This window comes from Macaca fascicularis, chromosome 7, assembly GCF_037993035.2.
Source record: "Macaca fascicularis isolate 582-1 chromosome 7, T2T-MFA8v1.1".
Lineage (NCBI taxonomy): Eukaryota > Metazoa > Chordata > Mammalia > Primates > Cercopithecidae > Macaca > Macaca fascicularis.
In genome coordinates this window covers 138,595,543-138,739,721 of record NC_088381.1, presented here as the reverse complement: position 1 = coordinate 138,739,721, position 144,179 = coordinate 138,595,543, and the positions used below count along the sequence as shown (strand labels likewise).

The window sequence follows — 144,179 nt, the reverse complement described above, 5'->3', positions numbered from 1 at the left end:
AAGAACAATGACCAATGAGTATATCACAAGACAGGTTTGCACCAAAGCCCAAATGGAGTTTCTTGCAAACTGACTTGTGTGTCAGGATATTATAACACTCTTTCAACCCATAACTCTGCCTCAGGCCCTTGGTTTGAAATTCCTAATTTCACCATTCCAGGTAATGTATCCATGAACAATAGAACTGGAAAAGGGGCCTTGTGTCTATCCGTGGAGTATACTTTTATTTATGGAGGATTTTGCAGCCAACTTTACACATGGGCAACCTTATGCCTTTGATGGATTGAGCATGAAGGGCCAATGTTAGATTTATTTTCCAAGGCTTGGAGTAAATATAAATGAGGCAATAATTTGAAATATATTCCTGACTGAGCATGTTGGCTCACATCTGTAATTCCACACTTTGGGAGGCCGAGGTGGGAGGATCACTTGAGGCTAGGAGTTCGAGATCATTGTATCGAGACCCTGTCTCTACAAAAATATTTTAAAATCTTAGCTGGGCATGGTGGTGCATGTCTGTACTCCCAGCCACTTGGGAGACTGAGGTAGGGAGGATTGTTTGAGCCTGGGAGGTTGAGCAAGACCCTGTCTTGAAAGAAAGAAAGAAGAAAGAAAGAAAGAAAGAAAGAAAGAAAGAAAGAAAGAAAGAAAGAAAGAAAGAAAGAAAGAAAGAAAGAAAGAAAGAAAGAAAGAAATTCCTTATAATCATCTCTATAGCAGATTCTATTGCAAAGGCTATGGTTGCGTAACAGATTTCTTTAAATTCTCTTGCTAAGGTTGTACTAGATAATAGAATTGCTCTAGATTCGCTACTGGCTGAATAGGGAGAAATTGTGCAGTTGCTGACACTTTTTGCACATGGATGAATATACTGGGTATTATAGAGACTTATTTGCAGAGGATTAATGAACAGGCTGCTGGGTTAAAATAGGTATACTCTTCATCTGGCTTATTCTTTGATCTATTTGATTTTTGCTTGCTTAGTTCATGGAGACCCTAGCTAAGGAGTGTACTGCAAACTGTTGGTATTATCCTCCCGATGACAGTGGTCTCCTTGGTGCACTGTATTCTCTCAAAAGTTTTAAATGTTTGTTAACATGCAGTCATTTGTAGAATGTCAGATTGTTACTCTTTGACTAGAATGACAAAACTCAAAGAAATGCGTGATCATGAGGATACCATAACCTATGAATGACATGCTGAGACAAGAAACCCAAATGATGGTAATTGAAAGTGGTGCTCTAAAACCTTAGATTTTGGTCATGCTCTGACCTAGGAGAGAACCCAAGCAAAAGAAGGGAATTGTTAAATAAATGTATTGTTTTGCACTGAGCTCCTGTCACTTGCACAGCTGGTTTCTGGACCAGGTTGTACCCAAGGCATTCCACTCTGTATGCTTCCTGCCTTTGCACCTGCCACCAGAGTCAATGGAGAAGCTACACTGTCTTCAAGCTTGTGTGATCTGATCTCTGTAGCAAATGTATGAGCCATTTCCTGCTCGAGTCCCTGAGAATTCAACCATTCCAGAAAGCACTTCTAGTTGGAAACAGACAGGAATCAATGTAAGAATTCAACTTCAAGTTCAAAAAGCAGTCCCCTAGGTTACAGAGCAAGTGTATGCGGGATTGCAGCCTCCTTTTCAGCATGAACATGTTCGTACCAACCCAGACCAGGACTGCTGCCCACTGCAGGTCACCATCCTCAATTTCATTTTTATTCCAATTGCCATGAGAATAATATTTACCCTGTTTACTATCAGTGTGGGCAAGGCCAGTCAGCATCATCAAGACTGGTATTCCAAGGTTTTCCTGTTCATGGTGATGGGAAACTGCACAGTGAACAGGGTGGGCCAGTCATCCTGGACCCAGTGCACAGCATTTGACTCTTTGGTGGGATCCTCAGTAGCCATCCTCTCTGAGACCATAGTTACTGCTTTTCATCCCTTGGGGGCAGCCCTGAGTCTAGTCCAGTGGTAATCAGATTCCAGCTTGGAAGGGGCGGCTGGATTGTATATTTGGTTAGTAGTGCACATGCTCTTCAGATTCCTGGGGCTCCCTTTAGAGGAGGGAGAAGTGTTGAATCAGGAGGAAGAACAACTCTGGTTTATAAACATATTTTAATGTAAAAATTTGCATTTGAATGGAGCAGTCCTGTTTTCTGTGTCAAAAACCCATTTGGCGTTATTGAGTTTGTTGTTCTTTATTCTTTTATCTCAGTGAAAACTGTTGATCTTGTTCTAGGAAAAAATTAAACTCTTGAAGTTTCCCCCCTAAAAATTTTCTTTTAACAAATAGAATACTAGTATCTAGGTCTTATTGTTACAGGAAAGGGTCCTGATTTAGACCCCAAGAGAGGGTTCTTGGATCTTGCACAAGAAAGAATTCAGGGAAGCCCATAGCATAAAATGAAAGCAAGTTTATTAAGAAAGTAAAGGAATAAGGCCGGGCGCGGTGGCTCACACCTGTAATCCCAGCACTTTGGGAGGCCTAGGCGGGCGGATCACCTGAGATCGGAAGTTTGAGACCAGCCTGACCAACATGGAGAAACCCCGTCTCTGCTAAAAATACAAAATTAGCCAGACGTGGTGGAACATACCTGTAATCCCAGGTATTCAGGAGGCGGAGGCAGGAGAATCGCTAGAACTTTGGAGGCGGAGGTTGCGGTGAGCCGAGATCATGCTATTGCACTCCGGCCTGGGCAAAAAGAGTGAAACTCCATCACAAATTTAAAAAGTAAAGGAATAAAAGAATGGCTACTCCTTAGATAGAGCAGCCCTAAGGGCTGCTGGTTGCCCATTTTTATGGTTATTTCTTGATTACATGCTAAACAAGGGATGGATTATTCATGCCTCCCCTTTTAGACTATATAGGGTAACTTCCTGACAGTGTGATGGCATTTGTACACTGTCATGGCATTGATGGGAACATACCAGTGAGGACGACCAGAGGTCACTGTTATTGCCATCTTAGTTTTGTTGGGTTTTGGCTGGCTTCTTTACTGCAACCTGTTTTATCAGCAAGGTCTTTATGACCTGTATCTTGTGCTGATCTCTTATCTCATCCTGTGACTTAGAATGCCTAACAGTCTGGGAATGCAGCCCCATAGGGTTTTAGTTTCATTTTACCCAGTCCCTCCTCAAGATGGAGTTTCTCTGGTTCAAATGCCTCTGTCATTATGTCTCAAAGAAGGAAGTCTGAATCCCCCAGGTTGAAGACAGCAAATGATTGACTGATACTAATACAAATACCAGTAGATTTAACTATTGTTTTTATTAGAATTGTGATTGTTTTTGTTAGTGCTCTGGATTCAAAATTTTGTAGGTTTTCAGATGTCTGCCCCTAACCAATTTCCACCATAGACTCTGTTATTTTAGTGCACAGTCTTGCAATATGTGAGTTTTGTAGGAATGCATATAAGATGTTACACCAGAAAGATGTTACACCAGAAATACCTGTGCTTGTTTATGTGTCCTGGAACAGTATGTCTGAGACTTTACTATGCATATGAATCACCTGGAGTTATTTCTAAAATGTAGATTTTGATTCAGTAGGTCGGGGTGGGGCCTGAGATTGTGCATTTCTAAAAAACTTCCAATCAATGTCCATGCTACTCATCTAAGAACTACATTTGAACAGCAGAGTCTTGGAATAGACTGTGAATTTGAGAACAAGGGTTGTGCCTTATTGGTCTAATATCATCAGTGCCTTTTGTATATGCCTGTTAAATGAATGATCACTGACTCATCATTATGCACCCATCTCTACTGCCTGCAGGAACCACAGACAAGTAGATCATGCACCCACATCCCCACCCAAACTCATTCTTCACCACATTCCCTTCCTCACTGATGAGTTTAAGGCTGGTGTAGTGGCCCCAGCACAGCAGGAATAAGAGGACTGGAATCTTGGAATCATGGTGCTGGTGGGAGTGTAGCAGTAAGGATGACCAGAGGTCACTCTCATGGCCATCTTGGTTTTGGTGGGTTTAAGCCAGCTTATCTACTGCAAGCTGTTTTATCAGCAAGGGAAAGACCCGTATCTTGTGCCGACCTCCTATCTCAACCTGTGACTTAGCATGCCTAACCATCTGGGAATGCAGGCCAGTAGGTTTCAGCCTTATTTTACCCAGTTCCTATTCAAGATGGAGTTGCTCTGGTTCAAATGCCTCTGACACTTTGACCAACTCTGATTTTATAGGTAAGGGAGTGGAGGCTTATACAATTACATTAACTTGCCCAAGATCATGTAGCCAGTAAAGGCATGGAGCTGGCATTCAAATCCAAGTCTATCTCATTCTAGTCATTAGCACTCTATTCTCTGCTACCCTGTAGGATGGATTTTGAACATCCACCAGTGGGGGTAGAATTTGGGCAGACACTGAAACAAAGCCTAAGTCAGTTCAGGTGTTTTCTCTGAAGTTATGGATGAGCCTCTTTAGGGTGTACTGTTTTAATCCACACTTCTACCTAAGGCTTTATAGCCACCCAACAATACATTACAAGTCTTTCTTTTGAATACTAATTTTGCAATTTTTTTTTGCACAAATGACATGAAAATAGGCCCATTCTATGCAGTTTAAAAAAAATACTTGGGGTTGGGTGTGGTGGCTCACACCTGTAATACCAGCATTTTGGGAGGCCAAGGTGAGTGGATCACTTGAGATCAGGAGTTTGAGACCAGCCCGGCCAACATGGTGAAACCCTGTCTCTACTAAAAATTAGCCGGGCATGGTGGAGGGCACCTGTAATCCCAGCTACTTGGGAGGCTGAGGCAGGAGAATCACTTGAACGTGGGAGGTGGAGGTTGCAGTGAGCCGAAGTCATGCCACTGCACTCCAGCCTGGGCCACAGAGTGAGACTCCATCTCAAAAAACAAAACAAAGCAAAACTTGAAAATACTTGGTATATTAGTTTGCTAGGGTTTTCATAACAAACTACCATAGACTAGATGGCCTAAACAGCAAAAATATGTTTTTTACAGTTATGGAGGCTAGACGTCCTAGATCAAGATGCTGGCAGGATTGTTTTTTTCTGAGGTCTTTCTCCTTGGCTTGCAGATGGCTGTCTTCTTCCCATGTCTTCACATGGACTTTCCTCTGTGTCCTAACCTCTTCTTATGACGCCAGTCATATTAGATTAGGTCTCACACTAATGACCTCATTTTAGCCTCATTACCTTTTTAAAGACTCTGTCTCCAAGTACAGTCACATTCTGAGGTACTGGGGATTAGGACTTCAACTTGTGAATTGAGGACCTGGTGACCTATTCAGCCTGTCACACCTGGATCAGCAAGGCACCCCTTGAGAATAATCCTGGATACAGAAGACAGATCTTCAATTTCTAATTCAAATTTAACAATCACATGTGTTTTATACCTGATTTCTAATAATGGTTATTCAAAATCGTTATTCTAATTTTTCGTCCTTTTAGAAAATAAATGTATTCATGCTGAATGCAAGGTTTTTTAGGAATTGTAGTCTACAATGTGCAAGAACGCAGGCCAAGGACTGTAAACACAAAAAAATAGGAAGCAATATGCCCTCAGCATTACACTGCCTAGAAAGTAGATCTCTTATCTTAAAAATCATTTCAAATCAGACAACCTATAGAATGGGAGAAGATATTCACAAACCATGTGTCTGACAAAGGCCTAATCTAACAAATCAACAAGTAAAACACAAATAACCCCATTAAAAATGGGAAAGGATATGTCTCAAAAGAAGACATACAAGTGGCCAACAAACATATGAAGAAATGTTCAGCATCATTAGTCATTAAAGAAATGCAAATCAAAACCACAGCTAGATATCAGCTCACACCAGTCAGAATGGCTATTATTAAAAAACCAAAACACAACATGCTGGTGAGGCTGTGGAGAAAAGAGAATGCTTATGCACTGTTGACAGGAGTGTAAATTAGTCCAGTCACTGTGGAGAGCAGACTGGAGATTTCCCAAAGAGCTTAAAACAGAGTTACCGTTTGACTGTTTGACCATTTGTCCCAGCAGTCCCATTACTGGCTACATACCCTAAAGAAAATAAATCATCCTAACAAAAAGACACATGTTCATCACTGCAAAGACATGGAATCAACCCAGGTGCCCATCAATGGTAGATTAGATAAAGAAAATGTGGTACATATATATCATGGAATCCTACACAGCCATAAAAAAGAATAAAATTATGTCCTTTGCAGCAACTTGGGTGGAGCTGGAAACCATAATCCTACGCAAATTAATGCAAAAACAGAAAACCAAATAGATCTGTTCTCACTTATAAGTGGGAGCTAAGCATTAAGCACACATAATCATAAATATGGGAATAATAGACACTGTGGACTACTAGAGCGGGGAGATGGAGGGGTTGGGTTAAACAACTACCTATTGGGTTTACTCATTACCAGGGTAACAATATCCATTCTACAAAAGTCAGCATCATGCAATATTTCCATGTTCCATTTACCTCTCTATTTATTCCCCAGCGCTGATCTCTGAAATTAGCTCCACTCTCACAGATCTGCACATGTAGCCCCTGCATATAAAATAAAAGTTGAAATTTAAAAAAAAATCATTCCAGGTTTGATGTGGTGGCTCATGCCTGTAATCCCAGCACTTTGGGAGGCCGAGGCAGGCGCATCACTTGAGGTCAGGAGTTCAAGACCAGCCTGGCCAACATGGTGAAACCCCGTCTCTAGTAAAAATACAAAAAAATTCACTGGGTGTGGTGGCAGACGCCTGTAATCCCAGCTACTCGGGAAGCTGAGGAAGGAGAATCACTTGAACCTGCGATGCGGAGTGTGCAATGAGCTAAGATCATGCCATTGCAACCTGCCTGGGCAACAAGAGTGAAATTCCATCTCAAAAAAAAAAATTTTAATTTATTATTATATCTGACTACAAGAGTAATACCAACTTGTAAAAATGAAAAATTTTTAATCCATTTATAAACTAGAAGGAAAGTCTCCAGGAATCTCCCTCCCTATGGATGGCCTCCAGAGCAGTGGTTTTCTGACCAGGAACACTCTTTTAAAAAAAGAAATCATGTGAGCTTAATATGTAAAACAGATTAAAAAAAAAAAAAAAAAAGCAAAGCTCATCCTTCTGGGTTCTTCCTTGGAGTTTACCTGCCTTCGATTTATCCACTGGGTGCTTTAGTAATCCAAACCCTGTAATACATACGCCACATTTTTTTCCTGATTTTCAGATAGGTAATAGTATTGGTTTATTTTTCTAATTGGATTCCTACACATCTTAGTCAAGCCAATTACATCCTTTAAGGAAAGGCAGACCTTGTGCAGTTTGGGATTATGGCGTCTATTACAGCAGCACACCGTAATGAGGGATTTGGTTTCATCAGTTGCACAGTCCCCTTGTTTTTAGATTTTCTGATACTGGGTGATGTAGTAAGTCTCAAAGAAAATCAGAAAACTTGAGCCTCTTTTAAAAAATTTTTCAACTGTGGTTAAAAAAGCACACATAAAATGTACCATCTCTATAATTTATAAGTGTAGAGTTCATTAGTGTTAAGTGTCTGCACATAGTTTGCAATAGATTTCCAGAACTTTTCCATCTTGCAGAACTGAAACTCTGTACCCATTAAAGAACTTTCCATTTTCTCCTCTTCCCAGCCCCAGGAACCCCTGCATGGGCATAGGAGACAATGTCTTACTTGTGGGGCCAAATGGGCACTCACTGCCACAAATCATATCCAAGCAACTGCCATATTGAGAAGGGAGTTGGCTGTTTCTTATGTCTCTTTTGGGGAAGCCATTTTGAGCTCTTCTCTTCCTCCATCCTTACTCCCATCCTCCATGTCTCCTCCTTGCTCAGCTGTCAGGATGGTGGCTGTGACAGATAAAGTCCTTTATAGGTCCAAAAATGGATTGCACCTGCAGCTGAGCAGAGACATCATTGGGATGAAGCAAGGATGACCAGGAAGGAAGAAAACTGCATCGGTGATTGTTACTGGCCTTCTTTCTTTATAATCTTCAACATAAATGCCACTTTCCTGAGTACTCAATCTAAATTGTGTCCTTTTATCCACTTTCATGGACGAATTCTATACCTTTGCCAAATAATAGCAATCAAAATTTGACAGTTTATCTACCACTCTTTTGTGATACACTTTCTTCTCTTGGCCTCCAAGAAACCACACTAACTGGTTATCTTGCTGCTATTCTGGCTGATCCTTTTCAGTTCTTTTTGCTGGTTTCTTCTCATATCCCTGACCTCTAAATGTTGGAGTCCCCAGAACTGGATCTCTTCCCTCCATGCTTAATGCCTTGGGGGTTTCATGCAGATTCATGGCATTAAATACCATCTCTATTCTCATATCTTTCTAAAGTATATCTCCTCTGAATTTCAGACTCATTTATACCCTATAGGACATCTCTATTAGGATGTCTCAAATAGGCAACTCACACTCAATTAAGGCCCAGACTAATTCACCCCTCCCTCTGAAACAAGCTCCTTCTCTGTGTAAGTTAATGGCAATTATATCTTTCCAATTGCTCAGGGCAAAGACCTGGGTATTATCCTTGCTTCTTTTCTTTTTCTCCGTAACCACTTTCAGTTTGCCAGCAAATCCTGTCTGCTCTACCTTCAAAATATATCTAGAATTCAACCACTTTTTACCACCCCTATTTGTCTAAGCCCCTATGGTATTTTGCCTAAATAATTGCAATGGTCTCCTCATCAGATTCTTTACTTCTGCCCTTGGCTGTCTGCAGCCTATTTTCATCACAGGTCAGAATGTTTCTCTTAGTATATATGACAGATCATGTTGCTCCTCTGCTCAAAATCCCTCAATGGTCTCCTTTGACACATCCAGGAGAAGCCAGTCCTTACTCTGATTTACTAAGCCTTACATCATCTGGTCTGTTACATTTTCTTTTCTTTTTTTTTTTTTTTTTTGAGATGGAGTCTCGCCCTTGTCGCCCAGGCTGGAGTGCAGTGGCGCAATCTTGGCTCACTGCAACCTCTACCTCCCAGGTTCAAGTGATTCTCCTGCCTCAGCCTCCTGGGTAGCTGGGATTACAGGCATGTGCCACCACGCGTGGCTAATTTTTTGTATTTTTAGTAGAGATGGGGTTTTGCCATGTTGGCCAAGCTGATCTTGAACTCCCAGTCTCAAGTGATCCACCCATCTTGGCCTCCCAAAGTGCTGGGATTACAGGCGTGAATCACTGGGCCTGGCCTCCTCCCCAGTTTAAAATCCCCTTTCTTGCTTTTTTGTTTTTTCCTTGTCAGGTTGTATAAAGAACTTCCATACCATAGAGTTTACATAGTTGTCTTGTTTATTTTCTATCTTCCATAATAGAATGTAACCTTCCTACAAGAGAGGTTTTGATCTCTCTCATTTTATTTGTTTTATTGAGAGTATCAGCTCCAATGCTTAGTACAATGCCTGGCACATAGTTAGCTCTTAATAAATATTTGTTGAAAAACTTCCTAAACATCATAAATTTGTGTGATTAATTGATCAATGCATCTGATAATTCTCCTGGAATGTGAGCTCCTTGAGACCAGAGAGCAAGCCTGTTTTATTCACTCCTGTATCCCTAGAACTAAGCACAAGGCCTAGTGGATTAGTAGACGCTCAGTAAATAAGTATGTTTTAAAATAAATAATTCAAGATGTCAACAATGCCAGTATTGACAGAAGGAATTTATTCAAAGGAACATGGTAATGCAGCTGTTGTAGCTAGGAGGCTGCCTAAACAGTCCCCAAATTAGTCTTAGAGTAGTATGGATTTTGTTAGGAGTCATTTTTCATACATGCTTAGGGCCTGACAACTTGAAATAACACACAATAGTGTGTAGCAGTGGTGTTGCATGTGCTTGGAGTTTGAGTTCTAAAGTCAACATGTGTGATAAAACTCATGTATGGAAAAAAATTACCATTAAAAAAGTCCCTTTCATCACCCACATACAACAGATAACAGAGTTTTATGTATTCTGCGCCATCTCTCAGTAAATTCAACATAGTCAGTTTTCCCTCCAGAGTTGGAACAGATGGCCATGGCTGTTTCTTTGGTTGAGTACCAGATGAAGTAGTTGGCTTGAATTTAAGAGCCATATTGTAGGGGGGGAAATTACATATCTATGTATATATTCATCTGTATTATTTCCTTTTGCTAAGCATATAGTTGAATTCCAGCAACTTAAATGTTTGTGTACTGTAACTCCATTGTACCATTTGATCTTCAGCGTTGTCAAATCCTTTTCTTTGCTTATTATGGATCCAAGGCCTGGTAAGCGGAACGGGGTTGAAAATAACCCTGTGGGGTCTCTGCATAGTTGGCATGACCAATTAGAAGAATGTTAACCATAATGATTTTCCAAATTAGAAAAAATCCTTTCAGCTGGGTGCAGTGGCTCACGCCTGTAATCCCAACACTTTGGGAGGCTGAGGTGGGCAGATCACTTGAGGCCAGGAGTTTGAGACCAGCCTGACCAACATGGTGAAACCCCATCTCTACTAAAAATACAAAATTAGCCCAGTGTCGTGGCAGACACCTGTAATCCCAGCTGCTCGGGAGGCAGAGGCATGAGAATCACTTGAACCCGGGAGGCTGATCATTTACTATGTTTGAATCATGATCATTCACTATGTTTCTTTTATTTTTTTCTTTTATTTACTTATTTATCTATTTTGAGACAGAGACTCACTCTGTTGCCCAGGCTAGAGTGCAGTGGCATGATATCTGCCCACTGCAACCTCTGCCTCTTGGGTTCAACTGATTCTCCCACCTCTGCCTCCCAAGTAGCTGGGATTACAGGTGCACACCACCATGCCTAGCCAATTTTTGTATTTTTAGTAGAGATGGGGTTTCACCATGTTGGCCAGGCTGGTGTTGAACTCCTGGCCTCAAGTGATCCACCCGACTTAGCCTCCTACAGTGCTGGGATTACAGGCCTGAGCAACTGCACCTAGCCTACTACATTTCTCTTTTGAACATGTTCTCTTCTTAGTGTCCTAGTTTCTACATTGGACAAATTCTTTGTTTCAGCCAGCTCTCAATGAAAGAACTATGACTACAGCACCATTGCTTCAGACAAGCAGCACCGGAATAGTCCAGCTTGTTCTTTTTTTTTTTAAGAGACAGAGTTTCACTCTGTTACCCATGCTGGAATGCAGTGGTATAATCATGGCTCACTCTCCCAGGTTCAAGTGATCCTCCTCCTCAGCTTCACAAGTAGCTGGAACCACATGTGCACCTGAGCACGTGTGGTTAATATTTCATTTTTTTGTAGCACAAGATCCCTATGTTGCCCAGGCTGGTCTATAACTCCTGGCCTCAAGCGATTCTCCTGCCTCAGCCTCTCAAAGTGCTGGGATTACAGGTGTGAGCCACTGTGCTGGTCTCTTGCTCATTTTTTTACACTTCCTCATGTGTTTCCTCATCAGCTTCTTTAAGTATCATAATTTCTTTCATGTCTTCAAAAATCATATTTAAATATTGATCATAGGCCTGGTCCATGCTGCCAATGTCTAAACCTTCTAACATTTTCCTTTCCTTTCTTTTCTATTCCCTCTTCCTCAGGAACCTGGCTTCATTGTACCACTGGTCACTGGATTTAAATTAAGGACTAAAGACTCAAGTTGGCCACTCTGGTAAAGATGAGGAAGAAGCAAGAGGGAGAAGGAGGCAGAGATGTGATAATTCTGCATCTTACATTTATATATAATGACAGTAGTTCTTGGGAACTTAAGCAGCTTTTCCTGTTACCCAACTAGAAGGTAGCAGAGCTAGAAGTTGAGCCTGGGTCAGTGAAGCTCCAAATCCCCTACTGTTTCCATTACATCACACTACTTTCCATAAGCAGCAAAATCCCATTAAACGCAGGTATTGGGTAACAATGATGGGCTGACTTTGCATGAATAGATGGAATCATAAGGAATTCACTAAATAGGTCTGCATGTGTGACTTTGGAAAGAAGGCAGACTAAATGAAGGACTTTCTTCAGATCATCAACACTGTGAATGACAAAGCTTTGCTCTGTATCATGCTGGACATTGTGGGACCATGCTAGATGTTTTGAAGAACACACAAAGCATCCTGTAAGACTGCACTCAAGGGACTTAGAGTCTAGGTGAAGGAAAAAATCAGGCATCGAGCACACTCAAACTAGATAATTAAGGTGAGTTTAAGGGACTAATTTACTTATAAAGATGCGGGTGGGCCGGGCACAGTGGCTCACGCCTATAATCGCAGCACTTCAGGAGGCTGAGGTGGGTGGATCACAAGGTCAGGAGTTTGAGACAAGCCTGGCCAATATGGTGAAACCCCTTCTCTTTTTGTATTTTGTAAATACAAAAATACAATAATTTTTGTATTTTTTGTAAAAATACAAAAATACAATAATTTTTGTATTTTTTGTAAAAATACAAAAATACAATAATTTTTGTATTTTTTGTAAAAATACAAAAATACAATAATTTTTGTATTTTTTGTAAAAATACAAAAATACAATAATTTTTGTATTTTTTGTAAAAATACAAAAATACAATAATTTTTGTATTTTTTGTAAAAATACAAAAATTAGCCAGGCGTGGTGGCTGGCTCCTGTACTCCCAGCTACTCGGGAGACTGAGGCAGGAGAATCGCTTGAACCCAGGAAGTGGAGGTTGCAGTGAGCCAAGATCGTGCCACTGCACTCCAGCCTGGGCGACAGAGCAAGACTCCGTCTCACAAAAAAAAAAAAAAAAAAAAAAAGGATGTGGGTGAGGTTTAGGGAATTGGAAAAGAAAAATGCAGTACCCTGGGTTCTAGCAACAGTAGGGTTTGGTTACCCATGCCTCCAAAACATGCAGGGGAAAGGGGAAGGAACAGAGCACAGCTGCATGAAGAGGGAGGGACACACTCCTCTTTCAGGGGCTGTGATCTTCAGTAAAGAGAAGCAATCAACCCATGGTGACACATCAAGGAGGGAGCCATAGTAATAAATACCTCAATCTCACCGTCTCCACTCTTCAGTCTCCTGGTGATGCTTCCCGTTAGCTAACCCCAACCAGAAGCTAGAGGCAAGCATTGATTCCACCCGAAAAGACCAGCCCCCTAGTTACAGCAAAAAATGAGAAAAAGTAAAAATGAATCTGAAAGGGCAATTTTATAAACTTTAATTTATAGAATAAATTAAAAGGTAGCTTTATAAATTGATACACCATTTAAGTGTATTGTGAAGGTTGCAAATTACAAGAGTATTCCTGTAAATCATTTTGTGAAATATACCTTCATGCATTTTCAATTCACGGTATCCTTTATTTTGTTTTATTTTTTATTTTTTTAAGAGATGGAGCCTCGCTCTGTTGCTCAGAGTAGAGTACAGTGTCTATTCACAGGTGTAATTACAGTTCACTGCATACTTAAACTCCTGGGTCCAAGGAATCCTCCTGCCTCAGTCTTCCAAGTAGCTAGGACTACAGGCATGTGCCACTATGCCTGGCCACAGCATCATTTTAATATATCCTGATGTTGTCTTATGGGTTAGTTTCATGTAAAATTTGCCCAAATTAAATGTTGAGATAGACTGGCTTCCTGGCTTACCCAGAGTGAGAGGTGAAATGAGCTAAAATCTTCTGAATTGAGCACATTTCAGTTGCATTGTATAAGCAACGTTTTTGCTCATTTTTTTTCCATTGCGTAACTTTATTCCACTCCCTCAGATTTTTCTCCACGCCTTTTTCCATCATGTTTTCATATCTCCCTTTCTTCCATTTTTACTCTCTCCTTCTTTCCTCCAATAAAAAGGGCTTCTTGGCTCACACCTCCATCAACAGACGCTTGGAAATAATGCACTATGGCAGGTTTTCAAATATTTTTTCTTTCCTCCCTCCAGAGAGAAAAACAAAAGGGTAAAGATGGCTTGAGGGATTGGATCAGAACATTGTTTTACTGGAATTTGCAGCTGTTTCTGGATTGCAGAAGTCACTGGAGGGAAACAATGTGCTCAGGGACTGAAGGAAATGGTTTGGCTCCAATCTGTCCAAGTCATCTGGGGAGGAATTTTTTCATTGTTACAAAGGTTGCTACTCCACAAAGATTTTGCATCTCTCTACAGAGAATGTGTGTCTGAGGAGAGGCTTGGGAAATTCACATAGGATGCGAGAAAAAAAAGGCCAACGTAAAATGCTGGTGAAAGGTAAAGTCAGAAAAATAACTGACCTTTGGTCAGGACACAGACCATTTTCTGGGTTCTGGCCTAGACATGCAGTTCATGAAAGATTCAACCTTTATTTCTTATAGTCTAAGGGCTAGGTGAGCCAATGAGATTTTCCTTTTTTACCAAGCAGGCAAAATGAAGATGGGCTTTATATAGACAGGTGGATCCAGTAATAAATGAATGAGAGACTCATTTGGCTTCTCATTGATGAAAAGCTGGATTTATGTGCCTGAGTACTGCTGGCTCCATATCTACATGGAACAAATAAATCTGTACACACCTTTGCACTCCTATGTATGCATTAATGATACTGTTTGAAGAGGCCTCTGGAACTGTGTGTTTTCTTTCCAGGGTGCTCTTCCTGCCATGCATCCTGTCATCCCTATGGAAGGAGCCTGTAGAACACCTGCAGTTAGGCAGAGATCAGGCTAGGTGGGTAACTGCGGTCTCCTACACACCTACCAATGCTCATTCCAGCTCCTCTTGGTAGGTGTTCCTCTTTACTTTTAGGCTCACATATATTCTTCCTTATTATTATTATTTTTAAGAAAGTTAGTGTATGACTTGAAAGCTGTCCCTGCCAAAAGATGTTGACATACCAACCCCCAGTACCTGTAAAGGTGACCTTATTTGAAAATGGGGCCTTTGCAGATGATGAAGTTAAGATGGGGTCACTAGGTCAGGCTCTAACTCAGTGTGACTGATGCCCTGATAAAAAGAGGAAATTTAGACACAGACAGACATGCACGGAGAGAGTACAACGTGAAAACATAGGGAAAAGACGCCATCTACAAACCAAGGAATACCTGAGGCTACAGCAGCAAGGAGAGAGACGAGGAACAGCTTCTCCCTCACAGTCCTCAAAAGAGACCAACCCTGCCAACACTTTGATTTCAGACTTTCAGCCTCCAGAACTGTGAAGCACATTTCTGTTGTTTAAGCCACCGGTTTGTGGTACTGTGTTTTGGCAGTCTCAGGAAACAAATACAGTTACGTTTGATAAAAATCTTCTGGTACAATCTTATTTCTCTAACCACGAAACTGAAGTTCAACAAATAAAATGACTTATGCAGTTGTGGAGAAAGTTGGTGGACAGGACTCCAAATTCCCAGGTCATTCCTCTGTCTATTGCTATAACTGGTGTGATTTGGATAAATCACAACATCAGGCTTCTACCATTAGATCAAGAGGATGGAGCAGCTTCGTTTCTATCTTTTTTTTTTTTTTTTTTTTTTTTTTGAGATGGAGTCTCTCTCTGTCACCCAGGTTGGAGTGCAGTGGCTGGATCTCAGCTCACTGCAAGCTCCACCTCTCCGGTTTACGCCATTCTCCTGCCTCAGCCTCCCGAGTAGCTGGGACTATAGGCGCCAGCCACGTTCCTATCTTGAAATATAGACTTTAACGGTTTAAGGCAAGACTTTGGCATTATTAACGTTAAGTGGGTATGCTTCTCCTGTACTTTCAGTGTCAATGGGCTTTGCTTACACTCTCTGGCTCATCTTTTTGCTTTGTTTTGTTTTTGTTTTTTTAGAGTCTAGCTGTGTTACCCAGGGTGGAGTGCAGTGATGCGATCTCAGCTCACTGCAACCTCCGCCTCCCAGGTTCAAGCAATTCTCTGTCTCAGCCTCCCGAGTAGCTGGAACTACAGGCACATGCCACCATGCCTGGTTAATTTTTGTATTTTTAGTAGAGACAGGGTTTTGCCATGTTGGCCAGACTGGTCTTGAACTCCTGACCTAAGGTGACCCACCCCACTTCGGCCTCCCAAAGTACTGGGATTACAAACTTGAGCCACTGTGCCCAGCCTCACTGGCTTATCTTTTAAAAAGCCATAGGAGCTTGAAGAGATTGCTAGTCAGGTTACGTAGCCAAGTTACGCCTTATATGTAAAAAGAGCTGGGGCGCTTATTGGGAAAGTCAAGGACAATTTCATCTACATTGGTCATTTCTCTTACAAAAATCTAAAGTTCTGGTGAAGCTATTGGAGCTCCCTGGGCCAGGCAAAGTTGTGACAGGTGAGAGGTACAGAGTATGTGTCCTATTTGCAAGCTGTTGGTGACAGAGAGCTTCTCTGCTCCTGTGTCTTCACAGCTATAAAATAACTGGTTGTTATTTTTGGAGAAGGAAAGAACTCAGCCTGCCTGCCTGCTACGGTTTGAATATTTGTCCTCTCCAAAACTCATGTGGAAATTCAATTGCCAATGTAATGATATTGGGAAGTGGGGCCTCTAAGAGGTAATCAGGCCATGGGTGGGTTTAATGCCTTTCTAAAAGGGTTTTGGGAGTGGGTTCTCTCTCTTTTTGCTCTAGCGCTCTTCTGCCAACAACAAGTCCCCCACCCCATTCCCCAGAGAATGCAGCATTCAAGGTGCCATCTTGGAACCAGAGACTGGGTCTTCACCAGACAACAGACCTGCTGGTGCCTTGACCTTGGACTTCCCAGCCTCCAGAATTGTAAGAAACAAATTTCTCTTCTTTATAAATTACCCAGTCTTAGGTATTCTGTCATAGCAACACAAAACAGACTAAAATATTGCCTCATTTTTCTCCGGCTTCTCCTGGGGCTGAACACACTGCCTGGCACTGCCCTTTCAGTGCGGTGGACTTGTTAGGGCCCGCTAAGCTCTCCACACCCGACTCCCTTTCGATCCTTCGCTGGCGTTTTCAAGGGTCAGTCTCCAAGCTTCCATCTGATATGGCGGGGGAGGCAGGGCTGGGAAGTCAGTCCTTTTGCTTCCTCTCTTTCTTTGGATGCTAGCAGGGCTCACACTTCACACACATTTCCTATAGGTTTCTCTGCCCACTGCTGCCAAGTAGCTGCTCCATGCTACTTGGAGGAGTGATTAGTACAGTCATTCCTCAGTATTCATGGGGGATTGGTTCCAGGACCCCCTGTGAATACCAAAATTCACAGATGCTCAAGTCCCTGATCTAAAGTGGCAAGTCCTTGCATATAACCTATGCACATCCTCCTTATACTTTGTTTTTTGTCTTTTGTTTTGAAAGCTCACTGCAACCTCCATCTTCCAGGTTCAAGTGATTCTCGTGCCTCAGCCTCCCAAGTAGCTTGGACTATAGGCATGTGCCATCACGCCCAGCTAATTTTTTGTATTTTTAGTAGAGATGGGGTTTCACCATGTTGGCCAGGCTGGTCTCAAACTCCCAACCTCAGGTGATCCACCCATCTCGGCCTCCCAAAATGCTGGGATTACAGGTGTGAGCAACCACCCCTAACCACTCCTGCATACCTTAAATCATCTCTAGAATACTTGTAATAGCTTATACAATGTAAGTGCTATGTAAATTGTTGTACTGTATTGTTTAGAGAATAACGAAAAGGAAAAAGTCTGCACATGTCGATATGAACACAACCATCCATTTAAAAAATTCTCTAGGGCTGGGCATGGTGGTTCACATCTGTAATCCTAGCACTTTGGGGGAACCAAGACAGATGGATCATGAGATCAAGAGATCAAGACCATCGTGGCCAACATGGTAAAACCTCGTCTCTACTAAAAATACAAAAATTAGCTGGGTGTGGTGGCGGGTGCCTGTAGTCCCAGCTACCGGGGAGGCTGAGGCAGGAGAATTGCTTGAACCTGGGAGGTGGAGGTTGCAGTGAGCCGAGATCACACCACTGTACTCCAGCCTGGCGACAGAGCAAGACTCCGTCTCATAATAATAATAATAATAATAAATAAAAATAATAAATTCTCTAATATGTTTGATCTACAGTTGGTTGAATCCATGGATGTGGAACCCTTGTATATGGAAGGCCTACTGTAATTGGATTTGAACTGTGAGAGAAAGGTTTCAGGAATTAACCTTTATGCCATCATTATCTGATTTTGAGAATTATTGGGAAACACCACACACTACAATGTTCAATTTATGTACAAGACTTTGGGCCAAAAGGACATAAATTACCAACATAATAACTGAAAGAAACAAGTTCCTAGAGAAGATTGGAATTTGTTTGCTCTCCTAGTTTTGGTCTTGTAACTTGAGAAGTGTAGAGAAATTTTAGTGAAGCAGGGAGTTAGAAAAGTAGGGAAGCAGAGAAAAGAGCTGTGTGATCTCCATCTGATCCAATCTGAACTCCTATGGCTAAATAAACATCAGCAAAAAGCTGACCCAACTGTTTAAGAGAGGTTTGGTGAGATTCTGGCAACACACAGAACTTCTTCACAAAGGGCTGCATTGTGACTTTCAAAGGCCCTATGTACTTTTACCTTCTTGGGCCCTTTCTTCCATTAAAAAAAAAAAATGGTATTTTACAATACTACATTGGTATAAAGGTGAATATACTATTATTATATATTAAAACATTCTTTGACCCTAAAGTTCATTTGTTCTTCTGATTTTAAAATAAATTAAAACTATTTCATGAGATCCTAATAGTATTGTGGGTCCTAGGTGCTGTGCCTACCGTGCCAATGGTTAAGTCAGCCCTTGTGACCCTGGCAACAAAGTGTGGCATAGAGTGAGTTAGAGAGGAGGCCCTGCTTTCAGCTTCTGCATGAAATTCAGGTTTACTCTGATATCCTCATGATAAAAAGCCTCAGGAAGCTCCAGAGATAGCACCTGTGGCACGGACTTTGGCATTCATGTGATGGATGGTGGCACAGATAAGGCTGCCCTAAATGGTTCTAAGACCAACACACATGATCGAGTGGGAACTAAAGCAGAAGAGGACAATCAGGATGGAGAATTTATGATGACTGTGGTGACACGCTGCGGTTTTCTTATTTTGAGATATTATTCAAGGCATTTTCCTCCTGCAAGTCCTTTTATCTTCACCCTTCTCTGATGTTAACTAGCATTTATTGCTTCAGAGGACAAACGTTATGATAGAGATGTATAGAGTTTCAAAAGCCAATACTCCCCCCTTTATTTTTATTTATTTATTTATTTATTTATTTTATTTTATTTTATTTTTTGAGACGGAGTCTCTCTCTGTCGCCCAGGCTGGAGTGCAGTGGCGCGATCTCGGCTCACTGCAAGCTCCGCCTCCCGGGTTCACGCCATTCTCCTGACTCAGCCTCCCGAGTAGCTGGGACTACAGGCGCCCACAACCGCGCCCGGCTAATTTTTTGTATTTTTAGTAGAAACGGGGTTTCACCGTGGTCTCGATCTCCTGACCTTGTGATCCGCCCGCCTCGGCCTCCCAAAGTGCTGGGATTACAGGCGTGAGCCACCGCGCCCGGCCTCCCCCCTTTATTTTTATTAAAGTATAATTTGACAGTAAAATTTATCGAATTTAGCATGCAGTTCTGTGAATTTTAACAAAAGTATATAGCAATGGAACCAGCACCACAATCAAGTTCCACCATTCCCCGCAAAGTCTCCAGTATCTCTTTGTAGTTGGCCCTTTCCCTGACCTCAGCCCCAACAACTGCAGATGTTTTCTGCTGCCATTGTTTTGCCTTTGCAAGAATATCACACTTATGGAATCCCACTGTATGTAGCCTTTTGGCTCTGTCTTCTTTCACTTAGCATAACCCATTTGAGATTTCATCCATGTTGTGTGTATCAGTAGTTTGGTTCTTTTTAAAAATTGTGTAAAAAATATGTAACACAAAATTTACAATTTTAACCATTTTAAGTGTACAATTCAGTGACATTAACTACATGCACATTGTTGGCAACCATCACCACCATCCATCTCCAGAACTTTTTCCTAAAATGAAACTCTGTATCCATTAAATAAACCACCCCCCACCCCCCACCCCACCATTCTTCCCTCTCCCACCCCGGGTAAACTGGATTCTACTTTTTGGCTCCATCAATTTGTCTATGTTAATTATCTCACATAAGGGAATTATGCAATATTTGTCCTTTTGTCTCTAGCTTATCTCACTTAACATAGTGTTTTTAAGGTTGATCCATGCTGTAGCATGTATCAGAATTTCATTCTTTCTTAAGGCTGGATAATATTCCATTGTATACATATGCCACGTTTTGTGAATCATTCATCTGTTGATGGACATTTGCATTGCTTCTGCCTTTGGGCTATTGTCAATAATGCTGCCATACATACTGGTATGTTTGTTCCTTTTTATTTTTATTTTTTTATTTTTATTTATTTTTTTTTTTTTTGAGACGGAGTCTCGCTCTGGCACCCAGGCTGGAGTGCAGTGGCCGGATCTCAGCTCACTGCAAGCTCCACCTCCCGGGTTCACGCCATTCTCCGGCCTCAGCCTCCCGAGTAGCTGGGACTACAGGCGCCCGCCACCTCGCCCGGCTATTTTTTTTGTATTTCTTAGTAGAGACGGGGTTTCACCGTGTTAGTCAGGATGGTCTCGATCTCCTGACCTCGTGATCCGCCCATCTCGGCCTCCCAAAGTGCTGGGATTACAGGCTTGAGCCACCGCGCCCGGCTGTTCCTTTTTATTGCTGAGAAGTACTGTATCGCATTTTATGGATGTACCCCAATTTGCTTATTTACTGACCTGTTGAGGGACATTGCATTGTTTCCTGTATTGGGTGAGTGTGAATAAAGCCACTGTAAATGTTTGTGTTTATAAATGTTTACATTTATAAATACCAAGGAGTGGGATTGCTGGGTCATATGGTACAGATATGTTCAACTTTATAAGTGCCAAAGCAGTTTTCCAAAGTAGCTGTATTATTTTGCATGCCTACCAGCAAAATATGAGCACTCCAGTTGCTCCACACCCCTGTTAGCACTTGATATTGTCAGTAATTTTATCAGTTATTACCCATTTTAGTTGGTGTGGAGTGGCATCTCATTGTAGTTTTAATTTGCATTTTGCTAATGACTAATGATGTTGTGTGTCTTTTCATGTGATTATTTGTTATCTGTACATTTTCTTTGGTGAAGGCTATGTTCAGCTCCCTTGCTCCCTTTTTAAGTCAGGTAAGCCAATACTTTTGATTTTCGAGCCTGGAGTTTTGTGTGTCAAAAGCCTGCATCCCATTCCAGCACAACCTCCTGACAGTGATTGTAGGGACTTCTTCACCTGAAGCCAGAGCCAGCACTGCTTGTTACCATCATTCTCCAAGTGAACAAGCTAATCATTGCAGGTCAAATGATTCATTGTAGACTGAATAAATACTTTTTATTCCAAATGACAGAGAACCTGGTAGCAAATCTATCAGACTAACCCAGAGATCCCATCTCTTCCCAGAGTGGTGGAAAGAATGTAGGTTTTGGAATTAGACAAATATGCTTTCAAACCTGGTATTACCCATCATGAGCTGTGTGTCTCTGAGCACAGTACTTCAGCACTTTGAGCGTTATTTTCCTTATCTGTTAAATGGGGATAAGAATCACTACCTCTGGTGCAATTCTGATGCTAGCTACCCAGAGTGAAGACAAATTTCACAGGTTGAAGGCACAGTCCTCTATAATACTTCCCTCATTTCAGACACCCACCACAAGCTCTGGGACCCCCAGGCCACCTGCACTTTTGACCAACTGGCTACAAATTTAGGGGTTCTTACTACTGCCTCAGGTTTGATAATTCACTAGAAAAACTTACGGAACTCAGGAAAGCACTATATTAATGATTGCAGCTTTATTCTAAAGGATACAAATCAGGACCAGCTAAATGAAGAGATTCCCAAATGCAGGAGCTCTCATGTCCTCTGGACACATACCCTTCCCAGCATGTCAGTGTGTGTCTTAGTCAGTTCTGGCTGCTATAAAAAAATTACCATAGATTGAGTGGTTTAAACAACAGAAATTTGTTTCTTATAGTTCTAGAGGCTGGTGAGTCCAGGTTCTGGTGAGGGCCTTCTTCCCGGTTTGTAGACACACACCTTCTTGCTGTATCCTCACATGGCAGAGAAAGAGATCATCTCTCTGCATCTCTTCTTATAAGGGCACTAATCTCATTCATGCAGGTAGAGCCAGAGCCAGCATTGCTTTTTATCCCTCTTAATACCTCCCCTCTTAATACAGTTACATTGTATTACATGTATTACAAGGCCTCCCCTCTTAATACCATTACATTGGAGACCTGGGATTCAACATAGGAATTTTGGGAAGATATATTCAGTCCATAGCAGTGTTTGTAGTCAACCAGGAACTTTGATTGAGCTTCAGTGTCCAGGGTTTTTACTGGGATTTCATTAAATAGCCATGATTGATAGAATCACTGGCCCTATGATTAAGCTCGATTTCCCGCCCTTCTCCTTTTCCTTCCATGGAGGTTATGTGATATCACGTGGCTCAAAGCCCCAACCCTGTAATCATATGGTTGGTCTTTCTGGTGTGAACAAACCCTATCCTGTGCCACCTCATTAGCATGAACTCAAGTGTGGTTCAAGGGACCCACCGTGAATAACAAGGCACTCTTATTACTCAGGGAATTCCAAGAATTTAGTCTCTTTCCCAGGAACCAGGAAAAAGACCAGACAAATTCTTTATTACATAACACTATCTAGCAGATTTGTCACAATACTAAAAATTTATACACATAATGCATTTAAAACAGTATGATACAATGATACATAGCAGGTACTTAATAAATGATCATTATTAGCTATTAATATGTGATAGCTCATATTACAAACTATTAAGGAAAGGTTTTTCTTTGTGTAACACCTACAGAGTATTGCATGTAAAAGGACACTTAATAAGGCATTTTGATGATGAAGGAATTACTCTGTTGTACTATAAAATCTCTTTTTACTAAGGATGCCATTTCCATGTGAAATTAGTACCAAGCGCTCTTTTCAAAATAAAACCCCATTAGCAGATCTTTTAGTTGTGAGACAGAAGGGATTAAATGGAAAGAGGCCTGTAGTCCCAGCTACTCGGGAGGCTGAGGCAGGAGAATGGCGTAAACCCGGGAGGCGGAGTTTGCAGTGAGCTGAGATCTGGCCACTGCACTCCAGCCTGGGCGACAGAGCGAGACTCCATCTCAAAAAAAAAATAAAAATAAAAAATAAATAAATAAAATGGAAACAGGCCAACATTATTGATTATGTTGATACTGATACATATTAATTTTTTATTTTTGACTCACAGAGTTCAAAGGGGGTTGAAATATATATGTGCATACAAATGGCCTTTTGTGCCATTGGAGATAACTCCAAAAATGTTTGCCCTATTTGCCCTATTATAGGTGTAAGCTCCTACTTTAATATACAGTAATTTCAGTGAACTTAAGAGCTCCCAGTTCTGAATTCTTATCTGAGGAAGCCCATGACCACATTCTTAGTATTTTGAATGCTTAGCTATATCACTAGTGATATTTAATGACATGCAAATTTGTATTAGGGTTCTCCACAGAAACAGAAGCAATAGGATGGATGTGTGTGTGTGTGCATATGCACGTGTGTGTGGGTGCATGTGTGTGTGTGTGTGTGTGTGTGTGTGTGTGTGTGTGTGTATAAAGAGATTTATTCTAAAGGAATTGCCTTACCCAATTTTGGAAGCCTGGTAAGTCCAAAATCTGACAGGGGAGGCTAGCTGGCTAGAGACATAGGAAAGGGTTTCAATTCAAGTCCAAAGACAGTCTGCTAGTGAACCAGGAAGAGCTGATGTTTCAGAGGAAGTTTGAAGGCAGTCTGCTGGCAGAGTTCCCTCTTGCTCAGGGGAGGTGAGCCTTTTGTGCTATTCAGGCCTTCAACTGATTCGGCGTGGCCCACCACACCATTTGGAGCAGCCAGCTTTACTCAGAGTCCATTGATTTAAAAAGCAAATCCCATCCAAAACACTCCCACAAAAACATCCCAAATAACTTCTGGCCGAATATCTGGGCACTGTGGTGCAGTCAAGTTGACACAGAAAATAAATAATCACAGAATGATTATCTCTGATCTATGCACTGAGGTGATATGACATGACTCGAGTGCTTTCAACGGATACAAACAACGATCAGATGAAGCACTCCAAAATACTCTGTGCAACTGTGTTAAGAGAGTCAAAGCAGAATCATTTGTTATTTTTTCCTGAGCTCCTGGCTTGAGGAAAGGCCTAGTTCGAAGAGGAATTAGGCATATTAGGATAAACCTCAGCCTAGGACAACTGGGTGTAGCCCGAGGAATACAGATATAATCATGGATGGTGAACCCATGGACAGGACCCAACCAGAAAGATTCCTTGAAAAGGTAAAGAAAGAAGAACGCTCAGAGCCGCAGTTTCATTTTAGGTATTATTTATTCATTTACTTATTTCTTTATTTAGAGACAGAGTCTTGCTCTGGTACCCAGGCTGGAGTGCAGTGCATGATCTCAGCTCACTGCAACCTCCACCTCCCTGATTCAGGCAATTCTTGTGCCTCAGCCTCTCGAGTAGCTGGGACTACAGGCATGCGCCACCACACCTGGCTAATTTTTATATTTTTAGTAGGGACAGGGTTTCACCATATCGGCCAGGCTGGTCTCAAACTCCTGATGAGTGATCCACCTGCCTCAGCCTCCCAAAGTGCTGGGATTACAGGTGTGAGCCACTGCACCTGGCTTGGAGTTTTACCTATAATTATAACATTCACCAAGCAAAAAAGGAAGAGGGAAGGAATGAGGAGAAATGTGGAAGAGAATGAGAAAATGTCAACAACAGGCTTGTCACGACACAGAGAAACAAGTTTAGATCAAGAACTGGCCTGCTTCATGCAGAAATTATGCTCATTTTACTTAATGGGTTTGCTAGACAAGCTGACTCGTACATTTGCTATTTTCCTCATCTTTTATACGTGCACTTCCATTGCCTTTCAGGTTCAGATGGAAATTTTGCTTCTGTTACATTTTGTTAAATGAACAGGCTTCGGTGAGTTCTATTAAATCAGCTTCATAAATCAGCTTCTCTGTTCCTTAATCATTTATCCTGCTCTTTCCTGGACTCTCTCCCACTTATCTCTTTGCGGCGTGGAGTTATCCATGGCTGAACACAGTGTCCTTGATCAGAGCACGACTGTTCCCTCACATCCTCTCTCCTATCTCTCCTCAGTCCTTTCTCTCCATCCTTCCTTTCCAAAGTCCTCCTGTTAGTGAAACGCATTTGACATCGCTTTCTTCTCAGCTCTGCCCCCAGACAAGACTCTGGGCCAAATCTTATCTAAGCACTTCTAGTGGGTGTCTCTGTATTTGTCGACAAACTTGGCAAACTTCTTCAGGCCAGAGTGACATATGGTGGTGCACTCCTGAACCAGGAAACTCCCACAGAAAGCGTGGTGAAATTGGGGCTCTCGGAGCATCTGGGGGCTGGAATTCAGTGCTAATGGTGAGAAAACTGTTAGGGGGGCCTCAGGCTAAACTTAGACAAACTGTGAAGCTGGCAGAATGTATTTTCAGGCTGACCATTTTTCCTTCCGCCCTTACGAGCCCTCCTGTCCAAGTTTTCAATGTCTACAGATGCCTCTGGAAGTTCTGGTCTCCTTTCCCAGACCTGCCCAATCTGGACAGCCAGTAAGATTCTGTGTCTAGCTCTCTATGTTTACACTTATTCGAATGTACATTTAATTAGTTCTCAGCCAATAACAAAAGGGCAAAATGATTTGAAACAATCCTTCACCAAAGAAGATATAGAGATGGCAAATAAGTACATGAAAAGATGACCAACAACATTAGCCAATAGATGCAGTGGTTCACACCTGTAATCCCAACATTTTGGGAGGCTGAGGTGAGTGGATTGCTTGAACCCAGGAGTTTGAAACCAGCCTGGGCAACATGTTGAAACCCTGTCTCTACAAAAGATACAAAAAATTAGCTGAGTGTGGTGGCGTGCACCTGCAGTACCAGCTACTCAGGAGGCTGAGGTGGGAGGATCACCTGAGCCCAGGAGGTTGAGTCTGCAGTGAACTGTGATGGCACCATTTCACTCAAGCCTGGGCAACAGAGCGAGACCTTGTCTCAACAACAACAAAAAATTAGTCATTAGTGCAATGCAAATTAAACCCATAATGAGATACCATTATGCATTCACCAGAGTGGTTAAAATTAAAAACATTGACCAGACCCTGTGATGTAAAGCAACTGGAAGTCACACACAATGCTGATGGGAGTGCAAAATGGTACAGCCACTTTGGAAAACAGTTTTGACAGTTTCTTTAAAAGGGAAACGTACATGTGCTATGTAACCCAGCCATTTCATTTCTAGGTATTTACTCAAGAGAAATGAAAGTATATCTCCACACAGGAGACTTGTATACAAACGTTCATTGCAGTTTCATTGGCAGTAGCCCCAGAACTGTAAACAACCTCTGTTAGTTTGCTCAGGTGCCACAACAAAATGCCACAGAGTCTGTGGCTTAAACAACAGGAATATATATTTTCACAGTTCTGGAGGTCAGAAAGTCCAACATCAAGGTTCTGATCAGGTTCTGGCTCTGGTGAGGGCCCTCTTCCTGGCTTGCAGATGGCCACTTTGTCTTCATGTGGCCTTTCCTCTGAGTGTGCTCCAGGGATAAAAGGAGAGCAGGAGGAAGAAGGAGACGGGGAGTGGAAGGAGAAAAGGAAACTAGGCCTGAGAAACCTTGCAGCTTCCACCAGGGCTCTCATAGCATGCTCCTGCAGCACCAGGCTACTGAATGACATCAGCTGAGAGGAAGTGCTGACAGATAGCACTGAGGCCCCAGTCCTGTTAATGACATCATCTTAGATCATCCTGCTCCAGTTAATTCACCAGATGACTTCAAACTTATGAGTAACTCCAGGTGAGACCAGCAGAAGAACTGCCCAGGTAAGCACAGCCCTGACTGCAGGATCATGAAGAAATAAATGGTTGTTGTTTTAAGTAGCTGAGTTCTGGAGGGGCTTGTTAGGTAGTCATAGATAACTGCAACACTCACCTAAGTGTGTGAAAGTCTAAGGCATTTATGAAATCTAAGGCAGTTCCCAGTAAGCACCTAAGAACCCATTTCTGATGTTTTCACCACCTTGCCCTGTAATAATGGGCAAATCACTTACCATCTGCACCGCAATCATTTTGCTCTTCAAACAGGAATGTTACCATGTATTTCAAAGGGGTGTGTTGGAAAAATTATTTTTGTAGGATGTTTCTCTATGCAGTTGAGTGGGAGTCAAGAGTCTGGAAACATATTTAGTAAGTGGGTCTATTTTGATAGCTCTGGCTAATAAGGTTTCTCTGTTGAGACTGTCCTTAAATACACAATGTCAGGCTGTTCTCCAGCAGTCTTCAGACTACCGATTACTGCCTCTTCTCTCTTGTCCATCCCAGTTCGTCTTCTTCTCTCCCAGTGCTCCTGTCATCTTTGGCACAGGACAGCTGGGATTGCTGCTGCAGCCTTGCCTTGGCCTTTATCCTTTTCATTTGGGAAATCCTATGTCTTATTTCTTTTTCTCCTAGTGCAGTGCTCTACAGGTATGATGAATGAGGAAACTATTAAACTGCTGATTCTTGGGTAGAAAGGCCCAAACAAGGTAAAACAAGGTCAAAAAATTAACTATTTCTGTAATCCCAGCACTTTGGGAGGCCGAGGCGGGTGGATCACGAGGTCAGGAGATCGAGACCATCCTGGCTAACACGGTGAAACCCCGTCTCTACTAAAAATACAAAAAACTAGCCGGGCGCGGTGGCGGGCGCCTGTAGTCCCAGCTACTCCGGAGGCTGAGGCAGGAGAATGGCGTAAACCCGGGAGGCGGAGCTTGCAGTGAGCTGAGATCCGGCCACTGCACTCCAGCCTGGGTGACAGAGCAAGACTCCGTCTCAAAAAAAAAAAAAAAAAATTAACTATTTCATTAGAGAGAGAAACCGCCCTTTGAAAGAGGTTCGAGGTTCTGACACTGCTGAAGGCAGCGTCTAGGATGTGTACAGCAAAAGATCTTGAGGGTAGATTTCGCTTTGCAAGAATTGTCCGAGTTGGCTCTTTAGCTATGCAAAGTTAAAGCAAGTGGTGGCCCATCTTCCTGGACGAATGAAGCAAACAGGGCCAGTTTCATGGCTAAGGTTTGGTCTAATCCCTGGTATGCAACTGACTTAAAAAGAGGCTGGAGAAACATGTTTTGGGGCCCAAGGACCCTACTTAAATGAAAGGGGCCTAATACCCAGGCTACATCTCTCAAGGTTTAACATTATTTGATACTTTCAATGCCTAAGATGATCCCAACCAAGTCCAGCAGGCAGAAAGGGACATCAAGGCTCCCCAAGGGGCAATTTAACTTGTTGACAAGAGTTAATTGGAATGGCAATTCGTCTGAACACCGGCACTAAGGTTATCATATTGGAAAGGCTGGAATGGGCAGAGTGTTAGGCTGGAAACCTTTCCTGGCCTAGTTACCTAGCACTTTTTGAATGAGCTTTGGAAACAATACCTGTATATGAGTATGAGACACTGATGAAATTTTTTTTTAATTTTTTGAGACAGGGTCTCACTCTGCCACCCTGCCTGGAGTGCAGTGGTGGGATCTCGGCTCACTGTAGCCTCTGCCTCCCGGGTTCAAGCAATTCTCATGCCTCAGCCTCCTGAATAGCTGGGATAGGTGTGCACCACCATGCCTGGCTACTTTTTGTATTTTTCGTAGAGATAGGGTTTTGCCATGTTAGCCAGACTGGTCTTGAACTCCTGGCCTCAAGTGATCCACGCGCCTCGGCCTCCCAAAAGTGCTGGGATTACAGGCGTGAGCCATGACATTTGGCCTGATGAAACTTTAGAAGCTGAGGCCCGTATAGGTGTGGTAAGACTATTATAATGCCTAGGGGCTAAAACTCTGGCATAATGTAACAGTGGGGGAGAGACAACCTCATTCTCCATCTCTCATTTCCTGACTCTTTTCTCTCTGATGAATAATACTTAGTTAATATTTGGATGTGCACTAAATTGTGTTATTTGGATTCTCTATCCCTAGTGATATATAATCTGCATAATTTATAGATCTTGACTAGTAGTGGAAACGAATACTGAAAGTTTCTGTATCTAGATTCTTTGTCAAATATTTATTGTTCAAAGAAACACTGATATATGTAGATAAATAAAATTCTTATAATGAAGACATTTTGAAATAATATTTAGGCAAATGCTCTTGTGAAAGGAGGCATGGAATGGTGGAAAGAACTCTGATTTAGTGGTACTAAGACCTGAATTCTGGTCCTAGATCTGCTATTAGTTAGCTGTATTACTGGCCTATTATTTATGATTCTATGAGTATTACTTTGGGGGGCAACTTCTATGATATTAGGAAGATATTTTCACAAGGGACCTGTGTTGACTAGAAATACATAATGCTCATTAAGAAAATTTATAATGTAATCCCAGCTACTTGGGAGGCTGAGGCAGGAGAATTACTTGAACCCAGGAGCCAGAGGTTGCAGTGAGCTGAGATCATGCCACAGGCACTCCAGCCTGGGTGACCGAGTGAGATACAGCCTAACAAAAAAAAAAAAGAAGAAAGAAAGAAAGAAGGAAAGAAGGAAAGAAGGAAGGAAGGAAGGAAGGAAGGAAGGAAGGAAGGAAAGAAAGAAAAAGAAAGAAAGAGAAAAAGAAAGAAAGAAAGAAAGAAAGAAAGAAAGAAAGAAAGAAAGAAAGAAAGAAAGAAAGAAAGAAAGAAAGGAAGGAAGGAAGGAAGGAAGGAAGGAAGGAAGGAAGGAAGGAAGGAAGGAAGGAAGGAGAGAGAAAATTTATAACAAAAAATACAGGCCTCTTTATTTTTATTTTTTAAAAATAGGGATGGGGTCTTATTATGTTGCCAGGCTGGTCTCAAACGCCTGGCCTCAAGCAATCCTCCTCCCTCGGTCTCCCAAAATGCTGGGACTATAGGCATGACCCACTTGGCTCTAGCCTGTCTCTTTAATCACCACTTTTGTCTTGCTTTGGAATCTGATTCCTGATTTTATTTTATATTTTGCTTTGGAAATGAGCAATAGGTAGCTTGGCAGAAGAGTGAACAGGTGTGGAGGGAGCTAACAGAGGTTTTGTTGAAACCACAGACTTGCTTTCCTGAAATAAGCATCAGCCTTCATCCAAATGCCTTGTGTAGATTTCCATAAATAAAAACCCGATGGTAAATATAGATTCATTAAAGGGTCTTAAAATAGGAGCTAGGCTGGGCTGTAGGCTTGGGCAAGGGACACAACATAACTTTCCTCTTCTACCCTTTTCTTCTTTTTCTTTACTCATTCATGAGCTTTTATCTGAAAAAGCAGAGAGCAGATGTGCCCGAACTCTTTGGTTACAAATACTTGATTAGCTAATTTGGCTCAAAAGATATTTATTTTGTAAGAGATGAAAATCCAGGGTGGCTACAGATTTAAAGGAATAACTGAACAACTGAATACAGGGGCCAGGCACTGCGATCTCAGCAGGGTTGAAGCTTTTCTATGTGGTGCTGCCGTGGCATGGCCCGGCTCCAGCTACCTTCTGAATTTGTCTCAGTTCAAAGTACAAAGTCCCCAGAAAGCAATTCTGTTGCCCAGTTTAGGACAGAAGTCCACCCTGTCTATGCTCAGGGGAGGGGTCATGTGATTAAAGTCTCACCAGAAGAACATGGAAGCGGCTGAGGCAGCTCCTCAAAAGTGTGTGTGAGAGTGGGATTTAGTGGCTATTACCAGAGGAGGAGGGCTGATGGGAAAACACCATGGTGTCCAAGGCTCTAGAACTTCTCAGAAAGAGCTGTGAGTGGCAGCTATGTCAGATGCCCCCAAAATGCTCTCAGGGCACAAGTGGGTAATTTTAGGAGCACTGAGAGCCAGTTGGCCAGAAGGCTGACATCCAGTGGCTGGTTTATATTCTAAAGATTGCAGCCAATGTTTTTTCTGCTTCTTCTTACAAGCTTGTAAACAGCTGGCATTCAATGATATTCATTGACTGATGGAACGAGTAAATGAATGATGACACAGCTGTTACATGGGCCAAGGGAGTCTTCTGCTCTATATTAGCCTAAGCAGAATTAGTTTAGGAACTGTTTAATGGTGACTGAAACCCACCAGAGCTATCTTTAGCAAAAGCTGGCCCTTGGTGGGATACTGTTTACAGCAGGCAGGGACAGATGGGAACCAAGGCCTGAATGACAGGGAACCTCTTGTTTTCATTCCTCTCTGAATGTCTACATGCTTTCTCTGGATACAGTTTGGGTTTTTTTGTTTTTGTTTTTTTTGATGGAGTTTTGCTCTTGTTGCCCAGGGTGGTATGCAGTGGCATGATCTCAGCTCACTGAAACCTCCACCTCCCAGGGTTCAAGAGCTTCTCCTGCCTCAGCCTCCTGAGTAGCTGGGAAAATGCCCGGCTAATTTTTTGTGTTTTTAGTAGAGATGGGGTTTCACCATGTTGGCCAGGCTGGTCTCGAACTCCTGACCTCAGGTAATCCACCCACCTCGGCCTCCCAAAGTGGTGGGATTACAGGCATGGGCCACCGCACCTGGCCCAATTTGGTATTTTTTAATTATCAGTCCACCTAGTCAGAAAATAGCTTTCTAAGCCTCTAGTATTTGTATTTCCTCTGCTCAAGAGCCCAGAGTGACTAAGACTGAGCCGCCTTCATTCCCATTCCTGGGGTCTGCACCTGGCTCAGTCAACCAAAATGGCACCGCTGTTATCATGTGGATTTGGCTATAGGATCAGTTCTTGGGAAAAAAGGGAGATTCAGGCAAACGACCCAATTGGTATCTCCGACAAAGCCAAATAATAACTTACTACTTGCTTACATTTGCATAGTACTTTGAGAATACTTGCTATCCATGATCTCGTTTGATTACTGGCACAACCTTATGAGGTAGGCAAAACAGGTATTAATATTCTTACCTCAGATCTACTTTATTTCACCTTGCTGTGGGTCTGTTTTAAAACAGGGCTGGGCATGGTGGCTCACGCCTGTAATCCCAGCACTTTGGGAGGCTGAGGTGGGCAAATCACGAGGTCAAGAGATCGAGACCATCCTGACCAACATGATGAAACCCGTCTCTACTAAATATACAAAAATTAGCTGGGTGTGGTGGCATGTGCCTGTAGTCTCAGCTACTCAGGAGGCTGAGGCAGGAGAATCGCTTGAACCTGGGAGGCAGAGGTTGCAGTGAGTCGAGATTGTGCCACTGTACTCCAGCCTGGTGACAGAGCAACACTATGTCTCAAAAAAAAAAAAAAAGTTATCTCTTCTATTTGCCTTTACATTTATTGAGGGCATAGATTATATCCTTTTCACCTTTGCACTTAGATCTCTAGTATCTAGCTCTGGGCTCTGTACATGATGGGCATTTAATTGATATTTCTTTTTTTTTTTTGAGACGGAGTCTCACTCTGTTGCCCAGGCTGGTGTGCAGTGGCGCAATCTTGGCTCACTGCAACCTCCACCTCCCAGGTTCAAGCAATTCTCCCGCCTCAGCCTCCCTTAGTTGATATTTCTTAAATTGAATTTCTGTTTTCCAGATGAGAAAACTGAGGTCTGGGCTGGGCGAGGTGGCTCACGCCTGTAATCCCAACACTTTGGGAGGCCGAGAAGGGAGGATCACTTGAGCCCAGGACTTTGAGACCAGCCTGGGAAACATGTGTGAGACCTTGTGTCTACTAAAAAAGAAAAATAGCTTGGCGTAGTGGTGCATGCCTGTAGTCCCAGCTACTTAGGAGGCTAAGCCAAGAGGATACCTTGAGCCTGGGAGATTGAGGCTGCAGTGATCTGTGATCATGCCACTGTACTCCAGCCTGGAAGACAGAGAGAATAGGAAGGAAGGAAGAAAGGAAGGAAGGAGGGAAGGAGGGAGGGAGGGAGGGAGGGAGGGAGAGAGAGAAGGAAGGAAGGAAGGAAGGAAGGAAGGAAGGAAGGAAGGAAGGAAGGAAGGAAGGAAGGAAGGAAGGAAGGAAGGAAAGAAACCTCAGGTCCAGAATGCTGAGTGGCTTGCTTTGGGACACACAGCTCCAGGGACAAGAACCTAATGATCTGCAGCGAGTTATCATCCCTCTATGTATCCCAGTGGATGATTCATAACAACACAGATAAGCCTGTGGACCCCCAGTTATATGGTGGCTTAGACTAGGTTCCCACCTGAGAGGTCTCCAGCAGCTCAGAAAGCCCATGCTGTAAGACAAAGCGCTCAGGCTCTGAGGTTAGAAGCCTGAAGTCTGGTGGCCTCCAGGAAAACAATCTCAGCCCTCCAAGAAGGGTCCTTGCCAGAGGAGTTGGACAAGCACATAAGGAAGACAGGTTATTAAAACCTGAGTTTTCTTTCTTTTTTTTTTTTTTTTTTTTTTTGAGACAGAGTCCCCCTCTGCCGCCCAGGCTGGAGTACAGTGGCGTGATCTCAGCTCACTGCAAGCTCCGCCTCCTGGATTTACGCCATTCTCCTGCCTCAGCCTCCTGAGTAGCTGGGACTACAGGCACCCACCACCGTGTCCGGCTAGTTTTTTTGTATTTTTTAGTAGAGACGGGGTTTCACCGTGTTAGCCAGGATGGTCTCGATCTCCTGACCTCATGATCCGCCCGTCTCAACCTCCCAAAGTGCTGGGATTACAGTCTTGAGCCACTGCGCCCGGCCAAAACCTGAGTTTTCTCAGGAGTTGACTCAACTCTCTTAGCTGCCTGACATTTGAGTTTGATGGGAGAGAAAGGAGAAAGCAGCTGAGGTAGATACTGCCTTTGTGAGAAGCTCCCCACCACCTGGCAGAAGGCAGTCAGGGACAGCTGCAAGCTAGAGCTTATGGTCTCTGAAGTGGGCAAGATCGTACAGTTCCACCACTTACAAAGTGACCTGGACAAGCCACTTTGGCTGTGTTCATTCTCCCAGAGTTGTGTGAGGGTTAAATGAGAAAAATCTAAGTCATATGTCATTATGTAAGGATTATCATCTCTTTTCATTCAAGGTAGCAAAATCAAGAATTGTGCCAGGCAACGATGAAGAGGCAAAGTCCCTTTCCTCAAAGACTAATGGTCAAGGGAGGGGAGCAAATGGCAGAGTAAAGTGGTGAGGGTTCTAAGTGTGCATCGATCCTGTGGGAGCCCACAGAGGAAGCATCCCCTATATCCTCAGGATAGTCAGGAAAGGCTCCCAAGAGTGTGGAACTTTAGAGCTAGGCTTTTTTTTTTAGGTGGTGTCTCACTGTGTCACCCAGGCTGGAGTGCAGTGGCATGATCTCAGCTCACTGCAGTCTTGACCTCCTAGGCTCAAGCAATCCTCCCACCTCAGCCTCCCAAGTAGTTGGGACCCCAGGTGTGCACCACCATGCCCAGATAATTTTCTCTTTTTTTTTTTTTTTTCTGTAGAGCTGAGGTTTTGCCATGTTACCTATGCTGGTCTCGAACTCGTTGGGCTCAAGTGATTCACTTGCCTCGGCCTCCCAAAGTGCAGGGATTACAGGCATGAGCCACTGTGCCTGGTCCGAGCTAGGTCTTAAAGGATAGATAAGACTTTATCAGGCAGGAGAAGCTGTGTTTGTAGGAAATGGTGGGATTGTGACAGGGTGACTTTGAGGACATGGAATTACAATATGGCCAAGGGTGACAGAACTATTGTCAGATGCCGTCGGACTCCTTGTATTTACACTGCAGAGGCCACACTTGGCTGGCTGATTTCAGGGGCATCAACCAAGAAGTCTCCAGGAAATCACACGTTTTCAAGATTTTTCTTCCCTTGCTTGCTGGCAGTGGCTGTTCCTCTGTTCATCTCCATTTCTTCAGAGCTGGAAGAGATCTGAGAATGATCTGGTGCAATCCTCTGCACCATGGTTGGTATGGATGGGTAGCCCCATGTTATAAACGAGGCAAACGTGGCCGAGAGAAGCTGCAGCCATCCTTGGGGACATGGCCCCTGGGACTGCTTCTCCTGGAATTCAAGATGTTTCTTTTCTTTCCTCCCTTTTAAGTTTCAAATCTCTATTTCGGGCAATACTTGATATATTACGTATTTATAATTCAAGTTTTCAGACTTTTCTTAGCAGCAGGTTATAAAAAGGAGAGAAGCAGAAGCTGAGACAGGGAGGAAGCAAACAGAATGGGGCAGAGGTGGGAGTGGGAGGCTGAAGGCTTCCAGGAAGATAAGCTTCCTCGACTGTTAGTGGATTCCGCATCTGCGGCAATTCTACCCTCATCCAAACCAGAGGCTTTGGGACTGCTGAGAACCAGGACCACCTATTTTCACAGCAAATGACTGGAAGGAACCCAGGTGTCGCATGTTGAGGGTTTATCAGAATAAATGGTTGTTATTTTCTTTTCCTCTTCCCTTTCCTTCTCACCTACCCGTATTAGTGATCTAGTGTTACAGCCGCAGAGTGACAGCAGGGAGACAGGAGTGAGCGGGGAGTATGGGACAGAGGGGAAGAAAGAGAAACAGGCCATACGCAGACCAGACCCACAGGCAGCTCCTGAGCTACCCAGATCGCTTCTCCTGTACAGGAAGAGCTGCGGGCCCGAGGGAAGGGAAGAGGGGGTCCCTGTTGGAGTAACTGGATTGGCAGGAGGCGAGTGGGTCGAGGGAGGGTTATTAATAGGCACTAGAACACATATTTACAACTGGTGGCTTAAATCAAGGGCAGCACATTCACAACTAGCTTCCCACAAAGACATCTGAAGTGTGCAAAGCGCGCTCCCTGAGCCCAGTCCACCCAGGGGCGCGGCCCGCCTTCGTAGGGACAAGGTCTCTGGCGCTGGCCTGGGCGGCTGCGGGAGTTCGCTCCTGGGAGAGCGCCGCGAAACCGAGGGCATCCTTCCCTTTGAGAGGAGGGGGCGGAAGAGGGGAGGAGGGGAGGAGAGAAGAAGGGAAGAAGGAAGGGGGTAGGGAAGGAGGCGGGGAGGGAGAGACGGAGGAAGAGAGGGTGGGAAGAAGGAAGGAGAGAGAGAGGGCGAAAAGGGGAGAGGGGGGCGAACCAGAGAGATGTAGGGAGAGAGGGGAGAGGAGAGGGACTGGGCAGGGGAGGGGAGAGCGAGGGGAGAGAGAAAGAGAACGCGAGGAGGTCGGGGAGAAGAGAGAGGAGAGCGAGAGAGAGCGGGGGGAGAGGGGGAGGGAGAGAGACGGGGGAGAGCGAGACAGAGCGAGGGGAGACAGGGGGAGAGGTGAGAGCGAGAGAGTGAGGGGAGAGGGGGAGTGAGCGAGGGGAGAGGGGAAGAGAGAGACAGAGAAAGGGGGGGAAGCAAGAGAGTGGGAGGAAAGCGAGAGAGAGCGAGGGGAGAGACGGGGGAGGGGCAGAGCGAGCGCGAGCGCGGCGAGGGGAGAGAGAGAGGCGCGCGCGCTGGTTGCACCAGCGAAACCCTGAGCTCCGCCAGCGCTCTTCCCCCTCCCGCTGCCAGCCCTGCGTCCACGTGGGGAAACTGTCCCTCCTATACCGGGAAGAAACGACTCACCGCCTTCCAGAGGCGCAGAAGCTGAGCGCGGGACGCCACGGCCTGGAATCGGCGAGTGACCGCAGCTCCGACCCCGCGGCGGGAGGCCGGCCCGAGCGTGGGAGCCCAGCCCAGGGCCCTTTCTCCGCACTGGCTGAGGACCTAGCCCGTCCTGGGCCCCTCCTCCCCGGGCGGAGAGAACGTCAGCGCCGGGGATCCTGATGCGGGGGCGCGGTGGCGCCGACCCAGAGCCCGCCCGGTGCCCGTGTGGGGGGGGCAGAAGGGGAGGGGCGGGGCGCAAGGGGCAGAGAGGGCCCGGCGTCCCAGCTGGGATGGAGTTACCAGAAAGGGGTTCGAGGCAGCCTAACCCTCCGCGCTGAGTCCCGGAAGGCAGCCTCTGTGGCTCCGTGCATTTTGCATGAAGATAGGCTGCTCCAGGCGGCGTGAGGGGTCGGGGGAAGGTCCTCCTGTGGGTAAACTGATCAGAGAGCCGAGAATGGATTCTGGCTCCGACACACGCCACCCCTGCTTGCTTAGTGGCTCTGCACCCCACTTTTTATATAAAGTGGTTATTCAAAGTACCTAGCACATAGGTTTTTGGTGAAGATTGAATGGGAAGGGCAGGTGAAGTCCTTGGCACAGGCCCAGCACACCGACCGATGGACCCAAGAATGTCAATTATTTCTGCTGTTATTCCCTCCAACCCCAGCTGTCCTTTCACAGAAGCAAGGTGGTTGACACCAGAAGAGCCGGTGCGAAAGTTTGGCTTGTTTTAATAGAAAACCCACACTCGCTGAGAAAGTGGATTCTGAGTGGGAAAAGCTTTGGAGTCAGGAGCAGGAACCCCTGTGGTCTTGGGCTTCTGTTGCTTAGTACTGTTCCTTAGTACTTAGCTACATTGAATAACCACCCTGGGCTTCCGTTTCCTGATCAGTGAAATTGGCTACAAAGGTCCCAACCAGGTAGTACCATCCCTTCTGCCTTTATTGAGGGCTCGCTATGTTCTAGGCGCTGCTCTTAGAGCTGCCTCTGGATTATCTCAGTTAATCTCTAAGCTAGTTTAGGAAGTAGTTAGGATTATTTAAAATCTCCATTTTGCACTTGAAGAAACTGAGACTTAACAGAGAGGCTAAGTAAATTGTCCTAGACCACACAGTGAGTCACAGCAGAACTGGAGAGAACTGAGATTCAACTCAGGCAACCTGGTTCCAGAGTCTGTATATGTATATTTTTTAATAGACAAGGTCTTACTCTATCTCCCAGGCTGAAGTGCAGTGGCGCAGTGTTGCCATAGCTCACTGTAACTTTGAATTCTTGGTCGCTGGGACCACAGGTGTGCACCACTATATCTGGCAAAGTTTTTAATTTTTATAGAGACAGGGAGGGACTCACTTTGTGGCCCAGGTTGGTCTTGAACTTCTGTCCTCAAGAGATCCTCCTGCTTTGGCCTACCAAAGCATTGGGATTATAGGCATGAGTCACTGAGCCTGGCCTCAGAGTCTGTATGTACTCTTAGTCAGTATACCGGCACCTGTCTGTAAAAGTGTTTTCTGAACTCTAAAATATTATATAAATGTTGGCTGTGATTACAGTGAGTGGTACAGCTGGTAGGTCAGTGGGTTCGTCTTTGCATACTAATGGAGGGTATATCTATCAGTGCCTAACCTACTGCCTAGTACTCAATAAGCTCTCAGTCACTCTGCCATCCCTTGCCCACATCCCAAGAAGGAGTGTATCCATGCAAAAGAATGGCAATTCCATCACGTACAGAGCAGGGGAAGAGGGCAGACTATAAAATACTGAGGAGACAGATCATGAAGCTGCAAGCAATTGCACCTGACATCAACAAAACCCAAGGAAGCAAAGATAGAAAGGCTTCGGATTGGAATGTCCCCTACTTTTCATAAAACACAAAGCACGGGAGAGTTTCCCTGATGTTCCACCGGCCCAACAGGCTGCTCTCTGGGGCTCCCACTGACTTCACAAAGGGTTCCACCCAGTAACCCAGAGAACAGACAAGTGTCTTAGAGGTCTCATCAGTGTCAGGAGACTCGTGTTTGTGAGCAAAAGATTCACAGCCTTCAACTAGGAAAGGCAGAGCCATTTAAAATGTCTCATTGAGTAGAAATCTGGAAAACCACATGTTAAGGTAGAAAGTATTTTATCATTTGAGTCTTAATGTTTTCTACTCATTATTGCGCCCTTAGTCATTTTATAGAGTTAAGGTTCTCAGGGACTAGACTGTTGTCGTCTAACAGTTCTTGAAAGAACTCCAGACGACGTAATCAACTGCCCACTTGACATCTCCACTTGGGTATAGAACAGTGATCTCAAACTTATCATGTCTAACATTAAACTGCTGAGATTTGCCCCCAAACCAGCTTTTCCCACATTCTCCATAAATGGCAATGCTAGCCTTCCAGTCGCTCAAACCAAAAACTTTGATGTCATCCTTGACTCCTCTCTTTCTTTTGTTCCCTTTCTGATTCATCAGCAAACCTGGTTGGTCTAGCCTCAAAATGTATTTCTAAATTCTGACTACTTTTCACCATACCCATTGTCACCTCCCTTTTCTAATTTGCTGTTATCCCGTGACAGGCTTATTGAATAGCCCCTTCCTTCTCACAGTCCCCGCACTTGATTTCTGAAGCCTGTTGCAAACCCAGTAGCCAGAGTGATCTTGTTGAAAAGGCAGACCACACCACTCCTCTGCTCATTAAAATCGTCAGGGTGGCAGGGCATGGTAGCTCACATGTGTAATCCCAGTACTTTGGGAGGCCACGGCAGGAGAATTGCTTGAGCCCAAGAGTTCGAGACAGTTTGGGCAACATAGTGAGACCTTGTCTCTACGAAAAACAAAACAAAACAACAACAAAAATTAGCTGGGTGTGATGGCACATGCATGTAGTCCCAGCTACTCAGGAGGCCGAGGTGGGAGAATCGCTTGAGCCCAGCAGGTTGAGGCTGTAATGGGCCGAGATCACACCATTGCACTCCAGTCTGGGCAACAAAGTGAGACCCTGTCTCAGAAAAAAACAAAAAACAAAAACAAACCTCTTCAATAGGCTGTCTCATTTAAAGTAAAACCAAAGTCCTCCTTTGACCTGAAGGACCCCATGTGAATAGGACACCCTACCTCTTGTAGCTCTTACCACCCTTGAGTTTGCTATCTTTTCGTGAATACACAGGCATTTTCCTGTCTTAGGGCTTTGCACTACAGTGCAGTTTGCCTGAATGCTCTTCCCCTGTATCTGTATGGCTGGTTTCCTAAATTCTTTCAGGTGTCTTTATTCAAAAGTCACCTTGTTGGCCGGGTGCCATGGCTAACCCCTGTAATCCCAGCACTTTGGGAGGCCGAGGTAGGTGGATCACCTGAGGTCAGGAGTTCGAGACCAGCCTGGCCAACAAGGTGAAACCCCGTCTCTACTAAAAATACAAAAATTAGCTGGGCATGGTTGCACACGCCTGTAGTCTCAGCTACTTGGGAGGTTGAGGAAGGAAAATCACTTGAACTGGGAGGTGGAGGCTGCAGTGAGCTGAGATTGTGCCGCTGCACTCCAGCCTGGGCCACAGAGTGAGACTCCATCTCAAAAAAAAAAAAAAAAAAAAAAGTCACCAGTTACCTTATCAATGAGTTTTTCTCTGGCCACTCCAAAAAGTAGCCCCTCCTAATGTTTCACATCCCCCCTTCCCTTTCTTTTCTTCTTTGCATTTACCCCTCTCTAATCTGATATTATGTGTTTAATTGCTTACTTTGTTTCCCCTATTAGAACATGAGCTTTATGAAGGGAAGAGATGAAGGGATTTTTGCAGGAAGGGATTTTTGTTTGCTTTGTTCACTATTTTATCTCTAGTGCCTTGAATGGTGTCTGACACGTGGTAGACACATGTATAAATATTTGCTGAATAAACGAATGAGTAGAATAAAAGACGAAGGACCCCAAATTAGCGCGGACCTTTTAGCAAGTCACTTATCCTCTCTACACTTCAGTTTCTTTGAATGTGAAATTGAGTTTTGCATTAAGACAGCTCCCAGTTTCCCTCCAGCTATGTGCAGACATCTGTGAGTTAACTTGAAAAGCTGGGACCTTGAAAAGGGTCTGAAGATTTGGGTTCAAGCCCCAGTAACATCACTTGCCTGAGTCTTAGTTTCCACACAAACAAATTGAAAGGGCTCCACCCAGCGACCGCGAAGGGTAGTCTAGCTCTTAAACTAGAAAAAGCGTAATTAAAAAAGGAAGGCGCCATACCTCTCAATACCACACGGCGGCGCAATGGTCCACCTTTGTCGCTAAGAGGGCAATGCTGTGCCAAGTCCTGTACGAAACAGCCCCCACTACCGTGCAATGTATTATTCAGACATCTGTGACGGTTGCTCATTCCTCAGATCTTATTGGTTTGTTCAAATAACAAAAATATTTAAATTGTTATTGTTTTAGATAAGAAGGCACAAATTTGAGCTCAGTCTTGCCAACGTGATTTAAAGACCAAGGTTTGCCGGGCGCAGTGGCTCACGCCTGTAATCCCAGCACTTTGGGAGGCCAAGGCGGGCAGATCACCTGAGGTCAAGAGTTCGAGACCAGCCTGGCCAACATGGTGAAACCCCATCTCTACTAAAAATAGAAAAATTAGCCGGGTGTGGTGGAGGGCGCCTGTAATCCCAGCTACTTGGGAGGCTGAGGCAGGAGAATCGCTCAAACCTGGGAGGCGGAGGTTGCAGTGAGCCGAGATGGTGCCACTGCACTCCAGCCTGGATGACAGTGTGAGCCTCCGTCTCAATACATACATACCTACATACATACATACCAAAACGTTTGAAAAGCTAAAGAAGTCTAAATCCGTGTCAGGTGAGGGGTGCCACAGCCATGCTAACTTAGTCCACGTATCTGTCTACACATAACCAAGAATTTCTCTCCATGAGGTAGGAGGGGTGGGGAATAAAGAAACTGTTTGGATTCCAAGACCTTTTGTTTGCTTGGAAGAAGCTGTTAAAGCCTCTAGCAAATAGACGACTGTGAACCTAAGTAAGCCCTTAACAGGAGTCATTGTCATTGTTACTTATTAATAGTGTCATCCTCAGCTTCTGTTTTCCTTCCTCCACCATCTCTCCAACTAACAATAAAGGTTTTAGTTTGAATTTTGTATTTAAAAAGATAAAAATGATTTCGTAGTTCTTTATTACAATTACACAAATATCACATGGTTATTTTTGTTGTAGGAAAAATAAAGAAGTAAAATGAAGTTTGGAAACGTGTACAGTAATGATGTGGAAATCATAGTTGGGCCATCTGTCCCTGCCCCAATCTCTTGTTGAATTGTAATCCCCAATGCGGGAGGTGGGGCCTGGTGGGAGGCAATTGGATCATGGGGACGGATTTTTCATGAATGGTTTAGCACCATCCCCTTGGTGCTGTCTTCAGGATAGTGAGTTCTCATGAGATCTGATTGTTTAAAAGTGTGTGGCACCTCCCCTGTCAACTCTCTCTTGTTCCTGCTTTCGCCATGTGACGTGCCTGCTCCTCATTGCCTTCTGCCAGGACTGGAAGCTTCCCAAGGCCTCCCTAAAATCAGATGCTGCTATGCTTCCTGTAAAACCTGTAGAATCGTGAGCCAATTAAACCTCTTTCCTTTATAAATTACCTTTTCTCAGGTATTTCTTTTTTTTTTTTTCTTTTTGAGACAGAATCTTGGTCTGTTACCCAGGCTATTTCAGCTCACTGCAACCTCTGCCTCCCAGGTTCAAACGATTCTCCTGCCTCAGCTTCCCCAGTAGCTGGGACTACAGGCATGCACCACCTCACCTGACTAATTTTTGTATTTTTAGTAAAGATGGGGTTTCACCATGTTGGCCAGGCTGGTCTCGAACTCCTGAACTCATGTGATCCACCCGCCTTGGCCTCCCAAAGTGCCGGGATTATAGGCATGAGCCACCTATTATCTGGCCAGGTATTTCTTCATAGCAATGCAAGAACAGCCTGACACAGAAGGCACTAAAAATGACCCATGCTCCACCACTTAGCTCAGAAATAGCTGTTAAGATTTTTATATTATCCACCCAACACATTTGTAATTATATTTTATAAGGATTTTTTTACTACTCTTTCATTTATCATTATACTGTACACATTTCCACATCACTAAAATTTTTCATAATTATCAACAATAGCATACTGTTTTTTTAATAACCTGTTTAAAATTGACAAAAAGTGTATATATTTATAGCATACAACATGACGTTTTGACATATGTATACACTGTGGCGTGGTGAAATCAAGCTAATTACCAGATGCTTTGCCTCACATACTTATCGTTTTTGTGGTGAGAACACTTAAAATCTACTATCTTAGCAATTTCACAGTATAAAATATATTGTTATTAACTATATTCACCATGGTGTATAATAGATCTCTTGAACTTATTCCTTTTTTCTAACTGATAACCATCATTTCCTCCCTTTTTCTATGGGTTCAACTTTTTTTTTTTTTTTGAGATGGAGTCTTGCTCTGTCGCCCAGGCTGGAGTGCAGTGGCGCAGTCTCGGCTCACTGCAAGCTCCGCCTCCTGGGTTCACGCCATTCTCCTGCCTCAGCCTCCCGAGCAACTGGGACTACAGGCACCTGCCACCACGCGCAGCTAATTTTTTTGTATTTTTAGTAGAGACGGGGTTTCACCGTGTTAGCCAGGATGGTCTCGATCTCCTGACCTCATGATCCGCCCGCCCCGGCCTCCCAAAGTGCTAGGATTACAGGCGTAAGCCACTGCGCCTGGCAGAGTTCAACTTTTTTAGATTCCACAAGATTTATTCTATAAGAGAGTGAGAGTTCATGTGATATTTGTCCTTCTCTGTCTAACATACTATTCTAATTGAAAATCAGAATATTTTAATGGTAGAAAATACTAAATAGTACAGGACAAAGAAAAAAAATCACTCCTAATCTCATAATCTAGACTGGTGATAATTGCTGTTCACCTTTTGATATATTTCTTTCAATAATATTAATGCATATATATTTTTTCATAAGATTAGGAATATATTACATATATAGTTCTCTTAATTTTTCAAATTTATTTAAAAATTATTTGAAAATTACAACAGATTTCTTTTTTTTTCTACTTAACAAGATTATTTTCCCAGTCATTCCATGTTCTTCAAAAACATCAATGATAGGAATAATTCTCTCTTTCCTGAAATCTCTCTTCTTGTGATTAGAGCTGTTTGAGGTCCTGGACGGAAAGGCTTGGATGAAGTCCTTGCAGACTCAGCATGGTTGTAAGCAGTATCATTTCAGAGGGATGTCCCATGGGCTCACTCTGCAACCAGGCTGGATGAAGCAGAAATGATTTGACCTTCATGCCTTAATTAAAGGCTCTGATCACTGTTAAAATGCAACTTGCTCTCCAGAGATGCAACATTCTAAACAGCCCCCCATAGTTTATTGCTTTTCTGAACTGAGGTTTTCCTAGGAGATAGAAGAAAAGAAGAAAGATTTCTTACCTTTTTAGCGGTTCAAGCTGCATTAACTCATAATTCCTCAGAGAAGAATTAAATACTATCAATTGTAATAACATTTACAATTTATTAAGCACTTATTATTATGTATTAAGCACTGCCAGGAGGACCTCTTACTTCATCTAACCCTCACAGCAACCCCATTTTACACAATCTCATGTTACCAACAATGAAACAGAGGCTCCGAGAGGTGAAAGGCCTCCCACACTCGTGACAAGTTGATCAAGAATTCAAACCCAGGTCTGACTCCAAAGGTCTGTTCCATCAGCCCTGCCACACATCTGCCCAAACCATTTGCTTAAAATCATGTTTAATGCAAATAGAGTTTATGAATCAGAAACTAGGGCTTCTTTCCTGAAATGGTATAACATGAGAGGTGAAAGTGGTGGGCTGGCTTTTTTAGAAAAGGTCAAAGGGGCCAGGCACGGTGGCTCAAACCTGTAATCCCAGCATTTGAAGAGATGGAGGCAGGAGGATCCCTTGAGGCGAGGCCAAGAGTTTGAAGCCAGCCTGGGCAACACAGTGAGTCCTTATCTCTACCAAAAATTAACAAAATTAGCCAGGCGTGGTGGCATGAACCCGCAGACCCAGCTACTCAGGATGCTGAGGCAGGAGGACCCACTGAGTCCAGGAGTCTGAGGCTGCCATGTGATCAGCCAGCTATGATCGTGCCACTGCTCTCCAGCCCGGGTGACACAGTGAGACCTTGCTTCTCAAAACAAACAAACAAACAAAAAAAAAAACAAAGGTAAAAGTCTGCTTGAGGGATTTTTTTTTTTTTTTTTTTTGCATCAAAGTACTAATTTTAAATATTTCCCAAAAGAATCAAGGAAAGGGTGACATTCATTAACTAAGTCACAGTTTAGGCTCAAATAATAACAGTAACTACATGCTAGATTATGTGTTAAGCACATAACATATATAAGATAGGTACAATTATTCTTAATTTCCAGGTGAGGGATCTGGGGCACAGCAGGGTTAACTTGCCTAATGGTGTGCAGTAAGCATAGATTCAAATTCAGTCAGAAGCCAAGACCCCAAATTCTTCATTAGTCTGTGAAACCTGCCCTCCTTTCCTGCCTTCTTTCTTCCCTTCCCTCCTTTGCTTCCTTCCTTTTCTCCCCTCCCTGCTTCCTTCCTGTTTATCTCTTTTTTGTCCTTTCTTTCGTTCCCCTCCTGTCTTCCCTCCTTCCTTCACGCCTTCCTCTCCTCTCCTCTCCTATCTGTTCTTTTTTTTTTTGAGACAGGGTCTCACTTTGTCACCCAGGCTGGAGTGCAGTGGAGCAATCTCGGCTCACCACAGCCTCAACATCTCTGCTCAAGCGATCCTCCCATCTCAGCCTCCCAAAAGCTAGGACCACAGGCACCACCATGCCTGGCTAATTTTTCTATTTTGTAGAGATGGGGTTTCACCATGTTGCCCAGGCTGATCTTGAACTCCTCAGCTCAAGTGCTCCACCCACCTCGGCCTCCCAGAGGCCTCTGTTCCTTTTTCCTTCCTTCCTTCTGTCTCTTTCCTTTAGGGAAAACTCTGGGTTCAATTTCCAATCAAGAGGCCTGGGTGTAATTAAAGAGTGTTTCTGGGGGGTAATAGGCAGGTGAAAGAAGGAAAAAAAATATGTTGACTATTTGTTGGGTGTGAGCAGAATGCTAAGAGCTTCTGCATGTCCTGTCTCATTTAATCCTATAAACATCCATTATAACCAGAGATTATTATTACACCTACTTAAAAATGAGGAAACTGAGGTTCAAACAGGTGTCTTGCCCAAAGTCACAGCGTTTTTAGAGGACAAAGCCAGGAGAAACTATGATCTATTGACTTAAGTCTAATGTCAACTTGCATCACTGATGGCTATTTTCTCCCTTCCTTATGCTATGCTTTTCAGCATGGTAGAGAAATGTTTCTTTTTTGGGGTGACATCTGCCAACCCCCTCCTCAAAAACTTCCTCGTGGTAAAATCTTGGTAATTCCACCGCATTTTCAAAGTCTTTTACAATCTGCCCTTCTTTTATTTCAGCAATTTTATTTCCCCATCACTCCCTTTTCACATTCTCTCCTCTTCTCTGGCTGAAATTTCTATTATTGCTACCCACTACATTAATTTCTATTTCCACATCTTTTATTCTCTAGTAATCAAATTGTATATATCTTTCAATGTCCAACTTAAGCATCTCCTTATCCATTCTAGTCCTCAGAGAAGGCAATATTTGATCACCCCACAGTCCTACTGAAAACCTTTCAGTGATAATCTTTTACACGCTGAACAAAACCAAGGCTTCTTCGCCTCAGATTCAAGTCAGCCATCCAGTTGCAAATAAGTACTGAGACTCAATTATGTGCTAAGTACTCTCTAGGTGCTGGGAGAGCTGTGGAGAACCAGACAGACTGGTTCCTGCCCTTATGGTGAATGCACTAGACATTAAATAATTACAAATAATCAATTACATAATTACTAGTGTGAATCAAGTAATTACAGGGCCCTTTACAATCTGGTCTCAACCTATCTTTTCAGAGTTCTTTCTCATCCTTCTATTCCATCCAAACGGTCCCCCACTCCATGCTTTCCTACCTCTGTTGCTGTGCCTATTCCCACCCTTCTTTCCTGAACACACTTTTCCCTGCTCCACCCCAGTCCCCTCCAGGACCAGTTCTGCTTCTGCTTCTTCCATGCAACCCTGCCAGACAAGTTTAGTCTGAAAGATCTACCCTCATTTGAATCCCTAGCACTTATCCATTCAACAAATATTAACTGAATGACTTGTTGAAATGTTTGATGAATTACTCTTTATGAGATTCTAAATATACGCTATGGTATTAAAGGTTTAAGTTGTGCAGGGAATTAGAGTTTTCCTATTGAGAAGGATCAATGATTTTTCTCCTCTCTTCCCCTTTTCCCAGGGAGTGGGAAGGAATCCATGAAACTAAATAATAGAACATACAAAATTATGGAGAAGTAAAATGACAACAAAGTTACCAAATTACTCATAATCCGACTACTTAGAGACCCACCACTGACATTTTTCTTTTTTTAGTACTTTTTTTCCCTGTTTCTGTTTTGCTGTGTGTCTACAGTTTGTAAAACTCTTTTTCCCTCCAGTTAAAAAAAAAAAAACTTTTTTTTTTGAGACAGGGTCTTGCTTTGTCACCTAGATTGGAGTGCGGTATAGCAAACACTACAGCCTTGACCTCCTAGGCTCAAGCAATCTTCTTGCCTCAGCCTCTCAAATAGCTGGGACTACAGGTTCGCACCACCATGCCTGGCAAATTTTAAAATTTTTTGTAGAGATAGGGGTCTCACCATGTTGCTCAGGCTGGTCTCCTTCCTGGGCTCAAGTGATCCTCCTGCCTCAGCCTCCCAAACTGCTGAGATTTCAGGTGCAAGCCACCATACCCAGCCCCAAGTAAAAATTTTATCAAGACAATTATTTTATGGCCTTTAAAAAAGCACAAAATACCTCCGCCCCCACTCCCTTGCTCTCTTCCGCTTGAGGGTGGAATGATTTTGTCTAAAACAAAACTTAGAGAATTTACTCAGACTCATCCATATCTTTTCCAGTTCGTGGATTCTATGTATAAGAACCTGAGCATTGTTTTAGGGTCTTTACTTAAACAGAAATTCTTTCTCAAGACCTACTCTGGATGCTTTTTAGAACAAGCCTCATGTCTCTTCTTCAAGACCTTAAATGTGTGCTATATACAGTGTAGTCATATTGATGCGCAAACCACAGAATGTCCAAACTATGAGGACATATGATATCTTCCAGTTCACTCCCCTCACTTTAAGAGTACAGTGTTAGGACACCTGCCCAAAGTCATGTAGCTGCCTAGTTATCTTTCCAAATTGTCCCACTGTCTTTAGTTTGTGTAATAATAAACCCAAACTAAAATGCAACAAAAGCACTCACCCTTGCTAAATAAATAATGTCTATTCCTACCACTGAAGGGGAAAAGGTAACAAAGCTTCGTAGAGATTGGGCTAGATCTGCACTGGCTTATTTAGAAATTTCAGAGGACTAGGTGAGGTGGTCAAGGCCTGTAATCCTAGCACTTCAGGAGGCCGAGGCAGGTGGATGACTTGAGCCCAGAGTTCGAGAAGAGCCTGGGTGACACAGTGACATCTCTCTACAAAAAAATAAACAAAATTAGCCAAGCGTGGTGGCACATGCCTGTACTCCCAGCTACTCGGGAGGGTGAGGTGGGTGGATTGCTTGATCCTGGGATATTGAGGCTGCAATGAGCCAAGACTGCGCCACTGCACTCCAGCCTGGGCAACAAACTGAGACCCTGTCTAAAAAAAAAAAAGAAAGAAAGAAAGATCAGAGAACCTTTCTTACTGGAAGTCAACGTTGCCATGATAGGATTAAAGCAAGAAGAAACATTATGGGCCTCCTATCTCGTTCTTAATGTTCAAAATGCAGGGTATAGCAAAAGCATATAGGAAGAGGTCGTCCTGACTCATGAACTCAACATCACTTTCTACGTTTATTCTGCTTTGGTTCTTCTTAATCTGACCTCTGTAGACTTCACCACGATCCAAGGTGTAATTCCAACAGGCAAAAGAAGCCTAAGGATTGTCGAACAGTTGGGTCCCTTCAGACAGACAAAGCCCAATTCATGGCAGCGTTCCCAGCCCCAGGTTGAAGCCCAGTAAGGTGGTCTCTTGCCTTTCTGAATTCTGAAAAAAGAGTGGTATTGGAATCTCTTCTTACCAGAACCCAGGAGAGGGAGAGCTGTGGTGCAGTCTTCCTAAAGGGGAGAACCGTAGTTTTCAGAGTTCTTCTAATGAACATCTCAATGGGCCTAAAGGGCTTCAATAGCAGATGAAAGGTTTCGGGGTGAGAGTGGGCGTGGGCGAAGCTGATCCCTTTAGGTTGGACTAAGGCAGAGCCAGATCCAAAAGGGAGAATCCAACTGTAAAATGATCTGGGGAAGAAAGAGCTCTTTTGGGGGTGCAGCCGGATGAAGAACACCAGTGCTGCTCAGTGCAGCCCCTACCCATCCATGGCAAACAAAGGCAGCGGCCTCCTTTCCAGCCTTTTAGTTTGAACGAAGGCTCAGTATTACCTTTTAGGATCCACCCTTCCCTCCTAACGCACCCAATGAGGCCAGAGCCTCTTCCTGCCGGGAGGAGCTGAACTCTCCCAGGAAACGGACAAGTGCCGCGGGCCAATGGTGGGAGCTGCGGCGGGCCAGTGGGCGGGAGGAGTGGGTCCACCTGGGTTTGAGAACCAGAGAGCCCACAAAGGGGGAGGGCACGATGCGACGGCGGCGCAGTGGGTAAGAGGAACCTGCGAGGCTGCCAGCTAGGCTACCCCAACTACGGCGGAGGAACCGGGGACTGGGCGGCCACAGCCAATGGGAAGGCGGCGGGCGCGGGGCGGGGCGGGCGTGGGGCGGGCCCCCTTGGGTCCGCAGGGCTGGGGCGGGGCCAGGCCTGCGTCAGGTGGTCCCGGCGAGCTGGCGGTGCGGGGGGCGGGGCACGGCGCGGCGCGGCGCGGAGAGGAGAGCTGCGGCCGGCGGGCGGCGGCGGCGGCACCGGCTGCGCGAGCAGGTACCGGCGGCGGAGGTGACGAGGCCGCCCCCGGGGGGCGAGCGGGCAGGCGGGGACTTGGCCCGCTGCGCCCCTAGGCTGCGCGGAGCGCTCGCGCTCGGCGCTCTTCTAGTACCGCGGCAACAGCGCCGGCGAGCCAGCTCTCCCAGCCCCGCCAGCCCGGGCCCTACCTGCGGCCGCCGTCGTGGGGGGGGGGTCCTCCCAGCTCTGCGGAGGCGCATGAACAATAGGCGGCGGCGGCTCCTGCGGGCAGCGGCGGCCCCGCACCCTATGGATCGGCCGCTCCATGGAGCCCTCCAGAGCGCTTCTCGGCTGCCTAGCGAGCGCCGCCGCTGCCGCCCCGCCGGGGGAGGATGGAGCCGGGGCCGGGGCCGAGGAGGAGGAGGAGGAGGAGGAGGAGGCGGCGGCGGGCCCCGGGGAGCTGGGCTGCGACGCGCCGCTGCCCTACTGGACGGCCGTGTTCGAGTACGAGGCGGCGGGCGAGGACGAGCTGACTCTGCGGCTGGGCGACGTGGTGGAGGTGCTGTCCAAGGACTCGCAGGTGTCCGGCGACGAGGGCTGGTGGACTGGGCAGCTGAACCAGCGGGTGGGCATCTTCCCCAGCAACTACGTGACCCCGCGCAGCGCCTTCTCCAGCCGCTGCCAGCCCGGCGGCGAGGACCCCAGCTGCTACCCGCCCATTCAGTGTAAGGCGAAGGCGGGGCCCGGGAGCCGGGCGGGGAAGGGGAATGATAGAGGCCTGGGGGGCGGTCGGGGAACGGGGGAGCCCTGCGCAAGGGCCAGGATGAAGGCGGGGGGATGGGGAGGAAGATTGACCTGGGTGTGGGTGGCGCGCGCTTGGGCTGCCCGGGCTTCGCTTGGTGCGCTGGATAAGCTCGAGACGCCGCAGGCCCTGCCCGCACTTCAGGCGCTTGAGCTTCTTCACCTTCATTTGGCCACCTCAGCAGTGGCTCCCAAATTCCTTATCCTGAAGTCCCAGCCTGAGAATTTGCCCGTTTCCCACTCCCTTCCTCTCTTACCGCGCCCACCCCCCCCCGCCCGCATTCCCAATCTGGAAGTATTTAGGGCAAGCTGGTGGTTAGTGTCCAAACCTTAGTCCCCAAATCAGGGACCTTGCCACCACCTCTTCTAACGCCTGTCCCCACCTCTTAAAAGCATTTGCTTTCAAAGAGATGGGGGTGTCTCCTTAGGGCTGGGCTGGCTCACAAGTCCCGGAAGCATGTGTGAACTCAAGCATGTGCCTGTAAAATGTCGGGTTGATTTCTTGGATCCTAATCCTTATATCTCAGAAGTTGTACCTTTAGGAGTCTCACTGATTAACGTGCTAAGAGGGATGTGTGTGTTGGGAGTGGGAGTGGGACAAGTGATGATTAGAGAGGAAAAAGTATGTCGTTGCCCCATGGGAGATCAGGATTGCAAGGTACAGTGGCTGAATCCCAGCCCTTTGACAGTGAGGCTGTTTGGGAAATACATTTTCTTCTTTCTTCTCACCCTAGATCCTTGCCTATATTTGGAACTGGTCAAATCTCACGGGGACCATGCTCAGGGGTCCCTCCCAGGGCCTTTCTCCCAGTGTCCTGGTTTCCGTCAATTTTCCAGGAGCCCCATATTTCATACCCTATAATGAAATCTTCTTTGTTTTTTCAAGGGAGTTAAATTGCCATCAGAATCCCTTAATCATATTAGTTTGTTTCAGAAAAAACACTTAAATATCTCTTTAGTGCAGTTTACACTATTTTGTATTTGAGAGTTTCCATAATCTCTTATTTGTTAAAAAGGTATTGTTAATATGTATTAATTACTGTTTATTCCTTATTTTGTATACTTTCATCTTAGTTGATTTTTTAAAACGTCATTAGCAAGGACCAACTTTAAATATTTAGTTTTAAAATTTCCTTTGTGACAGTTACGTTTCTGGCTCTGTAACTTATTTTTTACCCCCACATTGTGTTACTTTAATCTTGAGGGTTGTTTTTTTTTTTTTTTTTTTGAGATAGAGTGTCTCTGTCTCCCAGGCTGGAGTGCAGTGGCGCAATCTCAGCTCACTGCAACCTCTGCCTCCCGGGTTCAAGCAATTCTCCTGCCTCAGTCTCCTGAGTAGCTGGGATTACAGGTGCCCGCACCATGCCTGGCTAATTTTTGCATTTTTAGTAGAGATGAGGTTCACCATATTGGCCAAACTGGTCTCGAACTGCTCGAACTGCTGACCTCAAGTGATCCGCATGCCTCGGCCTCCCAAAGTATTAGATTACAGGCGTGAGCCACCGTGTCTGGTCTATCTTAAGATGTTTTTTAAAAACTAGCACGTAATATCAAAGTCATAGCCTCTTCACTTGTTTTTCTGCTCTTCCTTTTCTGTTGGTGTTTTGACTATCAAATTGATGTTCAAATCTTTAGGTTCCCCCTCTCCCTCTCATTCAGTTTAAAACTTCATTTTTCTTCATTTTAATCTTTAAAATGCTTGGAGGTAGCAAATTACTTTAAATTGTTTCCAGATACTACATCTTTTTGGGACTAGTTTGGTAGGCTTAAGGCTAAGCATCCTGGCATAGTGTTTTGAAAGTGTTGAAAATGAACTTGGGCATATATTGGAAGAAATATGAATAGCCTGGCATGTTAGAAAACATAGTGTCATTTTAAACATAAGTCAGATTTTGATTCTGTGGGTGAAGTTTTGTGATTTTGTTTTCAGGGACAGTTAATGTCAGAGTAGAAGAGCTAGATGAGGTTCATGATCAGAAACTCAGTTTCTTTAATATCTTGTGCTCTGGCTGCTGGAGCAGTCAAGAGTCAGTATGACTTAGGCTGAAAAACTGTCCACAGAGCCAGGCATGACAGCAATGTGCTACTTCTTCATTAGGTGACCAGGACTTAACTTCATTATCATACAATTTACTGTGGATAGAGTAGATTCCTAAATCTGGAACCCAGATGTTGAGACAGTAGGAAGTAATTTGTTCTAATGGAAAGAATTGACTCGAAGAATATGGCATTTGTAAGACCTGGCACATTCTTTTATTTGGCCTCACTGGAAGTTCTGATCTTGACTGGAATTAATTTTTGATCATTCAAAAAATTTAGTTTCAGTCAAAAACTAATCATTGAGTACCTAGTGAATGATAGATACTGTACATTGTGTTAAGTACCAGGACATAAAGAAGTGATAAGATCAGAAAGTGCTTTTAAGTTACATGAGGGAGATTAACGATGTAAATATAAAACTTCAGTGCAGTGTCTTGGTAAAGATGCAGTGCCTTGGTTCATCAGAGGGTGAACATGGGCTGTTACTGACAGGTGCATCTCTCATCTGTGTGCTCTACCAGATCAGTTCGTGTCACTTGGAAAGTGAAGACAATTGACAAACCTTGTCTCCAAAGACTTGGAATGAAATTGAGCCACTGACACCTCATCACCAGAGTTACCCTTTTGAACTTCCCCTCTAAGGATGTGTTGTGACGTTGCGTTCTGGACCATGAATAGAAGATGTTAAGTCAAGCAATAGTGTTTAGTTTTAGTTTCATATTATTGTTTCTTAAGTGAAAATTTAGCTTCAAACTTTATTTAAAAGCTTTTTTTGTTTTTTTAATTTTTAGAGACAGGGTTTCACTCTCTCGCCTAGGCTGAAGTGCAGTGGCGAAATCATAGCTCACTGCAACCTTGAACTCCTGGGCTCGAGGGATCCTCCCACCCCAGCCTCCTAAAGAAGCTGGGACCAGAGGCGCATGCCACCATACCCAGCCAATTATTTTTATTTACGTTTTAATAGAGATGAGCTTTTGCTTTGTTGCCCAGGCTAGTTTCGAACTCTTGACTTCAATCATTCCTCCCACCTCAGCCTTCCAAAGTGTTAGGATTACAGGTGTAAGCCACTGTATCTGGCCTCAAACTTTATTCAAAACAGAAGGGGAAAATTACTAAATATCATGACAAAGAAAACACATAAAAATGTTAGTATAAGTCATTTTACATTCTTATAGTGCTTTAATCCTCTCCATTGTAGGTACTTGTTAGCGTTTAGCTGCCTATGGATGACAAATATAAATAACCCAGGAGCTCACCCATCTTCTTTATTTTAGTGAAAGATGAAAAGTGTACAGTTCCAAACTCACTATCTTGGGAGGTGCAGTCCTCCCAAGAGAAATATGAAAGTTTCTCTTATAAGAGAGTTGTTTCAGTTTTCAAACAGGGCATACATTAAGGTTATTAGTTTATACTTGTTATTATCTACATCCACTAGAAATAGAAGGACATACTTTCAGATGTACCTAAGATTTTTAAGTGAGTGAAGTATATACCATTCACTTACTCAAAACCCACCAAAATGTGCCTAAACATTCAGTTTCCAAGCATATGATTGAGAGGGAATAACATCTTGACTTTAAAAATGGAAGAACTAAGGATTTATTCCTGATATTCTTGGAAATATCCTTCTACAGAAACTGAAAAATGTACTGAATGCAGCTTGACCTGATTTTTACTTAAAACCAGGTCTTGACTGGAGCAGGGAAGGGAAGGAGAGCCCCACATACTCTGCTGCACCTGGAGGTCTAGTTCCTTCGTTCCTATCCAACGGGACTGAGCAGGGAAGGAAAAAGATGGTCCTTCCTCCCCTCGTTCTTCCTGGGTTCTGTCTTTTATCAGTTTGAAAGCTGTGTTCTGTACTTTTCTTGGAGTCAGGTCATAATATTTTTTTAACTAAATAACAAGAACCTGGGATTTTTATGTTCTACCCAAAGAGAGGTTATTGCTTTCCCTTCCCTGCAGAGGTTTTTAGAGGAGCTGTCCTTTCAGCACCCTAGTACTGAATCATATCTTTTAAACCTCCTTGCATTTATTTTTTCAATCCCTCCTGCGTTTAAATAAATATTTAACACCTACTGTGTGTTTACAACTGTGCTTAAGACTGGAGGAAAGAAGGGAGGGTACAAGAGAAAGTACAATAGTTAAAATTCCTTAAGGAGAATTCAGATACTCAGTTGAGGAAATAAGAAAACAGATACAAATTTGTTAAATAATCGCACATCTTTTCATATGTGTAAAAGCTGCTAGAAAAACATGAATGTTCCTTCCCTTCATGACCAGGAAGACTAACAGGTATTTCTTCAAGAGGGTTTCTAATCTTTCTTTATAACATAGGCATATTTTCCTCATTCATAGAGATGACATCAGGCACAAATTAGTAATCAGTCAGGATTCATTTTGGGGCTCAGAAATGCTCAAGCTATTTTAAGCAAGAAAGAGATTTAGCACAGGAAATTCGGTGCTTGCAGAATTGTTGGAAGGGCTGAGAGAAGAGGCTCTCAGCTGGACCTGTGTGAACAACTCCCAGAACATAGCAGAACTGGCCCACCAGGTCAGCTGCTACCTCTCTAATTGGGAACATACAGAATCAGGACCTGCCATTGAAGCTGTTGGCTTCAAAAACACCCTGTTGTGTCTGCAGCCCAGAGATTTGGCAACAACTTGGCTACGAAACATTCCTCTCCACATCTACAGACTTAGTGATTGGACACCAACATGCTGTTGCAAAAAATCCCCGCAGCAAGATGGTCTTCATCTCACTTCTGTCTTTCAAATCTTGTGCATCTAATTGGCAGAACTTAATTTGCATTCAGAACTTTGGCTGTAAAGGAGTCTGGGAAATGTAGTTTTTAGCTTCCTAGCCTCTGTAGTATTGAAATTTATGCTAGAAGGATTTTGGAATGGATACCGATTGCTAGTCTACAATATTCTTCCATGACATTCATTCTTCAGGAAGACTGCTGGATAAGGTGATAACCTCTTTAAACAGTTGGAATTTTGGGGTCAGGATGGGCCATACTTTTTGTATATCTAAAGACTATCCACCTAAGTTATCCACCTAAGAGTTTCCTTTGTGCAGACTGCCAGTTGCATTACAAAATACAAATGAATATTAGCTCCAGATGGGATAGAGGTGCTATAATTAAGCAAGAACAGATTTTTTAGCACCACCAGCATCTGAGTGGAGAACGGAGGCGTTACAGGGCTGGCTGAGTAAGGAAGGGAGTAGTCAGCAGTGGCAGTTCCTCTTTTGGTCTTGCCAAAAGTTCAGAAATGTATCTTTGTTTTCTTAGGTTTTTTTTAGTAAAGGGTGACTATTTTCTGTATTTGTTTCAGAAGGTCCAGTTCCAGTTTAGTTTTTTTTTTTTTTAAGATCTGAATTTGGTTTATTTCCTATTGAGATAGTGTGTTAGTCCATTCTTGCATTGCTTTGAAGGAATACCTGAGGCTGGGTAATTTATACAGAAAAAAAGTTTTATTGGCTCATGGTTCTGCAACCTGTATGGGAAGCATGGCACCAGCATCTGCTTGGCTCTGGTGAGGCCTCAGGGAGCTTTTTTTCATGGTGGAAGGTGAAGTGGGAGCAGGCATGTCACATGGTGGGAGCCAGGAGCAAGAGAGAAAAACCGGGGAGGTGCCACACTCTTTTAAACAACCAGATCTTGTGTGAATTCGAGCAAAAACTCACTCATTACTATGCCAAGCCATTCATGGGGGATCAGCCCTCATGACCCAAATATTCCCACCAGGCCCCACCACCAGCACTGGGGATTCCATTTCGACATGAAAATCAGAGGGGGCAAATATCCAAACCATATCAAGTAGGTTTTTTTTTTCCATTTTATTTCAAGGATCTGTTGGTCACCTACAAAATGTTTGGCATGGTAAGTGCAGTGGTGAATAGAGCAGGCAGAATCTCTGCCCTCGTGGGTCTCATAATCTGGCCTGGACAGTGGGCATTGAACAAGTAATTAAGTAATTATAACTTTGATGCCTCTTGTGGAATGGAAACTGCCATGGAAGTGTTTGATAGGGGCCTGACTTCATTTGGTCTTGGGGATGGAGAAATTCCACTATGAAACTGATATTTAAGACCTGAGGTATGAGTATGAATCAGCCAGGTAAAGACAAAAGAAAAGAGAAGATACAGAACAGAGTTTCATGCAAGAAACAAAACATACTTTGCTCATATAGCACTTAGCACCATATGTAGCTCGATTTATAATCACTGGCAGCTATTATTATCTACCCATGAAAGCCTTTCCACACACAATGAAATATATAATCAAGTACCTTAGGTTCAAACTCTGGATTTGGGAAGGAGAATGATTGGTTGGGATACTGGGTGGGATACTGGGACCATCAGGGCTTGAACTGAGGCACAGATGACTGCTGGAATAAGATATCTCTTATGAGGCTCCTTTCCCATGTTTCAGTCACCAGGTCCAGGTAGAACCCAAGTTCTGAAAGTCTCTCGAATTGACTGCGTACTCCCCATATTCCCTGCTGCTGAGGTTAGACCTCAGAGCTGCAAGGCCTCCTTAGAGGGTCCTTTTGCTGTTGGGTCTCTGTCTTCCAGGTTAGTTTCCAGCGGCTGCCAGAGTTGGTTTCCTTTCTAAATTACAGGTCTAACAACATTCCTTTTCTGAAAGATACATGACTCCTCTTGTTTACAATGTGAAGTTCAAGCCCCTCAGAATGGCTTTAAAGACATTTCCTGGCCTGGTTACCCTCAACAAGGCTTTGAGCCTTGTCTCCAGTCCTGATGCACATGACCCAGGCACAGCAGACTCCCTGGAGATCCTAATATACCGTATACTTCCTACTCCATGTTCTTGGCTCCTGTCCTTCCCTCTGCCTGATTGTCCTTCCCTACCCTGATTTCCTTCATTGCCTGAGATCTCTCCCACTCACTCTTTAGGGCCCATTTCAAATGTTGCCTTCCCTGAGAATCCTTTCCCCACTCACCTTAGTGCTGTGTGCTGCTGTGGAAGCTAGTGATTTTCCTAAGCCTCTAATCATACTTCTGCAGGAGCTCTTCTCATTCTATGGTTTGGTTGTTGGGTGTCTGCCTTGGCACTGATTTGGGTGCTTCTCACCACTGAGCACACAGTAAAGCTGAGTAAGTCTCAAAGAAAGGATCTCGGCCAGGTGCAGTGGTTCATGCCTGTAATCCCAGCAATTTGGGAGGCCGAGGCGGGAGGATTGCATTCGAGACCAGCCTGGGCAACATGGCAAAACCCCATCTCTATATTTAAATGTATTTTAAAGGAAGAAAGAACGGAAAAAAGGACCTCCCCCATATTCCCTTTAGTTACAATAGTTGATTTTGGTACAGGATTCTGCATGATTTTCCAAGTGGGATTTTTTTCATGAATATTTATAGAATGCCTACCGTGTGCTGACTGTCACTAAGGAAAATGCAAAGGAAAATAGATTAATTGCAGCTCCTGCCCTTATGGAATTTGCTTTATAATGGGGTGACAGAAAGGCCCAGTAAACAGACAACTTGCCGTGTTTACCCATCCAGGTAAATGAAAGGTTAAATACGATGTTTTCAAGATGTTTTTGACTTGCTTCTTTTTTTCTTCCCTTTCTCAGTGTTAGAAATTGATTTTGCGGAGCTAACCTTGGAAGAGATTATTGGCATCGGGGGCTTTGGCAAGGTCTATCGTGCTTTCTGGATAGGGGATGAGGTTGCTGTGAAAGCAGCTCGCCATGACCCCGATGAGGACATCAGCCAGACTATAGAGAATGTTCGCCAAGAGGCCAAACTCTTCACCATGCTGAAGCACCCCAACATCATTGCCCTAAGAGGGGTATGTCTGAAGGAGCCCAACCTCTGCTTGGTCATGGAGTTTGCTCGTGGAGGACCTTTGAATAGAGTGTTATCTGGGAAAAGGATTCCCCCAGACATCCTGGTGAACTGGGCTGTGCAGATTGCCAGAGGGATGAACTACTTACATGATGAGGCAATTGTCCCCATCATCCACCGTGACCTTAAGTCCAGCAACAGTGAGTATGAAGAGATGGGGCTGGAGGGGCTCAGAGCAGTTGCAGATGCACTCCATGATGTCAGTAGGAGTGACCTCCTAATGGAACCTTAGAGGACAGTGAAACTCCTTGCTTAAACACATTCCATCCTTGAATGGAGATGTAGGAGGTGAGATGAGTGCCGAGAAAGATTGGTTTAGAAAGAGAGGAAAGAGGCGCCTGAGGAGTTTGGGATAATTTTGAGCTTTTTTTTTTTTAGCAGTCAAGAGTGGCCTTGCCTACTATTTTTCCACATATCAGAATGTGTAATTCTGACAATGCTGTGCACAAAACTTGTGGAAAGTGTGAATATTATCACTAAAGGGGTTTTCCTTTTTGTGGAACAAGAGGTAGAGCAAGCCTTTATTATCTGTTTGAATGTTTACCTAAACACCTCAACTTGAGGTACCCATCCCAGAAGGGACTATAAGAAGAGAATCCTATTGTTTAAACTGAGCTGATTCAGGTGGCGATGTCCATCTGGAGAGCATGACTTGCTGGTACTATTACCGACCTCCTGGTGGCCCAAGGGTGGTATTAATTAAATGCCAGGATAACCTAGTATTTAATAGCAGGGAACTGAGAAGCAACTGTTTATTAAACATCCAGAATCCATAAACTGGATTTAAAGCAAGTGTTAAATATTAAATGGTGAGTTGGTAGAAGCTCCAGTCCTTCACGTTGGCTGACTCAGCAGCGTTAGGAATACACTGCTTTTCTGTGGTAGTTTGTGCTCGCTCTCGCCTAAACTGGGTGGCAAAGAGGACACAACTGCATAATGGTATGTACTTAAAATCACTTGGAGCATCCTGTCCCAAAGAGGAGGGTATTTGAGTGGAAGGACTTTGGGGGTAGCATGGGCCCACAGGGACTTCACTCTCTCTGTATCCTTCAGCTTTGAGCCTAGAAATCCTTCAGACTTTGTTTTGTTCCAGGCTGTTCCAGATGTGGTTTATTTTTCTGTTGATGCTGTTGTGAATCTGTGTACTTTAAAAACTACATTTTAAGGCCGGGCGCGGTGGCTCACGCCTGTAATCCCGGCACTTTGGGAGGCCGAGGCGGGCAGATCACGAGGTCAGGAGATCGAGACCATCCTGGCTAACATGGTGAAACCCCATCTCCACTAAAAATACAAAAAATTAGCCAGGCGTGGTGGTGGGCACCTGTAGTCCTAGCTACTTGGGAGGCTGAGGCAGGAGAATGACGTGAACCCAGGAGGCGGAGCCTGCAGTGAGCCAAGATTGCACCACTGCACTCCAGCCTGGATGACAGAGTGAGACTGTCTCAAAAAAACAAAACAAAACAAAAACAAAAACAAAAAAACACTACATTTTGAAATTATGTAAGTAGTGGCGGGGCGCAGTGGCTCACATCTGTAATCCCAGCACTTTGGGAAGCTGAGGCAAGAGGATTGCTTGAGCCCAGGAATTTGAGACCAGCCTGGGCAACATAGTGAGACCTCAGCTCTTAAAAAAAAATTATGTAAGTAGTAAGTGTCTGTTGTAGAAAATTAGAAAGTGCAGCTAAAAAGAAGAGGAAGTTAACCTATAATGTTTCCCTTCTGAGAGAAGAACTATTACATTTGGCATATCCTTCCCGACATTTTTAAAGCGTATCTGGTTTATATATATGCAAATATACATTTATCTTTTCTACCTGTATTCTTTCCCCCCTTAATAATAGAAAAATTCCTTCTTGTAAGGATATGGAACATTAGATATGTGTTTAGATATGATGCATGTGAAGTATTTAAGTTACATAAAAATCAGATTTCTCTTTTTCCCTTTGCCATTTTCCTGTCTCTTTATCATATGATGATTTTCGTCTACCCCTGCCCCCTGACTCAAATTATCTTCTTTAAATAAATTAAAACTTTTGATGACCTCTTTTCAAAGTAATTTCTACCTAGAGATTGCTTTAAGTGATGGGGTAAAAAGCAGATGTATTGCTGGAAAATGTGAAAATGTGATGGAGAAGCTGAATTTTGTTTATTTTACTTTTTCTAATATTTTTATCATGTTGAGAGAACTAGGCAAAGTACTGTAATGTTACATAATTGCGCCCATTTAGAAAGTTGGGCTAGGATAACAAAGTTGTAAAAGTTAATAGTTTACTTGATGAAATTGTGAATTTGAGTGTAATTTTAAGCTCTGCGTACACGTTTTTGCCTCTCAAGAGATTTGTATTTAGGAATGGAGGCTCTTATGCAGGAAAAGTTACCCTGTTAAGGTTCTGCTGTTTGTAGGAGAGGGCAAGAGACCTGAGTGTCATTCTGTTATTCAGGAGACAAAACTCTGGTCCTTTCTTTTTCCTTACGTGGGTTTTAGGATTGCCACGGGGGAGCCATCAGGATTGCAGGAGTTGTATAATACTTAAACATTTGGCAGTATTTTAAAGGACCTTCTCAATATAGTTGATGCCCAGTAATGTTTCTGGTCCACTGGACTGCATGGTTGGTGCTGATGTTGATGTCAGTTGTAAATCTTACATGTGTGTTGGGGTAGCACTTTGACATTTGTCTGTGGGTGGATGTTTGCCAAGGATTGTGTACATCTAATATGAGCCTTGATGATACCACCGTTCTTATTCCATTGCAATGTGTGCATGACTTGAAAATGATTGTATTTTATTTTTATTTTATTTATTTATTTATTTTAGAGACAGGGTCTCACTCTGTCGCCCAGGCTGGAGTGCAGTGGTGCGATCTCGGCTTTGCTGCAACCTCCGCCTCCCGGGTTCAAGTAATTCCCCTGCCTCAGCCTCCTGAGTAGCTGGGATTACAGGCGCCCGCCACCCCAACCAGCTAATTTTTGTATTTTTAGTAGAGACAGGGTTTTGCCATGTTGGTCAGGCTGGTCTGGAACTCCTGACCTCAGGTGATCCGCCTGCCTCAGTCTCCCAAAATTCTGGGATTACAGGCGTGAGCCACTGTGCCCAGCCTTTTTTTTTTTTTTTTTTTTATTATTATTTTTTAAATAGAGACAGGAGTCTTCCTCTGTGGCCCAGGCTGAAAATTATCTTAGAAGTGCTATGCCACTTCTTTGCCCATTGCCTCCAGCTCGGGAGCCATAACTTCTTTGTATTTCGTAGACTTGGGAACACTGGCTTGTTTTCCTTGCTTTGTTAAGGGTTCTGGAGAATTGGATTTTGGTCATTGTCATGGGAGGGCAAAATACTAGGAATTATATGTGTTAGTTGACTTTGACCATTAGAGAAAAGAGTATGTATACACGGGAGCTGTCTTTGTGGGAAAGAGAAAGCAGTTGATGACAAACGCCTAGCTGTTAGAAAGGTTCAGTAAAAAGTGACTTATTAAAATGTTTTATTATCCTGGTCATCTGCTTTAAAAAGTCATTTGCCATATTTTGGCAGTGAAACATGTATGGCATATAGTATCCTATGTTGATAAAGAATCTGCATTGAGTTTAGATTGACCGTACGTAACCTGAAAAGCCAAACAGAATAACAGTGGCTGAACAAGGTCTACATTTACTTGTCTTTGAAAAGAAGTCTGGAGGATTTTAGGGCAGCTCCGTATTGTCGTCTGGGACCCAGGCTCCTATTTTTTACTCCCTCATCCCAGTACTTGGCTTCATCCTCATTGTCACCCTGTAGTCCAGATGGCTGCTGGAGTGCCAGTTATGAGGTCCAGGTCACAGGCCTGAAGGAGGAAAGGAAGCAGAAGTACAGAAAAGGTGCCCCATGTGGCTGAGTTGGCTCCTATTAATTTCCCAGAAGTCCAGCGTGCCGTATGTGCTTGCGTTAATTGGCCTGACTGTGGTCGCCTGGCCATCGCTAACTGCAGAGGAGACCAGGGAGATGGAGGCTTTTATGCTGGGTGTCAGTGAGCCCAGCTGAGAATCAGGGTCCGTTACCAAGGAAGAGCATTGCCACTGAGGAATTGGCAGCTAGCAGTCTTACCATGGAATCTTAATGCAGGACACGTATTGGTATGAACTATTACCTCAGATGGCTAGCATCACACAGCCAAACAAGTTTAGCCAGGCCCTGGGACGTGTGGCTCAGACCCCTGGCTTAACTACTGGTTTGTACTACTTTACCACATTACATCATTAACTTAAGCATCACACCCTAAAACTACTTGTAAAAAGCCTCTGGCTATAAAAATGGATTTATGTGTCTCTGCTCCATCAGACTGGGGAAAAACAGTTATGTGATTGTTAGCAAACACTTGTTGAAAGATGGTCTTAAATTGAAAGGTTGTCCTTTTGGGGGCAGGTAGATGGACTTCAGGATTTTGTATAGTAAATGGCTTGGCATAATGGCATTTGGTGGAAGAGCAGTTTAATAGTGGCCATTAAAAGTTAAAGTTAAAGTGGCCAGGCGTGGTGGCTCATGCCTGTAATCCCAGCACTTTGGGAGGTTGAGGGAGGAGGATCACCCGAGGTCAGGAGTTCAAGACCAGACTGGCCAACATGGTGAAACCCATCTCTACTAAAATACAAAAATTAGCCGGGTGTGGTGGTGGGCACCTGTAATCCCAGCTATTGGGAGACTGAGGCAGAATCACTTGAACCCAGGAGGCGGAGGTTGCAGTGAGCCGAGATTGCACCACTGCACTCCAGTCTGGGTGACAGAGCCAGACTCTGTCTCAAAAAAAAAAAAAAAGAAAAAAAGAAAAAAGTTAAATAAGTAAAAATATGAATATTCAAGTAATATGAAAAAGCTTTGCAAACTAAAAACGTTGAAGGTAGTCTCATTATTTTTCTATTCATATTAAATAATTTCTTTCCTTCTCTTAGAAAATATAGAAAAGGGCTGGGCACAGTGGCTTAAGCCTGTAATCCCAGCACTTTGGGAGGCCGAGGTGGGCGGATCTCTTGAGCCTAGGAGTTTGAGACCAGCCTAGGCAACATAGTGAAATCCCATCTCTGCAAAAAATACAATAAAATCTAGGTGGGTGTGGTGGTGCATGCCTGTGGACCCAACTACTTGGGAGGCTGAGGTGGGAGGATCGCTTAAGCCCGGAAAGTTGAGGCTGCAGTGAGCAGTGATTGTAACATTGCATTCCAACCTGGGCAACAGAGTGAGACTCTGTCTCAAAATAAATAAATAAATAAAAGAAAAAGGCCGGGTGTGGTGGCTCACGCCTGTAATCCCAGCATTTTGGGAGGCTGAGGTGGGTGGATCACGAGGTCAGGAGTTCGAGACCAGCCTGGCCAACATAGTGAAACCCCATCTCTACTAAAAACAAAAAAATTAGCTGAACATGGTGGCATGCGCCTATAGTCCCAGCTACTCGGGAAGCTAGGCAGGAGAATCGCTTGAACCCAGGACATGGAGGTTGTGGGAGCCAAGATCGAGCCACTGCACTCCAGCCTGGGCAACAGAGCAAGACCCCATTTCAAAAAAAAAAAAAGAAGAAGAAGAAGAGGCCGGTCACAGTGGCTCACTCTTGTAATCCCAGCACTTTGGGAGGCCGAGACAGGTGGATCATGAGGTCAGGAGATCCTGGCTAACACAGTGAAACCCCATCTCTACTAAAAATATAAAAAATTAGCCAGGCCTGGTGGCACATGCCTGTAGTCCCAGCTACTGGGGAGGCTGAAACAGGAGAATCGTTTGAGCCCAGGAGGCAGAAGCTGCAGTGAGCCGAGATCACGCCACTGCACTCCAGCCTGGGTGACAGAGTGAGACATCTCAGAAAAAAAGAAAAGAAAAAGAAAACAGAAAAACAGGTAGAAACACTGTGTGTTTTTCCAGTTTTTTTGTGCATTTTTGTGTGTTTATTTTTACCCCTAGATAATATCCTAACAAAAATATTGCTTGTAGCATGCGTTTCTCTTCCCCCTGTCAGTGTATTGTCAGCCTGTGGCCCTAATCACTACACTATTGCCTGCACACTCCTGTTGGACAGCTGGGGTATTTCATTGTTGTTCTGTGTGGCTTAGTGCTTTAGTTTCATATAATTGAGAATAATGTCATTCTGCTCACAAGGCCACAGCATCCACATTGCATTAATGTTTGATTTATCCCCTGCCTGTACCTTTTTTGAGTTTCAACCAACTCATTCTTAACTTTATAGCTGAAAGAGCAGAGGTTAGTGGTGAACTGTATTTGGGTTGGGACTAGGCACACCTGCCTTCCTCTTTTCAGATGTCAGCTTAAATGCTTATGAGATCTTTGCTGCCTTTTCTTCTTCTAGAGGCACTTTCTTCTTTAGCCAAGCTGGTCTCCCCTTTCGCCCTTGCTGGCAGGGGTGCCCTCGCCTCGTCTCTCTGCCTATCCAACGTCTCTGCAGTTTTCTGTGCTCAGCTCAAACCTGACTGCTTCTGGTAGCCCATCACATATACTTGCTATAGTCAGTGCTAAGTCATCATTTGATAAATGTGTATTACCTGGTAATTCGTAGAAGAATTCATGACAAAAGACTAGAACCCCTGGTCTAATGGCTGGGAGTTCAACTGCCACCCAGCCAGGGTGAGTCAGTCTAAAGCGCTGGTAGGCATTCACAGGCCATAACAAAACAAAACACCGTGCTGGCCTGCAGGCCAACCTGCCGAGTTATACAACCTGGCCTCTTTTTGTTGGCTAAGATTTCAGGAGCATCCCTTACATCTCCAAATAGGTTTTGTGTCTTTAGCTCCCATCATAGTTCCAGGTGCATAGTAGGGTCCTCAATAAATGTACAGATAAAAGGAATGAATGAATGAATGAATGAATAAAATATCACATGAACTGGTTTACTTATGGGATCCCAAAGTGTAAACATTCCCTTTCTCTTATCTGTGGATGTCGTTCAGACCTCACTTGTGTGGAATTATTTATTTATTTATTTTATTTTTTATTTAGTAGAGATGGTCTCGCCATGTTGCCCAGCCTGGTCTTGAACTCCTGGGCTCAAGCAATCCACCTGCCTTGGTCTCTCAAAATGTTGGGATTACAGGTGTGAGCCACCAGCCCCGGCCACATGGAATTTGCTTTTCATCCTCATTAGAATCCCCTGGCCCTTGATCCATCCTAATTGTCTGAGCCCAGCCACCTGTTTTGGATGCTGGAGTGTGGTGGTGTGACAGTGCATTCGTTATTCATCCCAAACGCCTCTGCCTCCTCCCCTCTTCACACTTTTCCTGATCACCAGCCCCGGCTAACTCACCGGCCCATGTCTCCACTGTAGCCAGTTGCCGGCTGCTAGGAGCTGCTGGAGCAGACCACTGCCCGGTGCTGTCGGGTCCACTCCCAGTCTGTTCTGTCCAGCCTCAGTACTCCCTTTGTTCCCAACTTGGGGACTGCCTGTCATGCTCCTCATAGTGCCCGTTCCAATTTTGTTGAGTTGTTGGATTGGCTGCTCCTCTTGTAACTGGAGGTCCACGTAGCATCTCCCCCTCCCAGTTCTGTTCACTTGACCTTGTTCTCATCTCCAGCCTTCTCTTGGAGTTCACAAGGTCAGGAAGCTGAAGACATACTTTCACCAGTGTGAGGATGACAGAGCTTTTGTCTTCCCCTTGGCCTCAGCTCAGCAGGCTCTAACATTCTAAGCCCTGGAGTATACCTGGACCACACACTGGCCAAAGCTCCTGACTGCTTTTCCTGTGTAGGATTTCTCATGGCTGGTGAGTTTGCTGGCTGCCAGATGTGTGGCACCCTGTGACCCGCTGGATCCCAGTCTCTAGTGTCCTTGTCCTGCACGCGTGGAAGAGCCCATTCTGCCTGATGGAGGAAGCAGCTAAGGCTTAGGCACCCTGGCCAGGGATGATGTGGCATTAGACTTGCCTCTAAAAAGGATGAGGAGTGGCCGTAAAAGCAGTTTTTTCCTACAGGAGAATGAAATAGGCAATAAAGCATTCCCAGAGTGGACCTGGAAAGCAGTGAAGTATCAGCTGGAAAACCCAAGTCTTGGTCCTTTTTGAGAGGTAGGTAAGTAAGTGACTTTTTGTATGCTTCATGGAGGCCTCTCCAAATGAAATACTTCTGGCATTACCTGGCTCAGGTACTTCTGAATTTCTCTCCCTGTTTTTTCCCTTAGTCAGGTCCTTTGGTGGTTTTTGCTACGTGTTTCTTAACAGGGAGTTGGAGGATGATGGATGTGTTTTGAGGATTTTCCCAGGCAAAAGTATATCCAGGCAAAAGTGTACAAGCGCTCAAAGAATTGAAGTTATCTTTTGGTTGCAGGAGGCTATGCCAGAGGTTAGCTAGCAGCCACCTGGCATGTCTCAGAGCATCCTGTTCAGTTGATGGGTAGCATTTCCCATGAATACAGAGACATGTTCTGCAAGCCAAAATAAATACGTAAGTGAATAAAGCTGAAATGAAGCAAATAACCAGCCGGGTGAGCAGGACTCAGCAGAAGAAACCAGTGAGGCCAGAGATCTGACTTGCAAGTCTGGTTGCATCTCGGCTTCTTGAACGTGGTTTGGGAACCTTGCCTTTCCCTTTTGTCCTGTGCCTTTGTGGCCATCTCCTGCGCAAAGTTGGTTTTCTTTTATGGGCCAGTCTAAGTGCCTGGTGTTAAGAATTCAGCAGCAAACAAAAACATTCACGGGCCCTCCCCTCCAGGAGCTCACTGTGGAGGTAGGGAGAAGGACCTTGATCAAAATAAAGTTGCACAACATGTAAAGTCAAGACTGTGGTGAGTACCATGAGCATGGCGGATAATGGGACATGCCTCAAGAGGAGTGCTGGAGAATTCTCTGAGGAAGTTTTGTTTTCGATGTGATCTGAGAGAGTGAAGAGTGGAGACAAAGTGGAAAGGGAAGGTGGGGCATGGAGGTTCCAGGCAGGGAGGCCAGCAGGCCCAGTGCCCTGTACAGTGTGGCCTCCTGGGAGGCAAATTGCACGCTTGGATTCTCTTGCCTCCGTCCTTTCCTGTGGTTGGTGGAGAAGGATTCTTAAGGGGAGTGGATCCCTTTGTGGGCCACATGCCTTCATTTCCCAGTGGTTGCTCTAGAGTCCTGCCTGCCTCTTCCTATTTCATCACCATGGAGGTTCTCTGCAGCTTACTCAGTGGGGCAGGAAGTAGCTCAGGACATCTGGCAACTGTTTTTTTTTTTTTTTTTTTTTTTTTTTTTTTTTTTTTGTGAGACACAGTCTCACTCTGTTGCCAGGCTGGAGTGCAGTTGCATAATCCTGGCTCACTGCAACCTCCGCCTCCCGGGTTCAAGCAGTTCTCCTGCCTCAGCCTCCTGAGTAGCTGAGATTACAGGCACGTGCCACCACGCCCGGCTAATTTCTGTATTTTTAGTAGAGATGGGGTTTCACCATGTTGGCCAGAATGGTCTCGATCTTTTGACCTTGTGATCCACCCACCTCGGCCTCCCAAGGTGCTGAGATTACAGGTGTGAGCCACCATGCCCGGCAACTTTTAAGCTCTCATAATGCTGTGCTGGATTTGGAGCAGAAGCTTGTGCTGTATGAAGGGTCTTAAGTTGGAGTTTCTGGACTATGAGCTTTTAGTTGCAGAAAACAGCCTTGGTGAGGGGTTGAGTTCAGGGCAAGAAAGGCTTTGAAAGGCCTGTGGGTTCTGATTTCCAGATGAATATTTAGTCTCTTCGTCTTTGATCTGTTTCCTCTGATTTGAGCCACTGTTGCCTTGATAGTAAATAATAAATTTTATTGTGTCTTCCCTTCCCCACATCCCTTCCCAAGCAAACCTGGTAAGAGCTAGGTATTGACCACAGTTTGCAGGTGGCCTGTGGCACCGTCATTGCTCAGGTTCAAGATTTGTCCTTCAGGATCTCTAAGGAGATGAGAGAAGAGCCTGCCTATCTCTGCTTTCCTCCGCATCTCTTGGAAAATTTTCCGTTCCTTAACCTGGTTCTTCACCTCGTTTCAATGAGGTAGCTCAGGGTCACTGATGGATGGCACACAAAGCAGTGATGTCAGTGGTCTGGTTGAGTCAGGAGAAAAATGAGCTTCCGTCCCATGTCCAAGGAGTCCAGGTCCTTACTCTGGAGTCTCCTTCAAGACCCCTGACAGCCTCCTTTAGAACCGCACTTTGTTCCTCTTGTAACGTAAAGATTAACATAGGGCCAGGGAGCCACCTGGAATCTATGCAAAATGTGGATACATTCATTTTGGAGGGAAAAGGTCAGGGCTCTTATTATTGTAAGAGTCAGTGAAGGTTATGAATCAGTATCATTACAGAGAACTTAAAGTGGGCATCTGTGTAAGAGGTGTTCTGGTGCAGTGGAAGGAACATGGGCCCCAGGGCTGTCCTTGACACTGACCGGCCGGGTGGCCTTGGGCATATCTGTGATCTCTCTGGACCTCAGATTCTTCATCTGGAAAATGAGAGGTTTGGACAAGTGGCCTCTGAGGTCCCGCCCAGGACTTTAAAGCATGAATGTCTGTGTGTTTGGGAATGCTAGTGACTACACAGTTTGTCTGCCTCTGTGTGTCAGGCTACAGTGTGCTCAGGTTCCTCATTTCGGGGCTTGTTCTGGCTGGGGCTGAATCTCCTGAAACGGAATCTTTCCTGAGTGGTTTAGTGGAGAAAACAGTTGACAGGAGCCCACAAGTTCTCCCCTTCCCCCACTGTTGCTCAGGGCATGACAGATGGCCTTGATGAGAGAAGATGCTCTGGTCACATGAACCATCCTGGGGATTCACAATAATCCAAGGACAGCTTTCCTGCTAGAAGCGGGACACAGTTAGTCGCCCGCTACTCTGTCCTTGGAGCTAAGCAAGGGGCATCCTGGTATCTCAGAGCTTTGCTGCTGCTTTGATTTACACTTGCTTCCTGCTCACTTTTTTGAAACAACATAGGGCTTTTCCAGATGCGGCTCAGGGTCACTTAGGCAACTTTAATTGTGCCTCATATATCCCACTCACCAGCAGAGTAACAGGCAGACATGTCCCCTGTGTGGTCCACTATACTGTAAAAGTGAGACATACAAACTAGACATATTAAAAGCTGTGGATTGCATGTCCCTTTCCTTCCTAACTTCCCTAAAGTTTTTGCTCTCTGTAGGAAACTTGAAGGTTTTGATCTGAGAAGAAAGCATTTTACCCTTAAGATTGGTTTTGGGAACCACTGTGGTCTAATGGAAGAAACACTGGCTTGGGAGTTAGATAGACTTGGATTTAAGCTACTTCTTGAGCACTTGACATTGGGCACGTGGCTAACCTCTTGGAGTTGCAGGAAATCTCATCTGTAAAATATGAACAACACAGAAATGAGCGATACTGTTTTAAGATGATATGAGCTATTATGTGTCAGTATCTCACAGGCACTGGATTCAGTAAATGGCACTGTGCTTTTTTTCCTTTCTAAGGAGTAGGAGAAACTTCTTTCCATTCCTTGTTATTTTAGTTGCACACAGGATATGGCTGAATTTCCCTTTCGAAAGTGGTGCATGAGGATTTTAGGCAGCCCCGAGTAGCCCTCTCCTAAGCCAGCCAGGCATAGTTTTACTATTCCCACGGAAACAGGCAGATTTAATTCTGCTGAAGCCCCTGAAAGGGACTGAGCCCCACCAGCCCCTTCTAACTGCGCAAAAGCCTCTTGTGGAAACGGCCCATGCGTCTTGCACCCTCTAGACTCAGCCTTAACTCGAAGTGCTCGGTCCTCTGAAAAATGCTGCCTTGTCCTGTCTGTTACAGCCTTTGGCTTAATTGAATGGGACAGCTGGCCAGTTTTATGGCTCTGCTGGACTCTCAGTTGATAATTAAAATGCTTTTGCCCCAGGAGGAAGGCAATATATTTCTTTCCCTCCCTTCTCTGCTGCATTAGTCTGCTTTTTTTCACATCCTCTCCTGGCCTCCCTGTGTCAACTTAGCTTTCTTTTTACACAGTGTCATTTAAGACTTTGGCGTATTCAGGGTGGATTGAAGAGATTTTGAGTTTTGTGGTCTTGTTTTGGAAGGTAAATGGAGCATGTTTGGCCCTTTTTCATCTCTGTGTAAGAGCTTTGTTTCTACAGCTACTGTCTAAATCTGGTTGTGTCCAGCACTTAGTAGGTCCTCAAGAAGTGTTTATAGTTTTGATAATAACAGATTCTAGCACTGTCTTTCCCATACATACCTCCTTCCCGTGTAGACATTCTCCAAACAACACCATACCTCTTCTTCTTTAGAGCCCTCATTTAGGATATGAACCCTCTCTTCTTTTGGAGATGAGCCCATGTGAACTGTGGGTGAAACTGGATTTGAGTCCTACCTGGCTCTGTTACTTGCTAGCTAAGGACCTTGAGCAAATGACATAACCTCTGTGGCTTAGCTTTTGCAGATATAAAGTGGGAATAATTATAATACCACCGATCTCATCTTACGGGGTAGAAGTGAGGATTAAATAAGATCATCTAGGTGAAGTTCTTAGGAGTGCCTGGCACGTCATAAGCACCCAATATATTGACCATTTTAATTATAATTCCATCTGCTACCCTTATTCCCTTAGTATTTAGATCACAATTGGTGATTATATTTTTGGGTGGTATCTTTTGTCTTGTACTTGCATTTTCTATGTTTGAGTCGTAATCTTTCCAGTTGTACTGTAGAATTTAAAAAATTCAAAATGTAATGGATACACATGGGTAAAAATAGGACAAAACTGAAATACAAAGAAAAGTGTCTCCAGAAAAAGAGAGAGAAAAAAGAAAAGTCTGTGTCCTTCCCACCCTAAACCCTAAGTTTACTTCTTAGAGGCAAATGCAATTAAGTTTTTTTTTGTCTCTGATAACTTTTTTCTATGAAAACATGGAAATCCCAATAGAATTCTTGACAGCAGAGGTGTTGCTGTTTTTCTTTCCTTCATCTTGCCTTGCTCCCCCCCGTCTCCCTCTCCCCTCACATCATGGCTAGTATAGGACGTCGCATGTAGCAGCCCAGGTGTTCGATGGCAGTTCCAATGTGGCCAACCAAAAAAATCTTGTTTTTTTTTTTTTGGTCCCTAGTTCCTTTCTGGATGGACTCAAACCCTTTTACTGAATGAGCTTTGTTTGTTCTCTTCAAGCCTTTGCTTTTATATATCTATTTCATAAACTTTTCAGGGGCTTGGGACCCTAGAGGAAGGTGTTCCTTGGAGTAGTTTGTAAAGTCAGAAGCCCAATGTGTGTCTCTGGAATTGCCCAGCTGTGAAGGTATTGATTGTCCATCTATCCCTTGGAGCAGGTTTGGGAGTGGGGCCCATTGCAGCAGGGGGGCATCAGGATGCTGGCAGTGACTGATCTTTTTTTTTTTTTTTTCTTGAGACAGAGTCTTGTACTGTCACCTGAGCTGGTGTACAGTGGTGCCATCTTGACTCGCTGCAACCTCCGCCTCTGAGGTTTTCAAGTGATTCTCTTGCCTCAGTCTCCTGCCACCATGCCCAGCTAGTTTTTTGTATTTTTAGTACAGACGGGGTTTCACTCTGTTGGCCAGGCTGGTCTCGAACTCCTGACCTTGTGATCCGCCTGTCTTGGCCTCCCAAAGTGCTAGGATTACAGGTGTGAGCCACTGCACCCGGCCAGTGACTGATCTTATAGTTAAGACCTTTCTCTGCAAATGCTTGTGACTGCAGGCTGATGTGGGCTGATGAGGCAATGTAACAGGAAAAAGTATCATTGAAAAGGGCGAGAAAAAAAGAGTTATGCTAGATTCCAGTGTGCAGATACAACTGTTTTCATCTTTATATTTGGCTTTCCTATTCTTATCTATATACCTCATTTCCTTCTGCCATTTAAGTCACGGTGTACATGCCATCTGGACACTTAAAAATTTTTGTTTGTTTGTTTCTGCATTCTGTTAACCTTCAGGGTCCAAGAGGAAGGAGGATACCTTAATCAGGGAGTACCAAGAAAAACCAAAAAACTAAAATAAAAACAATAAATAAGAGGAAGGAGGAAAGGACTGTGGTTAGGGAAAATAGCGATAGTTTTTGGATTCTGGTCATTCTTGACTTTCTTTTTTGCTTATTGATATGATTAGAGCTTACAGGAACCTTACAGCTGTGACCCAGAGAAGCTGGGGGACTTGCCCAAGGTCATCCTGATACTCATGACAGTGTTCCTTCTTTTAGCCCTACAGTGGGACTCTGTTACTCTGCCAGGCTTTCCAGCTAGGACCAAAGTATTTTGGACAATAGTGGAAAGAGGATCTGCTGTACCCCATTGAAGGAACCAGGGGGACAACTTGCTTATACGGTCCCAAGGTCAAAGTTAGGAGTGAAGTCAGTGTTGTTCCTGGTTACTAACATGAACTCGGTCATTTTCTTTGGTATGTTATGTAGAAGGATAACAGTGTTCAGTATTCTGCTAGGTGGTACAATTTTTAGGAAGAAAAGAATAATCAAAGCATTTTTTATTTCTTAAGCAGTGGACTCCTGGCTCCCTGTGCTTAGAGATAGGAATCCCTGCTTAGAGATAGATGGGAATCCTGGAGTAGATTGTTAATAATCTCCCTGCAGTTGGCACAGTTGTGTGATAGAGAGTTGTTTTCCTCTCTCCCCTGCCTTAGGAGACCTGCCCTTACTAAGTATTTGGATTAAATTAATAATAAAATTGCTTGCTTTGCCCAAATGCACAGCTGCTAGTGACAAGGAGAGATGCCACATCACATCCCATGGATGGCAATGGAAAATCAACAAAGGACTTAAAATTTTCCCACATAAACTTCAGATGATTTAAGATTATTAGTGTAACCCGACATTATTTGATACTCTCCTTGGCTTATTATTCATGGTGACAGCAATACGTGGCCCTCATGTCCTTCATCCCCCAGATAGTCCTAGAGGTAGGAGAAAGAGTATGGTAGGCTCCTCTTACCTGCCGTTTCACTCGCCCTGTTTTTAGTTACTCGTAGTCAGCTGTGAGCCAGAAATATTACATGGAACATTCTAGAAATAATGATTCATAAGTTTTAAATTGCACACCATTCTGAGTAGCATGATGACGTCTCATGCCTTCCCACCCCATCCTGCCTGGGATGTGAATCACACCCTGTCCAGCATGTCCACGCTGGGCGTACTATGTGCCCATCCACATGGTCTGTCCTGACATCCAACCATTGACATTGTCACAACGCAATGATCCAGGGTCATCCAAAGCAGACGATCCTCTGACTACACATCAGAAGGTCGGAAGTACCAAACACTGTGTCACTGTGTCACTGTGTCACAATGCCTGTATCATCTACCTCACTTCACCTCATCATATACGCATTTTTTCATCTCATAACCTCACAAGAAGGGCGAATACAGTACAACAAGGGAAGGAAAACAAGAAGTCAGGAAAAACACTGACTTCACCCCAAACTTTGACCTTGAAAGTTTTGACTCTGAGAGTTTCAGAGAGAGAGAGAGAGAGAAACCACATTAATAAAGCTTTTCTTAATAGTTGTTCTATTTTATTGTTAGTGTTAATCTCTTATTGTGCCTAATTTATAAATTAAACTTTATCATAGATATGAATGTATAGGAAAAAACAGTATATACAGTATATACGTATTCTGTCCATGGATTAGGGCATCCACTGGGGACCCTGGAATGTGTCCCCTGAAGATAAGGAGGAACTACTATAATCATGCTTTGTATTTGGTCCTTTAGAATTTTATTTGAAATAGTATCTACCTGAGGTGCTCCAGGAAGAGGTGGTAGTATCCCCATTTTATAACAGAGGAAGCTGAGGCTCAGGGAGGTTTAACAATGTCTTGCCCAAGAACACATAGCTAGAGAATGATAGGGCCTGGACTCAAATACCAGGCTCTTGAATGCTTGCATGGTTTTCTTTCTGCTCTGCTCGTTGGGAACAGACTGCAATAGGAGATCCTCCTCTAGCACCTTGTTCTGCAGGACAGACGCTGTGACTCACCAGAGGGTGCAGCGGGGCTAGACCTGGACATTAAACCTGGTCTTGGGGCCTTTGTGGGGTAGATCATCCCCACATTTGGAACTACAGGTAGGGGATCCTTCACTTCTCCAACCCAGGGCCTCTGGCACCTCCAAACCTAGTGGAACTAAAATGCACAAGACCTGAGACCTCATTTCTCTTTTCCCCAGGGCCCCTCTGAAAGCACAATTTGAACCTCAGCCATCCTTCTGTAGCCTCAGCTTTGCTGCTGCTGCTTTTTTTTTTTTTTTTTTTTGGAAAAAAAAAAATTTCACTCTGTCACCCAGGCTGGAGTACAGTGGCCTCTACCTCCCGGGTTCAAGCAATTCTCCTGCCTCAGCCTCCTGAGTAGCTGGGATTACTGGCGCCTGCCACCTCACCTGGCTATTTTTTGTATTTTCAGTAGAGATGGGGTTTTACCATATTGGCCAGGCTGGTCTTGAACTCCAGACCTCAAGTGATCTGCCCACCTCGGACTCCCAAAGTGCTGGGTTTACAGGCGTGAGCCACCGTGCCCGGCTTCAGCTTTGCTTCTTGTTAGTGTTTGTCCTGAACCAAAATTGTGCTTGCATACAGCTCCCCAGAAGTTGGGCCATCACAGAAGCTTCCATGTTATTGGGCTCTTGTTCTTACTTGTGTTTGTGTTGTGGTTTTTTATTTTATTTTATTTTATTTACTTTATTATTTTTTCTTTTGAGATGGAGTTTTGCTCTTGTTTCCCAGGCTGGAGTGCAGTGGCGCGATCTCGGCTCTCTGCAGCCTCCACCTCCCGGGTTCAAGTGATTCTCCTGCCTCAGCCTCCCAAGCACCTGGGATTACAGGCATGCACCACCATGCCTGGCTAATTTTGTATTTTTAGTGGAGACGCAGTTTCACCATGTTGGTCAGGCTGGTCTTAAACTCTTGACTTCAGGTTGTCTGCCTGCCTCGGCCTCCCAAAGTGCTGGGATTACAGGCGTGAGCCACCGTGCCTGGCCATGATTTTGTTTTTGTTTAAACAAAAGAAGTATATATAGATTTCAGATACATTCACAGATGATTGTTTATGGAATTTAAAAAAATTTAACTAGAAAAGTAATATAAACATTCAAAAAGGGTTTAGACTAACATCTGTTAATTGCAGAGCCCTGTGTGGTTATTCACATGCCACGTCTTTCAGTTCTGTGTAGTCTGGGAGGTGAATGGGCCCTTCTGGGGAGTTTCTTTGCAGCTGATTTTATGGCCAAATGGACCATGCGTGAGCAAGAGGGCAGTTCCATTCCTCATGGAGGAGTGCTGAGCAGGCTTTGTGGTGCCCACTTAACACTTTTAGATGAATATTATGAAAGACAAATGTGACTTCACTGTTCATTCCTTGATGCTCCAATTTGGATTGATTGCTGGTGGAATAACACCTGGACTATCAATGCGCGACGCCTCCTGGCTATATCCTTCTCCCACCTCACAAAGAGAATTTTGACTTAGCTGCTCCTGAACTTTAGAACTTTGTGGTGGGAGGAAGGGGAGGGGAGAAATAGTAGAATCCTTCAGGTGCTCTTTTGGGAGGAATTTTGAGCAGGAAATGAGGGAGCTTCTTTGTGTAAGGACAGTGGATGGAATTAAAAAGGGGTATTTGAGGAAGCGTTGCTGTGGATCACATAAATCCTTTGGATGCTCAAGAAAGATAAGAGTCAGACTAATTTGAATTTACTTTAGGATGCTGTCGTCCTTCCCACCTTACCCTTATTTGGGCACAGTACTGTCCTGGGATTCTAACATGTGAGTCTGTGGCTTTATACGCTTGACTCTAGTTGCATGGACCATGAATCTGGCCAATTTTAGGTTTCTTACAAGCATTTTGGTGCTTGATTTGATGTGTAGTATACTGGTGGAAAGACTGGATAATGACCGTCCAGGAAGAGTAAAAGTGACCCCACTCAGGAAAAAGAAGATATTCTAAGACTTTTCCTCACATGGGCGTTCACTGAAGGCAGGGAATAAGGCGTTTGAGCATTTTCCCAGCAGTTTCTGGGTGTGCCTGTTATGCCCACCTTCCAGGTAGCAGGGAAGGAAGGAAAGGACCAGCTTTCACCTGGAAACTGAGGTATAACATCTTGAGAATTTGTATGGTTTTGAATTTTCCCTACCATGGTGAGATCCTCAACTCTGTCTCATGGGGAATGGGATTGTAGAGTAATTTTCGGAGGTAGACTAGGAAGATGCTAGGAAGTCTCATCTTCCCCATCCAATGGACATGGAGGTGGGAGGAAGGAATTACAAAAGCATCCATATCATAGACTGCAAGACAGTGAGTCAGAGCAAAGCTAGTCTTGGCCTGAGGAGGTACTTGAGGTTGGTTCCTCCCTGCTCTTACATGGAGAGGTTGAAAAATGATTCATCGGACACTTTAATTGGTGTTTCATAGCTTTCCAGGGCTATTAAGGACTTGTGGTTCAAAATGGCAACTCCCGGTGTTTTGAGCCTTTGTGGTTGGGACTTCCTTGCCTGCAGGGTGATGGGATGAAGGTGGTATCTGTGGTGGGTTGTACCACTTCCTCCTCTGCCCTCAAATCCTTTCTCCTCTGTGATGCCTGGGGTGAAGTCCAGGTCTCAGAGCCTGGAATGTTTTCTTTGTGTGTAGATTATGATTCTCAACCAATTTGGGTAGTTTTATTACCCAAAATGTCCTCATAAGAAAATGACGTGCCTGCTATTGTATACATGCTGTAGGAAATATGAACAATTTAGTATATGCATAACATAGAGGTCACTTCCACTGCATTCTTTCCATCCTTAAGAGTCATACTATGTAAAGACATCCCAAACAACCAGAACAGTGTGATGCAGTAGGGGACTGCGTGTCAAGATACATCAGATGGGAGTCTGGAGAAGGGAGAATTCCCTGGGAGGCCTCGCTGGAACAATTAGGCTTTAAAGAATGGGTAGGATTCGAGAGTTGGTAATAGGGCAGGTAGGCCGTAGCTATGACCTCCCAGGGAAGGCAGCCTGCCCCAGCTCAGACAGAATCAAGTGTTCATTGATGCTGCATCCCATCACCTGGGTTCTTTAGGCAATTCCCAGACCTGGAATGTTGACTAGGAAAGCCATGCTCCCAAGAAGTTGAGTCTTCCATGTAGAAACAGCTCCTCTTTCTAAGTGGCCAGAGAGCCTAGGCTGGTACAGTTGTGGGCTCTGAATCAGGCAGACCTGGCTTTGGGCAAAGTCCTCGACCCTGAACCATTTTCCTCCTCTGTAAAATGGAGATAATTCTAGTATTTCCTCATGGTATTGTAATGAGGATTAAATGAAGTTATGTGTGTAAGCCCTTAGCATAATGCCTGGCACGAACTAAATGCTCAGTAAAAGATAGTTTTTCCTTTTTAAAAAATTCAAGAGCAGCAGCAGATATGAGACTAGACTCACAGTGTGTCACCTCCTGTTTCCATTACTATTTCTTCAGAGCAAACCACCCCAAACAAGAACCTTTTTATTAAGCTCATGGAAACTTGGGTCGGGAATTTGGAAAGAGCTCATTAGGGATGGCTTATCAATGTCTGGGTCCTCACCTGGGAAGACTCGAAGGCTGGGGGAAGTTGCAGATGGAGCAGGAACCATCTGAAGGTTGTTCACCCACATGCTCAGTGCCTGAGCTGGGAGGAGCTGGAGGCCAGGACTGCTGATGGGGGTGCCCATGTGCAATCCATCCATGAGCATGACTCTCTTAGGGCTCTTGGCCTTACGTGGTGGCTCAAAGCTACAGGCCCAAGTGTTCCAGTGAACATGGGGAAACTGTAGCATCTTTTCTGATCTAGCTTGGAAGTCAGGCATTGTCATTTCTTCTGCATTCTGTTAGTTAAAGTGAGTCTCAAGACCACCCAGCTTCAAGTAGAGAGGACATAGGCCCACTTCTCAATGGGAAAAGTGTCAAGATCACACTGGGGAAAAGCACAGAGGATGGGAGATGATGGACCACTTTGAAAATGCAACCTTCCATGCCTGCCAAGGGAACTCTGCTAGCAGAGCTTGGGGATACAAGGCCCTGGAGAGCCTGTGCGGCAGCTGCATCCCATGGCCACATGCCAAGAAAGAACTGCTTTCTGTTGACAAAACCGTCAAGCATCTGATAGGCTTCCTCTTTTTTGGTTATTTTTATCTGGTATATAGCTGGGTTCTTCAGAGGCTTGACGGAGATCTGGCAGCTCTTCTCAGTCAGTTTGAGCTGGTACGATGGGAAAATTCAGGGCAGGCAGGTGTTTAAGGAGATGTTCTTTAGTAAGGAAAGTGGCTGCACAAAAGCCTCTGGCTGTTACCTGCTGGTGATCTCTGTCTGGATGAGGTGAGGAACGGAGTCCCAGCTGTGTTTTCCGGGCTTAATTTGCACAAGATGGCAAGGGCTGTAGGTGTCCAAGTTGACGCCTTTTGAAGCAGTTGTATTTTAGGATGTTAGAGAGAGCTAGGTGTCCTGCAGACGCATGTGGGAGGTTTGGTCAGGGAGACAGTGCTTATTCTTCTGTTTTAATCATGAGAATCTTTCACTCAGCGGCATGGGAGATGTGGGAAGTGGGTACGGCCTCCAAGAAAGAGATGAAAATGAAGTTCCCATAGAAAATTGGAGCTGGTTAAAGGAGTCATTTTTCAAGGCTGATGAGTTGTGCTGTGCCTACAGGAGGCCTATAAATATATTAGTTCCCTATCATGTCTCCTTCTATCCTCCAGCCCAACAAGGCAGCAGAAATCCACACCTCATGTTGTTAAGTCATGTGGCAGGCACGGATGTGGGCACATCACGGGGAAGGTTGGTGCTTTGGGTTGTTTCTCAAGTGCTGGTCCACAGGAATACATCTGATTTTTTCCCTTGTTCCCCAGGAAACATATTCACGTTATGGCCAGCCAGAGTTGTTTGGGAGTGGCTTGGAACCCTGGACACCCTCCAGGTTCAGACTATCACCCCAGTATCCCAATCCTGTTAACTAACCAGCCTGTCTGAAAACTTTGCATAGGGCCCGGGTGCCTGTCTGAAGGATCAAGACATTAGCCAGCCCCAGAAAGCTCATCTATCCATTCTGTCTTCTCTGACGTCATTCCTAGCTTGTGCCATTCCCTGAGTTCCTCACTGCAGGTCCTTGACTGACATTGTAAAGTGTATTGCACTGAAATCCAGGGGCTTGCCAGAGATGTCCCAGATGAATGCAGGACTGAGCCACATTGGCAAAGAGTGGCTGTTCTCAGCATGCCAGAACTATGGAACTGCATCTATCTGGTCTAGTCAGTAGTAGTCAATAATATATGAGTTGGTGGCTACAACTGAAAATGAAGGAACCCTGTTTCTAAGTGCTTGGGGCTGCAGAAGAGTGGGAAGCTTCAGTTCCTGTTGGAAGGGAAGAGTGGGTGGGTGAATGTTAGCCTAGAGGTAGGAGGGGTGGGACCACTAAACCCCCCTGAACTCACTAAATGCTAGTGTATTCCTGTAAGATTGGTGACATACAGGGACTTAGCTGGATCAAATAAGTGATGTGATGCCAGAGAGATTTCTTAGGACTCATGGACCATTCTTTCTCCATGTATGTGAAATTAATTACTCTGACTGTCCCATCCTTCCCACCCCCAGTACTTGAGTTTGTCGTTCACCATTGTCCCCTGGACAATTGTAATAGATTATTTACTGTGCCTCACTGCCAGTCTGTTGCTTTTTCAGTTGAATTTGTCTCACTGCAACCATAGTTGTTTTGCTGAAATTCAAACCTTGTCACAACACTTTTCTGCTTAAAAACTACTTGTGACTCCAGGGTCATTTCCAAGCTCCTTGGCAGGGTCTGCAGTCTTCCAGTCCTGCCCAAGCCCTTCACTGCAGTTCCTTCTTCTCCCTTTCCTCCTCATGAAAGTTCTGCTCCAGCTACAAGGGACTATTTCTTAGATATGTCAAGGCCCCTCAGCCCTCTTGGACCTGGACTCATGTTATTCCCTCTGCTGGGAGTGGCTTTCTCCTGATTCTCCCCCTGGACCAAACCCTCTCCTCTCGTTAACAGCACAGAGAGCAGCTGTTTATTCTGTGAGCCCCTTCTAAGGAACCCCTTCCTCTGTACATGCTTGTTTCAGGCATCCTCCGTGTTAGGTGTTCAAACAAGATGGGTGGACGGGGTAGAGTAAGGCATCATCAAGAGCATGAGAGCAGCCAGTGGTCCCCACTTTACCACTTGCTGGCTGGGTAGCTCAGGGGAATATCCTCACTTCTCAGCCACAGCTTCTTCATCTGTAAATAGAGATTAAAACAGTACGTATCTGTAAATAGAGATTAAAACAGTACATATGTTTTCATATAAGATACTGCATGTAAAATGCTTAGCAAGGTGCCTGCCATGTGGTAAGTGCTCAGTAAATGCTAGCAATGATGATGACAATGTTATAGGTGTAGACTTACGGCCAGTATGAGATGTGAGAACGAGAGAAGTGCAGTGGCTCATGCCTGTAATCCCTGCACTTTGGGAGGCCAGGGACGGTGGATCACCTGAGGTCAGGGGTTCGAGACCAGCCTGGCCAACATGGCGAAACCCCGTCTCTGCTAAAAACACAAAAATTAGCCGGGTGTGGTGGCGCATGCCTGTAATCCCAGCTACTCAGGAGGCTGAAGCATAAGAATTGCTTGAACCTGGGAGGCAGAGTTGCAGTGAGCAGAGATCACGCCGTTGCACTCCAACCTGGGTGATAAAGGGGGACTCCATCTCAAAAAAAAAAAAAAAAAAAAAGATAGCTGGGCATGGTGGGTGTGTGCCTGTGGTTTAGGCTACTTGGGAGGCTGAGGTGGGAGGATTGCTTGAGCCCAAAGTAGCAGGGGCCAGAGGTTGCAGTGAGCTGAGATTACACCACTGCACTCCAGCCTGGGTGACAGAGTGATACCTTGTCTCAAAACAACAGCAACAAACAACAAAAAATAAAAGGGAGAGAGAGAAGTTCCATCCTAGTTTCCTTTATAGGATCATCTATTCATCCCTCTCTTTTCCTCTCCTTTTTTCTGTGTAGGTAACTGCTGACCTTTTCTAATAACCACAACGGTTGGTATCTTTTACCAGTTTCTGCCAAAGTAGGTAGATTGTCAGGCATGCATGTTGACTGGGAGGAATCTTGATTTTTTGGAGTAAAATCTTGGATTCTTTCCTGGTTATAATTCTGGTCTTGGATGTTGTTTATGTCTTAGAGGCTTTAGCCCTTTCCACCCATGGTGCTGGTGTCTCTTCCCAGAGAACTGGTTGGACACTGCATTAGTCAGGGTGGGGCCTCATGGTCCTGATATATCTCTTCATAGCCAAGGGTCTAGTGCCTCAAGAGTTGACTTGCCAGGGTGTGTAACCCTCTGGTGATCAGTGGTCCTTATACTTGGGGACTCCATCCAGTCAGTATCCCCTGACTACTCTTAATAGCATCAGACTGGCCTGATGGGGAAGACTTTCTGAACCCTGGGCTGTGATGGAGCAAGAAGACCCTCCTTCTGTAAAATAACCATTCCCTCTGCTTTCGAATATGTCAGGAGGGTCCTTCCTGGGATGAATGAGCAGTGGGTAATGCTTCTCCCTTGGCTGGCTGGTTGCTGGTGAATAGTGGAGCTGGGGTCCAGAGGTTTTGAAGTGGACACTTATTCTTTGCCTTTCTGATATGTGAGTCTCAGCCTTTCTTACCACTGTCTAAGAGTGCTTTCTGCTGCTCTGGGGATGGGTCATTGGATAGGGCACACAGTTTAGAAAGGAAAAAAGATAAGTGGATGGTGATTTGATGTGGATGGGGGCAGGGACTGGAGAGTCCCCTGAGAAATGGCTACCCCTTTGAGGTGGGCATTGGTTGAAGCAACAGGGCCCTAGGGATGGGTAGAAAGTGAGAGATCTTTGGCTGGGCGTGGTGGCTCACACCTGTAATCCCAGCACTTTGGGACGCCGAGGCAGGTGGATCACTCGAGGTTAGGAGTTCGAGACCAGCCTGGCCAACAAGGTGAAGTCCTGTCTCTACTAAAAGTAGAAAAAGTAGTAGGCGCCTGAATCCCAGCTACTTGGGAGGCAGAGGCAGGAGAATTGTTTGAACCCAGGAGGCAGAGGTTGCAGTGAGCCGAGATCAAGCCATTTTGCTCAAACCTGGGGGACAACGAGAGCGATACTTGTCTCAAAAAAAAAAAAAAAAAAAACGAGAGATCTTTTAGTTCAGAGTGTTTCATAGTTTTTATAGCCTAGTGTATTAAGGGCTGATGGGAGAGGGGTTTTTTTTGTTTTTTTTTGTTTTTTTGATATGGATTCTCGCTCTTTCGCCCAGGCTGGAGTGCAGTGGCACAATCTCGGCTCATTGCAAGCTCCACATCTTGGATTCACGTCATTCTCCTGCCTCAGCCTCCCGAGTAGCTGGGACTACAGGCGCCCACCGCCACAGCCGGCTAATTTTTGTATTTTTAGTAGAGACGAGGTTTCACCGTGTTAGCCAGGATGGTCGTGATCTTCTGACCTTGTGATCCGCCCACCTCAGCCTCCCAAAGTGCTGGGATTACAGGCGTGAACCACTGTGCCTGGCCAAGGAGAGGATTTTTAAAAAATCAAAGTGGAGGTTCTAGGTTGAGAATGCTTTATTTGGGGCCCTAGTGAACAGCTATATGGGACCTACCTGCTACTGCTAGCACCGAATATAAATCTATTTTGAGGGTGAATCTCTAACGGAGAGAGCAGAGCTTTAAGAGCGTAAGGATTCCTCAGCTTACAAGGGATGTAAAGGACCTCTTCAAGGAGAACTACAAACCACTGCTCAGTGAAATAAAAGAGGACACAAACAAATGGAAGAACATACCATGCTCATGGATAGGAAGAATCAATATCGTGAAAATGGCCATACTGCCCAAGGTAATTTATAGATTCAGTACCATCCCCATCAAGCTACCAATGAGTTTCTTCACAGAATTGGAAAAAACTGCTTTAAAGTTCATATGGAACCAAAAAAGAGCCCACATTGCCAAGACAATCCTAAGTCAAAACAACAAAGCTGGAGGCATCACACTACCTGACTTCAAACTATACTACAAGGCTACAGTAACCAAAACAGCATGGTACTGGTATCAAAACCGAGATATAGACCAATGGAACAGAACAGAGTCCTCAGAAATAATACCACACATCTACAGCCATCTGATCTTTGACAAACCTGAGAAAAACAAGAAATGGGGAAAGGATTCCCTATTTAATAAATGGTGCTGGGAAAACTGGCTAGCCATAAGTAGAAAGCTGAAACTGGATCCTTTCCTTACTCCTTATACGAAAGTTAATTCAAGATGGATTAGAGACTTAAATGTTAGACCTAATACCATAAAAACCCTAGAAGAAAACCTAGGTAATACTATTCAGGACATAGGCATGGGCAGGGACTTCATGTCTAAAACACCAAAAGCAATGGCAACAAAAGCCAAAATTGACAAATGGGATCTAATTAAACTAAAGAGCTTCTGCACAGCAAAAGAAACTACCATCAGAGTGAACAGGCAACCTACAGAATGGGAGAAAATTTTTGCAATCTACTCATCTGACAAAGGGCTAATATCCAGAACCTACAAAGAACTCAAACAAATTTACAAGAAAAAAACAACCCCATCAAAAAGTGGGCAAGGGATATGAACAGACATTTCTCAAAAGAAGACATGCATACAGCCAACAGACAAATGAAAAAATGCTCGTCATCACTGGCCATCAGAGAAATGCAAATCAAAACCACAATGAGATACCATCTCACACCAGTTAGAATGGCAATCATTAAAAAGTCAGGAAACAACGGGTGCTGGAGAGGATGTGGAGAAATAGGAACACTTTTACACTGTTGGTGGGATTGTAAACTAGTTCAACCATTATGGAAAACAGTATGGCGATTCCTCAAGGATCTAGAACTAGAAGTACCATATGACCCAGCCATCCCATTACTGGGTATAAAGCCAAAGAATTTTAAATCATGCTGCTATAAAGACACATGCACACGTATGTTCATTGCAGCACTATTCACAATAGCAAAGACTTGGAATCAACCCAAATGTCCATCAGTGACAGACTGGTTTAAGAAAATGTGGCACATATACACCATGGAATACTATGCAGCCATAAAAAAGGATGAGTTTGTGTCCTTTGTAGGGACATGGATGCAGCTGGAAACCATCATTCTCAGCAAACTCGCAAGAACAGAAAACCAAACACCGCATGTTCTAACTCATAGGTGGGAACTGAACAGTGAGATCACTTGGACTCGGGAAGGGGAACATCACACACCGGGGCCTATTTTGGGGAGGGGGGAGGGATTACATTGGGAGTTATACCTGAGGTAAATGATGAGCTGATGGGTGCTGACGAGTTGATGGGTGCAGCACACCAACATGGCACAAGTATACATATGTAACAAACCTGCATGTTATGCACATGTACCCTAGAACTTAAAGTATAATTTTAAAAAATTAAAAAAAAAAAAAAGAGCGTAAGGATTCCTTTATTAGTTTTTTTCTCACACTTGTGAACATTTATATTTTTGGTTCCTAGCTCTCCCGCTGACCTTCCTTATAGTTTATCTGGATATACCATGTAGAGGATAAGGGGTGGTATTGAGTTTGCAGGGTCCAGCCTGTACTACTAAAAGCAAAACTCAAAACTTCTGAAATGGTTTCAGACCTAGTGTAGGAGGGTTTCTTCTCCTGCCCATCAACACCCTCCCCACAAGCCACAAGCTAATATACTGTCTCAGCCATAGTGCTTTTAGCACATATTTGTCCTAACTTATGCCTGGGGAGATGCTGCCTGCCAGTAAGCTTTTGCCACCACACCTTGCCAAGCTATTAGAGTTTGATCCTGAGTGTCTGTGAGCTTCCCAAATATTTTATTTATTTATTTATTTATTTATTTTGAGACGGAGTCTCACTCTGTCGCCCAGGCTGTAGTGTAATGGCGCATTCTTGGCTCACTGCAACCTCTGCCTCCCGGGTTCAAGCCAGTCTCCTGCCTCAGCCTCCCGAGAAGCTGGGATTACAGGCGCCCACCATCATGCTCAGCTAATTTTTGTATTTTTAGTAGAGATAGGGTTTCACCATTTTGGTCAGGCTGGTCTCCAACTCTTGACCTCAGGTGATCCACCTGCCTCGGCCTCCCAAAGTTTTGGAATTACAGGCTTGAGCCACCACACCCGGCCCCAAATATTTACTCTTAACTTCTTAAACACTCTCATTTAAATATAAAAGCCTGGTTCCCTTCCCTAGAAGGATATAAGACTCAGATGAAATAAGACTCAGGTGGTTTGGTTTTAGTCCAGGCCCTCCTGGGTTCTACTGGAAAGGGCAGTGGTCTTAGAGGTAGAATTAGGTTTGACTGCTAGCTTTGGTGGCTTCTCTGCCAGTTCGCTTCTGTTCTAAACACAGGTTTCTCTCCTTGTCCCTGCCAGTGAGAAGTAGCCATCAGTTTGATAGTGCTGTGTAGAGACCCACTCCTAGTGCTAGGCTCTGTGTTCAGTAGTGTTAAGGGCATTGGTCCATTCAGGATATCGGATTCAGCAAGGTTATGCCCAGTGGATTTATGAGACTGTCCCCAGGCAAAGAAAAGTAAGTTGTGGATCATACACTGTGGCCTATGAGAGACTGGCATTGTAGAGATGTATCTTCTCAACATTTGATCCCCAAATGGAGGGGCAGCAGGGTATAGTGGAAGGAGCATAGGCCTAGAATCCAGAGCAGGATTCAAATCTTGACTCTTTCGCTTCCTAGATGTGGAAAAGTTACTTGTCCTTTGAGTCCCAGCTTCCTCAACTATAAAATGAGGATGCTACCCAACTTGCGGGATTGCCGTGAAAACTGCATGAGGTAACGTGGATGTGAAGTGTCTAGTATTGTATGTACCTGGGACATAGTAGGTATGCAAAAAAATACTAGCTGCTATTATTATTATTAAATTATTTATGAAAGTAACAAACATACGTGTTTATCATAGATGATTTTGACAATGATGAAAGTGAAGAAAAGTGTTTCACTTATATACTAATGTTTTATTATAATATAGTTACATATGTTAAGCTGCCTACTATATCTTTTTTTTTTTTTTTGGGACGGAGTCACTCTGTTGCCAGGCTGGAGTGCAGTGGTGCGATCTTGGCTCACTGCAACCTCCGCCTCCTGGATTCAAGCGATTCTCTTCCTCAGCTTCCCTAGTAGCTGGGACTACAGACGCCCGCCACCATGCCCAGCTAATTTTTATATTTTTGGTAGAGATGGGGTTTCACCATGTTAGCCAGGATGGTCTTGATCTCTTGACCTCATGATCCATCTGCCTCAGCCTCCCAAAGTGCTGGGATGACAGGCGTGAGCCAGCACGCCTGGCCTGTCTGATATAAATTTTTTTGTTGTTGTTTGTTTTTGAGACGGAGTCTTTCTCTGTCACCCAGGCAAGAGCACAGTGGCGCAATCTTGGCTCACTGCAGAGGCAACTTCTGCCTCTCGGGTTCTAACGATTCTCCTGCCTCAGCCTCCTGAGTAGCTGGGATTACAGGCGCCCGCCACCACACCTGGCTAATTTTTGTATTTTTAGTAGAGATGGGGTTTCACCGTGTTGGCCAGGCTGGTCTCGAACTCACCTCAGGTGATCCATCCACCTCAGCCTCCCAAAGTGCTGAGACTATAGGCATGAGCCACCACGCCTGGCCTGATGTAAAATTCTGGAAGTGACATGTGTACATAATCTAGTTTAAAAAGCTGAAATATATTACAAGTCTTGTATTAAATAACGAAGTTCTCCTGCTTTATTCTTTCTCACTCACTGTCTCTTCCTCCTGGCTGGTGCTCTTCTTGAGGGGAGATATTGGTTTAATTTATACAGTATTTGAACACCTGGTGCCTATTAGCACAGTGCCTGATACTTATGGGCTTTCAGTACATGTGGGTTGTTACATTGTTTTTGAAAGGTTTAAGTCAGTACTTAGTATAGAACACAGATTTCAGGTTGATTCATTTTACGGCAGTTTGGAGAGGCTATCCAAAGCTTTCATGATATCATACTGAGGCTCTGTTGACTGGGATCTTGGTTTTGGTTTAGATTTGCAATTTTAATCTGTGTCTGTTTTGCTGTAGTAATTAATGAGCAAGATATTTTGTAGGAGTTGAACTTTGTATAATTCAGTTAGGTTAGCTATGAGAAATAGACACTTAAAGTACAGTAGCTGAAACAAGTGTCTCTCTTGTATGTAAAAGTTTGGCAGGAGATGGCCTGTGATTGGCAAGACATCTCTGTTTCATGAGCCTTACCTCCTCGTTCACGGCTCTGCCAACTCTTGGGGCATGGTCGTGTCCTCATGGTCCAAGATGGTAGTTAGACTTCCAGCTATCACATTCATTTTCCAGGTAGCACAGTGTAGAAAGGGATGAAGAACAACGTCCAAAGATCTAGAGCTGGAATCTTTTAAGACAGGTTACAGAAAGCACCTACAATGACACTTTTTCGTTACCTGGCTACATCTTGGAACAAGGAGCTGGAAAATGTAGTGAATGTTCTGAGTGGCCTGGTGCCCATGTTACAGTTGTGGGTTCCATTACTATGGGAGGAGGGGAGAATAACCACTGAAGGGCGACTAGCAGTCTGGGTCACAGATTTCAGGCTCTTTTCCTATCATTAATCCCTTGTTAGTCCTTCCCTGATGTGCTGCCAGGATTGCTAATGTAGCAATCCCTTTCTGCTGTGTTTTCAGTTTGTTTTCTCTTTCTGCTGCTGACTCTGTCCTTCTGCTTTAACCCTTACTTGGAGATTTCTCTCCCATTCACCCCTTCAGAGCTGGAGGCCTTGAAACACTTGCGTGGATGTGTGATGGAAGCAGACAGGTAATTCCTTCCTTGGGGGCAATGACCTCCTGCTTTCTGCATAATGTGCTTATAGTTGCAGCATTGAGATCAGTGGTTCCCTTGGGAGGGGGTTACTGAAAGGTGTCTTTGAATCTAACAGTGTTTGTATAAAGTGTAAATATTTCTGTTTTTCACATGTGCATGGGTGCTGTTGTGTTGCTAAAATACGAATTCACTTAAAAGCCTTTTCTTAGGGTGTTTAGTATTTTCTTAGTGTTTAATATGGCATGGTGGTCTGGGGTCCTGACTGATTTCATTCAGGCCTGAGCTAAATGAAATGTCCTGGCTCCGCCTCTTCCCATTTGTGGACCAGCCTGCGTGAATTTCAGTCTCCATGAATTTCAGTCTCCATATCTGAAAGTGGGCATAGTTATACCTATTTTCCAGTATTGATGAGAGGATTAAATAAGATTATAGGTGTAAATCACTTAGCTTAGCATCTGGTATGTGCTAAGGACTCCATAAACATTAGCTGTGGCTATTATTTTCTTCTTAACACACACTGAAAGTACAAATAGCATCATAATGGCTTTTTTTTTTTTCAGCTGAAAGGACATATTTTGAAAGGTTGGAAATCATTACTGTAGCTTCTCAGGGGACTCCAATATAGCCAGCCCTGGAACAGGTAGCTGGGGACCAGTACCTAAACTGATGTAAGCAGACACCTTTTGGGATGATTTGCATTCATTTATTAATTCCAGAAGAATGTTTATTGAGCACTTATTATTCCTCTTCAGGTTACAGGCATAGAAGGGAGACCACTGTAGTTCGGCCTTACTCTAGCTCAGGAAAAGGTCACTGTAGTGAATGCTTTCTCTCTCTATCAGGGGTGTTTTGGACCCATTCATTTGCTTTGGTTTCCTCTTTTATAACAAAAGGGAGTGACTCCTAAGTCCCCAAGGACCCGATTCTCTCCACCTTCCTGTAGTTACTGTGGCAGGGACTTTTGGCCGCTGTGCCTGAGTCCTGGTCGGAAAGCATAGCTTTGCTGGTTGTGCCAGTGGAACCCGGTGCAGCTCTGCTGACGATGTGGAAGCTGCTGGGGCCACTGTTGCTGCTGGCATCTCCCTTCCATCTCTAGCCAGCACCACAACTGCCGAGGTCGAGTCAAGGAGTCTAGGTGGTGAATCATTTGCCTTGGTAAGCAAGTCTGGCCTCTCTTGGCCTTGCCTGGAGAGACAGAGCGGGCACAGCACCAGGGGCCAGGAGAAGCTGGGGGATGCACACTAGCCGTGCCCTGGCTGCCTGGTAGTGGTCCATGAGTCAGGCCTCCCATGCAGATCTTGCTGCGTCAGCACAACAGGGAGCCTGCTCTGTGCTGGGTCTGAGATCATCTTCCTTCCTCCACTGGAGGCAACGTGCTGTAGGAAGCAAATGTCTCAAGTGCCACTCAGGCGCTCTAATGGCTGGCTGTGTCTAATGAATAGGGCTTTTCTCTGGGGTAGAATCACTTCACCTAACTCCTTTTCCCCCTACGTTTAGCTGTTCTTCAGCTCAGATGGATGGTGGAGCTTGGCTGGCTCCTGGGAAGGACTGGCACAGCTTCCAGGGAGTTATAGACTCCAGGAATGTCAGAGGTAGGGAAATGGGGGCCTGGTGAAGGTCATACAGTGGTGGAGCGAGAACCCAGACACCCTGGGTCTCCATCTGTTGCTTTTTTCTTTCTGCCTTGGTGTAGCTCAGAGACTGTTTTTATTAAGGTAAGAGAGGATGCTGTGACATAGATCTGGAGTTTAAGCCCTGGGCTTTGGCAGTAACAGGCAGGAGTACATGTATGCCTTTCTCTATTACGCCCTCCCAGGATGGATTTTGCATATCAGGAGAGATGAAAGAACCAAGTGATGGAAAGCTGGAAGCCTTTGAAAGTTTCCTTTGTAGGCTATGCTAGTTTCCTTCTCCCTACCCCAAGAAAACAAAACTGAACGCAAGGTTCTATGCTAGGGTAGCAGATTGAACATGTCAAATGCTACAGCTACCTTTACTCCCTCCTGAAACCCAGTGAAAACCACAGCAAACCCACAAGGTGGATGGGAGAAGAGATGGTAGCTGTTTTGTTCTGGGGGATGGAAAACTGATGGAGAAGTGGTAATTGACTTAGAACACTTGAGAAAGATAATTCTAAGCTGACAGTAGGGAAAGCAAAAAAAACAAAAACAAAAAAAACCCCAGCAATCCCTTTATACCACAGAATCTCCTCCACTTTATGCAGCCATTTGACTGCCTTTTCTTCTTGGAAAGGGTAAAACAAGAGTTACTGGACTGGAGACACCAAGCACAGAAAAAAATAAATAAAATGAAACATACCTCCTACACATCCTTTCTAAGGAACTGCTGGAGAGTGCACACCACCAAAGCAGGGGAAGGAATCAGTAAAGAGGGGAGAGGGTTATCAGACACGGGGATTAACACAGGAGGGAGATGAAGGGAACCCCTGAGGACAGCGTACCAGACGTAGAGGATGGGCAGCTTAGATCCGAGCAGCGTGACTCAGGATGTCATCACCAACTTACCTGCAATCATTGTGCCATTGATTTAACTGGAGGACTGACTACCTGGGGAAGTTTGGGGCAGATTGTATCTGCTCTTGGCTGTCTCGCTCATGTGCTGAGGAAGCTCCTGTCGCCCCTCCTTGCCCTGCTGACTGGATAGACTCATTTTATATTAACAGAAGTGTTTTCTTTGCCCAACCCTCAGTGCTAAAGATAGGTCCAAGTGAATTCAGAGATAGAAAATATGAGCCAGGCACAGTGGCTCACGCCTGTAATCCTAGCACTTTGCGAAGCCGAAGCGGGCGGATTACTTGATGTCAGGAGTTCAAGACCAGCCTGGCCAACATGGTGAAACCCATCTCTACTAAAAACACAAAATAAAGTAGCTGGGCATCCTGGTGTGTGCCTGTGATCCCAGCTACACAGGAGGCTGAGGCAGGAGAATTGCTTGAACCTAGGAAGTAGAGGTTGCAGTGAGCCGAGATTGTGCCATTGCACTCCAGTCTGGGCGACAGATTGAGAGTCAAAAACAAACAAACAAAGAAAAGAAACAGAAAATACAGAAGAGTCCCACTCTCCCAATTACCTTGACCCCTACCGCCAGATGCCCCCACTGTGGTTACCCTCCCTGTTTCTCCTGTGTTTCTAGGACTTGTTCATGATCTTGCCTATCAACTTTCCCAGGAAGAGCTCTTGTAAATTCCATGGGACCGTGACCAGAGACTCTGTTTAGCTTATTCCCTTCGGGAAGGCTTCATTTAGCAAAGGCAGTATTTTTACTCCCCCGTGGTATTGTGGGGAGAATAGTGTCCCCCGCAACCCTCCACACAAATGATATGTTGAAGTCCTAACCTGTGAAATTTGGAAATACCATCTTTGCAGATGTAGTCAAGTTAAGATGAGGTCATACTGGATTAGGATGGGCCCTAATCCAATGACGGGTGTCCTTATAAGGAGACACAGACAAACAGAGAGGAGAATATTAGGTGAAGATGCAGATAGACACACAGAGAGAAGATGGCCACGTGAAGATGCAGGCAGAGATTGGACTTATGCTGCTGCAAGCCAAGGGACACCAAAAGCTACTGGCAGCTACCAGAAGCTAGAAGGGTCAAAGAAGGATCCTTCCCAAGAACCTTCAAGGGAGATGGCCCTGCTGACACCTTGATTTTGGACTTCTAACCTCCAGAACTGTGAGAGAATAATTTCTGTTGTTTTAAGCCACCCAGTTTGTGTTAATTTGTTATGGCAGCCCTAGGAGGCTACAACACACAGCTTCATTTTTTGTTTGCCACTCACTTTTTCAAAACTAAACATTATCTTATTTAGAGATGTGTACATAACTGGTAAAATCATAAAGAGAAGTAAAGAAATGAATAACGAATCAAGGTTGTCAGATGTTTGGGGAAAAAGGAAAGGGGGTGGTGGAGAGAGACACATGGAACTTCTAAAGGGACTGGATGGGGTTATGTGGGTTTTCATATTATGTTCTTTAAACCATATATATATTTTTTAATTTTAGAAATGGAGTTTCACTGTGTTGCCCAGATTGGAGTGCAGTGGCTGTTCACAGGCACAAACATAGTGCACTACAGACTTGAATTCCTGGGCTCAAGCCATTCTCCTGCCTCAGCCACCCAAGTAGCTGGGACTACAGGTGTGCTCCACCACTCCCAGCCATATATACATTTGTACATGTTACATGTATACATTTTAGTGTACTCTCCTATATGTATAATACATTTAACAATAAACTTTAAAAAATAAAACAAAACGTAACCCTCAAAACCAAATTAGCTGAGTTACCTAATGTGGGAGAGATGGTGCCGAATCATCTGAACCAAATGCAGGCCTGAGGACGTGAGCCTTGGCACCAAGGGGAGCATTTAGCAGATTGGAGCCCCTTGTACTAATGGAGATGAATAATAAATAAGAAATCTGAAAATGACATAGATCATCAACCAAAGCTAAGTTTACCGTTAGGACCTAATGGGAGAGTCGCCTCAGTGATGCCAAGTTTTGAGAGCCTGGCCTCGGCTAAATGATATTAGGTCAGATTCACAAAGCCCTTTGTGGCAAGACACCTCCCATTTCTCCTGCTGACCTCCTAATGGGATGGCCTTGAGACCATTTTAAGTGGTGTGCATTAAGCAACATTGAATTCCAAAGAAAGTCATTCAACTTCTTTATATAAATGGAGGATCAACATTCATTTTGGGGCTGTTTGTCTATAATTCCTCTCTAACACTTCAAATCTTTCTTCTCAATCAGAGAAGGCAGGCCTTAGGCTCAGCACTTTGACCATATGTGGGTCTGCTACTACACCATTTATTTTCGTTTCATTTTATATGTTTGTACAGATTACTCAATGTTAGGAGAATTTTTGGCTTTCCCATTTACAATAGTGATATAAAATTTCTTTAAAATTTTTGTTTAATTTTTAATTTTTGTGGGTACATAGTAGGTGTATATATTTTTGGGGTACATGAGATATTTTGATAGAGGCATGTGATGCATAATAATCACATCATGGAAAATGGGGTATCTGTCCCCTTAAGCGTCTATCCTTTGTGTTACAAGCAGCTCAATTATACTTTTAGTTATTTTTAAATGTACAATTAAGTTAATTTGACTGTAGTCACACTGTTGTGCTATCAAATACTAGGTCTTATTCTATTTTTTGATGCCCATTAACTATTATTTAAATAATAATATTAAGTGGTATATATAGTTGGTGTCCTAATTGGGAAATAATCAAGAATGATGTCTTTGTGTCAGGCACAGTGGCTCACTTCTGTAATTCCAGTGTTTAGGAAGCTGAGGAAGGAAGATCGCTTGAGGCCAGGAGTTCAAGACCAACCAGTCTATATAAAAAATAAAAAAATTAGCTGAGCATGGTGGTGTGCACCTGTAGTCCTTGCTACTCAGAATGCTGAGCTGGAAGAACGCTTGAGCCCAGTAGTTCAAGGTGACAGTGAGCTATGATTGCGCCACTGCACTCCATGCTGGGCAACAGAGTGAGACCCTGTCTTGACCTGATGTTCACTTTTGTCACGTTATCTTTCCTTATAGAAGGGGAAAGGCCATTGAGATAAGCTGAGAGTCTTCAGGTTATCTTTCCCTGTGTGTTCCCTACTCCACCTGGCAATAGCTGGGTGTGTTAGTCATTGGTGAACCCCTGGCTGAGGTATTACTCTTTCTCTAGTCTCCTCCCAATGCCCCTCCACCTCCTGTCCCAATACCTGGCAACAATAACATGGGAAAGTGGATAGTTTGAGAAGATGCACAGATATCCCATTGGTCAAGTACATGACCAGCAAGAGATGAGTTCTTTTTTTTTTTTTTTTTTTGAGATTGAGTCTCATTCTGTCACCCAGGTTATAGTACAGTGGTGCAATCTTGGCTCCCTGCAACCTCCGCCTCATGGGATCAAGAAATTCTCCTGCCTCAGCCTCCCAAGTAGCTGGAACTACAAGTTCCAAGTGTATGCCACCCCGCCCAGCTAATTTTTGTATTTTTAGTAGAGACAGGGTTGTGCTGTGTTGGCCAGGCTGGTCTTGAACTGCTGACGTCAGGTGATCCGCCCTCTGCCTCCTAAAGTGCTGAGATTACAGGCATGAGCCACCACACCCAGCTGGGATGAGTTCTTTCAAAGAGCCTTGTCCTGTGCTTGGTTCTTAAAGGGGATATGGCGTAAGTTCCAGAAGAAAAAGAATGAGGTTTTTGCTTTCTAGGAGTCATACTGTATCACATGCTAGCGGAAATGATGACCCTCATATATATGCAGCAGTCAGAAATGATTAGAAGTGCATATAATGTTAGATTATGTGGTATTTGGATGCTGAAGGAAGAATTCAGGAAAAAGAAGTGCACGGTAGACTCATCAATGACAGTTTTAGGGATTAGGCAGAGTTGGAGGCAGGGCTTAAAGACACATAGGATTTCTTTCTGGCCTCTGTACGGCATGGCACAAAGGTGAAGAATGTGGTTCTGAAGTCAGACAGATCTGGATTTGATTCCCTTCCCTGTCCCTCACCGACTGGGCAACTGGCTTGACCTTTCTGTTTCTGGTTTGAAGTGCAAAAAATGGGGAAAATAATTAAGCCTACTTCTGAGGGTTGATTTAAGGATTAACAAAGGCGATGGACATAAACAGCATCGTGCTGCTACATAGTAAGTGACCCATAATGAGTGGCTGTCATTATTAATCAAGCATTCCATTTATCTCTACAGCAAAAACGTATTGCATGGTTATTGTGTGTCAGGGACTGCCAGGCCTTCCATATCAGTCCCTTGAGCACTGAAGCCTATGGTTTCCATTTATGTACAGAATACCTAATTATAATAATAACTATAGTGTTCCAAGTGCCAGGTACTCTGCTAGTTGCTTTATTACTGTATCACCTTTAATCTTTATCCCCATTTTGTAGAAGCAGGAATTGAGGTACAAAGTGTAAGAGATTTGTCCAGGGTCACATTAAGAGTGTCAAGCCTAGGAGTTAAATTATCTCCTCTTTTCCTGTTCCATACTGACTCTTGTTACTGTAAATCTAGACCCATTATTTCCAAAACTAAACTTGGCTTCTTCAAATGGGCTTTTTCTCTGAACTTCCCAATCAGGGGCACCACCATTCTTCTGCTTGTCTCCCAAACCTGAAAGGCTGGAGATGTCTTCCTTCTCCATCAAGCCCCTACATCTGGTTAATCACTAGGTCTTTAGTTCCAATGTATCTTTCCTTTCTGTTCCACTGCCTGGCCAGGCCCCCATTGACTTACGCCTAGACTCGTTAGTTCTTCTCAGTACAGTCACACATCACTTAATGGCAGGGATACATTCTGAGAAATGCATCATTAGGCAATTTCATCATTGTGTAGACATCAGAGTGTACTTATACTACACACCTGGGCTATATGGTGTAGCCCAAACCTGTCCTGCTGTGGCTCAGGACAACTTTTTCCTTTTTTTTTTTTTTCTTCAGCTTATCAGCTATTTTATGTGTGGCCCAAGACATTTCTTCCAGTGTGGCCCAGGCAGGCCAAAAGATTGGACACCCCTGGTGTAGTCTATTGTTTCCAGGCTACAAACCTGTACATGTTACTGTACTGAATATTGTAGACAATTGTAATGCAGTGGTAAGAATTTGTGTATCTAAATGTATCTATAAATAGAAAAGGTACAGTAAAAATGTGATATAAAAATAAAAAATGGTACATCTTTAGAGAACACTCACCATGAATGGAGCTTACAGGACTGGAAGTTGCTCTAAGTGAGTGAATGGTGAGTGAATGTGAAGACCTAGGATATTACTGTACACCACCATAGACTTTATATTAAACACTGTACACTTAGGCTACACTAAATTTATATATAAAACTTTTTTTTAGACGGAGTCTCACTCTGTCACCCAGGCTCGCGTGCAGTGGTGCAATCATGGCTCACTGCAACCTCTGCCTCCCAGGTTCAAGCAGTTCTTCTTCCTCAACCTCCTGAGTAGCTGGGAGTACAAGCACGCACCACCACACCCAGCTAATTTTTTGTATTTTTAGTAGAGATGGGTTTTTGCTGTGTTGGCCAGGCTGGTCTTGAACTGTTGACCTCAAGTGATCCTCCTGCCTTGGCCTCCCAAAGTGCTGGGATTGCAGGCCTGCGCCACCGTGCCCAGCTGAAAATTTTTCTTTCTTCGATAATAAATTAATCTTAGCTTACTGTAACTTTTTAACTTTATAAACAAAAATTGTTTACTTCGTAACTCTTTTTTAACAATAGAGCTTAACATAAACACACTGTACAGCTGTACAAAAACATTTCCTTTCTTTTATCCTTATTCTATGAGCTTTTTTCTATTTACTTTTTTTTTTTTTTTGAGAGTGAGAGAGGTCTCACTCTGCCGCTCAAACTGAAGTACAGCGGTATGATCATGGCTCTCTGCAGCTTTGACTTCCCAGGCTCAAGTGATCCTCCTACCTCAGCCTCCTGAGTAACTGGGGCTACAGGCATGCACCACCACACCTGGCTAATTTTTCAATTTCTTTGTAGAGACAAGGTTTCACTATGTTTTCCAGGCTGCTCTCCAGCTCCTGGGCTCAAACAATCCTCCCACCTTGCCCTCCAAAAGTGCTGGGATTACAGGCGTAAGCCACCATGCTTGGCCTACATTTTTTTTTTAAACATACGTTTTTTGTTGTTGTTTTTACATTTTAAACTTTTTTGTTAAAAATTAAGACACAAACACACACTTTAGCTTTGGTCTACACAGGGTCAAGATCATCAATATCACAATCTTCCACCTCTACATCTTGTTCCACTGGAAGGGGCAAAACACACCTGGAGCTGTTATCTCCTATAATAACAATGCCTTCTTCTGGAATGCTTCCTGAAGAACCTGCCTGATGCCGTTTGACAGTTAACTTTTTTTTTTTTTTTTTACATAAGTAGAAGGAGTGCACTCTAAACTAATGGTAAAAAGTATAGTGTGCTGGCCAGGCACAATGGCTCCCACCAGTAATCCCAACACTTTGGGAGGCCGAGGTGGGAGGATCGCTTGAGCCGAGGAGCTTGAGACCAGCCTGGACAATGAAGTGAGACCCCCTTCTCTACAAAAACTAAAATAATGAACTGGGCGTGGTGGCACATACCTATAGTCACAGCTACTCAGGAGGCCGAGGTGGGAGAATCACTGGAGTCCAGGAGATCGAGGCTGCAGTGAGCTATGATTGCACCACTGCACACCAGCCTGAGTGACAGAGTGAGACCTTGGGTCCAAAAAAAAAAAACAAAAAAAACTAGATACATAAATCAGTAACATAGTCGCTTATTAGCATTATCAAGTATTATGTATGGTACATAATTGTATATGCTGTGCTATTATACGACTGGCCGCACAGTAGGTTTGTTTACAGCAGCATCACCACAGACACATGAGAATATGTGGTGCTATGACATTATGACAGCTGCCATCATCACTAGGCGATAGGAAGTTTTTAGCCCTGTTCTTACCTTGTGGTACCACTGTCATGTATTTGGTCTGTCACTGACTGAAACGTCATTATGTGGTGCATGACTGTTTTTGCCATTGCCTGACAGGAGAGGTGAGGTTTACACAATGCACTCTCATGGACTTCACCAAAATTTGATAAAACATTCTTACATTTTTCAAGATGTGAAAGCATGAGAATTTGTTATTGCCACAGCTGTTTGTCAGTGGTAGAAGTTTACAGTGGGCTTACTGCAGTGGTACAAATATGTAAACTGCTGTGAATATAACCTTTCGCTTCCACTCAGGAAAGTATGTTGGGAGATAACCGCTGTCCACTCTGTTTTTGTTTTAAAGCTTTTCTCTTTAAACAAATGGGGCTGGGACAACTGCATAGCCACATGCAAAAGAGTGAAGTTGGGCCCCTATCTGATATTATATGCAGAAATTAAAAATGGATCAATGACCTAAATGTAAGAGCTGAAACCATAAAACTTTTGGAAGAAAACATAGAATTAAATCTTCATGATCTTGAATTTGTTAATGGTTCTTAGATATTATACCAAAAGTATGTGCAATAAATAAAAACATAAAGTGGACTTCATCTAAATTAAAAACTTTGGTGTATCAAAAGTATCAAGTAAGTGAGAAGACAGCCAATAGAATGGGAGAAATATTTGCAAGTCATGTATCTGATAAGGGTCTAGTATCAGAATATATGAAGAGCTCTTATAACTCAATAATAAAAAGACAAACCACCCACTTTAAAAATGGACAAAGGATTGAATGGACATTTCTCCAAAGAAGATATGCAAATGGACAACAAGCTCATGAGAAGGTAGATGTTCAATATCATTAGTCATCAGGGAAATGCAAACCCAAACCACAGTGAGTTACCATATCACATGCACTGGGTTGGCAATAAGAATACCAATAATAAGGAAAATAACAAGTATTCGTGAGGATGTGGAGAATACTTGGAGCCCCCATAGTCTGCTTGTGGAAACGTAAAATGGTCCAGCTGCTGTGCAGAACAATTTGGTGGTTCCTTAAAAAGACAAACATGAATTACCATGTGATCCAGCAAGTATGCTCCTAGGTATATACGCCCCAAATGACAAGTATACAAATATATGTATACACATGTTCATACACACTAGTCACAGCAGCCAGAAAGTGGAAACAACCCATGTGTCTATCAGTGGATAAAAGGAGAAACTGTAGTATGTACATACAGTGGAATATTATTCATCCATAAAGAGGAATGAAGTGCTGATATAAGTTATAATGTGGATGGACTTGAAAACATGTTCAGTGAAATAAGCAGGTGTGTCACATATTGTATGATTGCATTTACATGAAGTGTTCAGAACAGGTAAATCCATAAAGACAAAGGAGATTGGTGGTTCCTTGGGTTTGGGAGGAGGGAGAATGGGGAATAATTGCTTAATGGGTACAGGGTTTCCTTTTGGAGTGGCGAAAATGTTTTGGAACTAGACAGAGGTAGTAGTGGTACAACATTGTGAATGTACTCAATATCACTAAATTGTTCACTTTGAAATGGTTAATTTTATGTTATGTGGATTTCAGCTCAAAAAAAAGGTCTACAAAAAATAAAATAAGGCTTTCACAAGCTTTGGTGCTTTAATGATTAGTAGCAATGGGTGCTTGGTAGATACCAGTATTTGAGGACATGATTATTGAGAGTCACTGGCGTGCACCACCATGCCCGGCTAATTTGTTGTATTTTTATTAGAGACGAGGTTTCACCATGTTGGCCAGGCAGGTGTCGAACTCCTAATCTCAGGTGATCCACCCGTCTTGGCCTCCCCAAATGCTGGGATTACATGCGCGAGCCACCGTGCCCAGCCAGGAATTTATTTAATTGTGATGTGTGTATCTTAGTTTCTTCATCAGTAAAACTGAGATGGCAATAGTACCTACCTTGTAAGTTGTTGTGAGGATTAGAGATAGTGACTATAAAATGGGTGGTACAAAAATGAATGCACTATAGGTGTTTAAGAAATGATGGCTCTGACCATCAATCTATGGCAGCTAAACGCTGGAGCCCACAGGAGAGGCCAGGAGGATGGCAGAAGAGTTCTGTTCTGTGGTTTTCCTGTGATTAATGCAGACTCTGGTTTCTTCTGTATTCATTTCCTTGCCCAGTATTGATCCTCCAGAAGGTGGAGAATGGAGACCTGAGCAACAAGATTCTGAAGATCACTGATTTTGGCCTGGCTCGGGAATGGCACCGAACCACCAAGATGAGTGCAGCAGGGACGTATGCTTGGATGGCACCCGAAGTCATCCGGGCCTCCATGTTTTCCAAAGGCAGTGACGTGTGGAGGTAAGGTCCAGAGGGCCAGGGACAGCATTTCCCAGGTCCATCTTGGTGGCATACACATTTCAAGACTTGGAGAATTGAGGTTACATAGGATCCCAGGCACCCAAAATAGGTCTAAGTGACCTCCCCACACAGTCATCTATGCCAATTCACATGTTGCCAGGGGACAGTTTCTAATGCTTTCATCTACCAAAAAAATCCCTCAAGTGCTATACGCAGGCCACTTTTTGCTGGTGATTGCTCCCTAGGAAAGGCCAGTAGATTCCAGGGGCAACATGTACTCCCATCTCTGCCCTGTAAGATGGGAAGGACACTCAGTCCCTCCTGGAGAGCTTCGCGAGGATCAGCCTGGCTTGCTTAGCAACAGTGCTAGGCTTTCATGGCTGTTATTGCTGAACTTGGGAGAAGATTAACCCAATGTCTTCACGCTAAGCTCCTAAGCCAATGAATATTCTTTGTGCAGTCTCTTTTTTCTTGATGGCCTAAAAAATTATCTTTTCCAGTTATCTAGTTAATCTTTTAGTCAAGGCTCTATCTGTTGACATTAATCCAGAAATCGGAAAAAAAAAAAATGGGTCCCAAGTATGTACCCAGAACTGCAGAGCCACAGACTAGAAATGACCAGCCATCCTCCTAGTTAATGTGAGCCCAAAAGGTTGCAAGGAAATAGATCTAAAAATTTTCCCAGCTGAGGAAGGATGAGCAACTACTCAGTCATCATGGCTGTGGGACAGTAGCATCGCCTTGGTATACAAAAGAAAGGACAGTAGTTTATCATTATTTATCAGTCCATGGAGTTATTATCCTGATGTATTATAAAGTGAGCTTCTGTGTGTGTGTGTGTGTGTGTGTGTGCACGCGCACATGTATATTTTAAATAATAGTTTTATTGAGCTATTATTCACATACCATAAAGCTAACCCTTTGTACACTTTAGAGTATAGAAGTTGGCTGGATAGTGGCTAATACCTGTAATCCCAGGACTTTGGGAGGCTAAGGTGGAAAGATATCTTGGGCCCGGGAGTTTGGGACCAGCCGGAGCAGCATAGTGAGACCCCTATCTCTACAAAAAATTGAAAAATTATCCAGGTGTGGTGGCATGCACCTCTAGTCCCAGCTACGTGGGAGGCTGAGATGGAAGGATTACTTAAGGCTGAGAGGTTGAGGCTGCAGTGAGCCGTAATTGCACCACTGCACTTCAGCCTGGGTGAGAGAGTGAGACCCTGTGTCAAGAAGTAAATAAGCATGTAAGTCAATGGTTTTTAGTATATTTAAAAGGTGTTTATGGGTCACCATTGTTATTAGTTTCCTGGGGCTGCTGTAGCAAATTACTATACCTAGTGGCTTAAAGCAACAGAAGTGCATGCTTTTGTAGTTCTGGAGGCCAGAAGCCTGAAAGCGATGTGGGCAGGGCCACACCCTCCAGAGACTCTAGTGGAGATAATGATTCAAATCAGGATTCTGGGTATTAGGACATGGACATACCTTTTCAGGGCCACCATTCAACCCATTACAACCACTATCTATTTCCAGAACTTTTTTTTTTTTTTTTTAGATGGAGTCTCACTCTGTTGCCCAGGCTGGAGTACAGTGGCATGATCTTGGCCCACTGCCACCTCTGCCTTCTGGGTTCAAGCGATTCTCCTGCCTCAGCCTCCCAGGTAGCTGGGATTATAGGCATGCACCACCACATCCAGCTAATTTTTATATTTTTAGTAGAGATGAGATTTCGCCATGTTGACCAGGCTGGTCTTTAACTCCTGATCTCAAGCAGTCCATCTGTCTTGGCCTCTTAAGGTGCTGGGATTATAGGCAAGCAAGTTCCATGCCCGGCCAATTTCCAGAACATTTTTACCACCCAAAAAAGAAGCCCCATATCTATTATCAGTCCTTCCCTAATCCTTCCTCCTTCTACTCCCTAGCAAACACTAATTTACTTTCTGTCTTTATGAATTTGCCTATTCTGGATATTTCACATAAATGGAATCATACCATATGTGGTCTTTTGTGACTAGGCTTCTTTCATTTAGCATAATGTTTTCAGTGTTCATCCATGTTGTAATACAAAATTAGCCACGTGTGGGGCGTGTGCCTGTAATCCCAGCTACTCAGGAGGCTGAGGCAGTCTTGAACCCCGGGGGGCAGGAGTTGCAGTGAGCTGGGATCATGCCACTGCACTCCAGCCTGGGAAACAAGAGCGAAACTCCATCTCAAAAAAATATATATATATTCATCCGTGTTGTAACTTATATCAGAATTTCATTCCTTTTTAAGGTGTAATAATATTCCATTGTATGGATAGACCACATTTGTTTATCCATTCATCAGTTGATGGGCATTTGGGTTGTTTTTGCTTTTTGGCTGTTATGAATAATGCTGCTATGGACACTTGTGTACGACACAAGCTTTTGTCTAAACATAAGTTTTTTGTATAAACGTCAGTTTTCTTGGGTCTATTCTTAGGAGTGAAATTGCTGAATCATATAGCAGTTCTATGTTTAACTTTTTGAGGAACCACCAAACTTTTTCATCATAGCTATACCATTTTGTTATATTCCCTTTAGCAATGTATGAATAATGTTACAATTTCACCACATCTTTTCAATACTTGTTATTGTCTTTTTTTTAAAAAAAGTTATGTCCATCCTTGTGGATATGAAATGGTATTTTATCATAATTTTGATTTGCATTTCACTAAATGACTTGTGATGTTGAGTATCTTTTCATGTACTTATTGGCCAATTATATCTCTGAACCTGAAGAAATATCTGTTCAAATCCTTTGCCAATTAAAAAATTAGAGTATTTGTTTTTTTATTGTTGAGCTAAAAGAGTCCTTTCTATTCTGTTGTCAGATATATGATTAGCAAATTTTTTTCCATTCTGTAGATTGTTTTTCCACTTTTTTAAGGCTGTTCTTTGCAATAGTGTTTTTAATTTTGATAATGTCTAGTTTATTTTGTCATCTGTGGATTGTGCTTTTGACGTCATAGCTAAAACACATTGCCTAGTTCAAAGTCATGAAGACTTACACACCTGTATTTTTTTCTAAGAGTTTTATAATCTTAGCTCTTACTTTTATGTCTCTGATCCATTTTGACTTAATTTTTGTATGTGGTGTGAGGTAGGGGTCCAACTTTATTATTTTTCATGTGGCTATTCAGTTATCCAGGCCCCATTTATTGGAAAGACTATTTTTTTCCCATCAAATTATTTGTCTGTTCACTTTTATCAATTTACCAGAAATATAAAGGTTTATTTCTAGATTCTCGGTTCTACTCCATTAATCTATGTCTGTCCTTATGCCAATACCACCCTTTCTTAATTAGTATGACTTTGTGGTCAGTTTTGAAATTAGGAAATGTGATTCCAACTTTGTTCTTCTTTTTGAAGATTGTTTTGGCCATTCTGAGTCCTTTGCATTTAATGAATCTTAGGATAATTTTGTTAATTTCTATAAAATAGATAGCTGGGATTTTGATACGAATTGCATCAAATCTGTAGCTTTGTGGACTATTGACATCTTCCCCCCTCCGCCCCCGAGACAGGGTCTCTATTGCTTGAGCTGGAGCGCAGTGGTGTAATCATGGCTCACCATAGCCTTGACCTCTTGGGCTCAGGTGATCCTCCTGCCTCAGCTTCCTAAGTAGCTGGAGCTACAGGCATGCTCCCCCCTTTTATTTTTATTTTTATTTGTAGAGACAGGGTTTCGCCATGTTGCCCAGGCTAGTCTTGAACTCCTGAGCTCAAGCTGTTCACCTGCCTTGGTCTCCCAAAGTACTGGGATTAGAGGGGTGAGCTACTGTGCCTGGCCCTATTGACATCTTAATAAGTCATCCAATTCATGATCATGGGATATCTTTCCATTTATTTAGACCTCCTTTAACTTCTTTCAGTGATGTTTTGTAGTATCTGTATGTTGAACCTTATTTTACCGTGCATTAATTACAGGGTGAAGTAGCTAATGAGAAGAAATGAGTTTAACTTTCCTTAAAATATCTGACCTGATCTCATTAAGTTGAGTTGTATGCTGATATTCAACTATTTTTGATATATAAAATCAGCAATTTCATGTTTCAGTTTAACACTTTCATTGCTTGACCGTATGCTAATGAGATAAATTAATACATTAATTAAGCTAAGCTGCTGTTACAAAGAGGCCTGCAGATATGGAGGCTTAAATAGGATAGAAGCATATTCTCTTTCAAAAACTAGTCTAGATAGCCCACACTAGCAGGGCAACTGTGCCCCATGAGATCTTTTAGGAACCTAGGTTCTTTTAGATTCCCTCAGTGCATTGACCTTGACCGAATGGTTAAATTGGGTGACTGTTACATGTGTATTACAGTTTTCATAAAAGAGGAAGGAGAACTTACTCATGGCAAGCACAGTTTATCTTTAATTTGGAGACCATCCAGAAGTTGTACATATCTCTGCACATCCCATTGCCTGCACTTGGTTATGTTGGCACACCTGGCTCCAAGGGAGGCAGAAAAATATATGTTCTAGCTAGACAACTGTGTGCCCCACTATGGAAGACAGGAAGGGTGGATTTGAGGGGACAAGCAGCCGCTTTTCACACTCAACTTTCTCTTGCCTTTTTTAATGGAAAACCGTGACTTCTCAGTAGCATGATTGTTTTCTACCTCCAATATTCCCACTATGTTTCTTTTCCCAGCCTAACCCTGAAATTGCTCAGGTTTTATTGTCGCACACTCCAGAGGTTTCTGCTGGTGATGATTTGGACAGAGTTGTGTCATGTATCCAAGCACCTTCCCAGTGGGAAGGGAAAGCACAAATGCCTCATGTAGAGTCTTCTCAGGATGACAGAAATGGTAGACAGGGAAGGACAAGGCTATCGCAGAACTTTTTTCTCCACCGAAAGAACAAGGGCAGGACCTTTCAACTTTTACCCTAAGTATTCTTGTTCTAAGACTAACCTCTAGGTCTTGTCCTATAACCATGATCCTAAAAGCAGGCTTGAAGGAAGAGCCTCTGGTGAGAGGAATCTGATGAAATTATTCTAATCTCTAGAGGAAATTGCTTGGAGGTAAACCTCAAATCAGAAGTACTTTGGATGGTGTGTCTTGGATATTGTCACATGGTCTGCCAGCAGGTCTCTAGTTGCTCTAGTCTAGACTTGTTCCCAGGACTTAGACCTCCTGACCCAGTTTGGTTGATGATTGTGGTTTGAAAACATAATTCACCCTGCTCCATTTCAGCTGTCTTAGCTTCTATGCTGCAGGATTTCCTTCAAGGCACAATTTATAACCCATTAAATGGGCCTTTCATTCCTCCTTCCTCAAGCCTACCCATCTAAGTAGCTCCAAATGATCTCTCACCTTTAGCAGAGGAAAATGTGTGTCCACTGCTATACATACAGCAATGCTTGTATACTGGTGACAGTTGTTACCACCTACAAATGCTTAAGGGCTAGGCTCTGTGGTAAATGTTATACATCTTTTATAGTCTTCACAAGAATCCCCCAAAGTAGGGATCATTATTTCCGTTTTATAGATGAGGTAACTGGACTCAGACAATTGAAGTCACATGCCTAAGTTCACCCAGGTGGCAGACATAAAGCTATGATTATAACTAGATATGTGTGTAGTGACAATCTGTGCTTATAGTTATGCCACCATCTGTACAGTCTTGTTCCTGCACTTAAGGCAGCCTCTTCGGAATGATCAGCCCACTGTGCCTAGGGCCCAGCAGGGTGTCCCAGAGAAGGCCAGGGCATACCTAGGAACTTAGTACAAAGCTGTTTCCCAAACTGACTTGTAACTCACTGACTCATTCAAGAAGTGTTTGTGGAATGCTTGCCCTGTGCCAGGTACTGCCTGAGTCTGAGTGCCCCACACCTCGCTCCTCCTGGAACTCATCCAAAGCTGGGGGCCTCTGTGCCTCTGCTATTCCAGGTGCCCAGGGCCAACTGGTTTGTCTTTCTGCTCTTTGAGTGTGCTTCTAAAGTTCTCCTGCAAATGTTGTGATGGAGGGTGAGATGATAAAGGGCTGGATCCTTAACTGTGTAAGTTCCCCAGTCTGCTTGGATTGGGAACTGCCTCAAGAAAGCTATTGCTGAAATTGTTGCCTTTCTTTGCGCTGTGTGGGTAGAGCAGTGGTTACAGTCAGAGGGCGTCGTCCCACAAGGCCTTCTTGCCTGTTGGATGTGGGATGAGGTGGAGGCATTTTCTTAATCATTTTAAATTTTAAAAATTACAGTAGTGGCCAGGCATGGTGGGTCATGCCTGTAATCCCAGCACTTTGGGAGGCTGAGGCGGGCGGATCACGAGGTCAGGAGATCGAGACCATCCTGGCTAATGTGGTGAAACCCGGTCTCTACTAAAAATACAGAAAATTAGCCGGGCGTGGTGGCGGGCGCCTGTAGTCCCAGCTACTCAGGAGGCTGAGGCAGGAGAATGGCGTGAACCGGAAGGTGGAGCTTGCAGTGAGCCGAGAAAGCGCCACTGCACTCCAGCCTGGGCGACAGAGCGAGACTCTGTCTCAAAATTACAATAGTAAAACATTTTCTATAGAAAAACTTTGAAAATATGGATAAATAAGAAAAGACAGGAAAAGAAAATCACCGTGAACCCACTTATAGAGATAATGTGTATTGATGTTTGGGTGTGTTTACTCCTATTCACGTGCTCTTGGGCCTATCCCTAGTGGGATCTTTCTGTTTTGTAAGTTGCTTTTTGAATGTAATATAGCATGAACATATAATCACATTAATAAATATGTTATGTCAATAAGTTTATCAATGTATATATTACATATATGTTAATATATCATCGTTTTGAATGAGGGTTCAGTTAAGAAGAAGAGTTATATGCTACTTTCAATTTACAAAGTGCTTTCACATATGTTAGTACAATTATCTTTGTCAAAGATTATTTAATAGTCAGTATGGTTCCTAGAATGTGGAATCACAGATAATTACCAAGTGCAAGACATTCCCCAGCCCACCTCATTCAAGGGAGACTGGTCATTTCCTTTCAGAGCATGGACCCTGACCTGACAGTGGCGAGATGATGCAGGTTACTACAAAATAGAGCTCTGGCCCAGCACAGGCATGGAGTTGCTGTGCCTTTTGTCAAGAAAGGTGGCTGTCCACTTTTCCTCACTTTGAAAAAACATCAAACATCCTCCACCTCTGATCCTAGGAAATGGTTGAAGGGATTACCAAGCCTCGGGAGGTGATTAATTATTGACTAAGAGTAAATTTTCTGAGGGTTTAGTTAGGCAGTGAGGACTTTTAGGAAATTACTGGCAGCACTGTGGGAGCTGGTGAGTCTGTGTTGCAGGGAGGCACTCGGAAGCAGTGACTTAGCTGAATGAGTTCTTCAAGGCTGCTTGCAAATGGTCTTCAAAGGACTTCTTGACCTTTTAACCTTGGGAGGGCAACTAAGTTGGCTAAACCTGAGGTAAATCGCATCCACTTCTACTGCCCACGTCTCCCTGGAGCTCAGATCCATGTAAACTTGTATTTCTCTTGAATTTCTCCAGTCTTTTTTCCTGCCAACAGAATACCAAGTCTTTATTTATATCACCCACCTTCCATTGTAAAAATAAAGAGGGACATTGGCAGAGGAAAACTAGTGTAGTCAGCCCCAGAAAGGCTTCTTCTCTGAATGCCAGTGTCCCTCAGCAAAGCTCTCACCAACATTGTAGCTCTACATAAGCCTCCTCAGACACATTCTCATTTCAGGCCCTTTTGGAGAAACCACAGGTCTACTAGCCATAGATCGTAATTTCTGGATGAGGGTTAGTTGCTATCGTTAGTGATTCCTTGTAACTCTTCTGTAGGGTCGGTATTGCTGTCTTTGTTATAGGGATGAGGAAATTAGGTTTGGAGAGGCGACCTTGCTTCTAATGGCACATAGCTGTTAAGTGATAAAACAGGCATTTGACCTGAGTCTGTCTAAATCTTTCTCTGGTAGCATTCTGCCTATTTGGGCAGTAGTTCTAACATTCCTTTTAGCTGTAGAACCTCTGAAGTGGGATAGAATGCAGACAAACAAAGAAACAAGCCCAGAGCTGCCCTGGCTGGAGCTAACGGGGCCAGTCCCAGTCCCATTAACTTCCCCCCCCCACTTCATCCCCCCCCCCCCCACTTGCTTCCAGAAGGTCTGAGACACCTTCACAGGACACTTAGAGCTCAGTGTGAAAACTGTCACAGAAGGGATGCAGGGACACAAACAGAACATGAAACACTCTGTGATCTTTCCAGGTAGTTAGGGCCCAGATACCACTGTCTTTGCCTGGTTGGGAGAAAGGGGTTCTGTGGGACCTTTGGTTTTTATTCTCCAGGATGGAAGTGGGCATTAATTCCAAGAGCAAGCAATGGAGGATAACAGTGGCTTTGACCTAGGAATCTGGTTGGCAGTGCTGAGAGTTCCTGGAGGTCACCTGGTAGAAGCTCCCCAGCATGACCACTACCTGGATAAGTCACATGAAAGGTTTGTCAGGAAGTGTAATAGTACAATTCTTAATGATGTTTGGGTTTTCCTCTAGAGGACCCAGGGCAGCCTGCAGGACTGTCTGACCATGCGCTCACTCCCATACCCACACACCCACTCACTCACACATCTATGAGTGCTTCCTGTGTACCAGAGCTTGGGCTAGGTCCTGAGAATGCAAAGATTGAAAACAATTTTCCCTGGTCTTTAGGAGCCCATAGGCTAGCAGACAAACAACTACAATGTATGGCAGCCCAAACAGACTAAGTAACATCTGGGGATGTCGGGAAGGCATTGTAAAGTGTCCAACGCTATTCCCATAAGCCTCCAAACTAAAATCCATCTCCTGTCTAGACAAGTCAAGACCAACTGGCTACCAGGCGTTTTGGTTTTTCCTGGTAAGATGCATAAAGAAAATGATAGTATTTGAAGTCCTCACTGGGGTAAAGCCATCATCTGATGAATGAATAAATGGTGGGACATTTGAGTTGGATCTTGAAAGATGATTAGAGTTTACCAAGCAGAGAAATGGTAGAAGGTATTCTAGGGGGAAGAAATTGACAATTGGTCTGGGCCCACCATGATGTACTTACTCTGTGTATGCCCTTGGTAAAACGCTCCTAAACATGTCTAAAACTTGCTTTCCTTATGTGCAAAATGTTGATAATACCTATCAGAATTGTAGAGATTCACAGTGATGTTTGTAAAGTGTCTTCGCGGTCTTCACATATAAAGTTTCGTGATAAATAGCTACTGGATTTATTATTATTATTATTATTGATTATTTTGAAACAGAGTCTCACTCTGTCACCCAGGCTAGAGTGCAGTGGTGTGATCTTGGCTTACTGCAACGTTCGCCTCCTAGATTCAAGTGACCATCCTACCTCAGCCTCCCAAGTAGCTGGGATTACAGGCGTGCACCACCACCACACCTGGCTAACTTTTGTATTTTTAGTGGAGATGGAGTTCCGCCATGTTGGCCAGGCTGGTCTTGAACTCCTGACCTCAAGTGATCTGCCTGCTTTGGCCTCCCAAAGGCTGAATTGACAGTCTGAGATTACAGACGTGAGCCACCACGCCTGTCCTATTATTATTGTTTAAATGAATATGACCTTTGTTACTGGTTGCAAGACTTATTGTTGAGTTTGGTGTTGAAAACATAAGGAGAGCCATTCTTCTAACTATTCATAGCCTTGTGGTTTCTCGTCCTGACTTATTCCTGGAAGGACTGAGTGCTGTGTGATTGTGTCTGGTTCTGATCGTGAATTCACAGAATAATTCTTCTATTAATCTTTGTACTCCACATTCACTGACTCATCGGACATGAGAAAAGAAGTTCTTTATGTGGACTTGAAAGATAGGGAGGGCACACTGAAGTTCTCGCAGCTGATGCGCTGCTCTGTTCTACCGATGTGGTCTACCCTTGTGAAACTTTTCTCTTTGAATTAGACAAAGATCTCCGTTAAGAACCCACTCACACTGATCTAGGGACAGAAATCTATTCAACCTAGTGGGCATTTAAAGAAATCTTTTATAGGAACAAAATCTGCTTTGAGTGGTTAGCGCTCTGCTTTTTTGTAAAGCTAAAAAAAAAATCTGTTAATCCTAGCACTTTGGGGAAAAAAATGTATCTGTGACAAAAGCTGAAGTTTTCTTAAAACAGAAAAAAAATTATACTTGGGAGGCTGCCTCTTCTCCCAGTTTATTTCTTTAATAATAATGATAACAGGCCAGATGAGGTGGCTCATGCCTATAATCTCAGCACTTTGAGAGGCTGAGGCGGGAGGATCACAGGAGGTCAGGAGTTTCAGAGACCAGCCTGGCCAATGTGGTAAAACCCTGTCTCTACAAAAAATACAAAAATTAGCCAGGCATGGTGGCACACGCCTATAATCCCAGCTACTCAGGAGGTGGAGGCAGGAGAATCTCTTGAACCCAGGAAATGGAGGTTGCAGTGAGCCGAGATTGCACCACTACACTCCAGCCTCAGCGACAGAGCGAAACTCCATCTTAAAAACAAAACAAAACAATAATGATAACGAAAGAGCTATGGCCATTGGGCACTTATTTAAACACTATAGTAGCTCATTTAATTCAACAATAGCCTTGCCAGACTGATAGTGTTATTTGTGCTTTACAGATGAGGAATTAGAGGCTTAAAGAGGTGTAGTGCCTTGCCCAAGGTCATATAGCTAAGGAATTATGGAAGAAAACTTGAAAACCAAGCAAGTATACTTGACTGCGGAGATTTTGCTTTTAGCTAGTAGGCTTTATGGTTTCCCTTTTATATCACATTAGTATTTCTGTTTCATTAGTCTCACTATGTGTTGGAGAGAATGTGGGATGCTCAGAAAAGACTCATGAGCTATTGCAGTGAAGTTGTACCTGAAGTTTTTTACATGGCTTCTGTCTTCTTCCTCTCCTTAGCTACGGGGTGCTACTTTGGGAGTTGCTGACTGGTGAAGTGCCCTTTCGAGGCATTGATGGCTTAGCGGTCGCTTATGGAGTGGCCATGAACAAACTCGCCCTTCCTATTCCTTCTACATGCCCAGAGCCTTTTGCCAAACTCATGGAAGGTAAGTAAACCCTGGCCTGAACCAAACTGGAGACACTTTGCCTCTTATAAGCACTGGGTAGAGTTTGGCCAATTCTATGAGATCAGTTACTGAAAGAGGAGATAAAGTTTCAGTCACCTAAGGAGGAATCCTATGGGCGACTGGAAAGGCTTCTTCAAGATGACGTCCACATCCTGCTGCAAGGAGGTCACATCTCCAGGGACTGTAGAAGTGAAATTAGTAACAAAAGCCTGCTATCCAGTATTTAGCATATTATTATGTAATGCAAAATCAGAAAGTACAGTAACTTTTATGTCGGGACCTCTGAATACCTCAAGAGATGTGAAGAACATCTTTGGAGAAAGAACTCTAAAAGTCATCTAGTCAAACCCCATAATTTTGTAACTAAGGAATCTAAAGCTAAGCGAAGTTGAGTAGATAGGTGGCTGCCCCATTAGGGAGTGGCTGAGCTGGGATTAGATAGAATTCACTTTCTCTGACTCCCACTAGAATGCTTTTCATCCTCACCTCCTCATCATCCTATTGTGGGTGGGGGAAGGCTAATTCATTTATTTATGGGAAACTGAAGCCCAGGGCATCATTCCCCATTTGTCTATTCTTGAATCAGGTAGTAACATGGTAAATTGTGTTGTGGTGGTGCTTTGCATAAGAAAACTCTTTGGGCTCACTTTTCTTACCCTTAATTAACAGCCAGAATGGAATGAGTACAGAACTGCTGCATTTCATTTCCGTTTTCACTCATTATGGTTGTAATGGTGGGCAGTTTGCTTCACTTCCTGAGCCTTATTTGAGGTTACCTAAATTCTAATCTCTGTTTCTGGAAGAAGTAAGAGGTAGTTTTCTGGGAAGTAAGGCCATGTAATAGCCTAAGTCTTATATGTTTGCCTCTGACCATTCATGCTGTCTGAGTATTCACATGTTCTATTCAGACTGCTGGAATCCTGATCCCCACTCACGACCATCTTTCACGAATATCCTGGACCAGCTAACCACCATAGAGGAGTCTGGTTTCTTTGAAATGCCCAAGGACTCCTTCCACTGCCTGCAGGATGACTGGAAACACGAGATTCAGGAGATGTTTGACCAACTCAGGGCCAAAGAGAAGGTAAAAAAAAAAAAAAAAAAAAAAACGAAAAGAAAAAAGATATGCATTGAATTAGTAGACCTCACCCACTGGGACCTCTGGACCAAGTCTGACTGACCATCTTAATTCTAACATGCCCACCTTCCTGCTTGGTATCTACTTAATTATCCAAACCAGAGAAGAATGCAGTTGGGCAATTGCCAGTGGGATGTCTCACCCTGTCAGCTGGAAATATGAGAGGTTCTGGAAATGTTTCTTGATTCTACAATAGACTTCTAGAGGGAGGTTAACTTGATATAGGGATACTTCAACCTTGAGGATAGTTATCAGAACATCCTTCCAGTGTCTTTTGACATCAGAATCAGAAATAGAATATGGGCTAAAAATACCATAAATCTGAAATTGTGTGGCATTTTTTGTGTTTTTATGGAAAGTATTTTAAGCCCAAACCAACCAGGGAGTTCAGAGACTCCTAGTCTACCAGAGATCTGCCTTTTTGTTTGGTGGCCATTCCCTAAATGGCCCTTTCTGTTCCCCCTTTCTGGACTCCTTGCTGTGTCCCTAGCAGTCAGTGTACACACACAGGTGAAACCAGTTACATGCAGTTATTTTGCAATACATGCAGTTATTTTGCTTATATAGGGGCAGGGCTAAATCTAAGGGATGTAGCTAGGAGCAAGAGGGAAGTCTTTATAGATTTTGTTAATTTATTTTTTATTTTCTCACTCTGCACTATGGGAATTTGGGAAGTTAATAGCCACATGATAATAATGATAGCTAAAATTGTTTGTGGCTTTATGGTTTCCCACTTTTTCCACTAAAAAATTTGATGAGACCTTTTTGTCTGTTTTATCCAGGAGTCCTATGGCTCCTGCCATCAGTGTGTAGGCCAGGTGTTACTATTGTTTCCATCTCAGAGCTTAGGGTCAGCAACTTGCCTGAAGTAACAGAGTTAGTAAGTGGGAAAGCAGAATCTTGAATGTGGGTCTTCTGATTCCAAAAACCTATATTTTTTGTAATATTATATTGGTCTGTTCTCATGCTGCTAATAAAGACATACCCAAGACTGGTTAATTTATAAAGGAAAGAGGTTTAATCAACTCACAGTTCCACAGGGCTGGAGAGGCCTCAGGAAACTTACAATCATGGTGGCAAACAGGTCCTTCTTCACATGGTGGCAGGAAGAAGAATAAGTGCCCAGCAAAGAGAGAAGCCCCTTATAAAACCATCAGATCTCGTGAGAACTAACTCATTATCACGAGAACAGGATAGGGGAACCACCCCCATGATTCAATTATCTCCGCCTGGTCCCTCCCATGACCCATGGGGATTATGGAAACTACAATTCAGGATGAGATTTAGGTGAGGATACAGCCAAACCTTATCAATGTCATTTTTGTTCTACACAAATGACTTACAAATAATTTCTGGAGCTGATCTGAAGATATTAAACTCTTTTTATGGAACATAGCAATTCTGAACATACTACTGTTTGCCAAGTCAATGAGCATTCTCTAGAAGAATGGAGTGAGCTTACAGTGACTCTTTAGGGACCCCGGTGGGTGGACCTGCACTGACTGTTGAGCAGAGTGATTACAAAAGACTGTTCCTCTCCCTAAATACTGTTCCAGCTAGAAGAATCCCAAGAGTTGCTGGCCTTTTTTTTTTTTTTATTGCTGCATCACTGACCCTTGGCCCTTGGTTACTTTCTTTTAATTGATGAAATTATAAGGGTACCAACCAGTCAGAAAAATGAAGGTTGGATTTTGTCAGTAAGTAGTTACTAGGAAATCAAACTCATTCTTATGATAGCTAACATTTGTAGAGCATGTGCTATGTGCCATATTCATGAATTATCGTATTTAATGAGATAATAATTGTCTGTGTCAATGATGTCAGTGCTGTTAACTCCATATTGCATGTGATGCCCATATTAACTTGTTCAAGGCCACACAGTTAATGGTGGTGAAGCTGGGACCTGAATAGGCAGTTTGTTCCAGAGTTCTTTCTCTTAGCCACCATGCTATGATGTCTGTCTGTTATAAGGCTTGTTGTTTGGTAAGTGAGAGTAAGATGTGCTTTCTCTCTGGAGAGATTCTTCTTAACTCATTCTGTTGTGGAAGATGTGATTTGCAAACTGTGCAACACAAATAGGTGATACACAAGTAGGAGATTCAACATGTTTAAGGGTCCTCCAGGTGAATGGTGTCATAGGTGTATATTCCCCAAATATCCTGATTTACCCTATAATTCAGCTAATTCCTCAAGTTGGATCAACCTACCGCTTCTAAGTATTATTGTGAGAATGCATTGGTGTCATCTGGGGTTTGTGTTCCATTAAAGAGAGAGGCTTAGAGCCAAACCATTCCTTAGACAAGAGCATGGAGGAGACGAGGACTTAGGAAGCTTGAAATTCGCTTTGACTTTTAAACTTTTACACTTAACAGCAAAATCAACCAATCAGGAGTATTTTTTCGGCATCTTCCATGAATTTTTCTTTTCTTGGTAATGAAAACAAAATCACAAGACAGAGAAACAAAGATTTGGAGGGTGCACAGCAATTAATTTGAGGTTTATTTCATCAAGGAAGAAGTAGTTCAAGTTCAACTCTCAGGAACTTGTGATAAATATATGTTCCCATAAAGGATTTCATTCATAAAATTGCACTCTATCTCCTATTATCATTTCTCTTCATTCATTTATTGACTCAGTAGTAATTCAACCACTGAGCACCTACCACATGCTAGACGCTTTTCAATGTGCTAATTCTTTTGTCATTTCTTTTCTATTCCTTTTTTGTTGTTGTTTTGAGACAAAGTCTTGCTCTGTCACCCAGGCTGGAGTGCAGTGGCACGATCTCGGCTCACTGCAACCTCTGCCTCCCAGGTTCAAGCAATTCTCCGCCTCAGCCTCCCAAGTAGCTGGGATTACAGGTACACGTCACCATGCCCAGCTGATTTTTGTGTTTTTAGTAGACAGGGTTTCACTATGGTGGCCAGGCTGGTCTCAAATTCCCAATCTCAGGTGATCCACCCGCCTCGGCCTCCCAAAGTGCTGGGGTTACAGGCCTCCCAAAGTGCTGGGATCACTTTTATGGCTAAGTTGACGTTCTCCTGGGGATGGAAGACAAGCTGAATGAAGAGTTTGTAGCATCAGAATATGATATTCATTTCTTGATCTCTTTCCTCTCTTCTACTGTTTACCTCCTGCTCAGCTTCCCCAGCATGGGTTCACATGCCTTTTTTCTAGCTCTAGGTTCTCTTTCTACACTATTTTGTTTTAATCCAGAATGGTTACTTATAGTGAGTATTTCATTGAGAAATTAGGTTTCAACCACAGAAGTGTTGCTGTGGCTCCTTTATTGAAGAAATATCCTGCTTTTTCAGACATGGCTCTTTCCAGGTTCTACCCCACACTCCACTTTAATGCAAGGCCCAGGGTAACCAGCATTAACAGTTTTAATTGTAGGTTTAAAATTTTTGTAGACATGTTTTGTTTTCTTTCCTGTTTTCTCTCCTGTTTCCTGATTCGATATCCCCTCCCCTCTTTCCAGAAATTCAGTGCTGGGCTCACTTCTGAACTCATGAGGAAGGAGAAAAGGGAGGTAGGGAAGAGGTTCTGCCATCTGATGTGGCTCCCGCCTTTGTTCTCAGCGCAGGACAAAAGGGACCATTCTTGGGTCACAAGATGAAATTCCAAATGGGACTTTGTCCCACTTTCACCCTCCAGCTTTCTGGCTTCAGCTCTCCCCCTAGCAGTGTGACTGACTGTCCTTCAGACTTGCAGGGGCACAGCCTGCTCTGCGGTGGCATCTCCTGTGCTCATTGAACAGTTCATTTCAGTGGAGTGTGTAGAGCAGCAGCCAAATTTGGTTCTAGAGCAAGTACCTGAAAAAGACCTCAGGAAATGTTCTCTTTTTTCCTTGCTATGCTTTCATGATTCTTCCAGAGCAAATCATTGTCCTTTAAGATAAGGTGAAAGTTGAAACCACATACCTCAGTGGATTCATTCCTCAAGTGAACATAAAGATTCAGAGGACATGCCTCACATAGCTTTTGAGCAGCCACCCTGGAAATATATTTTTATTTGATTGTTAGGTGTTACCTGGAGGATGATTTATGTACCGTGGACACATTTTAAGCTGGATTAAGTTGGCTCTGGTATAAAAAACATCTTTTTGTTTGTTTTTTGTTTTATTATTTTAAATTATACTTTAAATTCTGGGGTACATGTGCAGAATGTGCAGTTTTGTTACATAGGTATACATGTGCCATGTGGTTAACTGCACCCCATCAACCCGTTGCCTACATTAGGTATTTTTCCTAATGCTCTTCCTCCCTTAGCCCCCCACCCCCCACAGGGTGTGTGACGTTCACCTCCCTGTATCCATGTGTTCTCATTGTTCAACTCCCACTTAGAGTGAGAACATGTGGTGTTTGGTTTTCTGTTCTTGTGTTAGTTTGCTGAGAAGGATAGTTTCCAGCTTCATCCATGTCCCTACAAAGGACATGAACTCATCCTTTTTTATGGCTGCATAGTATCATGGTGTATATGTGCCACATTTTCTTTATCCAGTCTATCATTGATGGACATTTGGGTTGGTTCCAAGTCTTTGCTATTGTGAATAGTGCCACAATAAACATACGTGTGCACGTGTCTTTATAGTAGAATGATTTATAATCCTTTGGGTATATACCCAGTAATGGGATTGCTGGGTCAAATGGTATTTCTAGTTCTAGATCCTTGAGGAATTGCCACACTGTCTTCCACAATGGTTGAACTAATTTATACTCCTACCAACAGTGTAAAAGCTTTCCTATTTCTCCACATCCTCTCCAGCATCTGTTGTTTTCTGACTTTTTACTGATCACCATTCTAACTGATGTGAGATAGTATCTCATTGTGGTTTTGACTTGCAATTCTCTAGTGGCCAGTGATGATGAGCTTTCTTTCATATGTTTGTTGGCTGCATAAATGTCTTCTTTTGAGAAGTGTCTGTTCATATCCTTCACCCACTTTTTGATGGGGTTTTTTTCATGTAAATTTGTTTAAGTTCTTTGTAGATTCTGGATATTAGCCCTTTGTCAGATGGATGGATTGCAAAGTTTTCTCCCATTCTGTAGGTTGCCTCTTTACTCTGATGATAGTTTCTTTTGCTGTGCAGAAGCTCTGTAGTTTAATTAGATCCCATTTGTCAATTTTGGCTTTTGTTGCCATTGCCTCTGGTGAAAAAACATCTTTTATATAATAGAAAAAATTTGGCTGGGCGCAGTGGCTCACGCCTGTAATCCTAGCACTTTGAGAGGCTGAGGCAGATGGATCACTTGATGCCAGGAGGGGAAGGGGACCAACATGGTAAAACCTAATCTCTACTAAAAATACAAAAAAATTAGCTAGGTTTGGTGGCGCATGCCTATAATCCCAGCTACTCTGGTGACTGAGACATGAAAATCACTTGAACCAGGGATGCAGAGGTTGCAGTGGGCTGAGATCGTACCACTGCACTCCAGCCTGGGTGACAGAATGAGATTCTGTCTCAAAAAATAGAAAGTAAAGTAGAACCAAGTCTGTAAATAAATACATGATTATATTTTCTAGTCAAACCTATATATATATATATATATGTGTGTATATATATATATATATATATATATATGTGTGTATATATATATATATAATCTCAGGCAATTTTAATGAAGAAGAAAGGAGCAACTAGAACTCTTAGCCCCCATCTCTAGGGCTTGGCCTGTGGCTTTAGCTTCTCTGGCTGTCCCCTCAGTATGGCTGTTCTGAGCCTTCCTTTCCCCACCATTCAAGGTGGTCTGATGTTCATTTACCAGCTATCTAATCCTCTCTCTTCACTGAGCATCATAGGAGAACTCTCCAGGTCACCATGAGCCCTCTGAGGGCTCTCAGGCCTCACCCCAGAGCCCCTCTGCACTAAGCACCCCAGTCTTTTCTCTGATGGTTCTGCTCTTCCTGCAGGAACTTCGCACATGGGAGGAGGAGCTGACACGGGCTGCGCTGCAGCAGAAGAACCAGGAGGAACTGCTGCGGCGTCGGGAGCAAGAGCTGGCGGAGCGGGAGATTGACATCCTGGAACGGGAGCTCAACATCATCATCCACCAGCTGTGCCAGGAGAAGCCCCGAGTGAAGAAACGCAAGGGCAAGTTCAGGAAGAGCCGGCTGAAGCTCAAGGATGGCAACCGCATCAGCCTCCCTTCCGGTCAGTGGCCGGGGACCGGCTGGGAAGGGGGAGCAGGGCAAGCAGCTGGTGTGGCAGAGGGTTTATGGGAGCCGGGGACTGAGCTTGGAAACATGACACCCTGGGGCTCAAACTCCAGCCTGTTTGAAATGGGCCATTCTGTTCAGTGGAAAGACTGGCATGCTGAAAATCTACCCGACTCCAGGGAAATTGTTGCACGTGAGTGAACACAGAATATGAAGTAAGGACAACCTGGCAAGGTCCAGGCTGCTAGAAGCCTGGTGGCTCACAGGGGCACATCTCACTTTAGGCAAACCTGGAGAAGGAAGCATGAAGTTGGGGGAAAACATTCCAGGGTGTGCATATGTGAGGCATGAGAAGTTTTGGCTCTGCAAAATAACTTGTCTCAAGGTTTCTTTTTTTTTGTTTTTTGAGACAGAGTTTTGCTTTTGTTGCCCAGGCTGGAGTGCAATGGTGTGATCTCGGCTCACTGCAACCTCCACCTCCCCGGTTCAAGTGATTCTGCTGCCCCAGGCTCGTGAGTAGCTGGGATTGCAGGCGCGTGCCACCACGCCCGGCTGATTTTTGTATTTCACCATGTTGGCCAGGCTGGTCTCAAACTCCTGACCTCAAGTGATCCACCCACCTTGGCCTCCTAAAGTGCTGGGATTACAGGTGTGAGCCACCACACCTGGCTGAGGTTTCTTTAATTAGTCCTCTGAGTACAGTTGAGATTAGGTTTAATGTATGGTAATTTACCTGATAAGATTTACATGTGACCTTTCAGACAGATACATCAGTTGAACAGAGGTGCATTTTTTGTACTTCAGCCTTGGGGAAAATATAAAGAAATATGAAACTATGAATTAGAATCTTTGTGGTGTATAATATATCCATGGAGGGAGCTGAATGCTAAAATGTGTGTTGATGTAGATAAAGGTATTCACTGTGTTCTAAGTCTATAAGGCCCTAGAAAGCAGGCTTATTAGAAGTGTAAGGAACAAGCTGGGCACAATGGCTCACGCCTATAATCCCAGTACTTTGGGAGGCCGAGGCTGGTGGATCAACTAAGGCCAGGAGTTTGAGACCAGCCTGACTAACATGGAGATACCCTGTCTCTACTAAAAGTATAAAATTAGCCAGGCATGGTGGTGCATGCCTGTAATCCCAGCTACTCAGGAGGCTGAGGCAGGAGAATTGCTTGAACCCAGGAGGTGGAGGTTGTGGTGAGCTGAGATTGCGCCCTTACATTCCAGCCTGGGCAACAAGAGTGAAACGGCGTCTCAAAAAAAAAGTGTAAGGAACAAAGAAAGAATGGTCTAATAGGGGCAGGAGTAGATGATGTTAAGCACTAGAATGGTGGCTTGATTAAGTACAGATAAGGGAACTCAGCAAGCCATGTTTCCTTGCTGCACATTTGTTTTTCCTTTTCAGACAGCATGGAGTCTTTAAGCACCCCTTGAGCATCTAGCATGTGCCAGCATATTGTTGCATGCTGGGATGCAGATAGAAAAGCTGTAGTTCCCACCTGCAGGGAGATCACAGTCTAATGGGGAGACATAGGTGCAAGCAAGCAGCTGTTTATTATACCTCTTTGATAGATGAGGAGACTGAAACTGAGAAATTCAGTGCTGTAAGTTTTACATTCTTTATGCTGTACTGTAACTTCCTTTGGAATGTGTCTGAATTGGAGCCATTTGCTCCCTCTCCCTCACTGCCCTAGGTTCCCACAAGGGCTAGTCGTTGAAACCCTGCTCTGCCTGCAGTTAGTGAGAAGAATCAGTGTCCCTGCTTCAGTCTCTGAGAAAAAAGGACCAAATCTATCTGATAATAGATTATGTGAAACCAATAATTTTAAGTTAAATTTCCTAGAATAATCAACAATATCTCATGAGCTAAACAGCTATTCTTAATACATAATTGCTCAAACTATATTCGTTATATGGACAACTTTATGAAGCTCACTAATGAAGTTCCTTGCACAGTGAATTTCCCATCTTTTTATACGTTCATCTCCCCATGTCCCTTGGGAAAAAGAGATGATTCTAAAAGAGAACATTTCCCAGGTGAACAAAGAGCTTTTCAGGAAACTGGGGCCTGTCCCTCGAGGATGCTGAGAAATGTCAGATTTCTTATATGAATTTGATTATGGGAAATGTTAATGCATACATGTGTTTGTCTTTCCCCAAGCAGATTTCCAGCACAAGTTCACGGTGCAGGCCTCCCCCACCATGGATAAAAGGAAGAGTCTTATCAACAGCCGCTCAAGTCCTCCTGCAAGCCCCACCATCATTCCTCGTCTTCGAGCCATCCAGTGTGAGACTGTTTCCCAAATTAGCTGGGGCCAGAACACACCAGGGGCACCTGTCCCCTGCTCTGTCCAGCCACCGACTGGTCCAGGCTTGCTCCATCCATAACTTCTGCCACCTCTCCTCGACAATGTGTATATACATGCACATATGTACGCAAACCCTTAGCCCTCTCCCTTGTCTCTCTCCATTAACCTTACTACTGCCCCCTCTACCTTTTAGTCACATATCAGCAAAGGGGTTCGTGGTACTAATGGGATCTTCAGTGGTTCGCAAAGCAATTTGAAAACTGGTGTGTGATGTAGATACAGGTTACTACCTGGCCTGAGAACCTCGCACACTCTTTGCCATATTTGGGGCATTGTTGTTTTTCTTTCGTCCACGCGTCCCAAGGAAGGGTTTTTTTTCAAAGTATAGGTCCTAAAGAAACTTGCCATATACTTTATAATAAGCCAAATCTGGACCGGTTTTATCTTTGCTGCAGTATTTGCTTTAAAAAATATACTCACACGTACATATAAGTGTGTGTGTGAATATACACCTATATGTGAATGAATTAGTTTCCCTGATTTAAAGACAGAGAGATTTTATTTAAAAATCCAAGATTTCGGCCGGGCGTGGTGACTCATGTCTGTAATCCCAGCACTTTGGGAGGCGGAAGCAGGCAGATCATGAGGTCAGGAGATGGAGACCATCCTGACCAACATGCTGAAACCCCACCTCTACTAAAAATAAAAAAAAAAAAAAAATAGCTGGGTGTGGTGGCACCCGCCTGTAGTCCCAGCTACTCGGGAGGCTGAGGCAGGAGAATCGCTTGAACCTGGGAGGCAGAGGTTGCAGTGAGCCAAGATTGCACCACTGCATTCCAGCATGGGTAAGACTCCGTCTCAAAAAAAAAAAAAAAAAAAAGAGAAAGATTTCTAGCTTGAAAAATGAAGTGAAATCAGTGGGTTTCTTTTTTCATGTGGCTACAGTTGGCTGGCACTAATAGCAGCTTCCATATACTCCATATTTTGCCTCAGCCCCTTCAACAACTTGTTTTTTGGTAACTAGTTCACTTCGCTCATTTATGATATAAACACAATCCCTGGGGCATTTGGGTCTCAACCCTTGCTCCGAGGTATTCATGTCAGAAAAATATTCCTACTCTCTTATCTGTCTTTCTCTAGGCCTGTTCCTTCCCCCTCTCCTACTCCTGACTTCCTTTTCCATAACCTTGAACTCCTCATTTTCTTCCTTTCCAGCCCTTTCTTTTCAAGATTTCTGCATTTCCATGCCTTCCTTACCCCTTGTCTTTTTTTCCCCCCTCACCTGCCTCCTTATTTGCTCACTACCCAATCCCACCCAACAAAACAAGTTAAGTCAGATCTGTTTGGAACTCTGATGTCTGGCTGGCCTGAGCTCTAGCTTTACATTGGATTTGTGAAAATTGAAGAAGTGTTTCCACGTTTAGTACTTTGAGAGAGCTAAATGATTGGTGGCTGAGAACTCCATTACTTTCCTGGAAGGGTCCACTTGGGCACAGAGTTTTTGATAAGGTCTAACTTCCTTGCAGCTCCAAATGTATGTGTGTGTGTCTGGCGGTGTAGAGGCTAGTTTGGGGGAGCCCTGTCTGTCCATGTTCTAGATCCTGTCCAACCCTTGTTATTCACAGTGACACCAGGTGAAAGCAGCAAAACTTGGGGCAGGAGCTCAGTCGTCCCAAAGGAGGAAGGGGAGGAGGAGGAGAAGAGGGCCCCAAAGAAGAAGGGGCGAACGTGGGGGCCAGGGACGCTTGGTCAGAAGGAGCTTGCCTCGGGAGATGAAGGGTAAGTGCCAGATGACATGAAATTCTTTCTCACTTGAAGATGGATGCACCATTTAAACATGGGATATGAAATACCTTTTTTTCTCTGTCGTGTGTTTGATTGCTTTCTGAGAAATTGCAAGCTTCTTGATCTTTACAACAGTTTTTCGACCTCCATGTTCCTGGAACCTCCTAGGACAGACATGGAAAACTTTTTCCATAAAGAGCCAGATAATACATATTTTAGTGATTCCTATGGCTCTTGAGCTCCACTGTTAGAACATAGAAGCTGCCAGAGACCATGGACGACATGTAAATGAGCGAACGTGACTGTGTTCCAGTAAAACCTTATAAAAGCAAGTGGCAGGCAGGGTTTAACCCACCAGTTATAGTTTGCCAACCCCTGAAGGCATTCTTCTCAGAGTAGCAAGTAGCCCAAGCATTAACCAAATGGAAAAAGTTCTGCCAGACTGTTCTGCTTATACCTGGCTCTTCGTCCTTAAAGCATTCATGCAGAGGAAAGAGAAGAAAGAGCAGAGGTTAACAGGACTCTGTTGCCTAGAGGTTCATCCTGAAGCAGGGGCAGGCAGAATAACCCAGCCCTGGTAGTGCAGTTTTATACAACTCCAGGGCCACTAGAACTTCTTTCACATCTCACCCCATAGCCATGCTGCCATGTATGATGGCCTCCTCTGGGCAGGGCACAAGGGGGCTGAGAGCCTTGAGTGTGCTTGTATTCTTACTCATGGGCTTGAGGCCTGGGGTTCAAATTCTCCCCTGAGCCTAGGTTCTTCCCAGGCCAGGCACTCACAGCGTAGTAGTGAAGATCTTTGACTTTGGCACCAAACTGCCTGGGCACGAACCCTGGCACCACCACACCTAGCTGTGTAACCTTATGTTTTCTCATTTATAAATGGGATCAGGCTTACAAGTGCCCTGAACCTGCAAATGGCCTTGGTAATCCTTTAAATACTAAGATTCCATGTCCAAAATCTATGATTTTCCCATGTCAGATCTGAGCTGAAGGTAAAAATCACAGTTTGATTCATAAAGGATTGACTCTCTGAGGCTAGGCTTTGGAAATCACCAGATACCTTTGAGCAGAAAGTTTAGATATGTAGCGCAAACTACCTCAGCTAGGTAAGAAGCCAGCGATGGAATCCTTGGGGGATGGCAGATTCTTCTACTAAGTTTTGTAGGGGCGAGAGCTCTCCAGTTTGTCCTTTGAGCTCTCAGCTAGAGTAGGGTTGAACTGGTACTGAGAAACTCAGTCATCCTGAGTCTCTTGATATTTCTTGCCATTAATGTGATTCCAGATAGAGTTTACCAGACTGGCTATGGATTTTAGTAGTTCCTATGGTTCTGCTTCATTTAAAGAATTTTTTTTGGTCTTGGTAGTAAACTAACTTTATTTCACATTGCAAAATATTAACTTTGGAATTTTCTTCTTCCTCTCAAACTTTTGAAGGAATTAAAAAATACATGACTGAATTTTTTCATGATTCTCAGTTCCTATTGAAGGAATAAAAGTATATTCTATCCAGGCTTGAGTGAAGACCTCTTTAATGTCAGAAATTTTGAGAACTTCTATGTGATAATATTTCTGGGTTTAGTACCTTTTAACTAAAGAAAACGTGATGAACAAAAGCCATTTCGAATTCAGTAATGTTAAGTGAGTTTTGCATCGTCATCCTTTTAAAAAATAATACGTATTTGTCCAAAACATGCATACCTCTCTATAGACTGGGTATCTATGGATTCACAGGCCCCCTGCAACTGTGCTGCAGGTGCCCAGGGATCTTTGTCCTGGGCCTGTGGTGGCTTAAACAGGATCATCTTGTTAAGATTCTTTCATGGTGTGGACTTTGCGGCTGCACAGTGGGAAGGCAGCTGGCGATGTAGTGTGAGTCCATCTTTGATGTGGGAGAGGCTGAGCTGGATGTGCCCTCCATTGCCTGCTACTGATTCTCTTTATTCATTGAAGATCCCCTCAGAGACGTGAGAAAGCTAATGGTTTAAGTACCCCGTCAGAATCTCCACATTTCCACTTGGGGTGAGTCTCATCTTCACCCTTTCACCAACTGTCCTGGTAACAATGTCCCTTCCATTTCCTTGTTCTCACAGCATACCCCATAGAATCAAGCCTCATTATTGCCAGGGCTGAACTGACTTTTTTGTTTTTGTTTTAAGCAGTACCATTGTGCACCTTGGGAAAATTCCTGTGTTGATCTAATTTTACCATATTCTTCACTCCACTGACCACTCCAATTAGGATACTCCTGCTTGATTTTAGAGAGGCTTAGATATGTGGCTATTTATCCTTTGGTCTTCAGCACTGGTTTTGACTTTACTAGTCTGGATTTTCCTGGATCCAGAGCTGGAAGTAATGTTACGAGAGTCTCAGTTGGAAGCCCCAGGCTGTGGGTTTGGCAGCAGGCTTATCTCTGTCTCTGTATTTTGGTTGAAACCAGTGGTGGTTGGGATGTACTTTAATTTGCTGGTATTTCTGATAGCACTTGAAACAGAATTCTGAACAGGGAAAAAGTTGATCCTCTGTCTCTCTCAAGATGGCTGGGACTTTGGGGAAAGTGGTCTTTAGTTTAATGATTCTTTCTAGCCTTAAACAAAAAAAAAAAAAAGAGCAACTCTGGTCATAATCCCAATATTTCCAGGGCAACCATATCCCACAGATTCCTCAGTCCTCCCTTTTGCTGTCCTCTAGGGAAAAGACCAGTGCTTCTAGGCCTCTGGTTCCCCCCTCCCACAAAGTGGTTGGCGGGGTGCCCAGGCTATATCCTCGGAGAGTTTCTGGCTTTCCATATGAGCTGATTACAGGGATTTGAAAGCGAGCCCCTGTCCTCTGTCTCTCCACCCCCAGACAAACCAAGGGCTCTGCTTCAGCACTGTGCTCTACCCACATAGGTCTGTCCCACAGTGCACTGGGTTGGTGCAGCTTTGTTGGTTGATCTTTCCTTTTGAAAAGGGGATGGCTTTGAAAGTTGCCTAAGCATGCCATAAAGCGTGGAAAGAGCCTGAGAAACGCTGTGTGTGGAGTAGCCTGATCCACCTCTGCTAGCTCGGCTGCCCGGTGCTTGCCTGGCTTCGCAGGTCTTTGCATCACAGTAACTGTAATGCCATGAATGTGTTGTGTCCAGTGTCTGCTTTGAGTGCTTCTCTCTTAAGATGGGCTCAGGCAAGACCCCCGCCAGCAGGGCCATCCTTATTCTTTCTGTCTGCTTGCCAGCCTGCCCACTAGTTCTTTCTACAGTTCCACAGCAGCATGTGAGGGGGGTGGGTCATGTCATTGCCCTTTTCTTCCCTGGAGCATGTGCATTTCTGTTTGTGAAGCAGGTGGGCTTGGTCAGGGTCATTGCCTGTATGTACTCCAAGGCTCTTGGGTAGAATAAAGCAGGCAGGGAGAGACATCTCCATAGCCCCATGGAGCTGAGGGTCGAGTAAGGAAGGTAACCAGTTCTGACAGTTTCCTCTTTTCGTCTGATTCAGCCTCAAGTCCCTGGTAGATGGATATAAGCAGTGGTCGTCCAGTGCCCCCAACCTGGTGAAGGGCCCGAGGAGTAGCCCGGCCCTGCCAGGGTTCACCAGCCTTATGGAGATGGGTAAGCATAGCTCCTGTCTTGGCTCTCTCCCTGCTCCCTTGGGGCATTCTTGCCGAAGCTTCTAGGACTGTTTAAGGACCCCTATCACTGCTTCATGGAGGCCATCTCCCCTTCTACTCAACTCCTGCCCCCCACCCTATCCCTTCTTAGTTTGCTCCACTCCCGTTTCATTGAGTCTCCCCAAATTATCATTTCCTCCTGCTGTTGCCATGGAGCCTGCCCTTGGAATTCTATCCCGAGGGACCAGTCATAGTCTTCTTAGGGCAGTGCAGATGGGTGAGGCATTATATCATTCATTTACCTTATCTGGATCTAGTTCCCCAGTGTGGCGAGTCCACAAAGTGGGGGATGGCAGTAAGGACACTGCAGCCTTCCTCCCAGGAAGCTTTTCCCGTGTTACCCTGTAATGACTGAATGGGGAGGTGCTTCTCCACACTGTCTCTCAGATAATGCTGTCTCTGTAGATGTCCAGGGTCGTAATACATCAGTCAACAGAGTAGATTGGCTGTCCTACACTAGGGATTCCAATCCTTAGCGGGAGACTGATCCTAAGACAAGCTGCTAGGCCATTGTCCTAGAAATCCAGAGGGCCTTTTAATTTTAAGGTACAAAAACATTGGGAATGTTTTTGTTCTAGAATGTTCAGTGTTCTAGAAACTCATACTGCACTTTGTGTTAAGGGGCCGTTATTAGTCAGGGTTCTCCAGAGGGAGAGAACCAATAGGAACCAAAAAGAAGCTTATTAGGGAGAATTGGCTCACACAATTACAAAGGCAAAGCCCCATGATAGGCCGTCTGCAAGCTGGAGAATGAGAAAAGCCTGTAGTGTGGCTCCCAGGGAAGACAGGAGAGTGGCTCAGTCCCAGTTTGAAAGCCTTAACACCAGGGAAACCAGCAGTGCAGCCCCCAGTCTGAGGCCTGAGAGCCCCCAAAAGGCCTCTGTTATAGGTCTGAGAGTCCGAAGGATGAAGAACCTGGACTCTGATTTCCAAGGGCAAGAGGAGAAAACGTGTCCCTGTCCGGAAGGGAGAAACAGAGAGAGCAAGCTAAGCAAGCTGAGCATCCCCCTTTTTCTGCCTGCTTTGTTCTAGCCTTGCTGGCAGCCAATTGGGTGGTGCCCACCGACATTGAAGGTGGGTCTTCCTCTCCCTGCCCCCGACTCCCATCTCAGTCTCCCCTGGAAACAGCCTCACAGACACCCCCAGCAGCTGTGCTTCACCAGCCATGCAAGCATCCCTCAGTCCAGTCAAGTGGATACCCAAGTCACCATCACAGGTCCCTTATGAAAGAAATGGCAAATTAGCGGATCTTTTCTTCTGCTATAAGGAAATGGGCTCTGGAATAGAGAGTGGTTTCCCTGTGTTGGGGGTTGGATAAAGCCCCCTTGGTTCAGTGTTCAATTCCATGTCCTGGTCATCATACCATTTAACCTTTGTGTCCGTGAGACTGAGACAGGAGGCCTGGGTTTAGGGGAAAGGGCCAGATTCTTATTACTGTCACCTCACTTCCATTTCCTTTTTCTCTTCCGCTCTTGTCATCTTCACAGAAGATGAGGACAGTGAAGGCCCAGGGAGTGGAGAGAGTCGCCTACAGCATTCACCCAGCCAGTCCTACCTCTGTATCCCATTCCCTCGTGGAGAGGATGGGGATGGCCCCTCCAGTGATGGAATCCATGAGGAGCCCACCCCAGTCAACTCAGCCACCAGTACCCCTCAGCTGACGCCAACCAACAGCCTCAAGCGGGGCAGTGCTCACCACCGCCGCTGCGAGGTGGCTCTACTCGGCTGTGGGGCTGTTCTGGCAGCCACAGGCCTAGGGTTTGACTTGCTGGAAGCTGGCAAGTGCCAGCTGCTTCCCCTGGAGGAGCCTGAGCCACCAGCTCGGGAAGAGAAGAAAAGACGGGAGGGTCTTTTTCAGAGGTCCAGCCGTCCTCGTCGGAGCACCAGCCCCCCATCCCGAAAGCTCTTCAAGAAGGAAGAGCCCATGCTGTTGCTAGGAGACCCCGCTGCCTCCCTGACACTGCTCTCCCTCTCCTCCATCTCCGAGTGCAACTCCACACGCTCCCTGCTGCGCTCTGACAGCGATGAAATTGTCGTGTATGAGATGCCAGTCAGCCCAATTGAGGCCCCTCCCCTGACCCCTTGTACCCACAACCCCCTGGTCAATGTCCGAGTGGAGCGCTTCAAACGGGATCCTAACCAATCTCTGACTCCCACCCACGTCACCCTCACCGCCCCCTCGCAGCCCAGCAGTCACCGGCGGACTCCTTCTGATGGGGCCCTTAAGCCAGAGACTCTCCTAGCCAGCAGGAGCCCCTCCAGCAATGGGTTGAGCCCCAGTCCTGGAGCAGGTGAGTCTTCTTCCTCTTTTCTCTTTCCTTTGTGCCTCCTCAGGGAGTGAAGATGTTTGCAGGCCTCATTTTCTCTTTGCACTTCTGGACTTGCGTGAACATCATTCCTCCTCTTAGCCAATCAAGAAATACAGATTTGGCCGGGCGCGGTGGCTCACGCCTGTAATCCCAGCACTTTGGGAGGCCAAGGCGGGCGGATCACAAGGTCAGGAGATCGAGACCACGGTGAAACCCCGTCTCTACTAAAAATACAAAAAAAATTAGCCAGGCGCGGTTGTGGGCGCCTGTAGTCCCAGCTACTCGGGAGGCTGAGGCAGGAGAATGGCGTGAACCCGGGAGGCGGAGCTTGCAGTGAGCCGAGATCGCGCCACTGTACTCCAGCCTGGGCGACAGAGCGAGACTCCGTCTCAAAAAAAAAAAAAAAGAAATACAGATTTGGTATCTGGGAGGCAGCCAGGGCTGGCCGACTTCTCTCCGACCTGTGCCTCAGGGGTCTTCCCTGAGGATTGAAAGAAGACAGGCAGGTTCTAGGAAGAATCAGAAGACCTGGGACTCCTTTGGAATGTCCGGCCCTGAGTCTTAGGGTAGTTTTCGGGGCACAGGAAGGGAAGGAGTCTGGCTTCTAGTTATTCCCTGAGGAGGAGGATGCATTTTCCAGGAAGGAATCTTGCACTGCACGTGGGAGGCGTATTTTCTGCCACATAGCTGGGATTTTGCCTCTCATTATAGCATTAGTTCACACGCACTCAGAAGGCAGGCTTCCACCCATTCATCGCACCCTTCGTCACTCACCCCTGACTCATACTTGCCTCCTCAGGCATGGAGATGAGTCCAGGTAAACTGCTATCCCTGTGCATATGACTGCCCTCAACACCTGACACACCTGGGGGCACACACTCTTCCTGTCCTGTCTCTTTCCTGTCACCGTCTCTCGCTCCCTGGAAGACCTAAGTCTGACTTGGAAACAGCCTCTAATCCAATAGGGAAAGGGGGCATGGTAGTGCCCTTTCAATGAGATTTAAATGTCAACAACAATTGTATTTAAATGTTTGACGTGACCTGCCGTCCCGTTTTTTGTTATACTCAGATATGTGACCTATTTGGGAACAGAAACCCTACATTACTCACCTTTGGACTTCTGATACCTAGCTCTGTTCCTGTCACGTGTTTATTACATGAATGAACAGTAAATGAACAGACATGCCCTTAAGTCAGGAGGCAGCAAGCTTTTTTGGTGAAGGGCCAGATGGTAAATATTTTAGGCTTTGTAGGCCGTGCAGTTTGTGTTGTAACTACTCAGCTACGCTGCCGTAGTGGGAAAGCAGACACTGGATGTGGCTGTGTTTCAATAAAATTTTGTCGTATTCCTTTTTTTCTTTTTTTTGAGACAGAGTCTCACTCTGTCACCCAGGCTGGAGTGGAGTGGTGTAATTACAGCTCACTGAAGCCTCCTGGGTTCAAGTGATCCTCTTGCCTCAGCTTCCCAAGTAGCTGGGACTACAGGCATGGACCACCATGCCTGGCTAATTTCCCCAAAAAATTTTGTAGAGATGGGGTTTCATCATGTTGCCCAGCCTGGTCTTGAACTCCTGGGGTTAAGTGATCCTCCTGCCTTGTCCTCCCAAAGTGCTGGGATTATAGGCATGAGCCACTGCACTCCACCTAAAACCTTGTTTATAAACACAGGTGGCTAGCTTGTGTGTCATTTGCCAACATCTGCCTTAAGTTATTTCATTACAGATATGACCCCCATATGTCCTATTATTCTTACCAGATACAGGGATCATGGCCTTCTAGTTCACTAATGTATCCCCAGTGCCTCCCAGTAGGTGCTCCACAAACGTTTGGTGATTCATGTTCTCCTGAGTGCATAGGGATATGGTAGTGTTGTGGGAGAGTAGTGGATATCTAACCCCGAAATATGGCACATCATCTGATGCTTCTCCCTTTGTCTTTTTGACCAGGAATGTTGAAAACCCCCAGTCCCAGCCGAGACCCAGGTGAATTCCCCCGTCTCCCTGACCCCAATGTGGTCTTCCCCCCAACCCCAAGGCGCTGGAACACTCAGCAGGACTCTACCTTGGAGAGACCCAAGACCCTGGAGTTTCTGCCTCGGCCACGTCCTTCTGCCAACCGGCAACGACTGGACCCTTGGTGGTTTGTGTCCCCCAGCCATGCCCGCAGCACCTCCCCAGCCAACAGCTCTAGCACAGAGACGCCCAGCAACCTGGACTCCTGCTTCGCTAGCAGTAGCAGCACTGTAGAGGAGCGGCCTGGACTTCCAGCCCTGCTCCCCTTCCAGGCGGGGCCACTGCCCCCCACCGAGCGGACGCTCCTGGACCTGGACGCAGAGGGGCAGAGTCAGGACAGCACCGTGCCGCTGTGCAGAGCGGAACTGAACACGCACAGGCCTGCCCCTTATGAGATCCAGCAGGAGTTCTGGTCTTAACATGAAAAGGATTGGGGTGGGCAAGGGGGACAGCTGGCGGAGATGAGGGGAGCTGGCGGGCACAGCCCTTTCTCAGGGTTGGACCCCCTGAGATCCAGCCCTACTTCTTGCACTGATAATGCACTTTGAAGATGGAAGGGATGGAAACAGGGCCACTTCAGAGGGTCTCCTGCCCTGCAGGGCCTTTCTACCCATGTCCACTGGAAGGGCTGTGGCCATCAGCTCTGGCTGTATAGGGGAGGGAGGGGTGCATGCATGTCCCCCACCCTCCACAGTCTTCCTTGCCTTTAGAGTGACCCTGCAGAGTCACTCAGCCAAATCTGTCTGCTGCTCCCTCTCCTCAGCCAATTGGGTGTGCGCAGAGCTGTCCTGGGGTCCCTTTGTCAGCCCCGAGTTCAGCTTCCCAAACACCAGTATTGGATATTCTGTGATTGATTTTGCTCCTCCTCCACTGTACCCCAACACCCAGGAATGGGAATCTGGCTTGGTTCGAGATAGGAGCTTTTCTGTGTCCTAAGCCCTTTCATGCTAGCAGGAAGACTGAAAGCAAGGTGGCCCAGTGTGGGGTCATAGGGCTTGATAGACCTGGCACTACCTATCTGCACTTCCAGGTGCCCCACCTATTTATTTGAGCCCACAGGTGGAAAGGGGAACTGCCTCAGTGAGAACAGGGGGATGGGGGTGTTAGGAAAAATATAGTAAAGTTGCAGTGAAGAGGTTCATGAAGTATGTCCTTGTTCTTTTTGGAAACTCTCGGCAAAGGGCAAACCAGCAACTGTTGAGGGTACCCATCTAGCTACTTGGGGTCAGGACCTCATCAGACCAGGTTTGGATACATCATATGCTCATCCCAGGAATAGTTTCTTGGGGGACTCATTCACTGGTGCCAGTTCTAAGTCAGAAACAAAATTCCACTGTCTGTTCGTTTTGTTGTCTGAACTTTATGTGTTACTCCCTTCGTTTGGTCTTCACTCTAATCCCTGGAATTTGTGGGCTTTTGGTTATGTTTAGTTAGTAGATATCACCGCAATGCCCTAGAACAGCATATGAAGTAGAATACCATATGGCCACCTAAACACTGGGACTTGGGAATTCACTCAACTGGGCCATCCATGTTGTGATGCCCTTGAAGTAAAATGGAGCCAGCAGGAGTACCTTCTGTAAATGCATGTGGCAAAGTGCTATTTATAGGGTGCCCAGGGAGCCCCTGATGTACAATAACCTTTAGGTTCCCCATACTGGAAACTGACCAAGGCCTATGCACAGGGAGCCCCTCATGCTGGGCTCTGGACCATGAGTGGAGTAGGAAGGATAGCAGAGGCCAACCCTGACCTTTCTGGAAGTTATTTCCTTAACTTGAATGTTGAGCTTCGTCTAAAGCTTTCTCATGTATGTCTTCTCCATGCCACTACTCTGAGGCCTCCTGTGTTCTGTGTGAACAGTTGTCTTTATGTGGGAATGGCGACTTGCTTGGGAGTAGTCTCGAGGTCATTCCCCTTTTCCCTCGATACTCTCTGAATGCTGCTCCACTGTCTTTTGTCTTGGAGGTCACTCAGCAGGTTCCTTGCATTTGCTGCCTGGATGTGCAGCTGGCAACAGTGATGAGTTGGTCACTGCTCTTTCTCCATAACTAGGATAGATGTCCTGCCTTGGTGATCACTAAAGGGGTGACCTTGGTTTTCAAGTTGTTCCTTGCTTTGTGAGCCCATTAGCACTGTGGTTCAAGGGGCCCACCAAGTCTTGGACAGGAAGGCACTACTGGTTTTGTTGCCCAAGATTTTGTTATTGCTTTTCTTCTGTGTCCTCCTGTTTGTTCAGTGAAGCCAGTATGTAAGATACTGTTTTTGTCCCCATTCCCCTACTCCTGGGCTAGGAGGAAAAAATGTGAATCTTACCAGCAGTTCTAGGCAACCAAATGATTGTTCTTCATTCTTGATGGGGAGAAGTACATACGAAGTCTGTTCTGACCGGGCGCGGTGGCTCACGCCTGTAATCCCAGCACTTTGGGAGGCAGAGGCGGGTGGATCACCTGAGGTCAGAAGTTCAAGACCAGTCTGACCAACATGGAGATACCCCATCTCTACTAAAAATACAAAAAAATTACCCAAGCGTGGTGGTACATGCCTGTAATCCCAGCTACTCGGTAGGCTGAGGCAGGAGAATCGCTTGAACCTGGGAGGCAGAGGTTGCAGTGAGCCAAGATTGCGCCATTGCACTCCAGCCTGGGCAACAAAAGCGAAACTCCATCTCAAAAAAAAAGGTCTGTTCTGTGCCTTCCTTCCCCCGGGCCCTCCATCACCTCAGGCTAAGCCATGAACACATCTGTATATCCTTGGCTTCACTAAATGGCACTCTTATGGCCCTCCAAACCATGCTGCCTGTACACAGTGCTCTGTGGTATGAGGCAGAGATTTTTCCTTTGCTCATTTTTAACGTTTGCCATTGTGTTAGGTTGCGGCCATCTTTCTAGATGTAGTGTAACTGATGTAGTGTAAACTGAATGATGGTCACCTGCCATTGAGTGACAGGTTGAATGCCATCCTTACTTGTCCACTGTGGGGAAAGATAAAGGAAGGCTAGGTCTTTGCTGAGGAAATAATTGTACCTGAAAGAAGCCAAAAGCAGGGTTATCTAAAGGTGCTACTGTGAGCATCCATGAAGAAGGAACAGTTACCATCTCTCAACTCCTACACACCTGGTCTCTGATGGGCCCTGACTGCTGCACTCTCTCTGTGGGGCAAGGCTGGAGATGGGCTAAGGATCTGTATAGTAGTGGCAGGTCTCAGTGGCTTTCTCTTCACTCGGGTTCCCTTGTTCTGTGGTCCTGGTCAGGAGCAGGCCCTGAAGCTGTGAATGAAGCCACTTGAATGGCTGTAGCCGGTCCCCCTTTCCCCTGCCTTCCCTTTGCACAAAGACACATTCCTTCTACTCCTGGCAGGTGCTCAACTTCATGGAAGATGATAATAGGAGCAGTTACTGTTCTCTGCCCCTGCTCCTTGGGTTCTTCAGCTCCTTCCGCTGATTCGGATTAGCCCCTGTTGACCCCCTTGGGAATCCAGACTGCTGCCAGGAGGCTGAGTAGATACCTCAGTTATGTGTATGTTATTTCTGAGAGGCTTTGGCGGATCTTCTTCACTTGGCATCTGTGGCATCCCTAGGGTCTGGTGGTAACAATAGCCACGATGATACCTTACATTTGGACAACTCAGAACAGTGCTAACTTTTCCTCCTGACCTTTGCAAAATGACATCATTTTCCTTGTACATTTGATACACTTGCTAGTAGAGAAGGGGAAATGCTTAAAGATGAAAATTCAAATGAAGAGAAATGAAAAAGTGGCTTGGACTAATTGCTGAGTGAGGCCACCGGGCTCAGAACTGAACAAAATGCAGAATGGCTGCATTCACCATTCTGCTTTTGCTGTGTGGCCATAGGCTTGTCTCTTTAGCCCCTTTCAGATTTCCTTCCTTTAAAAGCAATCATCACATGCTTTCCTCTCAAGGGGGTTGGGTGTATGTATCAGAAGGTCAGTGAAGCTCCGTAGCTCCTTGCCAGCTCCTTCATCTCTACAGGATGAATCGCTGAGAGTGTGGCTCTCGTCACCTTTGCCTTGAGGGAACTTGCCTTTTCTTTCGTCCTCTGGCTTCTGGAAGAGGAGTGATTTGGAGGTGGCTGAGCATGACTAATGGGACCCCCCGTCAGGCCCATGCCCTTCTGCCACATTTATGTAGCACCTGGTATTGACAAGCATTCTTTCCTAATTCCCCCACTTAACTTGTTGGACGCTGTCTGCCAATGTCATCCTCACCATTTGTGTCTTACAGAGAAGGAAATGGGAGAGGGAGGTTGGTAGCAACATCGGAGTGACGGTTGGTTGTCTCTCATTTCTTGGGGTCATCAGTCTGATTTGTTTAGAACCTGGAATCATCCCAGTTCCTGGAAGAATCTTTGGAAAAGGGTCCCCTTACCCTTGGGATATGTGTCATGGTCACTAAGCCCCCTTTCCCTCAGGCTGCTGTTGCTCAGGGACACAATGAGATACCCCTAGGACATCTAGACCTGACTTTTCATGAACTCTTTTGCCTCTGTGGTCCTCACATTATAGTCCTCCCTCTCTCTTCCTTCCGTTGTGTGAAGGAGACACCTCCTGAGCAATCCTAACTCATCCAGCTCACTTTCAACAAAGCAAAGAGCAGAGGACACTGAAGACTGGATGGCTGTGAATGGCACACCTTGGGGTTGAAACCATGTTGGCAGGAACCTGGTGATCCAAGCTGCCTACTTCCTGGGTGTGTGAATTTGCACACATCTTTTCACCTCTCTGGACTTCAGAAGCCTACTGTGAACTGGGGACGATGCTATCTACTTTCCCTCCTGAAGCCCTTCTAACTTTAAAATGTATGGTCCTGGAACCATGAGTCCTGCACAGAAACTGCAGCCTTGCCAGATCACTTCCCTTGGTACAGAAAAGTGTGCGTGTGTATGAAATATATGTACGGTTTTATGTCAAAAACAGTCGAATGTCAGCTGTTACATATGGTTCACCCTAATGTACCTGCCTCTCTCTTTGGCCTTAGGTCTGAGAATGACTTGTCTTTGTCAAGGTATACTACTGTTAGAAAGACATTACCAAATGCATCTCTTCTTTCGGATCAGCATATTCCTAGATTAGGAATTCAAATTAATGAAAATTCACATGTGAAAGGAAAATCCATTGCTATTGCTGGACTTTTCCCTGGCATTGCTACCTGGGTGGGTGCTCACCACTTCAGGTGCTGATGTTGGAAGGCAGGAGGAGGAAGCTGAAATCCTGTCGATTAAGGCTAATGAACAGGGCTTAGGTGCCTAATTAGTGTGACTCAGCCCCGGACTTCTGGTTAGCTGTGCAGGCCAGGTGAGTCTCTTATGGACTTCCTCTCAGAATGCTGTTTCTCATTTTGTCCTGATGAGATATTGACAGTCATGTACACCCGCTTCCTCATCCATTTCCTGTCTTGGGCCCTGGAAGTACCATGGCCTCCGTAAGCTACCTAGGGAACCCTGGCTTTGCTCTTCAGCATTTTGGGCTCACTCCATGATCAGGAGCCAGTAGGACTGGTCCTCCCTGATTCTTACTGCCTGTGGTTCCCCATCCCCTACAGGGAGCCTGCTTTGGGCCTTGAGCTGGAAAGGGAGAAGAGCCTTGGGGTCCAGCTGGTTGTGGGAGCTGAGTTTTTCCACACCACTCTTTGTTAACCCTTGGAAACAGACCCACCTTTGCCCTAACCCATCTTCCTACCTGTCTGGTCTGACCTGCCCTCCTAGTTTTACTAGGCTGATTGGCAGGTGTGGACATTATAGGAGTCTATCGAGATAGGTGTCTAACTAGGTGTCTCAGGATTGGACAGCAGAATACAATTCCAGGGGTGCACAGACAGGCCTCTCCTACCGGGACATGAGGGATAGACGTCTGGGCTTTCTGAACCTAGAGGTCAGAGTAGTCACAAGCGGAGCCTTGGGGAGCGAGGGCCCCGGGGACGTCGTGTTCCTTGCCCTACACTCACTGAAGTCCAAGGCCAGGTTTCAGAAGTAGTGTGCTGCCCGTTCTTGAGATCCTTCACACCTGGACACCAACCCAGACAAAACCTGACTTAAAATTTTGATACTGTATTCATCGTGGAATTTTTCAGTAACTCTGATTTTTAAAAAATATTGCATTGGAATATGATTTATCTTGATTACTGAGGTTCTTTGTTTTTTGGCGCCCCCTTAAATTTTAACCCAAGGCGAGGGCCTCACTCCACTCTAGACGCAGCCCTGCCTGCCCTCTGTGAGGGGGCTTAGGTACCACTGTGAAATAGGTTTTATGTTTTTTTTCTTGCCCTTCCCCTCAAGTCCTGAGTGAGGCAGCAGCTCTCTGGGGGGTGCTCCCATTTAAATAGGAGTGTGTAGACTTACAGCAATGAAACATCTAGGAGCTTTTAACTTTGGATCTACACCTGGGTGTGACAGTTCCTTGGTGTTCTCTGGCTGCCTTTCTGGCTGTCTGCAGCCCTGAGGGCACTTGTGTGTGTGTATGTTCCCTGGAGAAGGGAAGTGATTACGGCAGAGAGGCTCCTTTAGATTCTCAAACCTCTTTGGAACATGTTTGAATTCCAGAAGTGAATGAACTTCATTCATTCTCTCCTCCAGATTTCAGAAGGGACTGAAGTGAATGGAGGCTTTTTCACTCCCTGGCATGCCAAGAGCCACGATCCCTAGCTCTGTGCCTGCCCAGTGAGTCTTCAGAATTGGCCATCGCATCCTCTGCTAGTATCATTTCCACCACCCTCCTCATCTTCTGTCGTCTTTATTTCATTCTTATCGTTTATCTCTACCTCCAGTTCAGATGCCATGCTGGCTGTGGCTGTTCATCACCATCAGACTGAGACGTAGATGTATCCCGGCCTGCTTATGAAGACTGATAATACATGATAATGTTTTTCCATGTGGAGGGGTGGTGCTGTCCTAGTGATTCACATATATGTGTAATTTTTGACTCCTTACAATAATTCTGGGATGTGGGTGTTACCCCCATCTAAGGATGTGGAAACCAAGGCTCTGATGACTCTGTAATTTGCCCAGGGTCACACTGCTAGGAAGCAAGTTGCTAATCTGCTGGGTTGCAAAGTCACCTGTCTTTTTCCTCTGAGCACATTTCTAAGCCACTGCTTAGAAGCTCTTGAGATAAAGTTGGCCTAGCTCAGGTCCACCTAGGTTTTGAGATTGCCCTTTGCCCAAGGAGGAGCTGTGTCCTTGGCTCGCCTGTCATCTGCCTGTGACCGGACTTGCACCCTCACAGGTCTCAGCTGACATCCTCAATGCTGCTGGCTGCCTTCCTCTCCCTGTTTCCTCTCCATGACTCCAGGGGTTTGAAGCACACAAGAGCTGGACGTGTCAATTCTGTAGCTCTTCTCCCAACACCACTGAAGGCCATGAGCCTCTCTCCTCTGTTTCCAGCCCGCAGGTGCCCTGTTGCTGCTCTTCATTCCAGCTTCTCCTCACTTTTCTGTCAGTCTCTGAAGCTTGGAAGCCTTACTATAGCTTGTGTCTCCTCCCTGGGCACTTGAGGTCAGGCTTTTGCCTCTTTGTCGCATTGAGCCACATGCCCTTGATACGCAGTTGTAGCAAAGAAGGGAGGTGATGAACTTGCTTACTTTCTTCTCTGATGTCCCTCCCTGCGCATCCTGCACATTCGCCCACAACCACTCCCCACCGAAACCCAGATATGTTATAGTCTAAGGCTTTTAGAGGATTAAGGAAAGGAGTTGGAGGTGGGTTTTACTTAGTTCACAGAAAAGCTTTCTTTGGGATTTTTCCTCCCCCTTAGGGCTTTTAAGTCTAGGTGAAGTGAAAGTTCACGTATGTGTTTGTTTGGTTCCTCTGTAATTAGCTACTAGTTTTTATCCCTAGACCTTCTCTGCTCCAATGTCTTGTCCATGTGTCCTGACCCTGTGTCCTTGAATTCCCACTTTGCTTTGGGATTTAAGTTATTGTATGTTGTCAACAATATTTAAAGATGAAAAAGTTCTGAAGGAAACTTATCAGGTTCTTTCCTTTGGCTTTTTTTTTCTTTCGAGGTACTGTAAATTGTTAACTAGGGATGCCAAGCAGGCTTGGTTCAATGGCTAAACCTCTTATTGTATTACAGTGTAATGCTGATCTCAGCCTGGTCTCAACGCCAGAGCACACAGAGACTTGAATAAAACTGTTATAACGATTACCTCTGGTTTGTTGTGGTTCTTTGTAAACGCATCCTTTCCTGTTTTGTTTTGTTTTTTGGAGACGGAGTCTCTCTCTGTTGCCCAGGTTGGAGTGCAGTGGTGCTATCTCAGCTCACCGCAACCTCCACCTCCCAGGTTCCAGCAGTTATCCTGCCTCAGCCTCTCAAGTAGCTGGGATTACAGGCACCCACCACCACGACCACCTAATTTTTTGTATTTTTAATAGAGATGGAGTTTCATCATGTTGGCCAGGCTGGTCTTGATCTCCTGACCTCAGGTGATCCACCCGCCTTGGCCTCCCAAAATGCTGGGATTATAGGCGTGAACCACTGCGCCCAGCCTCTTTTTTCTTTCTAATTAAACTGAATGCTTAAGGAACTGGGCTGTTTCCAGGGAGTTTTCATAGGGAAAAAAATAATTGGAGAAAGATGGAAATGCTGCAGAAAAGAGGAGGTGGGTGAGAAGCCTCTCTGAGAGTCTAAGAGCCTCCAGCAGGATCATGGGGGCCTTTGTGAATGACACTGCCGAACGGTGCAGTCTCTGCTCACAGTTGACTTTCCAATAGCTCGTGGATTTTGGCTTTCAGAGCTGCTTGTGAGTATGGGCTGTCTCCTACTCCCTACCCCTAACCATGCTGACGTTCCTGGTGAAGTTGTGAATGGAGCTAAGAGGACAAACACATGGAGTTGTAGACATGTGAATAAGACTTGCTGGCTGTGGGTCACAGATTCCTTGTGGCTCTGATGCTCTTAATGGCACTTGTCAGCTGTGTGACCTTGGCAAGGCACTTAACCTCTCTGGTCCTCTTCTGGAGCAAGCTGATCACAAAGCAGCCTTTGTGCTCTCACTTTCCATGATTTTGTGTTAGGTGGGGATGAGGATGAAAGCAGACAGGATGAATCTTGTTTGAGGCCATGCTTCACTGCTTGAATCCTCTATTTCATCACTCAGCTGCAGGTGGAAAAAATGAGTTCTGAACTTAGTCAGATACCCTCATGCGTGAATATAACCTTTCGTTTCTCCCTGACCTCTTTGCCCTATTCTCTGACACCTGGGGAGGGGTGACTCTGAGGTGGGGTTGTGTGCTCGATGCTTGGATTGTGAGGGCAAGGCTGACCTTTTGCTGAGCCTTGAAGTTAGTTTGACCAGGATCCAGAAAACCTTTGTAGAGCCAACTGGGCAAAGATGAAAAATTGACCAATCTCCTTGCTGGTGCCATATGGAAAGGTGCCATACTGTTTTTGTTTTGTTTTGTTGAGACAGAGTCTTGCTGTGTCACCCAGGCTGGAATGCAGTGGTGCGATCTCAGCTCTCTGCAACCTCTGCCTCCTGGGTTCAAGTGATTCTCCTGCCTCAGCCTCCCCAGTAGCTGGGACTACAGGCACATGCCACCATGCCCAGCTAATTTAGTATTTTTAGTAGAGATGGAGTTTTGCCATGTTGGCCAGGCTGGTCTCAAACTCCTGATCTCAGGTGATCTCCCCACCTCGGCCTCCCAAAGTGCTGGGATTTCAGACATGAGCTAGGTCACCTGGCCAGGCACCATATACTGTTAATATGTATACAAATTGCTACATGTTTCTGGAAAGCAGCTTGGCCATATGGTATTAAGAACTACAACACAGGCCTAGTCATTCCATTACTGCTCTATAGTAATAAAAACTAGTTCAATGTGTCAACCGTTGCACTAAGACCTAACCTATGTTATCTCATTTACAATATTTCAACGTCTTTATGAGTAGGTCCATTATTATCTCCATTTTACATTGAAGAAAGTGAGGGCCAGAGGGTCGAGTAACATGCCCGAGACCACACAACTGGCAAATAGTGGAGCTGTGACTTGTCTGATTCTGGTGTCTGCGTTTGTATCATAAGATTGAGTTGGGGTCGGGCGCGGTGGCTCATGCCTGTAATCCCAGCATTTTGGGAGGCCGAGGTGGGTGAATCACGTGAGGTCTGGAGTTCGAGACCAGCCTGACCAACATGGAGAAACCCCGTTTCTACTAAAATTACGAAATTAGCCGGTGTAATGGCACATGCTTGTAATCTCAGCTACTTGGGAGGCTGAGTGAGGCAGGAGAATCACTTGAACCAGAGGTTGCGGTGAGCCGAGATCACACTATTGCCCTCCAGCCTGAGCAACAAGAGCGAAACTCCTGTCTAAAAACAAAACAAAACAAAAAAAAAACAAAACAACTGAGTTGAATCCAGATAAAGATTTACAAGTCATCCCACGTTGTTTATAGGATCATTCAAGAGACTACAAATGACCCAAATAAGAATTTGGGTCTTCTTCCACCCTCTTCCTCACCCAACAACATGGAATCTGATACAGTGAGAGCAAGAAGGCTCTCTTCACAAACTAGAAACTGTCTAAATGCCCAACAACAGGGGGTTGCTTAAACTCTGCTTTTCAAGGCATTTATTGGGTACCTTCCTGTGCCAGGTACCAGCTGGACACTAGAGATTTGCAGCTTCTTTAGCCAGATTCTCAAAGACTATATTGTCTGGTGGGAGAGACCAAAATATGAAGAAATCTGTTTAATATAATGTAGTAAGCACCATGACGGGGTGCTAAAGGAGCACCGTGGGCTGGGTTTGGCCTGAGCTGGGGCTTCACTCCGTGGAGGAGACAGATCCTGAGCTGAGTCCTAAAGAATAAAAGATACCAAGGCAGGAGATGGCGAGATGCTCCCTCTCCTCTCAGGCAGCACAATTCTGTCTCCACCTTTTTTAAAAAAGTAAACCTTGTAATGCCTCACCCTGGGGTCCTAGCGCTAGTTTTATAATGTACCATGTGAGATATTATGTGGCCATTAGATTGTTCATGAATAGGTTATTCATTAAGTTAAATTTTTCATGAATAAGAAAATGTGAAAATGCTCATGATAAGCTAAATGATAGGATACAAAAAATTTCAAAAGCAATTTGATCCCCATTATATACAGAAAATATATTTACATTTAAAAAAATACACACCTGACAGGCACAGGAAAAAGACTGGGAGAAAGTCAGTTATCTTCGTGGGGAGGTATCATAGATGGTTTTAAAATGTTCTTTTGGAATTTATTAAACTTTAAAAAAATGAATATATGTTACTTTTCTATTCAGCAAAACAATGGCAAATGAAGTAGTTTGAGGATGCTTTCCCATGCTAACCAGGTTCCTTTGCAGGTGTTCCAGAGGCCACTGGCTTCAAGGTTGTCCCCTGCCCTGAGCAGTATAACAAGGTGATTCCAGAAGCCCTGCTTATGGAAGGTAGAACTAGGGCCAACTTCCTGTTCCCCCTCACCCCTTTCTTCATCCCTTCCTTCCAGTGGAGAGACGGTGCTGGAATGGTGAGCACATGCAGACTGCTAGCAGAATCCAGTGAGGACACATGAACAGAGAACGTTCTAAGAAGGAGGTGCTGTGGGGGTTTCCTAGGGGCACAGCTGGTTAGGGATGTCAGGTCCTGCACAGGCAAACAGCACATTCCTACAACACAAGTGCACACCCTTCTGTGAAAGGAGCTGCGCCAGGCCTGGGTCCACCACACCCTGTTTATGCGCCTGTGGAATGTGCATCATTCAAGGCTGGGGCTGATATCCTAATCCTCTGAGCCCTTGGTCCCCACCCGATCTAGTCCAACTAGCTCAAGCTGGAGAACATGTTTTGGCATAAGGGGGTGGGGTGGAGATAAGGGCGGGGGTCTGCTGCTCTATCCCCTCCTCCTCTCAGTCATTGGTCACACTGCTGCCATCCAACCAGGGGAGCCTGTTGTGGGGTCTCAGTGGGAGGCACTGGACACTTCTTTGTGATGGAAGGACAATGGGGAGGCTTGAGAAAGATCAGCCCTAGGAAATGTGCTCGTGGAACACAGGTTGGATCATGCCATGCCCAACGTCTGCAGGAAAGGATCCACATTCCTGAGCACAGCCTTAAGGACCCCACCCAATCTGACCCCAGTCTACCTTCCCATCACAATTTCCCTGTCTCCAGTCCTTCCCCATCCCTAAGATTCAACACTTCTCTGCTTCCTGAAACACTTAATTTTCCAGGAATGGAGGCCTTATGCTTGAGAGAGTATTATCCTCTTTATGAACTGTCTTTCTGACTATCTGCCCTGGTGTCTAAGAAGACTGCAACCTGTAAGTGGTCACCAAATTAAGTGGTCAAGCCAAGTGCTGTGGCTCATGCCTGTAATCCCAGCACTTTGGGAGGCAGAGGCTGGTGGATCACCTGAGGTCAGGAGTTCGAGACCAGCCTGGCAAATGTGGTGAAACCCTGTCTCTACTAAAAATACACACACACAAAAATTAGCCAGGTGTGATGGCTTGTGACTGTAGTCCCAGCTACTCGAGAGGCTTAGGCAGAAGAATTGCTTCAACCCGGGAGGCAGAGGTTGCAGTGAGCCAAGATGGCACAACTGCACGGCAGCCTGGGTGATATAGTGAGATTCTGTCTAAAAAAAAATAAATAAGTGGTCAAATGTGAGGGAAGGAGACAAGACAAGATGGGAAAGAGAAGAAAGGAATAGAGATCACATTTCATCCTCCAGAAGATGACAGTCTCCCTGGTGAGATTGAACATGCTAGGATGCAGTGGAGAAGCATACCAAGAACCACGGGACACCTGCAGATGGAGAGACGTCCTGAGGGCCATGGCTAGTGTGGAGTGGCCCGATAAAGTAGCATCAATTCCCACCTAGTTCTGTGCTTTACCCAACCTGAAAAGAAAGATCCATCCCTCTGATCCTCTGACAAATGGTTTTCGAGGGCCTACTCTGGTCCCAGTTGCAATGTAACTGGCAAATTCCAGTTCTGTGTGGGAGCAGACAGGTCAACGAGTGAGGCACTCTCATGACAGTAAGATGCAGTGGGGGATGGCGCTGTATGGAAAGGCATTCCCCATCTAAAAGCATGTCCTTAGCTAATGCTCAAACACATCATCTCTGTGTTTTAAAACCCCTGAGGGTGAATGGGACAGAAAATGACGGCCACTTTTTTGATTTTGCCATCTAGTGGGGAAAATCAGCTTACCCAGCAATGAAGGCAGTATGATCATCTATATTTCAATATCTATCTGTCTGTCTATGTCTATCTCTGTCTTTATATCTACATTTCCTATATGGAGAGACAGAGAGAGATAGGCACAAATAGGCAGACAAGAGGTGAGAAGTGATGTCCAAGTTGAGACCTGGAAGATGAAGAAGACTTAAATAGTCCTGGGAGGTGGTGTTAATGGAGAAGCCAGGTGTTGGGGGCAGCTGGGTAAAGGGGATTTTATCCTCTGCCAGCTCACTTACCTTAAATTCCTTATCTCACGGGAGCACTTGTTGTTGCAGCCTTTTCTTTGTGATAAGCACTAGTGTTAGGCAGTAACTGGTAGGCAAAAAAAGATGAATTTTTACATAGGTGGGAGATGAAGTGGGTGCTTCCAGCTGGGTCCTGCCTGTGCTATTTAGTTTGCCCTAGGGTGAGGAAAAACATGTGTAAACACTCATAGGTGGGAATTGAACAATGAGAACACTTGGATACAGGAAGAGGAACATCACACCACAGGGCCTGTCATGGGGTGGGGGCAGGGTGCTGAAGGATAGCATTAGGAGCTATACCTAATGTAAATGACGAGTTAATGGGTGCAGCACACCGACATGGCACATGTATACATATGTAACAAACCTGCACGTTGTGCACATGTACCCTAGAACTTAAAGTATAATAATTTTTAAAAATGCATTCAAAGTCCAAGATAGAACAGCAGGTTTTAGCATAACAGTACCAAAAGTTCATGGATGTGGTTTCAGATTCTTCATTCCAACTAACTTTTAAGGAGCCATAACTTGTGGAGTTTTGGAATGGTATCAAAGAAGAATACCCACAATGATCTTCAAAGGCTATTAAAATACTCATTACTTTTCCAACTATGTATCTGTGTGAGGCCAGATTTTCTTCATATGTTTCAACTAAAACAAGAT

At 44.5% G+C, this 144,179-nt stretch overlaps 1 protein-coding gene, 1 long non-coding RNA gene and 1 pseudogene across 11 annotated transcripts; 2 read left to right on the top strand and 1 right to left on the bottom strand.

The window, feature by feature from the left end:
• Positions 1-1,926, top strand: part of LOC123574589 (transmembrane protein 183-like) — a 19,486-nt pseudogene extending 17,560 nt beyond the window's left edge.
• Positions 1,927-43,373: 41,447 nt separating this feature from the next.
• On the bottom strand, positions 43,374-48,900 carry LOC141407302 (uncharacterized). The gene is made up of 2 exons (XR_012415912.1): positions 48,548-48,900; positions 43,374-43,649 (listed from the first exon to the last, which is right to left on the bottom strand). It is a non-coding gene; the product is annotated as an uncharacterized lncRNA (long non-coding RNA).
• Positions 48,901-49,582: 682 nt separating this feature from the next.
• MAP3K9 (mitogen-activated protein kinase kinase kinase 9) lies at positions 49,583-138,219 on the top strand. 10 transcript variants are annotated; one of them, XM_065548971.2, is made up of 13 exons: positions 49,583-50,075; positions 57,793-58,206; positions 99,464-99,644; positions 110,530-110,678; positions 111,608-111,783; positions 117,748-117,988; positions 120,161-120,283; positions 121,931-122,084; positions 124,047-124,115; positions 125,567-125,679; positions 126,771-126,812; positions 127,226-128,029; positions 129,994-138,219. In XM_065548971.2, exons 1-13 carry the CDS (start codon positions 49,676-49,678, stop codon positions 130,476-130,478), a joined length of 3,351 nt encoding a protein of 1,116 aa, XP_065405043.1. In that variant the 5' UTR covers positions 49,583-49,675; the 3' UTR covers positions 130,479-138,219. The 10 variants fall into 10 exon arrangements, with proteins under 10 accessions (XP_065405043.1, XP_065405044.1, XP_065405045.1 ...); XM_065548972.2 differs by lacking the exon at positions 126,771-126,812; XM_073997653.1 differs by lacking the exon at positions 49,583-50,075 and having other exon boundaries at positions 58,009-58,206; positions 120,161-120,428.
• The last annotated feature ends 5,960 nt before the right edge of the window (positions 138,220-144,179 follow it).

What these genes read in the sequence shown, in the direction of transcription:
- MAP3K9 (XM_065548971.2), top strand. Translation starts at nt 49,676, where the DNA reads ATGGAGCCCTCCAGAGCGCTTCTCGGCTGCCTAGCGAGCGCCGCCGCT. An exon ending in AAAGGCAGTGACGTGTGGAG is followed by an intron (nt 99,645 to 110,529) that starts GTAAGGTCCAGA and finishes TCCTCTCCTTAG; the next exon opens with CTACGGGGTGCTACTTTGGG. An exon ending in TCTCCACATTTCCACTTGGG is followed by an intron (nt 124,116 to 125,566) that starts GTGAGTCTCATC and finishes CGTCTGATTCAG; the next exon opens with CCTCAAGTCCCTGGTAGATG.